General features: G+C 37.8%; 13 protein-coding genes and 1 long non-coding RNA gene across 21 annotated transcripts; 5 read left to right on the top strand and 9 right to left on the bottom strand.

Annotated features, from left to right (window-relative positions):
* The first annotated feature begins 4,794 nt into the window (after positions 1-4,794).
* On the top strand, positions 4,795-6,879 carry LOC133866778 (equilibrative nucleotide transporter 1). Its single transcript, XM_062303415.1, has 2 exons — positions 4,795-5,493; positions 5,915-6,879. The coding sequence occupies exons 1-2, from the start codon at positions 4,938-4,940 to the stop codon at positions 6,643-6,645; spliced, it is 1,287 nt and encodes a 428-aa protein (XP_062159399.1). The 5' UTR covers positions 4,795-4,937; the 3' UTR covers positions 6,646-6,879.
* Positions 6,880-8,539: 1,660 nt separating this feature from the next.
* On the top strand, positions 8,540-22,783 carry LOC133866763 (methyl-CpG-binding domain-containing protein 9-like). 2 transcript variants are annotated; one of them, XM_062303397.1, is made up of 10 exons: positions 8,540-9,031; positions 10,636-11,296; positions 11,465-12,577; positions 12,683-13,159; positions 13,753-14,058; positions 14,473-14,805; positions 15,951-16,049; positions 17,850-18,284; positions 18,831-21,203; positions 21,931-22,783. In XM_062303397.1, the coding sequence occupies exons 1-10, from the start codon at positions 8,802-8,804 to the stop codon at positions 22,288-22,290; spliced, it is 6,387 nt and encodes a 2,128-aa protein (XP_062159381.1). In that variant the 5' UTR covers positions 8,540-8,801; the 3' UTR covers positions 22,291-22,783. The 2 variants fall into 2 exon arrangements, with proteins under 2 accessions (XP_062159381.1, XP_062159388.1); XM_062303404.1 differs by having other exon boundaries at positions 8,901-9,031; positions 10,791-11,296.
* Positions 22,784-24,092: 1,309 nt separating this feature from the next.
* LOC133866737 (RNA-binding motif protein 25) lies at positions 24,093-30,964 on the bottom strand. 4 transcript variants are annotated; one of them, XM_062303379.1, is made up of 8 exons: positions 30,343-30,525; positions 29,217-29,283; positions 28,817-29,076; positions 28,530-28,682; positions 26,561-26,984; positions 25,716-26,396; positions 25,015-25,622; positions 24,093-24,551 (listed from the first exon to the last, which is right to left on the bottom strand). In XM_062303379.1, the coding sequence occupies exons 1-8, from the start codon at positions 30,382-30,384 to the stop codon at positions 24,309-24,311; spliced, it is 2,478 nt and encodes an 825-aa protein (XP_062159363.1). In that variant the 5' UTR covers positions 30,385-30,525; the 3' UTR covers positions 24,093-24,308. The 4 variants fall into 4 exon arrangements, with proteins under 4 accessions (XP_062159363.1, XP_062159356.1, XP_062159346.1 ...); XM_062303372.1 differs by lacking the exon at positions 29,217-29,283 and having other exon boundaries at positions 25,743-26,396; positions 30,343-30,964; XM_062303362.1 differs by lacking the exon at positions 29,217-29,283 and having other exon boundaries at positions 30,343-30,963.
* Positions 30,965-41,601: 10,637 nt separating this feature from the next.
* LOC133858518 (uncharacterized) lies at positions 41,602-43,714 on the bottom strand. Its single transcript, XM_062293994.1, has 2 exons — positions 42,137-43,714; positions 41,602-42,024 (listed from the first exon to the last, which is right to left on the bottom strand). Exons 1-2 carry the CDS (start codon positions 43,712-43,714, stop codon positions 41,602-41,604), a joined length of 2,001 nt encoding a protein of 666 aa, XP_062149978.1.
* Positions 43,715-53,606: 9,892 nt separating this feature from the next.
* On the top strand, positions 53,607-66,860 carry LOC133866717 (ubiquitin-like-specific protease 1D). The gene is made up of 14 exons (XM_062303341.1): positions 53,607-54,113; positions 54,877-54,928; positions 55,399-55,493; positions 55,592-55,848; positions 59,241-59,289; positions 59,645-59,724; positions 59,829-59,861; positions 59,969-60,064; positions 61,954-62,056; positions 62,431-62,528; positions 63,546-63,668; positions 64,644-64,758; positions 66,097-66,204; positions 66,331-66,860. The coding sequence occupies exons 1-14, from the start codon at positions 53,769-53,771 to the stop codon at positions 66,481-66,483; spliced, it is 1,707 nt and encodes a 568-aa protein (XP_062159325.1). The 5' UTR covers positions 53,607-53,768; the 3' UTR covers positions 66,484-66,860.
* Positions 66,861-68,478: 1,618 nt separating this feature from the next.
* LOC133866727 (serine/threonine-protein kinase STY13-like) lies at positions 68,479-72,299 on the bottom strand. Its single transcript, XM_062303351.1, has 6 exons — positions 71,856-72,299; positions 71,502-71,623; positions 70,195-70,391; positions 69,896-70,070; positions 68,952-69,086; positions 68,479-68,826 (listed from the first exon to the last, which is right to left on the bottom strand). The coding sequence occupies exons 1-6, from the start codon at positions 72,127-72,129 to the stop codon at positions 68,629-68,631; spliced, it is 1,101 nt and encodes a 366-aa protein (XP_062159335.1). The 5' UTR covers positions 72,130-72,299; the 3' UTR covers positions 68,479-68,628.
* A 2,762-nt stretch (positions 72,300-75,061) lies between these two features.
* On the top strand, positions 75,062-77,446 carry LOC133866710 (uncharacterized). Its single transcript, XR_009899910.1, has 2 exons — positions 75,062-75,396; positions 76,957-77,446. It is a non-coding gene; the product is annotated as an uncharacterized LOC133866710 (long non-coding RNA).
* Positions 76,461-83,541, bottom strand: LOC133866688 (uncharacterized). Of its 2 annotated transcripts, none has more exons than XM_062303311.1 (19): positions 83,328-83,541; positions 81,946-81,983; positions 81,830-81,852; positions 80,920-81,026; positions 80,796-80,847; positions 80,628-80,712; positions 80,093-80,183; positions 79,521-79,559; positions 79,309-79,376; positions 79,157-79,219; positions 78,889-78,944; positions 78,732-78,805; positions 78,520-78,612; positions 78,334-78,435; positions 78,098-78,178; positions 77,925-78,016; positions 77,784-77,799; positions 76,904-77,014; positions 76,461-76,817 (listed from the first exon to the last, which is right to left on the bottom strand). In XM_062303311.1, the coding sequence occupies exons 1-19, from the start codon at positions 83,418-83,420 to the stop codon at positions 76,716-76,718; spliced, it is 1,386 nt and encodes a 461-aa protein (XP_062159295.1). In that variant the 5' UTR covers positions 83,421-83,541; the 3' UTR covers positions 76,461-76,715. The 2 variants fall into 2 exon arrangements, with proteins under 2 accessions (XP_062159295.1, XP_062159286.1); XM_062303302.1 differs by having other exon boundaries at positions 76,462-76,817; positions 78,089-78,178.
* Positions 83,542-85,140: 1,599 nt separating this feature from the next.
* LOC133866701 (uncharacterized) lies at positions 85,141-89,797 on the bottom strand. Its single transcript, XM_062303321.1, has 9 exons — positions 89,499-89,797; positions 89,325-89,401; positions 88,649-88,751; positions 88,348-88,445; positions 88,092-88,222; positions 87,880-87,988; positions 87,042-87,233; positions 86,818-86,954; positions 85,141-86,364 (listed from the first exon to the last, which is right to left on the bottom strand). The coding sequence occupies exons 1-9, from the start codon at positions 89,728-89,730 to the stop codon at positions 86,076-86,078; spliced, it is 1,368 nt and encodes a 455-aa protein (XP_062159305.1). The 5' UTR covers positions 89,731-89,797; the 3' UTR covers positions 85,141-86,075.
* A 1,173-nt stretch (positions 89,798-90,970) lies between these two features.
* On the bottom strand, positions 90,971-96,261 carry LOC133866661 (uncharacterized). Of its 3 annotated transcripts, none has more exons than XM_062303270.1 (3): positions 95,909-96,261; positions 93,857-95,642; positions 90,971-91,405 (listed from the first exon to the last, which is right to left on the bottom strand). In XM_062303270.1, exons 2-3 carry the CDS (start codon positions 95,623-95,625, stop codon positions 91,399-91,401), a joined length of 1,776 nt encoding a protein of 591 aa, XP_062159254.1. In that variant the 5' UTR covers positions 95,626-95,642; positions 95,909-96,261; the 3' UTR covers positions 90,971-91,398. The 3 variants fall into 3 exon arrangements, with proteins under 3 accessions (XP_062159254.1, XP_062159247.1, XP_062159263.1); XM_062303263.1 differs by having other exon boundaries at positions 95,917-96,261; XM_062303279.1 differs by lacking the exon at positions 90,971-91,405 and having other exon boundaries at positions 93,853-95,642; positions 95,917-96,261.
* LOC133866679 (uncharacterized) lies at positions 96,218-97,950 on the top strand. Its single transcript, XM_062303290.1, has 5 exons — positions 96,218-96,717; positions 96,832-96,920; positions 97,145-97,263; positions 97,393-97,498; positions 97,663-97,950. Exons 1-5 carry the CDS (start codon positions 96,439-96,441, stop codon positions 97,679-97,681), a joined length of 612 nt encoding a protein of 203 aa, XP_062159274.1. The 5' UTR covers positions 96,218-96,438; the 3' UTR covers positions 97,682-97,950.
* Positions 97,951-98,287: 337 nt separating this feature from the next.
* On the bottom strand, positions 98,288-101,035 carry LOC133866652 (uncharacterized). The gene is made up of 4 exons (XM_062303251.1): positions 99,936-101,035; positions 99,514-99,708; positions 99,339-99,430; positions 98,288-99,215 (listed from the first exon to the last, which is right to left on the bottom strand). Exons 1-4 carry the CDS (start codon positions 100,716-100,718, stop codon positions 98,483-98,485), a joined length of 1,803 nt encoding a protein of 600 aa, XP_062159235.1. The 5' UTR covers positions 100,719-101,035; the 3' UTR covers positions 98,288-98,482.
* A 2,246-nt stretch (positions 101,036-103,281) lies between these two features.
* Positions 103,282-106,594, bottom strand: LOC133858408 (protein NUCLEAR FUSION DEFECTIVE 6, mitochondrial). The gene is made up of 3 exons (XM_062293877.1): positions 106,396-106,594; positions 105,762-105,883; positions 103,282-103,747 (listed from the first exon to the last, which is right to left on the bottom strand). The coding sequence occupies exons 1-3, from the start codon at positions 106,545-106,547 to the stop codon at positions 103,728-103,730; spliced, it is 294 nt and encodes a 97-aa protein (XP_062149861.1). The 5' UTR covers positions 106,548-106,594; the 3' UTR covers positions 103,282-103,727.
* A 5,430-nt stretch (positions 106,595-112,024) lies between these two features.
* LOC133866642 (polygalacturonase 1 beta-like protein 3) lies at positions 112,025-114,456 on the bottom strand. Its single transcript, XM_062303240.1, has 2 exons — positions 114,204-114,456; positions 112,025-114,091 (listed from the first exon to the last, which is right to left on the bottom strand). The coding sequence occupies exons 1-2, from the start codon at positions 114,267-114,269 to the stop codon at positions 112,265-112,267; spliced, it is 1,893 nt and encodes a 630-aa protein (XP_062159224.1). The 5' UTR covers positions 114,270-114,456; the 3' UTR covers positions 112,025-112,264.
* Between the last annotated feature and the right edge of the window lie 8,930 nt (positions 114,457-123,386).

Genomic DNA, 123,386 nt, shown 5'->3' with positions numbered 1-123,386 from the left:
CGGCTAGGACTGATCCGAGACTCTCGGCTAGGACTGATCCGAGAGTTTTCTTCTTGGTCTCGGCTAGGACTGATCCGAGACTCTCCTTCTCGGCTAGGACTGATCCGAGAAGTTTTTTCTTGCTCTCGGCTAAGACTGATCCGAGAGGCTCCTTCTCGGCTAGGACTGATCCGAGAAGTTTTTCTTGCTCTCGGCTAGGACTGATCCGAGACTCTCGGCTAGGACTGATCCGAGAGTTTTCTTCTTGGTTTCGGCTAGGACTGATCCGAGACTCTCCTTCTCGGCTAGGACTGATCCGAGAAGTTTTTTCTTGCTCTCGGCTAGGACTGATCCGAGAGGCTCCTTCTCGGCTAGGACTGATCCGAGAAGTTTTTCTTGCTCTCGGCTAGGACTGATCCGAGAGGCTTCTTCTCGGCTAGGACTGATCCGAGAAGTTTTTCTTGCTCTCGGCTAGGACTGATCCGAGAGGCTCCTTCTCGGCTAGGACTGATCCGAGAAGTTGCTCTCGGCTAGGACTGATCCGAGAGGCTCCTTCTCGGCTAGGACTGATCCGAGAAGTTTTTCTTGCTCTCGGCTAGGACTGATCCGAGAGGCTCCTTCTCGGCTAGGACTGATCCGAGAAGTTTTTCTTGCTCTCGGCTAGGACTGATCCGAGACTCTCGGCTAGGACTGATCCGAGAATTTTTGCCTGCAAAAGAAACAACATCAACGGGTTCCTGGTCCCTAGACCGGGAACACTCCGATGCTTAAGTCAGCTTTATTCATTTATTCTGAAAATACTTATTCCCAAAATCTGGGGAATTTTCTGTCTAGTCTGAATTAAAAATAAAAGTCTAGTTCTTTGCAAATATAAATACTAAAAAATAAAAGCAAGCCTGAAATTCTCAAGAGTCCTTTTTATGGGATCACGGGCAGATACTGCTGTTGCCTCGGCTCTCTATGCTGTGGGCTTCTGCTTCTTCGGTCCTCTCTTCTTTCTATGTCATCTCGGGGAGCATTCTCTTGATGCCTTTCGTCTAGCTGAGGACGGTCTCGGGGATAGTAATCCCGTGGCTGTTGATCTCGGGGCTGATAGTCCTGATGATTCCGAGGCCTGTTATTTCCTTGATGGTTCCGTCGCTCTCCCAAGAACCGAACCAACTTGCCATTCTTTATGAATTCTTCTATTAACAACCTTAGGGTTACGCACCCCTCGGTGTAATGACCTGCTTGTTTATGGAAATCACAATACTTCCCTGCATTCCTATAAGGAGGATTACCTGGTATCTTTTGCGGTTCCCGAAACGCCGGATCTCTCTTGATCTCCATGAGGACTTCTGATATCTCGGCATTGAGAGGTGTAAAGTTGTAATCTTTGAACTTCTTTACCTGCCTCTGCTCTTCCCAATCAGCTTTCTTGAGTTCTTTCCTTTTCTTTTCTGGGGCTGTCTCTCGGGGTAGTCTAGAACTGGCCATAGACTTCAGCGTCTCTTCCTGATTGATGAATTCTTCTACCTTATCCATGAGGCCCTGCAAGGTACTCGGTTGCTTCCGGATCAACTTCTTCATCAAAGGCTCCTCGGGTGAAATTCCCTGATAAATGGCAGCAAAAATCATATCCTCGGTCGGATCTTCGACCGTAGCCTTCTCTCGGTTGAACCGAGCCATAAACTCCTTAAGACTCTCATTGCCCTGCTGGTGCAATAATAGCAAATATCCCGAAGGCTTCTTCCTTGTCCGGAAAGCCAAGAACTCCATTAGGAATATCTTGGACAATTCCTTGAACTGATCAACGGAATTCGGGGGCAGCTTCCTGAACCAGTCTCGGGCATTCCCCGAAAGAGTAAGAGGGAAGGCCCGACATGCTACTTCATCGGGTGTCCCGTGAAGGTCTAGATGAGCTTTGAAATTCTCTAGGTGATCCAAGGGATCTCTGTCTCCTGCATAACTTAGAATTTGGGGTACCTTAAACTTATCGGGAAGCTGATAGTCTGCCACCCGTCTGGTGAAGGGTGAGTCTGTACCCATTAGGAGCTTGTCCACCATTACGGATCTGCCTTTGTCCTTTCTTTCCATCTCCATGTCCGTGCACCTTCTCTCCAGCTCGGCAATAATTCTGCTCAGATCTCCTTGGCGGTCATCCTCCCTCCGAGGATTAATGTTGCTATTGTGATCTTCTTCCTCACGCTCATCCCTGTTCATCTCGGGATTGGGCTGTCTATTGGTCTGGCTTCCGGAACGTGTGTTCATCACCATGCTGGATCTTCTTTTTCTTTTATGAGGAACGAATAATCGTTTCCCACAGACGGCGCCAAACTGTTGGTACAGTTTCCGGTATGGTGTGAATCTGCACGTTCCTTTGATGTTCTTCACGCTTCTCAATAACTCTGCAAAACAACAAAACCTAGGGACCCTTCCGGGGGTCCCGCTCCGATGCCTAAGTTAGCTTCTGTGGGGAAATAATGCTTTGTGCATAAAATTGAGTCTTAGTTTATACCTGGGGTATGAGCCTATTTATAGGCATAGAGGTGGAGTCAAACCTGGATTAGGACTCCTGCTCCTTGTTGATCTAGAACTGCTGTCCGAGTTCTAATTGGACTTCAATCCTTTACTAGACTTCTAATTGAGTATCTTCTTAGACTTCTGATCTGATATCTTCTTAGACTTCTGATCTGATATCTTCTTAGACTTCTGATAATGATCATTATTCTTATCTTATCATTATTCTTATCTGTTTGGACCTATTTGACTTTTGAATCTTCTTTTTGGATCGGGTTGAGTGGGATTTATCCCCAACAGAATATATGATAAAAACAAAAAATCATTTATCATAAATGAGGATTTGTTTATCAAAATTGATTGTTATAGGTTTAATTATAACTCCACCGTTTTTAAAACAAAGCCGTAAGTAAAAATATCCAAATTTACTACGTGACACTACTACTATTACCTTATAGTAACGCAGCGGGAAAAATCAATAATAAACTTTTACTTTCTCTTTAACATCATAAAAAACCAATAAAATATATTAGAGATTCTATTTCACAATATAAAATGAAAAATCAGTAGTACCTTAATACATAATCACTAACTTTCCACAGCGCCGACAGCGGCATAAATTAGCACTTTCAAAAGTCTTCAAAGCTTTCCAACTCTGAAGGGATTGAATCTGTTGGTGTGCATTTGCAATAATGGGGGAGAACATCCTATATGAGAATAAAATATGCTTGTCGATGGCAAGAATGATGGTTAGAGAGTCTCCTTCTAGTAGCAGGGAATTGCACCCACTAGAGACAGCTAACTGAGCTGCTAAAATGGTTGCGTGAACCTCCCCAACATAGGCTTCAACTAGAGGAAGCCGGTGAAAAGCGGCTGAAATAATGTTGCCTTCTGAGTCACTAAGAACAGTTGCTGCTACAGCCAAGTTAAGTCTAATGGCTACATCAAAGTGCATTGTTGGGGGAGGAGTTCTGACAAGCTGAGAGATGGGTCATTAAAGAAAGGGTAATTTGTTTCAATGGAATGGAATTTTCTGGTTGAATTGGTTATGAATGAGCTGATTCCTTGCAAACCATATGTTGATGCAGTTTTTTGTCCGATGACTTGGCAATATCTGAGTCATCCCTCCGCCTATGACCTGCAAAACAGCAAAGGTCCGCTAATGGTTGGCTGGTAGAGCCTCCTCCGGCAATCAAGTCAGTAAAGAATCATGAGAGTGAAAAGAGTGAGAGACTGACAGATGAAATATTCCCTTTGTTCATAATACATATATTTATAAACCCATTTTCCTCTATTTTTGACTTAATTTGATTGGGCTGATAAATACTGAAGATTCTAATAAATGTTGAGAATCTTAGTCATTTCCGACCTCACGGCTCCGGGATCTACTTTGTGTGTCCGGCCTGTACCCAACTCGAGGATGGGTCCCGAGCACATATCCCAGGGACATACATCCTGAGGACCCAATCCAGGGTTTCTTTCTTAGGGGATAATAATATCTCCAACACCATATATGATCAATTGTGATAGATACCGTGATTTGGAGCTGACGGGAGTCCCTTTTTGCGATGGGACAGTCTAGAAACACATGATGAGTTGTTTCTTGAGAGCCTTTGCAAATTTGGCAATGCCAAGAATCTGTGTCCCCATATTGAATGAATGTGCCAATGTTAGCTCTCGCAGGAAGAAGAGAGTTTCAAGTTATTTTTCAGAACATGTATTTTGACCTGGGTTGAAGTTTTAAACTCCGATCCATAGACAATTCCAAGCTTCAGAGTAAGAGTACTGCGGAAAGGGTCTCATGGGGTGAGAATGTAATACCACTTCTTGAGCCGATTGGATTGAAAATTGGCTTGGGGAGGGGGCCCATGTCCATCTATCAATCAGACACAGAGGATTGCCATCAGGCTTTCAAAGTATCTACCCGTAAAAATTTCCTTACTGTTGTGTCAAATTGTCAATTTCTTGGATAATAAGTTAACTTGGATAGCTCGTCATGGTCCCGGGTTCGAAAGTCACTTAGTGCAAACAGTAGTGCAACTGTTGTGCAAGGCCTTAGAGATATAGGTAGGTATCATATGGTGAGTTCCACCACAGAAATTCCATGTGGAATCCATCTCAAAACTCTAGAGTGATGCACAGTAATTATATAACTGTTATGCACCAATCACTCATCTTAATTAAATAATAATTTTGGCCAAATAATAATTTTAAAATCACCTCATTTTTTTCAATGAAATTGTGATATACAATTAGAATTACTAGAATTTCAGCACCTAACACAATTCACATACTTCAACTGTAAGTCTGCTGGGACAGGAGGACCCAGGGCTAACCCGCCCCTAATCCCACGTGATTCGCAATATCCAAAAAACGACGTCACTTTGGCGTAAAGGCAGTTGTTGCTTCCAATAGAAACTCACCACAAACCCCAAAGCCAAAGCCCATCTGGATCTCCGATGGGTTTAACCGGCGAAACCAGCGACGGTGATTCCGAGTCCACCCTCCTCCTCTCGGCCCCCACCACAACCACATCCACCGCCGCCACCACACCCGATAACAAACTCCCCAAAGACACATTCCATTTTGCCTACATAATCTACTTCACGCTGGGCTGCGGGTACCTCCTTCCATGGAACGCCTTCATCACGGCCGTCGATTACTTCGACTACCTCTACCCGGACGTCAGCGTGGACCGTATATTCGCCGTCGTATACATGCTGGTGGGCCTCGTTTGTCTCCTCCTCATCATCCTCTACTCCCACAAGTCCCACTCCTTCGTCCGCATTAACGTCGGCCTCGCCCTCTTCGTCCTCGCCCTCCTCGTCATCCCCGTCATGGACCTCGTCTACATCAAGGGCCAGGTCGGCTTGTACAACGGCTTCTACGTCACCGTCGCGGTCATGGCGCTCTGTGGCCTAGCTGACGCCCTGGTCCAGGGTGGTGTCATCGGGGCCGCCGGTGAGCTTCCCGAGCGCTACATGCAGGCCGTTGTAGCTGGCACCGCCGCTTCAGGTGATCATTAATCTCTTTCTTTTAGTTTTGATTTTCAGTTTGTTATTGGAAGCTGATCGAATTGGTTTCTGTGTTTAAATTAGGGCTTTCAGATCCTTTTCTTTTCTTAATCTGAGGTTTTTATGTATAAATACCCTAATTTTGTGTATACTCAGAGCGAGAAAACACTATCCGGTATTTAACTTATTCAGACTGCACAGTTTATTCCATCTTAATTAAATTATCAGTTATTTCAAAAATTAAACCATAGAAAACGATCAATTTAATTATTGAATTAATATTTTAAGATTCAAATTCGGCTTAATATTTAAAATATTTAACTAAAATATGAGATGAATTAGATTTGAATTCAGGACTGTTTAATTAATATTGTAACAGAGAGCCTGCAAATTCACACAATTTCTGAAATTTTTGACCACAGGGGTCCTTATTTCTCTACTACGGATCGTAACCAAGGCCATATACCCACAGGATGCCAATGGCCTGAGAAGCAGCGCCAACCTGTATTTCAGTGTAGGTATCTTGGTTATGGCTGTATGCATTGTGTTTCATAACGTAGCACACAGGCTTCCGGTTATAAAGTACTACAACGAATTGAAAGCTCAGGCTGTAAACGAGGAGGATGAACAGAAAGGTCTTCTCATGGGGCCTGTTTGGAGAGCAACCTTGTGGGATGTAGTAGGAAGAGTGAAGTGGTATGGAGTTGGCATCGGCCTCATCTATATTGTGACTTTGTCAATATTTCCCGGGTATGTCACAGAGGATGTCCACTCGCAGATTTTCAAGGACTGGTACTCGATCCTCCTAATCACTGGCTACAATGTGTTTGATCTGGTTGGAAAGTCTCTGACTGCAGCTTGTCTACTTCAAAATACAAAGGCCGCCATTGGTGGCACCGTTGTAAGGTTGCTGTTCTTACCTCTCTTCTATGGCTGCTTGCATGGTCCCAAATTCTTTCGAACGGAGATTCCAGTGACAATCCTCACTTGCCTTTTGGGGCTTACCAATGGCTACTTGACTAGTGTGTTGCTGATTTTGGCTCCCAAAGTTGTCAAATTACAACATGCAGAGACTGCAGGGATTGTGTGCGTATTGTTCTTAGTTATTGGTCTGGCTATTGGATCAGTTGTATCTTGGTTTTGGGTCATCTGATTTTCAACCAATTTGTAATTTGTATGACATAAAAAAACTCTGCCACAATGGGGGTTGGAATGAGTTGCCTCTGGTGTTTACATTCTGTAAAGCCTTGTAAACTTAGTTGTTAACGATATTTTTTTCCTTGTATGGTGAACCATTCATATGGGTTATTCATTCTCGACTTGTTTTGAGATGAGGAAACCTGTATTCTCACCCAATATATGAATGGAATTGGCTCATTAGACTTTACTATGACAATCTGTGAATTTTTGGGAAGAGGTACCAAAATCTCCTCTACACACAAAAAACAGGGTTCCATGGGGATGCATCAATCAGGAATGGAAAGTTCATCTTCAGATAATGGAGGTATGTGTTATCTTCTCATACTTGATTTACACATGCTATGAAGGAGCTTAACATTTTCGTTTAAATCTAACATTGGAACCACGGGCTCCATTGATGGCTGTGCTGCTTAAGCCCTGGGCACGATCATGCCTAGCTGAAATATGACCTGAAAGGCTTCTAATGAATACACCCCCATTAAATTTGAATCAGCCAATGCCTTCTTTTCAATTAGAGGTTGACTACATTAGATATAAATGCTGTTGGAGTTCCAAGCAGTTGAAGCTGCTTCATTTCCTAAGCTTTTTTTAATTGGGTTTTCATTGAATCTGTATATAATCTTGAATTTACTCGATTAAGAAACAACTTTACTGTTATTTGGACAAAGTTTCCTCTAAATTGGGTTGGAATAATTTTTTTTTTCATTCAGTTTATAAAATTGTCATGTGTTATGTTGACATATAAGAAGCATATGCATTTTTAATTCACACATGTTCTTTTAATAAAATTTCCTTAAATTTTGTTAATGCTATTAAAAAAAGAAATTAGTGTATAACGAAGGCAAAGTTCAAAGAACCTTTCCTCTGACATCATGTTAAGTCATCATTTATCCTAAAAGTTTAAACCGATAAGAAATGATTGATTTAATCATTTAATTAATCCTCTTGTCAATTTCCTATTAGGTATGACGTGACAAATTAACAGAATCTATTAACTTCGTGAACGAAAAACGGGTTCTATAAATGATTTGTAATTATAGTTTATCACGGGGACCTTTCATGAACTTTTTGTACCACAGAAAATAATTTGTAATTTAAGCCAACTCTAAGGAACAGTAATACAATTATCCCTAAATAAACACGGAAAGATAGGTCCTTAAATCTATTTCATACTAGGCTAGTCCAATCTAAACACCCATACAACAAATTAGTCCAATCTAAACACCCATACAACAAATTAGGCTCCAACGAAATCATTACATGATCAAATTAAGGATTCATGTTCAATTTAAATATTTTTAATAATTTTATTTAAAAGCATGGTTTTAAGTTGACTGCAATCACGACTCACGAGGTGGTTATGGATCAAACAGTGGATAATCATCTGAAAGCTAAATATTTTGTGCCGCGTGATATTCCCTGAGATATGCGATCCGTTGCAATGAGCGCATGTACGAATTGTCACATTCTGGTTTTCGTACTTGTTCACCATCATATGATTCTCCCACTCTCTCTCTCTCTCTCTCTCTCTTTCTCTCTGGCCTGGAGCCTGGAGCCTGGAGCCTGGACGGAACAGATTCTCTCCTATTCATAAAAAAACGATTATCTTTCTTTGACGAAGGCATGTATGCACGTAATGAGTGAGAGAGAGAGAGAGAGAGAGAGGGGGGGGGGGGGGAGCGTTTTGTTTGCTCGGAGACGGGGGTTCATTGCCGTGAAAGTCCAAGTTAAGTGAACCATCCCAAACTGGAAAGTGACGCTGCCAGGGCAACCCCCACCACAAAACAAACAAATTACAAAGCAAATTCCCCAAAGGCCCAGACCGAACCGTAATAAAAACGACGTCGTTACCAAAATATCCAAAGCCCAATTCCGTCTTTTTGTAGTGACGCGACGCCCAAGACCCCTCTCGGGGTCCATTTTTGGCGTCATCGTCGTCTAACTTTCGCAGCTCTCAGTCCGTGAAACCACTCTCTCACTCGCTCGCTCGTCCTTCAATCTCCAAACCTTTTTCGCCGACACGTTTGGTCGTCTTCACCGAAACTGAAATGCACCGGAGAACAGAGAACCAAACACGGCGCTGCTGTGGCTCAGAATGAACTGTCAACGATGGAGCTCAACGAATCTCACGCGAAGCCGCCCGAGGAGCCGAGCCGAGCCATGCCCTTCCACATCGACCTCAACGAGCCACCTCTCTCCGCCGGAGACCTTTCTCCGGGGCCTCCAAGCCCTGTTAACTCTGCCGGAGCCAGCAGAGGCCGCGCCGCTCTCCTCGACATCAATGCGGCGCCACCGAGCGAGGCCGAGGGTGATGAATGTGTCCAGTCGATGAGTTCTGGGTATGGAATTTCTTGAAATTTCTCTGAGTTCAAGTTTTGATTTTTATTTATAATTTTTTTTTTAAGCTTGGCCTTTTGCTCTGAGCTGCTTTACTAGTTCGTTTGTGATAGAGGCATACACATTATGCTTTGTTTGGTTGCTGAAAAAGTGCGGGCAAATGATAGAAAATTTAACTTTGGTACATTTTGCTAAACTTGTGGGAAGCCAGAGAAGAAAAATTCTCCAATAAACCTTCTTTTGTTTCATTTCTCCTTGGGGATGTAGTGAAGTAGTTAACACATTTAACTTGACCTCGCGTCGCTTTACGTAGCTCAATTCAGCTAAGCTGGAGCTCATCGTCGTAATCCATACGTAAGAGAACTTAATAATGTTACTTTTGGCTTAGCTGAGGGTTTTTTTTTTTTTTTTTTATTTTTTTTTATTTTTTTTTTTATTTTAAAAAAGGGGTAATTACTTTTTCCCCATGAACTACCAAAAAATGCGCGATGCCCCCATGAACTACCAAAAAATACGCGATGCCCCCATGAACTACCAACTCGACCAAAATAGAGCATTCAACTACCAAAGACAACTATTTTCCCCCCTTCCGTCAGTCAAATGGGTTAAAACAAACGGTCAACGGGTCACGTGACCGTCACACGCCGTTTTACCCCCATTTTCTTCTTCTTATCCCCCCATGAACTACCACCATCTTCCAACATGCCCCCATGTAAAACGGCACATGACCGGTTGACTGTTTCTTTTAACCCCTCTAACTGACGGAAGGGGAGAAAATGGTTGTCTTTAGTAGTTGAATGCTCTATTTTGGTTGAGTTGGTAGTCCATGGGGGCATCGCGCATTTTTTGGTAGTTTATGGGGGGAAAAGGTAATTACCCCCCAAAAAAATGAGAATTCAAGAGCAACGAAAGAACATGAAGTTCGAAATCTTTGATTTCCTTTTCTCCTCTCTCTCTCTCTCTCTCTCTTTTATTTTTTCTAAGCAACCAGACAAGGGGTTGTTGATCCTTTTGCTACTTTGTATGATAGTCTCGAATTTTAGCATTAGCTGATTTTATTGCTAGGTTTTGTGAGAAAGGCCACTTTACATTAGCATTGCACTTCACCTAGCGAATTTACTAGATGTCAGAGTTAGAGGGGCCTAGTTACTCAAATTCTTATCTTTGCATGTCTTATTTGATGTATACTGTAATGCTCTAGAAAAATATTAGACACGTGCTGAAAGTTAGAGTTTTGTGAAAATTAAACAGGTTGGTTGTGAAGGAGCTATCCTTCAACCTCGTTCTTATTAGGACATTTCCAATACAGTAGTTGTCCTCTGGTGGAAATGACTTCTCATGAACATGATGATATACTGTGGGAGGCATACAAAATCAAAAGAAATGCCTTTGGCGTGGGCTTTTGAATGCTGATCTGATAAAAAAACTTAATGGTTGGAATGCCACATTTAGTTAGCCTTTTCTTACTTGCTTGTTTGCTGCAATAGGTTTTCTATGTTGCTCGTTAATACATAGTGTACATATTTTCTGCGTAGTCTTTATTTAAAGAAAAAAAAACGTCCAAGTCCTTAAATGATTGATGGGTTGCATGTCTTGTGGTTTGTAGAATGCACGTAGTGCGTGATACTTCTTTTATTGGAAACCCATTAAATGAATTTGATCTTCTGAAGACATATGGCAGTGTGAGACACATTGTTAGATCAGATTTTAAAGATTCAGTGCGGCAGAGACTGAATTTTGCTGGAAATTTTACTGAAACAGATCTAGTCTCCAAACTAAAAGGAAGGCTTTGGGCTAGCAATGCTATACCCCATAAGATACCATTCCAGAACCCAAGCGAGGTATATATGCAAGAACTGAGAGAATTTATTGCTGAAAATCATGGCATACTGGGAGAGGGTTGGTATGTGGAATTTAACTATTGTCAAAATGGAAGCAAAATCTTTCCAGTTTACTGTGCCCCGGATGGAAAAAAGTTCTGTTCAATGTTTGATGTTGCCTGTCATCTTGGGTTGGTGGTAGACTGCCATTCCATAGAATCTGATGGCTTTGTGAGGAAAAGATTACATTTATGTAGGAGAAGAGAGTCTGTATATTCTAGAGCGAACAATTCCAGAAAATGTCAAGAAAATTTGGGAAGTTCTTGTAGAGAGTTCTCATTAGGCATTGGGACTGACATTACTCAGGCCTGCAAGTTGAAGGGTAATGGGAGAACAACAAAAGCTACGCCAGAGGATAATGGAGGCTATAGTGTTGAGCAACTTCAGGTAATTTTAGACCAATTTATCTTTTCAATGCATGAAACATTATTTCCTCCTGTTCTTTATGTTTCATGTTTGTATTATCAGTGTCAGAATTATGATGGTTATATTGGTAATTTTATGGTTCGTTTAGCATGCTCTCTGACCTTATATATTACTGTAATGCCATTTTAGGGTGAGTTTCCAATTCAGTTTGAAGACTTCTGTATTCTTTCCATGGGGAAGGTTGATCCACGACCCACGTATCACAATACTAGCCAGATCTGGCCAATAGGCTATAGATCCAGTTGGCATGATAGGATTACCGGGTCTCTTTTTGTATGTGATGTATTGGATGGTGGTGAATCTGGTCCAGTTTTCAAGGTTCAAAGATTTTCATGCTCCATGCAGCCTATCCCTATTGGATCAACAGTTATCTACAGGCGAAGCTTTGACTCATATAATGCTAGAAGTGATGATTCAACCACTTTTGGTTTAATTGATGATGAGGATACAGATATTCAGATGATATTTTTGGACCATTGTCCTCCACAACTAGATCACAATATGTTATCAGAATCTGGGAAAAATTCAAATGAAGTTTGCAATTTTCAGACTATGAATAATTTGCAATCTGAGTCAAATTGCCTTACACAAAGTCCTATGAAATGTATAGCCGACAACACTGAGGTGATAGATAATATTGGTGAATTCTTAGTAGAAGGGAGATCATCAATTTCAGTATGGAGAAGGATATCTCAAATTCTAACAGATGCTTGCCGCAACGTATACAAGCAGACTGGTTTGTGTAAGTTTCAGTGCAAGGATGCCTTCCATGGAATGTGGTCATCATGCTTGCTCTCTGATAGCATAGAAGCTTCTGATTCATTAGCCAAGTTCTGTCATCTCTCTGGCCCTCAGAACATCCGACGTTGTATTCGAAGTGATAATGAGCTTATTACTACTTGCGAAGCACTGGTGAAGTGGTTGGACCAAGACAGATTTGGACTAGATACCGAATTTGTACAAGAAATTGTAGAAAAGCTTCCTGGGGTAGATGCCTGTTCAGAATATAAGTCCCTGAATGAAAGAGGTGACGTTTCAAAATCACACACTGTTGGAAGTGGATTTCTTCTGGTCAAAAGGAAGATTGGCATACAGGGTGAGAAAAAAGCAGATTGTTTTCTCAAAGGTTGTAAAAGTTCTTGGAAGCAGCGAGTTGAAAAATCTGTCATGAAAGATTGCTGTCCTCCTGGCAAGCCAGTAAGCTTAAAGCTTCCTGCAGATTCAATTGGTGATGTTCTTCAGGTATAGGTTATCTCTACTGTTAAGCATGATGAAACTTAAAGAAAATTAATGGAGTGCTCTTGTTTTAGGTTTGTCTACTTACCGTATTCTGTTCCACTTGTTCAGTCTTGGGAGTTCCTATGCCGTTTTTCTGAAGTTTTGGAGCTGGAGGAACCTTTATCATTTAGCGAACTTGAAGGGGAACTTGTAAATGGCTATTCCTTTGTTAGTAGGAGAGCTTTGACAAAGGTCCACTGCTCACTGCTAAAAGTGCTACTAGGTGAACTGCAGTCCAAGGTTGCATCATTTGTAGATCCTAATTCTAATGTTGCAGAATCTAAGTTTAAACGAGGAAGAAAGAAAGATGCAGAAAACTTGATTTCTGTTAAGAAAACCATACTTGACATGCTCCCAATTAATGAGCTTACATGGCTGGAACTAGCTCGGAGGTACATTTTAACTGTTTTATTCATGGATGGTAACCTTGAGTCTTCAGGGATCATTGGCCATGGGAGTTGCAAAGTGTTGCAGTGTTTGCGAGGTGATGGTGGGTTACTCAGTGGTTCAATTGCGGGTGTGGCTGGAAGAGAACCAGATGCACTGGTAATATTTTCCTTTTATTTTGTAATCTATTCGTAATATTGTTTTAGTTTCTTGATCTTCAAAAGACAACGTCTTTAAAATTTAAGAAAAGGAAATTCAATAAAATTTTCATGCTTATTTCCTCTAATATTTTAAATGCAATCTCATCACTTAAATACCTTCTCCTGTAATTTGTTACAATAATATTCTGTTGGAATAGGTCAAATCCAACCTGCCTTATAAGCCCGTGGTGGAATAGGTCAAATCCAACCATAAAAGTATTTTCTGTTAAATTGCAATTGTGAATTTGAAAATGAAGATGAGGCTTGATTAGGTTGCACTTGCATGACCAACTGTGCATAATAACCTTTGAAGTTAGTTATATGGTTTGTTTTGACATTTGTTCTTTCTCTACTCTCTGTCTCCTTACATTAAATTCATAATCTTTCTTCCTTTCTTTCGTATCGTTTTTAATACATTCAATGTATGTATGTCTTCTTGCAATTTGGTAAAATTTGGGTTCAGTCTTGGTTTCAGGTTCATGATCCTAAATTTACTTTGTGTTGTATAAGATGCTTATTAGATAATGGTGCCCTAATTTTTGTGATTCTCAGCTGCTTGCAGAGGCTAAAAAACAAATCTTTGGTTCAGTAGAGAATGTGGATGATGGTTTAAGTATTGAACACAACAAATCTGATGCAAGTGGTGGTTGCAAAACACCTAAGGTGAATAATGGTGAAATTCTTGAGTGGGCACAAGCGCTGGAACCAGTTAGAAAGCTACCCACTAATGTTGGAGCTAGAATTAGAAGGTGTGTTTATAATGCTTTGGAGAAAAACCCACCAGAATGGGCAAAGAAGGTACTGGAGCATTCAATATGTAAGGAAGTCTACAAGGGAAATGCTTCGGGGCCTACCAAGGTGCTTACTACCAATATATTTTTACGAGAAAATTTTGGAACATGTTATCTTGAAATTTTATCTAAATTAAGATGAAGAGTTTATGTTTCCACTGTGTCCAGCACTTCTACTTTCTGCGTATGCCAAATAATAAGACAAGTCAGTCAAAATTTTCAAATCTGGTTGGTCAATGTGGCAACATTGAATTCACTAAGCTACAAAGCTATAGGAATGATAAGATGTTGCCTTATTAGCAGGATCATGGATTTCTCTTTACAGAATGTCTTATTGACATTGGTATCTCCCATAATTCAATGCATTTTAAGAATTTCTTGTTCTCATTAACTGTCAAGGTACATCTCATTGTTAAGCTAAAGTCATTTATATGGAAATCTTATGCCACACTCAAGGCTTGTTATTGTTGGTTGATTACAGAGAGCTGTACTCTCGTTACTTGCTGAAGTGTATGGTGAAAACCTGCAGCAGAAACCTAATAGAAAGAGGAAAAACAAATGTATTAACACTTCATCTGATGAGATTATGAAACAATGCCGGAAGGTGCTTCGCCTTGCTGCCGCTGCAGATAAAAAAAAGGTTTTTTCTAGTTTGCTACTAGGATCACTTGATACTTCTGATAACAATGATGGGGGGCTTCTTCAATCTCCTTCAATGTTATCACGTCCTTTAGACTTCAGAACTATTGATATGAAACTGACTTCTGGGGTGTATGGTGGATCACATGATGCCTTCCTTGCAGACGTTCGAGAGGTTTGCTCTCTAATGCTAAATTTGTTTTGCTTTTTAATCTTCAATATTTTTCCTGCTATTGTGTAATCCTTGCCCTATATGCTTATGTGCAGCAAAATGCTGTTTTTAATTTTTGATAAGTAATGCAAAATCATTAAACGCTAGTAAGATCATTATTAGCTTGGTTGGTGGCTCTAGGTAAGATCATTACCATGGATATTCTCAAGAAGTGGCACGTCATTGTGGTGGACAAATGCTACATGTGTAAGAGGAATGTGGAGTCCGTGGCTCTTCTTGTTCATTGTGACGTGGCTTATGTCATTTGGATTGCCTTTTTCAGTCGTTTTGAACTATCTTGGATTATGCCTAGACGTGTAGTCGACCTATATGCTTGTTGGTGGACTACCGGTAATATGCAAAATGTTGTTGTGTGAAAGATGGTGCCTACGTACCTTTTATGGTGTTTATGGAGGAAAAAGAATGATAGAAGTTTTGAGGACCGGGAGAAGACATTATAGGAGATTAAGTCCTTATTTTTCTAAATTTTCTATCTTTGGACAGCTTCTTATGTTTCCACTTTGACGATTAGTTATAGTGATTTCCTTGTTCTTTTTGTTCCTTCTAACTAGGTGCTTCATTTTGTATACTTCCTATGTACTTAAGGGTGCCTTACGCTTTTAATGATATGTGTCAATTACTTATAAAAAAAAAAATGAAATTTCTTTTTCTCATTCCAAATACTTTTTACTTTCCAAACTCTGCCCCCAGTCCTTGAGCACCACCACAACATGAAGCAAGTGCTTTTTTTTTTTGTCATCCTTGAATCAGAAATTGATTAGGTTAATATTTTATTGGCCAACATCTTCAATCCTCCTCCCATCACAGAAAGAACACCACAACACCAGAGGCAATTTTATTTTTATTTTTTTTGCCTTTTTTCGGAAATTTTTTAGGTTGGTTTCCCTTTTGGAGAGAGGGAAATATCACATTCACATGAACAATTTTTTTTATTTTTTATTCTTTTATCAGAAACTTATTTGGTTGGTTTCTTTTTTGGCCAAAAGTTTCTTGTGCTTTATCATTCAGAGGAACAGCTTAAGATAGATCTTTTTGTAGATGATTCAATCAGATTTGAAGTTCACAATCTCCTTATCTTCTTTTGGCAGGTTTGGCATAACATTCGAACTGCTTGTGGCAATCAGGCACATTTGATCCATTTGGCTGAAACATTATCCAAAAAATTTGAAGTACTTCATGAAAAAGAGGTTTGGTACCGTTCTGCATCTCTCCCTTCTTTTATTGTCAGTTCTCTTGATGTTTTAGCTTTCATGTCTTAATGATCCTTAGTTGAAGCCATGTATTAACAAAACTTCCTCTATTGCTCCTCATTATTTAGGAGTTTCCAGTATTTCAAGTGCTGGCAAAGTTATGACATGAGATATCATATATTGTTCTTTTCCGTAACTTATATACTTGGTAGGAATCAAATTTGACAAAAATAATTGAGAATAAACGGTGAATCTTTGTTTGTCCTATAAGATGTTACAAACATGTGTGCTGGCTTTTTTAGCCTTCTTTTTTATTTTACGTCATTATAGTGGGGCATAAGTTATGCTATCAGAAGTGAGGTTGTTCTTACTCCTGAATTCAGAATTTTCATCATTAGGAAGATAATGATTTTGAATCTTCAAGAGTATATCGTGAGGAAGGTTTCTAAAACTTATACTTCCCAAGGCTCTCTAATCTTCAGGAGTATTGTCACTTGTGGTCTGATGGCATATATGTCATAGATAAGATACTTGTGAAACTTCAAGGGTAGCTCAATTGGTTGGAGACTATGTCTTAGGAAGCGAAGGTCACTAATTCGAATCTCTCATTTCTCCTCCCCTTGTGGTCAATTACTTTCTTTTTTTAAAAAAAATAATAATAAAAAAAAAAAGCTACTTGCAAACATATTTAATATACCTGCTCTCTAATCCTGTGGTTGTAGATAAGTTAGCATAAGATATTTTTTCACTGTTATTTTTAACATAAAGAATTACACAAATGGTCAAATCTACTCAAAATCAACAAAGTTCTATCTCAGTAAGCATAACCTTGTTGGCCTCTCCACTCTGTTTGGTTCTTAGCAAAGCATAAGTCCCCGGGGGGGGGGGGGGGGGGAGGGGGGGGGGAAGCGTAGGGAATTTATGCTGGAAACTATATTTCTTGACAATAAATAAATAGTATGTGTCGGTGCTACACATATCTTAGTCGTCATGTTTGGATGGCAACAGATTTATGTATACGGAAATCTACGTGTAGCTTAGCAAGAATATTATTTGCCATCGCATACTGGCCATGGGATTCTTTTTTCCCATCTTTATGGCTATCTTCTCCTCTTCAATAACACAGCACAACTTTGGGAGGGGGGGCGGTTGGCACATGCGATAAATGACAGCAACTTGATTCACTTTGACTAACCATTTAGAGAGTGGTCCTATGGGCTGCATTACTTTTTACGTCATCATATAGCCTTTTGCTATTTTGTTGCAATCATTTCACTTAACTGACCACTAAGAGAGCAATCTTTTGGGCTGCAATTTTTTTTTCAGAACTACATAGCCTTTCACTATTTCATTGCAGTTAACTTCTCCATGCTTGATTCTCTGTGTCTTTCTTGTTGACTGGATTACTAATTAGCTCCATACCTAAATGATAGTACAGCCCAGATTAAATGGGTCTTCAGTGCAATACTTTCCTAACTGGTGTCCCGAGTTTTCTTCTCTCTTGCCTTTATATGTATTTGCCAAACTCAAAAACAATTAATTGAGTTTGAAATGGTCCCTTCATTTGTATCTTAAAAGCTAAAAATCATCACTTGGCCTTGAAATTGTGCTGATAACACTTTGCTTCTATACGGCTTAGAAGATAATGATCTGGCATTGCTCATACATTTAAATCACTGCTTTGCTAGTTGTTAGAAAGCATAAATATTCTTGTCATGTCGTCATAAATTGGACTCTTGTGCTATTGAATGTGACAGATTTCTAGTTTGAGCTTTGGCATGGTGATATCCACTGCAGGTTCTCAATTTTGTCCAGAAATTTATGGATAATGAAACTGGAGGATGCTCAAGTGCTGAAGCAAAAAACGAGATGGGACATATTAATGAATGTGTGAGAGAGATTCCCAAGGCTCCTGGGGATGAGGGCATCTGTAAATTATGTGGTGTGGATAAGGATGTTGAGAATGTTTTGGTGTGTGATATTTGTGATTCGGGGTATCATACCTATTGCTTAAATCCACCACTTGCCAAAATTCCCGAAGAAAACTGGTATTGTCCATCCTGTGTTTCTGGTCATTGTATCACTCAAGGATCTTCCCAACGTACTGAGGTCATTAGCCGATGCCAGAAAAAGAGATGTCAAACAGAGTTCAATAACAGAATTCTGGGAGCTCTGGCCCATTTAGCAGCCACGATGGAGATGAAGGAGTACTGGGAATACACCATAGAGGAGGTTTGTCCGTTATATGCCACTTTTGACTTCCTCAATCTAACTTGGTTTTTCATAGAGCTGATTGCATATAGTAACTTATGCATTGAGTTTATGCTACCTAAGTCACGTGGCTCTTTGCTCATTGCTTTCTTGATTGACAGTTGGGACTTTTTGAACTCAAATTCCAAAGTATGTAATTAGGATAATCCCTCGCTATTATAAAACCTGGATTTCTCTCTGCACGTGATGTGTCTGCATTCTGCGAGTTCTCTATTAGAGGAAAATAGAATGATGAGATTTTTCAGATCAAAGACGGTATGATGGTTTAATACGTGATCTTCAGAACCCATATAGCGATCTCTTCTCTGTATGCATTACCTGGAATTCATTTCTAATGTAGGCACATGGTAGATGTTTATGGTCTACTTAAATATGTTGGGTTTAGCCTGAAGGTTGTGTTTACCACATACTGCAGTATAAATGTTATTTTCATGTGTTAGGTTTATCTAAATTGTAATTGTTTCTATTTATCACATTTTACTGATTCTGCTTCTGTCTTGGTTGCAGAGGATTATTCTTCTAAAGTTCTTATGTGATGAGGTGCTGAACTCTGCTAAAATTCGGGAACACCTAGAACAATGTACGTCTATGTCTGCTCATTTGCAGCAGAGACTGCATTCATTATCTTCAGAGTGGAGAAACCTAATGTTCAGAGAAGATGTCCTAGCAGCCAAGGTGGGGAAAGAGAACACAGGTATGCTCAATGGCTTTGGAAAGTCTGTAACAGAAGAAGTTGCTGTAGTGCGCACAAATTGTGGTAAATTGATGGGGCAACTGCTTAGTAGAAGCAGCTGTATATCGCCCTTCTCCACAAATGTAATTCCTATGGAGGATGGTTTGGCATGGCCCATACCAAACAAGTCCAGTAAACAATCATGTTGGTTTTATTCCAATGGCAGTTCTGAGAAACATTCTACCAATATTGGAAATCAAATTGTCAAGGCAGTTGACGTGGAGTGTGAAAAAACTCTGGAATCTTTTGGTAAGAATGGTCTTATATCTGAGAATCCATTATCTTGTAAGCTCCCTTCCGGTGCAAGAGATTTATACAGTAGGCAAAACATGATGCCCCTGTATGTTCATCAACAAGTGAAAGATAAGTCTAGGGCAGAGAATGTGAGGCGGGGTAAGTTTGAAGGATGGCAGGACTTAGAACACGGCAGTATTGATGTTGCAATGCTGCCTTATTGTGAACATCTGAAAGGGCATATTTCATCAGATACTATTAAAACCTGTGTAGGTGAGCATGTACATGCTGTGCGAATGAACTCTGGGAATATGTTCCCTGGCTATCATGGCATGATTCGACCTGCTGTGAATGAGTCACAACCCAACAACCTCGAGGCAAGCTTCCTGGAGAATGAGATTGCTGTTTTGCAAGATTCAATTGCCTCTCTAGAATCACAATTACAGAGGGTATCTTTGCGGAAGGATTTTCTTGGCAGGGACTCTGCTGGCCGGCTCTACTGGGGCTTTTCCTGGCCAGGTACATCTCCATGGGTGGTTGTCGATGGCACTATGTTAGTGCAGCAAAAGAAAATAGAAGAGCAGGGCACTTCATTGCCTGACAGTTCCACTTTAAGGTATCCTTCATTTGGGACTGGGACTATTTTGAGTTCTGAAAGAGTTAATATTTCCAGCCCATATGTGTGTGAGCACAATGATGGCACTTCTTTTTCTTTTTCATGGGTTTCGTTTCAATCTGATGCTGAAATCGAAGAACTTATTGGATGGTTGAGAGATTCTTACCCACAAGAGAGAGAACTGTTAAGTGCTATTTTGCACTGGCGAAAAATTGGATCTAAGGTTACCACTCCTGCAATAAATTGTGTTCAGGACAAGGGTCAACAAATTATGTTGAGGTCCATCGACAGTGTTGATTCTAATTGTCTTGTGATTAGGGCCTTGATTATACTGGAGAAAAAGTTTGGTACTTGCTTGAAATCAGAATCTGCCATTCCTATGAAGAGGGGTTGGAAGGCAGAAGTAAGTTTTACAGAGAGAATGTACCGATGTGACTGCCTAGAACTCATATGGCCTTCTAGATGCCATTGCTACTCGTGCCACCACTCATTCTCAACTAGTGAGGAACTTAAAGGGCATGAAAATGGAATGTGCTATTCAAGTGTGCCCACCTCTGTGAACAACAAGGTGAATGATAATGCCTTGAAGCGGAACGGAATGATGAGGACTGAAACCTCACAGGGTGAGTGCTCTAATGAAATAGGTACCAGTAGAGTAGCCATGTGTGAGATTGAATTTGGGTTGAATGAATTTCCAAAGGAGCTAGCTTGCCCATTTGACATTGAGGAAATAAGTACCAAGTTTATCACTCAAGACTCTACTAAGGAATTGGTCCAGGGAATAGGACTTATTGGTTCAAATGGCACTCCATCATTTATACCTAGCATGTCTCCTTACCTTGAAGACCCAACCTTAAAGTTAGAGCCTTCTTCGAATAATGAGGGTAAGCGAAGTGGTGGTTCCAAGAATGTAGAAAATCAGCTGCAACAGTCAGTAGAAAAGAAAATGAAAAACGGTGTGAGACAAGGTAAATTTTCCATCAACTCAACTAGAAGATTTCCTAGGAATGGTATTTATGTAGGACTAAACCTCGATGGATCTATGAATGAAAGAGATCAGTCTTCTTTCTTGAAACGTAAAACTTCAGGTCTGAGGGCTGGCAACTGCTCCATAATTTGTGAATCTTCATTGAGACACATAATGGGCAGGGAAGTTTATCTTCTTAGGCAGCTCAAAATGAACTTGCTCGATATGGATGCTGCCCTCCCTCAGGAAGCCCTGAAACCATTAAGGGCTGGCTTGGACAAAAGATGTGCCTGGCGTGGATTTGTTAAGTCTGCCAAGTCAATATTGGAGGTTAGTTATATGTTTACCCCTCCATTATGGAAATCTTTTTTCGTGCTAAAGCTAGAGGATGTTTGACAAACCAAATATTTGATCTTGTCTAGTTCTAAACCAAACCTGAAAAACAAATCAACTCTAATTTGAATTGGTTTAGGTTTATAGACTAAGCCTACTAAAAGGATAAACCTTTCTATGGTGAAACTTGGAACCAATTCTAAAATACAGATCAAATTTAAAACAAATTCTATGTTTTCAAAGTTTATCAAAGAATAAATATTTTAAACTAGTTGTAGCATTCACAATGGCCCATTTCTGTGATCTTCCAAACACCCTCATCGAAGTTTTCATAAGCTAGTTTTTTTTTCTTTTTTTCTTTTTTCCTTTATGAACTCATGAGATAGGTTGAGTCTTTGTTTACAGACTTTCTTAGTGAAAGATGGAGATGGACTATATTGAGAAACTCTTGCTAAAACTCCCAACTGCTTCTTAGCATCTTACTGAAGCTCTCCAACCATTCTTTTTTTTCCCCTGATGCGGATTTTTTAGAACCTTGTGATTGTAGTTTGTTTTACTACTTATTGTGCTTGCTACATCTCATTACCTGCCATTTGACATGCCTGTACCTCTGGAAAAAATTTCTGGATTAATATGATACAATGACATTTGTGCAACTCTAGTTCTGCACGATTTTGGTTTTCTTGGCGTTGCTTGAAAGGAAATTCTCGTCTTATTCTTTCAGATGATTCAAGCAACAATTGTACTCGAGGACATGATTAAAACCGATTACTTGAGGAATGGATGGCAATATTGGTCACCACTTTGTGCTGCAGCTAGGATTGCTACCATCTCGTCCCTTGCTCTTCGCATATGCACCTTAGATGCTGCCCTTGTCTATGAGAAGCCTCTGCCCAGTATCAGTTCTACTGAAATCAAAAAGCTAGGCAGCAAATCAGATACATATTCTTTGACTTGTTCAGATCCAATAAATACTCCAAAGACAAATTGCAAGCTGGTACAGAAGACTTGTAGTTTAGATCTAACAGAAAATGGCAACCGAAGTAGCAAACCAAGCAAGAGAAGGAAAGATTCAGGGGGATGAGTACGGAAAGGTTGCTTCTTCATCGTTTTTGAAGAATTTAACTTACCAAAGTCAATCTTGGTGGCATGTAAAGCAGAAGCATGCCTTACCATTTAGTGGTAAAATCAATTTTTAACCTGTGTCATAACTGGTTAATTAGGTTTGGGACAGAGACAAGACAGATGGTGGACATTGTTGCTTAACTTGCTTTGCTACCCTGCTGGGTAGTTATATAGCTAGTTGACACACTGACTTGGATCAAAGAGTGGACGTCATTGAGTCTTTGTGGGGGCGATGATACATGCCGACTGTTGTGAACTGAGCTGGTACAATTGCCGTTTTAATTGGCTTCTTACAGCTTGAGATGTTTGTTTGATTGGAAATGAAACAAAAGATAAGACGAAGGAAAAAAAAAAAAGATGATAATTTGGAGTCATCTGCTGATGTGCAATATCCACATTTACTTGGAAAACAATGTATGTAAGAAATTAATGTATGTAGAAGTTTTAAGTTCTGTGAAGGTGATGAAGCTGATTATATGTATTCTACTATTTCATTCTTCTATATGTCCCTCTTGCTCTCCTATTGGCATTCATGTTCCTTTTCTTTATTAGTTTTCTCTTGTTAGGTAGCTGCTATCTACAAATGCGCGGGAGTGGAGTTTTTGTACTGGAAAAAATGAAAATAAAGAAATTCTGCGTTCACAGGACTCACATGCCTCCTTGTTTCACCCCTTTTGGAGTCGCAGGGATCATATCCACATTATTGACTTTGTTTAGAAGACACAACCATCCCACATAGACCACTAAAAATTTACCCCTCGCAGAACACTGCTTATATGGTGTAAGGAACCATTTTTCACTAGCATCTTCCGCAACTCTTTACTCCTAACTCTCTCCCCAGTTTGAATTTCAAAACCTTCACCGGCTCCTCCCTAGAAGATGGCACTCCTGGTGAAGCACAGCCTCCAACCTCCCTTTTTCCTTCCCCCTCCTTTACCACCACTTCTCCATCTCCCTCCACCCTATCTCCACCTCTCTCCGACCCTTTCTCCCTCTCCCTCTTCCTGTCCTTCATCCATCTCCCCTCCTTTCTCCTCTTCCCATCGCCCCACTTTTACTTCCACTCACAACCACCCACCACGGCCTCCTTCCACCCTTTCTTTCCTATCTAGCCACCCCACGTATCTAGCTTTCTCTCACCCAGATCTACCCCCTTCCCATTCCGTTGCCCTCCACCTTCCCTCCGCCACTCACCGCCATATGCTGCCCATCCCTGTCACCCCACACCCCTTCTTTCCTTCAAATCTTACTTACCCTCCTCCCTTCTACCATCTCCACCACTACCACCGAGGGCTTTTTAGAAAGCTCCACCCTTTTTAGGGCAACAGATAATGAATTGTTACAATCCATTCCGTCTTTTTTTCTTCTCTTTTGGCGTCTCATTTTCAGGTGCTGGGATTTTTTTGGGTTTAAGAGACCGCGTTTAGATCTACAATTCATTCTATTCGTGTCACCTCAATGAGGATGGTTTCCCCTCACCACAGCTCAAGATCAACGAGCATTGGTGCGGTTGGACCTGTTGCAATAAACAAGTTTATCTAGCTCGCTTACGCAGTGGCCACCTTTATATCCAATATTCCATCCGGTATTCCTTTCCATTCAGCTACTGCTTTTGAACTGCCGAATTTTTGTGCAACCCTTTTATTGGTCCCAAACCTTTCACCTATTTCCAATTGTATTGCGTTCTACCAACATTATTTGCTTCAGCAACGGCATAAAGAGAAATCAAATAAGCCGTCTTGGGATAACAATGGATGTCTGTTTACCAAACATTGCTTTCTGCTACAAGCACAGTTCCCAAATTGAGAGCAATCAGTACAAAAATGCGTTTAATTACAAATTAAATTTTGAAGCAATACAAAATCAAGAATCTCTGTTCTACAGTGAGGGCTAAAATGAAAGCAAGGGCAATGCAATGAAGCATATCGGTCTTGCAGCAACGAAGGACCAATCAACAACGAAATCCTATGATGCTTTTCACTTTGAAGTAAGGCCTGCCTCTACCCTCTTAATTTCATAGATGAGCATTCTCCACATTTTGAGAACAAACATTTCGGCTTCATCATCCAAAATGGATTGTAGTAGTTCCAGCATTTGTGATGCCTTAACATGTTCTTGAGTACTGGACACAATGTAATCCACCAATGTGGTTTCTTCCTCTCCTAAAAATTCCGTTATCTTTTTTGAAATCCATGGTCTCATCCTTTCATGCAGCTCATGCTGTGAAAGTGCACAATAGGAAAGCAACAGTTTAGAACATATTACACATGGAAACAACCAAAAAACAATATATAAAATTACACATCAACACCACACAACAATTGAAATGTTATCTACAGTCTCTAGACTACCAAGGCTGGATAATCTTAAACTTCTGAAGGCTAAAAGCAGCACTAATCAGGAGAGGTAGCATAGGTACACAACAATTTTTAATGCCTACCTTGTAGATATAGTTTCCAAAAGATAAGAGTTGGACAACTCCCATGGTCAATCTGTTATGCTTTTAGCATTTTCACCTATAACCTTTCTTTCTTTTTGTCCATACAACCCAGCTATTGCTTATAACCCCCCACCCCACCAAACACACACATTCCACATATCCAGCATATAATTATGAGAGCCAAGTGTTCCATAAATTTGAATAATCAAAATATAAAAAACATGGCTGAGTAAGGTCACACACCTTGTCATACACGGCCCAATTGATCTCATATGAAAATAACTCCTCCTTGGTTTTTGGTATCATATCTATCAATTGTTTTAAACTGAAAAGCTTCTTGTTATCCGGTGTCTTCAGTTTATCCAGGCCATGTTCCCGATCCCGATCCCTCTCCCAGTCAAGAATCCTCGCTTTGTTCTCATCTCTGGTGCGACTCACATCCTCATCACCCCGCTCCCTATCCCGCTGGCTTGACTTGTCATTAGAACGTCTACTTCTTTCTCTATCTGCATCAGGCTTATTATCTTTGGGATTAACATTTGATATGCGCTTTGCAAATTCAGCTGCTGCTGCCAAATTTGGTGGTTGTGCATCAGGTACAGAAGGTTGAACAGCCTCCAGTTCCTCAGTTGAGTAATCAAGAGGGACAAGAGGCCTCATCTTTTTATCGTTGCGCGCATCATCATCCTCCTCCTCATGGAAGACAGAAGGGACAGCCGTTCGTTTTCCAGAGCCAACTAAACCGAACCCCAACTTTTTTGCAGGGGCATTGCCAGAATGCCGTGCGTCTGATGCACCAATTGACACCATGGTTGATTCTTCACCGGTACCATTTTGTACAATCTCTTCACCTATCATTTAGAATCATAACACCATTCAAAGAAGTGGGCAAGGGGGAAATAAAAAGCTAAATTTAAGCTCAAAGGAAATTACAATCAAGCTACCTATATAGCTCTCGCGAGCAGAATCACCTTCATAACCCTGTTCAACAGCATTATCTTTTATTTCAACACTGGATGCTTCAGCCAAAACAGTTTTTGCACTTCCATTTACTACATGATTGGATGAAACCTTCAAAGCATCTCTCTGTTGCTTCTGTTGCTGTTCCTCCTCAGCTCTCTTCTTCGCCTCAGCAATTTCCTCCTCTTCTTTACGTCCATCAGCCAAGTCATCTTCCTTTTCCCGTAATCTCTTCTTTCTCTTCTCTTCAATCATACTCCGGCGCCACCTTCTTCTCGAATCATCATCATCTTCTTCTTCATCATATTTTATCTCCTTCTTTCGTTTGCGTTCCCTCTCTTTTTCCCTCTCTCTCTCATACTGCCGCTGTTTTTCTTTCTCTCTTTCTCTATACTCCCATTCTTTAAGAGATTCTTCATAAAGACGCTCAGCCTCCTCAATCTTTCTTCTTTGCTCCCTTTCTTTCCTAACCCGCTCTCGCTCTGTTTCTCTTTCATATCTTTCAATCTCCCGCTCCTTCTCCCTTTTCAGATCCCGCTCTCGGTCTCTATCTCTGCTTCTCCTATCATATCTTCTACTCCTATCAGGTGAACTTGTTTCAGGCCTATCATGCTCACTTGTTGGTTTGGTTTCACTAGTTGTCTCATCATCATTTTTATCTTCGGCTGCATCATACAAACATATGAACAAGCATAGCCATATCAAAATTGTATACAGAAGTTGAACAAAAAAGCCACTAAGATCAATCTAGTTTAATACCAAAATATCGAAAGAATGTCAATCTTCAAATACTACCATAAAGCTATCCATTTTCACAATGAAGACTCACCATTTCTCATTTCAGAGTCCCCATCCCTCGATTTAGCAGGAACATCTGAGTTTGAATTCCCAGAGCCATCACCAGTTGCTTGTGCATGGGGCAGGGGCGGGGGCGGAGGTGGAGGCATGGTCTTTAGTCTCTCCTCTATCATGCTTGTAAGCTTCTCCAAAGTCTCTTGGTCAGCTTCCTTGTCCTCATCAGTCACAATTCCAAAATTAGCAAAATCATGACTTTCCTTGTTCCCCGAACCATTGTCCACTTTATTTAAGTCCTCTACAGAGGGCTTCAATTGTTCACTCTTTTCAACAACTTCTGCACTTTCATCCTCTTTCTCAGGTACTGCAGCTTGTGCATCTTTAAGTTTCTTCGATTTTTCAGTTTCTTTGTCAACATAGCGTTCCAGATATTCTTTTGTTGCTTGATTAACGTTTAACTGTTAATCAAATATAATGAAGAGACAAAGATTAACTATCAAATAAACCAACAGAGACATGCAAGAAAAGAAAAGGAAAAAAAAAATAAGTAGAATAAGATAGGTCCAATATAGCAATTTCCATCTCCCTAACCCATTGCTTAGCCACAAACTCTAAATCAAGCTTCTATTAGAAATATTTACAAATACATTAAAAAAACTAACAAGATAAGTACAAAACTAATCAAATAATTAGATTTTCTGATTATCCAATCATCTCATGTTTAATATCAAAATCAGATTCAGACCAAGATACAATAATAGAAAACACGATACCAACACTAACAAAAGATATCCAATTCAAATCAAATAATCACAGATTTGTTCCAATCACCATATCTGAGTATTACAAACTACAACCAAAAACATAAATGCAGACAATTTGTCAGTTAGCTTAAGAATCGAGGTCCTTGTAGAAAAGTGATACAGTTTTCAATCTCACCAATAAATCTTATTTATAACTGTTGTATGGAGGTATATTCATAAGTTAGAAACAAACCTACATCCAACGAAAACCAAAGAAATTGAACAAAGATCTTTGGCAATAAAGTCAAATTCTCAAATTTTATAAAATTTGATCATATCTTTGAGTCAAGTATTTACTATTTTATTTCATATTTGATTATTCAGCTTATGAAAAAATTTCAAGAGGCTTCAGCAGAACTATATGTCAAAAGAAATGAGAAGTAACAACTGCATAAACCCAAAATCACCTTTCATGACCGAATGTCCCCGCTGATATAGTTATTTAAGAGGTAAATTATCAGCGGAATAATTCCAGTGGCAAGGTCATCACATTTCTTTAAAGTTTCTAAACAAACAGGTAACAACTAGAAATAGGCATAGAAGCCGATAATGGATGTTAAGCCCTTGCTAAGCGTGACAACACATAACAAGTTTAATGTTAAATGCAACGGGAAACCCCAATTTTTTTAATACAAGTATCCACCTGCCACAATCATTTAAATGTGGCACTTACATTTTACATTCATCAACGGATATTTCAAGCCTTGAAACCTTCATTTAACAAGAATGAAGAGTTATTGAACCCTTTATTGTCATCTTAAACATAGATCTGGTAATTATTTAATTATTTTTACTTAAATCTTTCCTAACTGGGAATGTAGCTCAAAACGTAGAGCGATCACTTTACATGCAGAATGTACAGGATTCGATCCCCTTCATGTCCAATCGATATTTGTTACTTATCAAAAAAAATAAACAAAAGAATTCTACTGCATATTTCCCATTAGTGAAAAATAATAATACAGTTTCAATTTAGTGATAGGAACAAGCATTTGGCAATAAAGCTTCTCCAGCAAATAGAGCTTCCACAGAATATAACCTTAATCTCAGACTCACATAACAGTCAAAATGATATCTTTAAATTTTTTTTTTTGATAAGTAAAATCTCTTTTAATAGGTGAAGCCCTGATATCTTTAAAATTAAAAAATTAAAAAAAAAATCATAAAATCTGCAAAAAAGAGGTGGAAATCCAGACTTACCACTAATTCTTGCCCATCAATATTAAATTTACTAAGTAGGCGCAATGCACGAAGAACCCCTTCAGCGGACTCAAACTCACAGAACCCAAAGCCTTTAGGAGTCCCATTTGTGGGATCTTGAGCACGTTTCCAACTTTTGACAGGTCCACAATGCTTCAGAAAATGTACAGACATCAAAATCAATGCTTCACATAAAGGCCGTCAAGTGCGAGATAGATAATGCAAAAGAACCAAGAATTTCAGTGTATTTAAAAGGACACATGCCAAAAAAGAAACCCAATACCTACCTGAAGGAGAGAGAGCATAAATTCGTTTTCAACTGTCGATGCAATCTTACCAACGTAAACTGTGGTTTGTGGTTTCTCAGCTGGAGTAACAGGAGGAACAAAAGCTGGCCTAACAACAGGGGGCATAATGGGACGAACTCCAGGAACCCCTGGAATTGGAGGGCGTGACACTGCTGGAAGCACACCAATTGCTCCTGGTGGACGTGGAGGGAATGGAGGCCGAACCATAGCTGTGTATGGAGACGGATAACGAGGAATTCCTGCATAAACAGAAACAAATATCTATGCAAATATATCAGAGCAAGTTAACAAACAAAATACAACGATAACCATACATCCCGTCACTAGTTTACATATAATGTATAAAAAGAATATGACAAGAATAATTGAACGGTGTTACCACACATCAAAAGCATATAAGAGATGGCAGCACAGGCATGGCAACTATCACCAGCTGAACAGATAACCTGAAGGAAACATTAAAAAGTAGCATCCAGTTCATAAACCATTGATATATAAAGTGGGCTTACCTTATGAATCCATTTGCAACACACTAGCCTTCTCACACTATCCCATCCACAAATTGCAAAAATTTGACATTTATCATGAGACTTCAAGCATCTCATGCACAAAGGGAAATTCATAGCGCATAATTGAACGTAAATTTTGTCACTTTTATCTATCGCAAGTGTTAGCAGAGCATGGTGCAGCATGAAAAAAAAAACGGAGAGAGAGAGAGAGAGGGATGAGAAGCAGTCTGAAATTGAAAGGATTTCAATACCTTAGAAAACAAGCCAACGAGCATTCAGTGGCAAACATGGTCAGCTTCTGGCGATTCATAAACCCATGAAAGGGAAAGTGTCCTCATAACTACCAGAAAGTAGCCTACTAAAACAAACATGCAACATGACAAATGGGACAATAACTTTCTGAATTCTGGAATATTGTTTATCATGAAAGCCCCAAGGCTTTTTCCTTTCTTTTTTTTCCTCCTTCCCATTAAAACAACATTTATCTAAAAGACAAACAAAAGGAAACCAAGCAAAAATATGTGCATACCAAAAAAGGAGTTGTAGAGTGAGGTCTCTAAGCAATATGAAGCCTTCCAACCTTTCCCACCGTATTCAATCAAGACACTGTAGGAGAAAACATCATGTCATCGATGCCCCTCAACCAACTCGAATTCTCTAAATCTTTCCCAACTCAGATCTAACAAACTCTTTGCCCCAATATATCACACTACTAACCTTAATCTAATTTAACTGATATTCATGCATCATAAAAAAACATATAATTTCTCCTCAAAACATATGAGAAGCACATAAATTGCACATAAGATAGAATTCTTAAATATTTCTATAAATAATTGGTATGCAGCAAAGACAATAACTCATAAAATAACATCCATAACAATAACTTGCATGATAACACTACAATTACATGTAAGCAATAAGGAATTCAAAGAAGAACAAGAATTTGGCAATCAAAATGCGCATTTACAAACACAAGGAGATGGAATAACCCACCCGGATGAGGCATAGTCCCCGCTGGCACTGCCGGGTACCCATTGGGCATCGGTGGCGGGTACGGTCTCGGAGGCTGCCCCGGCGGCACCTGATAATGCACCATCTGCGGCGGCAGCATCGGCGCCACGCCGCCGCTCACACCGGGTGGCTGAACCTGAACTCCGCTAGGGTTTTGATAATTCGGACTCGGCATCGGCGAGAACTGCGGGACCGGCCGAAACGAAGGCGGCGCCGGTGGCAGCGCGTAGGATACCGGAGGAGGTGGCGCAGACGCTAGGGGCGGAGCGTTCGGATTAGGGTTTACAGCGATAGGTGTGAATGATGATGATGATGATTGTGGTTGTGGTTGTGGTGGAGTGGAGGCGGGTGCTGGATCGGGTTGGTTCGGTTGGGAGTTGGGGGTTTCGGGTTCGGTTTGTGGAGGATTGGATTCTAGGGTTGCAGGATGATCTGCCATCGTTGAAATTTGGGGGAAAAAAAAGAGAAAGATCTATCTGTCAAAGATTAGTTTGGTTAAAATGTGGTTATATTTGTTCTCGTTTTTGCGTTGGACTGGGCTTTTTGATCTTTCTGTGCCCTAGAGAGGGCGCGGAAGGGTGTAATACTCTCTTTGTATGCTGGGGAAGGATTAGGTGTTTCCTAGGTGAAGATGTAACTTGTTTTTTTATTAGGACGCGTTTCGGCTTTTTATTGGTCCATAATATTTCATAACTAATAAATTTTCCTTTTGACCATTTTAATAATTTTATTAGAGTAGAGCTATTTTCGCATTCTTTTAAAATAGTTAGTTTTTAAAATAATTATTGAATTATTTTTAATGGGGGCGGTAGCGTGTAGATGATGTTGGTTAGACGTACTCTGCTGAGTGCTGCTGCCTTATCGTCTGAGTTCAGTACACTGTCACCCGTTTTGGCCAATTATGTTCTTTCCAAATGCATCAATTCCGATGCCGTGAAAATATTCATATTAAACTTATAAAAAATAAAAACCTAAACATTTAGTTTAATGATTTTATTTTTGTACACTTCGATTTCATTTCGTGTCGGACACGTAGTTAAAACATTGGCATGCATATTGTCATCCCCAGTGGCCCAACTGGATTTAATTATGGGTGATCTACGTCATTAACAATGTTGTCATTGTAACCAATATACGTACATAATTGGGTCGGTCACCTATGAAATTATTGGATCAAAGACTAAACAATACACATAAATTTATGGCCATATGGTCAATCCACATAATTGTAAATCTATGGTTGTTATCCTTATATGAAGTACCATATCATACTATGTAGTTAATTGTTGTCTTTTACAAGCATATATTTTATAAAACTCACAATATGCAACTTTTCTTTTCCATCACCTAATTATTTACACAAAAATTGAGTTCACGGCATTATAAAATATATTTCATATGAATTATAAGCATGCATGTTTAATACAAAATAATTTTTTTAAAAAAATAATAATAGTTCTATACAAATATTCATAATAACTAGCAGATGTCTGAGTTTTATTTATCTCGGTTGTAAATAACTTATGAATAATCTTTTCCATACACCCCAAACTCGAAATATGTGAAATAGTACATTATTAATATTTATCTAAGTTTGAATACACTTAAACCTAGCTTTGAGGGCAAATAGACACCATATCTAAGCATTAATCAATCGTTATCGATCGATAATAGAGTTGATCGTTCGACATCTTGGCATAAATCCATTTTCACCCTGCTGAGAAAAATAGGGTTGCTGGATTCTGGTCTCCCCCAGGCTGATGGCAGGTGTTAGGAGTTTTCAGTCCCACTTTTGCTAACCATTTTTCTCTGTGAGAACAAAGAGTTTTGATCATGGCAGAGAAGTTTGGGGATTTTCAAGGCACTTTCCCGCTTATAGAAAGTGAATTACAAGAGATTGATATTGGTGAAGAGGAGACAAAGGAATTGAGAACAAAGGGGTCCAAATGCTTAATTGGTAGATTGGGAGTTGCAAAGAAGATCCATAAGGAGGCTTTCAAAGCGATTCTGATCCGGATATGGCGAACGTTAGGCAATGTCTTCTTCAAGGAGATACAAGAAAACCTTTGGCTTTTTGAATTCTCTTATGAGAACGACAAGAGGAGAGTGTTGGAGGGCTGACCATGGTCCTATGATAGAACTCTGCTAATTCTTTAACGAGTTCGATGGTAACACTCCCCCGTCTCAAATGGATTTTTCGTACTCACCAATTTGGCTATAAATTCATGATATGCCTCCGAGCTGTATGAGCTAGGGCGTGGGCTTCAAAATTGAAGGGTCGTTGGGGCAAGTTAGGATGTGGCCATAGCAGAGGACAACGTTGGTTGGGGAAAATTCCTTCAAGTTCGGGTGGCTATTAACTTATTTCAATCACTTGATCGTGGAAGATCACTAAGGCTTTATGGGAGCTCCTATTGGGTACCATTTAAATTCGAAAAACTGCTAGTTTTCTACTACAAATGTGGTAGAATCATATATGAGCAAAGGGGTTGTCTAGTGCTGGTATCAAATAAGCAAAATGAGAAGACGGCTTGGGGGCTGTGGCTCAGGGCTGAAGAGCTTTCTCGTAGCCCAGGAGCTTCAGAGAATTCACGTTTGTCTTAGTCGGTGTCACCGGAGAAGTCCTCCCAGGCGGCGACGGCAGATGAGGAAATTTCAAAAAAACTTCCCAATATGGAAAGCAGACAACCAGCTGCAAATCCGATTATTTCCATAATGCCCATGTAGGAACTCTCGAACACCAGCTCACACCCATGCCCAGCACCTAACGTAAGTTCGAGTAAGGAATTTTCTTTTAAGAAGGGGCAATCTTATTTTTTTGGGAAGATGGGTACGGTCAAAAAGAGTTTATCAAAGAAATATTGGATCGTGCCCTTGCATCACCTGCCTGGTGTGGTCAATTTCCGGGTGTAGCAGTGGAAGTGCTTCATGTGACTACTTCGGATCATAAGCCCTTGTGGCTCCGTTTTAAACCAAGCTTCCAACTGGCTCCCAAACTGTTTAGATTTGAAGCTTGTTGGAATGTAGATGAGGATTGCGGGGCTGTGATTGAACAAGCTTGGGAAAGAGACATGACGGGTTGTAACTCGGTGGAGGCTGCTCAATTAAAACTGGAGTGTTGCAAAAATGAGTTGTTGGTATTGAGAAGGCAGAAATATGGGCTTGGAAGACGAAATTTGATATTTTTGGAACATAAGTTGGAGAAGTTGCAAAGCCGTGAGCATCCTGGAACTCTGACCCATATAAAACAAGTTCAATAAGAGATTAATAAGCTTCTTGAAATTGAGGATATCAAGTGGAGACAATGGGCAAAAAGAAATTGGTTTCACCAGGGTGACCGAAATATGCAATACTTCCATGCTTGGGCAAATCAAAGGCGACGCTCAAATTTTCTAGCTTCTATAAAAGATCTCTCAGGGGCAGTCTGGACAAAACAAGAAGAAATAGGGAAGGCTTTCTTTCATTATTTTTAGCAACTTTATTCTACGGAAGGTGCTATAGGGATTAATGATTGTATCCAGATGGTAACGCATAGAGTCACTTCGAAAAATCAAAATTAACTTCTATCACAAAGCAAGTGTGTATGCGCACAAAGTGTTAACAAAATAATAACAATGCAGAATTTAAATTAGGGCTGAGCATGGGGCGGGGATGGAGATTTTTTGACCCCGCACCCCGCGAAAAACCCCATGCACCCGCACGGGGCAGGTGGGTATGGGGCGGGTTGCGGGGCGGGGATCCCCGCGGGTTATGCCTCATAAAAAATTGAAAAAAAAAATAATGAATTCACTATATCAACTAATATAATGAATTCATATCAGTGATAGTCTTAAGTACTCCACACATGCACACTCAGAAAATCAGACAAGATAAACACAATCAAATATTAATGAAACGTTACTCATAAAAAAAACAAAAAAATTAATGAAACGTTGCACAATCAAATATGAGTGCAGTCCTGAGTATTTTACTCCCTACACAACGTTTTGGTGCCTGCTGTACATGGGCTCCATAAGTTATTACATTGACACTAACAAACAATTTCAACAAGCAATTAGTCCATAAAAATCTTTTAACAATTCACTATATGAGTCTATCTGTCTATATCAACTAATATCGACACATCCAGACTTCAGTAACTCATAAGTACACTTCTAAACAACAAATCATTCAAACTAAATAATATAGAGAATAAAAAGATTAAAATTTAGAGAGCATCAATATTATGAAGAAACACCATAAGGTAAGAAAATGAAAATAGAAAAATCTTAAGCTTTATCATCAAAGACTCAAAGTAACCACTAACCAGATCAATTCAAATAAAGGAAAATAAAATTAATTGCCATTTTATAATAGAGAACCCTAATTCAAATTCCAACATCTATTAAAATGTAAAGGGGGAAAAAACTTAAAAAGAAGAAAGAAAGCATTTTTGCTTGCAATGTTTTCAATCACTTAGTGCATAAAAAATTGAACAAAAAAAAAAACAAATTACAAAGCAAAAACATAGTAGATTAGTAAAGTTTAACTGCTAATTACGAATAGAAATTCAATCTCATAAATGAACAAATTACTGACAACGCAAAGAACATAATATTACAAGATGAAGAAAATTGAAATGTTAAATGTTCCAAAACATCAAGCACCTCTCAATCGGTCACCACAAGCATCAAGCACCTTCCAATCAGTCACCACAAGCATCAAACACCCAAGTTTCAACCAAAATTTCGAGTCTTCACTTCACTAATCCTCCTCAAGCAAAATATTGATGTTATTCAAATTTATTTCTACAAAGATTGGAACCGATAATTAGAAATTTAGAATATTTAAATAGAAAAATAAATTAAGAAGTGAATAATATAAAGCTAAAAGTTTACCTGACTCGAGCTTATAACTTTCAGGATCTTCAATCATCTCTGTGTCATAACCATTGATGGGTTTTGATCTGAACCAGTTTTGTACACCAATACTTCAACTGTTATTGGGGCCAATGAACTTCGAAAAGGATCCAACACACGCCCTCCAGTGCTAAATGCCGACTCTGAAGCAACTGTAGTAATGGGAATGGCTAACACAATACATGCTATTTATGCTAGTACTGGGAATTTGGTTGAGTTCATCTTCCACCAATTTAAAATATCGAAGTTCTCATTCGGTTTTCCAATCTCCTCCATCAAATACCAATCTAACTCCGATTTGTGTTGAACATCACTATTAGAAGTTATGAGCTTTGAGTACCTATTCATCAATTTATATGTACGTTTCCCAGTTTCTCCCGATGAACCTTGAGGAAGTGCACCACTATGTTCACCTTGAGAGTTTTTTCCAGTGTTGAAGTGATCAAACAATTTCTGAAGGTGGTTATTCAATTTTAATATCATATCATTGCATTGCTCAACACTAAGAATATCACTGAACCAACATTCCAATTATCTCAACTTGGTTCGTGGATCGAGTATAATAGCAACAAACAACAACACATTAACCTTATCAAGATCCCCCCCAATACTTTTTATACTTCAACATTATTTTCTCCGCCATAGAACTCAATATATAATCATCACTGTCACAATATTCTTGTAAAAGCAGTTAAATGGCATAAACTTCTTCAATGTACATATTACATGTCACATACAAAGACCCTGAAAGTCGCATTGTGGCTTCATAAAAAAATTCGAGGAACTTGAGAAAAACCCTAATACGAGCCAAAGCATCACAATTAGGAGGTCCTAAACCGTTTTTACTATCCCACAACGTAGGACCATAATATCCATCCAACTCTTCCATAAGTTCAAAAGCACTTTGACATTTTTCTGCACCTTCCAACATCTTAACTGTAGAGTTCCATCTAGTTGGAACATCCAAACACAACAACCCCTTGAAATTAATGTTTTAACTTTCCAGACAAGTCTTAAAACTCTCAAATCTTGCAGGAGAAGACTTCACATATTTAACCGCATTTGTAACCCTCATAATGGATTCATCAACCTCTTTCAACCCTTCAGTCACAATAAGATTTAAAATGTGTGCACAACACCTCACATGCATAAACTGATTTTCTAATATGGCACTAGGCTTATGAACACTTCTTTTCCTTAAGTACTCCAAAGCAGCATCATTTGAAGAAGCATTATCAACTGTGATAGTGAAAATGCTACCAATGCCCCATTCATGCATACACGACTCAATCTTTCCCCCAATGGTCTTACCTTTGTGATTAGAAATTAAACAAAAGTTTAAAATTCTTTTGTGTAAGTTCCATTCATTATCAATAAAATGAGCAATGATACACATGTAATTAAGGTTCTGTATTGAAGTCCAACAATTAGTGGTAAGACAAACCCGAACACCATATGTCAAGAACATTCCCTTCAACTTTTCTTTCTCAGACATAAAGAACTTAAAACAATCCCTCATCATAGTAAAACGGGAAGGAATTGAAAACCTAGGTTCAACTGTTTTCATAAAGTCCTGAAACTCTTCACCTTCCACAAACATAAATGGCAACTCATCCACTATGATCATCATAAAAAGTGCTGCCCTTATTTTTGAAGCATTAAACTTAGCAATCATAAGGCTACCACTAGATCCTTCACCCACTGCCGCTTGTTCTTCCCTCTTAGCCTCAAAGCTCAACTTCGATTGTGTCTTATCAAACCTACCAGTATATTTTTTACAGCTTTTCCTGATATGTTGTAGCATAGATGAAGTACCATGGCTTCTAGGGTGATAATTAAACTCCATTTTACAATAATTGCACTGTGATTTATGATCATAGGGTCACTTGACTCTAACTTGGTAAAATATTCCCAAACCGTTGATGTTTGCTCATTTTTTTTAGGTTTTGGTGGGAGAGCTGCACTAGGATTTTGAAGGCCCATAGTTGAAGAACTAGAACCCATATTAGTATCCAAAAGACTAGGCTTAGATGAAGCAGAACTAGAACCAATAGGTCCAATAGTAGCACTAGTTGAATTGTCCATGACTTGATTCTACAATTTAAGTGAGAAAAAAAAAAAAAAAAAAAAAAACATAATCAACAGCAGATAGAGACCTAACATAATTATACATTGATAATCCTAATATATTCTATTAAGACCTCACATGCCCCTTGATTCCTTGAACCACAAATTCAAATTTAAATTATAGGCACACATATATCATCATTTATAAACCAAACAAAGAACAAACAATACCTGGAAAGCCTAAATCCCTTAAAAATTAGAACGAGACCAGTAAACCGTGAACGTGATTCCTCCGAAAATACCTGCAAACCGTGTAAGAAGAAATAATGGATCTTAAAATACAAGCATAATAGAAAAACATGAGTGTCTTAAAATATATATATATATATATATATATATATATATATATATATATATATATATATATATATATATATATATATATATATATATATATATATATATATATATAAGAAAAACCAATGTATTGTTTAGGGAAAATATATCGAACTCGATCTTTCGTGGCTTGGAATTTGGAAAGTCTCGACAAAAAAAGAATGAAACAAACAGAGACAAAAGCAAAGCAGGAAATTTATATGGGTAATTACCTTTTCCCCCCATGTACTACCAAAAAATGTGATATGCCCCCATGAACTACCAACTTGACCGAAAATGAGCATTCAACTTCCACTGTTACGCACTTTACCCCCTTCCGTCAGTCTTCCTGGTTAAAATAGACGGTCAAAGTCGGTCAACGGTCCCAGCCCTTTTTATTCCCCGTTTTGCCCTCAGCTGCAGTGGAATGAAGGAAAAAATAAAAAGAACAAGAAAAAAGAAAAATAATTCATAAAAAAGGAATCAAAAGACAAGCTTCTTTCATTTTCGAAGCTTGTCTTCCATTTCTCTTCCAAACTTCAAACAGCCCTAGAGAGAAGGAGGAGCCGACTTCCAGAAAGAGGAAGGAAAATGTCTTGTTCAATAAATAGCGAAGCAACCTCTGTGGAGCCCATGTGTCGTTGTGGACTTCCGGCACCTTTGAAGACCTCCTTCACTGAGGATAATTTCGGCTGGTTGTTCTACGGTTGTGTTAACTTTGAGGTGAGAATTATTTTTAATACATCCTCCGTGATTTGAGAATGTGATGGGTTCTTCACTTCTATTTGTAGACAATGGGTAATTTTTTAAGGGTTTGAAAGTTTAGATCTTAGGTCTAGATTCTTGTTGCTGGATTATTATTTTTTTTTTTTTTTGTTTCTTTTTTTTAGACAATGGATAACTGAAGTTGAGCTATTTTTTAAGCTTCTGAAGTTGAGCTTTTTTTTAGAGTAATATAGTTATATATTTCGATTATCCAAATTGGATTCGTTATATTTTATGTCTTGCTGTCGATGTAACAACACTGTTTATGGAAAGAGATGGATGATTCACGATATTGTACCAAACTAGAAAACCCTAGATTTTTTTTTAACATCTACGAACTTTTCAAGATATTGTACTAAACCAAAAAACCCTAGATTTTTTTTAACATCTATGTCCCTCTGATTTGATAGTATGATGAGATTGGATCTAATATCAAAGCTCAACTCAGTTCTCTTCTATTCCTGTTTTTTTTTCCCTCATGGATGGTCCAATGTTGTGCACTAACAGTTGAAAATAGCATATAATATTGGTGCAATGTTGATGGATTTCTTGACTTTGTTGAATATTTTTCAAAACTAATAAACTAATAAACTAATCCTCGTTTATTTTTATGGCCTGTAATTTGAATAGGCCGGTCGCTCTTGTGGATTCTTCCAATGGAAAGATAGTGACATGTGTGACCATGCTAAACGAGTGATGGGTCGTTTGCAACATAGGGACGCGATGCTGAACAAAGAGGTTATAGAGTTGAAGGCCAAGCTAGAGATTGAAGCAATTCGATATGACATGCAAGTGAAAGTTTCAAAGACAACTAGTCATCTTTTGGCATTTTCTTGGATTTTTTTTGTTGTCTTTGTAGCTGTATTTTGGGGCCAGTATCATGGTGCAGGACATTTGTATTACAAACGGCTACCATGAAACAAAATGGCTTGTGTATTTGTAATTTTGGAACTTTGTAATGACTAGTTCATTGGGGCCAGTATCTAGTGATGACTAATGTATTTGGTATCTTTGTAATGAGTAATGGCCTTTTTGCTCTATGAAATGGGATGTTCATTTTGTTGCATGTGATTATATTATTAGTAGCTATCTGAATTTAATTCGGTTGGTAGCTATCTGAATTTATTTTGGTTAGGATTTGTCAGTTCATGGTGGTATTGTTACAATCCAAGGTAGTTCATGGTGGCATTGTGACCATTACATGTAGTTCATGGGGGAATATGCAAATATTTAGTCAAAGTATATAGCATGCAAATTTTATAGCATCAACACAAGACCCATCAATGTGCCTACATAAATCAACATAACCTGTAATTCTCAATTTTCAACCTGTAAGTATCATATGAACAACTACAGCCAACATAATCAACATAACCAACATAAATCAACATAACCTGCATATTACCAATAACTTATACAAAAAACCAACATAATCAAGTTTTGTCCAAGTACAAAAAACCAACATAATCAGTTCCTACATATTACCAATAACTTGAACATAATCAAGTGTTGTCCAAGTACAAAAAACCAACATAATCAAGTGTTGTCCAAGTACAAAAAACCAACATAATCAAGTTTTGTCCAGTACAAAAAACCAACATAATCAAGTTTTGTCCAAGTACGACTACAAATTGTTCCTGCATATTACCAACAACTTGTACAAAAAACCAGAAATAGTCCTTTTCCTTCCATACTTCCAACAACCAACAATAATACAAACTGATACATCAAGCAAAGATAGTCTCCAAAAACCCATCAAGGCTGCCATATTGGTCTTTTTCCCTTGTCTTTTGCTTCCACTCGTTGCATATCCTTCTCCACTGTTGGTACCACCACTCTTGTTGCATTTCTTGCTGGTTCCCGAATAAAAATTCCGCCTGCCCTGGCCGGTTGTCGATTGAACACTGCTGGTGCGGTTACTGGTTGACCAGCATCACTTGTGAGGTCAACAGTTGGTATCTCTTTGTTTGGATCGGACTCCTTAAATGTTGCTAACAATCTACCAGACCTCCTGAGAGGTCCAACGTGGGCAGTTGTGGGCTTCCGAACCTGTGCAACACATGATGAGTTAGAAACTAAAAATTTGTTTACCTATAGGGGTGTAAATCTGTATTGACTTACAGCCTTTTGGTTTCCTTTAGGTGATGCCCGAGTATGCACTGAGGGAGCTGGAGCAGGCTGCACTGAGGGAGCTGGAGCAGGCTGCACCGAGGGAGCTGGAGTTGTCTTACTCCTTTTGGTAGAAGCAGGCTGCACCGAGGGAGCTGGAGTTGTCTTACTCCTTTTGGTAGAAGCAGGCTGCATACGCAACATACAACAATTAGAAATAACTTATATTTGTAATAACTGCACTCAACTTAATGATACTTACACCAACAGTAGTATATGCATGTCTCCTTTTGGGCCTTGAAATAGGTAGTGCAGATGCGGACGACTGTGTACGCTGTGAAGCATCAGGAACTGGCTGAGAAGGCATCTGAACACAAAAGAACTAAAGTTAGTAAAATCATTAACTCGATTGGCAATGATATTTGATTATAAGCATATATAAAATCGAAAACAGACTTACATCATCAAAGCTCAACTCCGTTGCAGTACTCGTGGGTACACTTACTCCTGAGCTACTACGAGTGGACACTCTCTTCCTCCTAGTGCAAGTCCTGGCGTTGTGGCCAACCGCTCTGCACTTCGAGCATCTCATGGTTACACCACCTTTCCTCATGCAATATGGATTTTTTGGCTCCTCCGGACCCCTTCTCCTAATCTTCTTTGGCCTTCCTGGGGTAGGTCTAACAGTAGGTGGATCCACTTCATCTTGGCCGGTTCTTATCCACTGGTCCTCGCTTGGCACTGGGTATATCATTGGGTCGTATGCCTTCCTGTAATTTTCGACACTGTAATACTGATGCAGGTACTGCTCAGGCTTGGATGAGTTATGTAAGATGGCTGAGATGGCATGTAGGCATGGAATGCCAGTCATGTCCCACTGCATGCACCCACACGTACGATGCGCCAGGTCGACGACAAATGTGCCATAACTGCACTCAACTTCGTATAGTCCATCCCCAGCATAATGTGCAGTGCACTCTGCAGCATCCTTTCCACATTGTTCTAACTTCGCCACTATCTTCGGGCATCATTCCCCAACATACTCCCTAATTCCCTGCCTTTTCTTCTGGTACCGCCTCATCAACTTCTTCCTGATCATCTCTAGCATGGTAAGGATTGGCTTGTCCCGTGCTTTGATAATATACGAATTGAAGCACTCACAGAGGTTGTTCATTACCAAATCGCACTTCGGGCCTACGTCGAAATAAGCCCTAGCCCAGGTATGTGGGTCAATCTTCTCCAAGTAAGCATGTGCGCCTGGACTCATCCTCTTCATTGCAGCCATTTCCCGGTCAAATCCATGAATATTATAGGCGGAAGCTGCCTTCCACAACTTATCCTTCAAAACCAATCCTTTATGCCCATCACCCCTAAAGTTCGCATATAAATGTCTCAGACATATGCGATGCGGGGCGGTTGGTAGCACATCCTCGAAACTAGGAATCAAACCCTAGGCACAAAACAACATAATACAAATAAATAATAAATAATAAATAAAAATCAGTGAAAAATTATGAAGAAACAACAATAATTTAATATTGAAACTAAGCAAAGTAACATACCTTTTGCCTATCAGAGATGAATGTCCACCCATTACTTCCATTTGGACCAAGGTCAGCCACCAATGTCTCTAGAAACCAACTCCAACTGTCCTTATTTTCAGCTTCAACCACAGCCATGGCAATGGGATAAATGTTGTCATTGGGATCTCTCCCAACAGCAGCCAACAGTTGCCCCCCATAGCGTCCCTTGAGAAAGCATCCATCCACACCTATCATAGGCCTACAAGCCTGTCTGAAACCGTATTTGCATGCTGCCAAAGACATATACAACCGTAGAAAAGTAGGTGGGACATCTAAAGTAGGTCGTTCAACTTTCATCAACATTGTACTCCCTCTATTTGTTTGCCTAACCGTTGCACAATAATCCCATAGCCGCTTGTACTGCTCTTTGTGCTTACCTTCTATAAATTCTTTGGCTTTCACCTTAGCACTGTACAGTTGCCTAAAACTGACATCAACATTCCATTTCCTTTTTACATCGTCATGGAGAGCTGTAAGTGGATAGTTTGGCTGTATCTTGAATTTGTGGAACATCTTGTCCGCAATCCACCTAGAAGTTACAATTGAGGACTTGTAACATCTTGTACACCGGTGGTTAGGGTTCAGTGACTTAAGTATAAAAGTCATCTCACCCGGTACCAATGAACCATAAACTCTCCAAGGACAACCCTTGGCATTATTCCTACAGACTCCAATGATCCGGTCCCCATCATTTTTTGTGAACTGAACATCCTTTCCCCTGAACAAATTGTATTCCCTCACAGCTTTCCTAAATTGAGCTGCTGACTCAAATGACATGCCCACATCCAAATGCGGGTCTTCCATGTCCACATATTCGAATTGAGAAACCCTAGTAACACACCGAACCCCACTAGTCTCCTCAAACTCCTCATCACTTTTAGGAGGACTTACCAAAACATCACTTCTGGCCAAATTAGAGGATACCTCATCCTCTTCCTCATCATCCAACAATTTAGATGGATATTCTAACCCACCAACATGAGTCCTATCTTGTTGGGCTGCCTCTTCATGGCCACCATCACCACCCTCCTCCTCACCGGAATCACCACCCTCCTCAGAATCACCCTGCTCATCAAAATAAGAATCACTATCTTCTGATTCGTCAGGTACATCCCATGCATCGTTCTCATCATCACTCATCAATGCCCTCCAGTATGGGTCATTTACATCCTTCATCCTCCTTTCCTCAACTCCATCATCCTCTTCAACCTCACTCACATTTGGGACTAATTCATTAGCAGACTTTGAAAAAGCAACAATGTATAGCACAACAAGTTTATGACCTAAAAATACATCAGCCATTTTCACGACATCCTCATCTGAGGTTAAGAAAACTAACCCGTCTTCTAATTCTTTACCGGCCTCACAATAGTAAACAAGGTCACCTGGATGGTATCCAAATTTTTTAACTACATTTTCGATCTCAAAAAATGATAGACAATCCAAGTCATAAGGTTCTTCATACAACCCTATATTCCCACCAACATACGTGCACCTATGTCGCCGGTCAAACCGGCCCCCATAATGAACCCTAAAAATCACATCATTGCTTGCCATTGTATATGCCGGCTGCTTGACACTACACATATAAAATATAAACTAATATGAGTATTTACTAATATGTGTATGAGTTGCTTGAATTCATTTCTGTGTTAACTTAAGTTTTTAAGAATTTTTTTTTTTTGTTGTTAGGGTAAATTTTTACTACATGTGCTTACCTATCATCTTCATATATATGAAAATATCATTATGTTATCAAACCCTAGATTAGAGGTATTTTTATTAACTCCAGGTCTAGTATACATATATTTCTGGAAAAGTAAAAAGTCAGTCAAAGTGTTTATTAATTGTTAATGCTTATAGAAGCAGTACTGTACTTTAGATACAAAGTAAAATTTCAAGTTGTAAGATTCTATAGAAGCAGTACTTTAGATAGTAGTTTAGATACAAAGTAAAATTTCAAGTTGTAAGATTCTATAGAAGCAGTACTTTAGATACCTAATTGTGATTATTTAATGGATTAATTGTTAAATCTGTTCTAAACAATTAAATAAACTCATCAGGTTGAACGAAATGTAATCTACACATTTTAGACAATTGTAGACCATCCTATTTTGACCTTTTCCCCCCTTTACGAAGACATTCGGGACCACCTAAGAGAAGAGGATAAATATAAACAAAAAAAGTTGTGGACCACCGAAACATATTTTTTAGTACAAAACCATCATATTCCCAACGTTTTCCCCATTACAAAGACATTCGGGACCACTGACAAAGGGAAAACACGACAACCGTGCAAGACCACTACAGGAAAAAAAATTAAAAAAAGTAACAAAAAAGTAAAAAAAATCAACAAAACCATCGACTTTATCGCACAAAACAACAACAACCACACAGAATGTCGGAGTGAAATTTTGCTTTCACTCCGACTTCGACAACAACAACACACTTTCTAATTTTAATGAAAGAGTGAAAGTCGGCCGATACCTGAAACAAGGGTGACCTTTAAGTGCGAATCTGGGTTTGTTCCAATTTTTTTGTACGAATCCGCCGTGCGTCAGGTTCGAAGTGCAAGTCTTTGGTTCTAGAAGATTTCTAGGGTTTCTAAGTGTAGAAGACGGGTTGTGCGGCGCTCAGTGAGTTAGGTCACTCTTTGTCTTAGTTCTTCACGGGGCATTTCCGGTTTTTTGGATGATAAAGTAAGGGCATATTCGTAATCTAACACCCCATCATTTACATATTCGAACGGTATATTTAGGGAGGCTAATTTCGTCCTTCATTCCACTGCAGCTGAGGGCAAAACGGAGAATAAAAAGGGCTGGGACCGTTGACCGACTTTGACCGTCTATTTTAACCAGGAAGACTGACGGAAGGGGGTAAAGTGCGTAACAGTGGAAGTTGAATGCTCATTTTCGGTCAAGTTGGTAGTTCATGGGGGCATATCACATTTTTTGGTAGTACATGGGGGGAAAAGGTAATTACCCCAAATTTATATGCATGTCTTATAAATGAAACAGAAACATTGTATTAGATGGCCTTAATATACAAACATAGTATTAGAAAGCAATTCGGATATAATAGAAACAGAAAAAAGAATCATTCTTATAGCATCTTGAAGTAGACTTCTATAATATTCTTTTTTTCTTCCACCTAAGTAAGGAACTTCGTTAAAAGAAGCACCTACCAAGTAAAGGAAATTTCTATGAGAGAGAGCTAGTAGTTTTATAATCGGTAGATATTACTTCAAATCTTTTCATCAGCTATCAATTTCATACAAATCAGATCTAGTTATTTTGTTTCCAATTACTCATTTACTTGGTCATATAAATCACAAGTGTTTCCAAGACAATGTATTAAGTGTAAGACATCAAGTTAGAAACGATAATCATCACAAAATAACTAACAAATTTCTCGCAAAAATCAAATCCATCATAATAACATTAAAATATTAACCTAAAGAATAGAAACACAATTGCGAACCGCAAAGTTTTCAAAAATAAAATTAGCACAAAACATGCGATCCAAAGCATAATCGTCTATTCCTCTCCTCAATTCTTAGTTTTTCATAGCAACCAAACAGATCATCAACATCTATGCCCAACATAATTCTTTCTATATGAATTAGAAAATACACTCACTCTTCAATTGGAATGAGTCAATTTTTTGGCTTGTCCTTTCTAGTTCTAGGATTTATACACTGTACTAGTTGTTTCTTGAGGTGTTATGTCGACCACCCTTTTTTGTGTTGGTTTTTTTTATGTTCGCTGTGTATCTTCCCCTTTCCCTGGACCCTTCGTAATTGCCTTGAAAAAAATAAAAAAATTTGAATTTTATGATTTTCTTTTTCTTTCCAACCAAACAGAGACGGGAAGAGAGATTGAGAAACGTACAGGAAAGTACAGGTAGAACGAAATCGATCGCTGGAGCCAGTGGGGAATTGATGCGGATTGCGGGCTGCGACGCTCTGCTTAGAGAAGTTAAAGCCTTAAAGGTTAGGGAGTTAGGGTTAGGTTAGAAGGAAAGTAAGAAAAGCTCTGCAGGGTCTGCTTACTTGCTTAGTGCTTACCGTTTTTTACTTCTTTTTTTTTTTTTTTTTTTTTTTTTTTTTTTTTTTCTGTCTTCTTCTTCTTTTTTTCAAAATCTGCAGGGCGGGGCGGGGACCTGGGAAATTTCAAGGCCCCCCTGCAACCCGCCCCGCACCGCACCCGGCGCCCAAATAAGGCCCCATGGCCCACACCATGGGTGCGGGTTTTAGGCTTTACGTGGCGGGGATTGCAGGGCGGTGCGGGTTCTGCGGGGATTTGCTCACTCCTAATTTAAATGACACAAGATTTTTGTTAACGAAGTGGAAACTTAATATGAGAAAAACCACTCCGGGGCAGCCAAACCCAGGATATCCACTATTCAGAAGACAATACTAGTTACAAAGTAGTAGCACTCATATACCCCTGATGCAGTGGTCGTACCTTGAACTCTAACGTGTAACCCAACACAAACGCCTCCCAACCAGGTCTCCTGCCTGAAGGGGTCTTCAATGGAATTATTTACCTTAGGGCCAACCCCTAAGATAGACTTCAAATAAGCGCAGCAACAGCACACACAATAATGGCTTTAGAGAGACAACTCAACTCGATAATCTCACAATATAACTCTCTAAGCACTAAGGGAATTCAATACCGAACTCTTGCTGTTCTTAAGCATAGGGACCTTTGTTTATAGGCTAAGGGTTCAAATGAACATCTGGCTTGATAAAACCTAGGCTTCGTCCGAACGGTAGTCATAGGGCGTCCGGACAGACAACTGTGCGATCGGCTTTCCGAAAATTTCGCTGAAATTCTTTCCTGATTTGAGCCGCGTCCGGACGGTGGTGCCCTGTCGTCTGGATGGTCGCACTTCTGCTGCAAGTAATTTCCATACCAAGGCTTCGCGCATTCGGACCAAGGGAATGGTCGTCCGGACGGTTGATTTGATGCACGCAATTTCCATATCTGATGCACGCGCGTTAGGACCAAGAGGACTGACGTCCGGACGTCTGGATTTTGAATGTGATACTTGCCTTATGGATGAGCGCGTCCAAACGGAAATCCACTTCGTTCAGACAGTTGCAGCGATCTTCCCATAACTGTGTTTTGGAAAGAAACCCTGAAGCTTGTCGAACACTGAGAGTCGTCTGGACAGATGCAAGCTGGAGAAGCTTCTCGACACAGAGGAAGGTCCGGACATAAAGTTTTCGTCGTCCGGACAGATGATGCTTTGGACAGTTGGGTGTCTGGACGGTATGTCACGTCGTCCGAACGGCTGGCAGGGAACCGAATTTTCTAACTTGTAAATTGAGCAGAATCTTCTGGAAGCACTCTGAATAGCGGAATCCCTGTTAAAAAACATCATTACAAAGAAGTGATTTTGTCAAACAGAATGTGACCAATTACAAACTAACACACTTCAAACATGAATGAGCTCCTGCTAGCAGCTTTCACTCTAGAGGAAGTTGATTAAGCCTTATCACAGATGCACCCCCTCAAATCACCAGGACCGGATGGCTTTGGCACTAGTATCTACCAAAAACATTGGCATAGAGTTGGTGATGAGGTTAGGAAAGCTGTTTTGGATTTCCTAAACAATGGAGTTTTTGATCATTCGATTAATTCTACTTTTATTGCTTTGATTCCTAAAGTCACTACAGCCTCTTGTGTTAGTGAGTTTAGACCTATTAGTTTATGCAATGTTCTTTATAAGCTAATAGAAAAAGTGCTAGCAAATCGTTTAAAACAGGTGCTGCCCTCCATCATTTCCCAACATCAAAGTGCATTTGTATCGGGCCGCCTAATTACGGATAATATTTTGGTTGCCTATGAAGCTCTCCATTCTATGGATACGCGTATGAATGGCAAGAAAGACTTTATGGAAATGAAGACTTTATGGCAATGAAGCTTGATATGAGTAAAGCTTACAATCGTGTTGAATGGTCGTTCTTGGAAGCAATGATGCAACGATTGGGTTTTACGGAAGCATGGATCTTTTTGAGTAAGGCTTACAATCGTGTTGAATGGTCGTTCTTGGAAGCAATGATGCAACGATTGGGTTTTACGGAAGCATGGATCTTTTTGATTATGCAATGTGTTCGTAGTGTCACATATGCAGTGCTAGTGAATGGCGTTCCTTATGGAAAAATTACTCCATCCCGGGGGGCTTAGGCAGGGGGACCCATTATCCCCATATTTGTTTATTTGGGTGGTGAAGGGACTAAGCTCTTTAATTGTCAAGGCAGAGATGGACAACAAAATCATTGGAGTCCCTATTTCAGCTGGGGGAACTCGACTTAGCCATTTATTTTTTGCCGTTGACAATCTTCTATTTTGCATGGCAAATTTCATATAGTGGGAGAATATTATGAAGATTCTTAAACTATATGAGAAAGCATCAGGCCAAAAGCTTAATGCGGACAAGACCTCAATTTTTTTTCAGCAGAAACACCGGAAACAGAATTCAAAGATTTTTTGAAATCCTATGCTGGTATCTCTACCATTTTCAGTTTTGAGAAATATTTGGGTTTCCCCTCTTTGGTGGGTCGTTCCAAAAAAAAAAAAAGACTTTTGCTGGTATTGAGAGTCGGGTTCGCCAGAAATTTGATGGTTGGAAAGAGAAGTTTTTGTCCTAAGCGGGAAAAGATATCCTTATTAAAGCGGTGGTTCAGACAATTCTTATTCATTGTACGAGTGTCTTTCAGCTACTGAAGACTTTATGCCATTCCCTCAACTCCTTGGTAAGTCAGTTTTGGTGGGGAAAAAATTATGAAAGCAAACGGGTGCCATGGATGAGTTGGAAAAGAATGGGCGTCTCAAAATCTCATGGTGGTATGGGATTCTGAGACTTGGAAGTTTTTAAGAAGGCGTTGTTGGCTAAGCAGAGATGGCGATTATTACAAGCTCCAAACTCTTTGGTAGCTAGAATTATGCAAGAAAAGTATTACCCTGGTGGGAATTTTCTAGAAGCACAAAAGGGGAGGAGGTCGTCCTATGCTTGGCGTAGCATAATCCAAGCTCGGGATGTTTTGGAGAGGGGGTTTGCTTGGAGGGTGGGAAATAGAGAAAACATCTAAATTTGGAGGGATAAATAGATTCCTCAACCAACTCCAATGCTGTATTATCATCCTCCCAAAGAATTGGCCTTGGATGCTCATGTTAGTATGCTAATAGATCCTAACACCCGATGGTGGAATTTTGCACTTATACGTTCCCTCTTTGATCCATGGGAAGTGGATAAAATTTGCAGTCTAGTTTTGAGTCCTCTTGGACACTCGGATCAGGTGGTATGGCAGGGGACTAAAAATTGATTATTTACGGTAAAAAGTGCTTACTACTTGGAAATGCAAAATAGAATTCAGCAAATAGGAGAATGTTCAAATGCAAGGCGGGAAAGGGAGGTTTGGAAACTCATTTGGAATATGAAGGCACCACCAGTGTTAAAAAATTTTACTTGGAAGTTATGTCATAATTTACTTCCTACTAGAGTGAATCTTTATTCCAAGAAAATAGTCCCATACCCTCTTTATCCTTGTTGCCTAAGGGAAGAAGAAAGCCTCTACCGCATATTGTGGTAGTGCCCCTCAGTTATGGCAATTTGGTAGGACTGTCCTCGAATACTTCAGAAAATGACAATTGCCATCACAGATGGGTTGGGTCTTGTTCAAGGCTGGATGCAGAGGCTAGATGGGGATGAACTAATGCAAACACTTACTGTGGCGAGACAGATTTGGCTGAGAAGGAATTGTTTTGTCTTTGAAAATTTCCTAATGTCTCATTCGCAAGTGTTGGAAATAGTGCAGTCCACATTGGCTGCTTTTAAAGAAGCACATGATTCTGTGGCAAAGGAAAATACTGGGCTGGGTCAAGTACGGATTAGGTGGAAAAAACCACCAACGGGTGTTACAAAATTTAACTGGGATGCAACACTGAATAAAGACACCAAGACTATGGGTGTAGGAGTTGTGGTCAGAGATAAGAAAGGAGAATTTGTGGCAGGTTTTTCCAATATAGTTCCTCACATTGTGGACCCTCTCACAACCAAATTAGTGGTTGTATAGTATGCAACCCAGTTTGTTTGTGATCTTGGGTATCCAAGTGTGCTCTTAGAAGGTGATTCCATGTATGTAGTTTCAGATCTGAATAAGAAGGGGCCTTTATGGGCTGGATGTGGACAACTGCTGCTTGACACAAAGATTCTTCTTTCTAGTTTATCTCAATGTTTGGCTAAATTTGCTATTTTACAGTTATTAGATAAGGTTTGGTTAGAAGATTGTCCCTCTATTATCCAAAAAATTGTACTTGCAGAGCAAGCCGAAGATTCATGATTAATGAAAGTTCAAAATTTCCTCAAAAAAAAAAAATGAAACCCATTTTCGCCAAATGTCCTAACTATACTCACTATAACACGTTTTGAGGCCCTAACATGGATTCCAACACTGTCAGTAGCATAAATATATACTTCATACACATTAAAGTCCGTTCATTTTCATAAAAACATCTATCACATCATTAAATCCAACATATTCAACCTAAAAACTCAAATCAATAACCCGAATTAATAAACTAGGGAAATGAAACCTAAGTAGATCAAGCCAATATGCTTATGAACAACAATATGAATGAGATTAGAGCAATGAGTTACCTCTCTTGAATGTAGAACTTCAAGAATCCTTATTCTCTCTCTCTCTCTCTCTCTCTCTATCTCTCTCTCTCTCTCTCTCTCTCTCTCTGGTTTTATAAGGTAATAGAAAGCTAAAATGGGTGAAATGGGTGTAATGATGAATATATAAACCTGACATGCACGTTCAAAAAGGCGGAAATGTTGAAATTTAATTGCATGCAGCTATCTCGATCGATTTATACCCAACTCGATCGGTCATTACAGTTAATGTCGATCGTTCAATCCCACATCGATCATTTGTTATGGTTAATTTGGTATCGACGTTGATCGATTGATCAAAGCAAAAATTATCGTAAGTCTATAAATCACTCGTAGAACCAATCCTAACATCCTTAGCATACTTAAACCAAATTAAAGATCGAGTATTACATCACTCATTTCACTTGTAAAATTGTTAATTTTTTCGATACTACTACAACATGTAAGGAACAACTATGTGGACCTTTAGAATGCTACGGTGCTACCCTTAGTAATCAAGGAGGGCTCTGGTTTTAGTAGCAATTGGACTTTCGTGAAAACTCAGCCAGGTTTTAGGCTTAGCCATATGCAGCGCCCTTTTTGCATATGTAAGAATAGTAATAGTTTAAGGAACAATGTAATGTACATGATAATTTCATATATCTATGTTCAATTTAGAGTGATGTGTTTTGCTTACATTTTTTTTTTAAAAGCCACAAGGCAAAATTTAAGGTAATGGTAATAGTGTCGCGTGAGATAATGCAAATTATCACATTTTTATGTTTTTTTATTATTATTTTTTTTTGAACTGGAACTGGAACTTTCATTAATAACAAGGCCGAAGGCAAATGCAACAGTTCGAAGACAAACAACCAGCCCAAAAACTACAAACGCAAGCCCGTAGGCCAAGGTAATGAATAGAGATACAAAATCCCTAACCACTAAGCTAGGAACAAACCCAGCTTAAAGCAGCTGCTTAAGCAACAAACTAAAATTGCATGAACAAACAATTTGATTGTCTCTTTACAATAAAGCGCAACCCAATTAAAATGAGAGGGCCTGATCTAGCTACAAACCACCTAAAATGCCAAAGTAATTTATAGCTCATTACAAAGGTAAGCTGTGAACAAGACACGGATGTCAAAAATGAGAAAAAACACAGATCACAGAAGCCCAGATACTGCCGGAGGAAGAAAACTGCCCGGTCACCGGCGCGTGTAAAACATGCGCCACACCCGGACCTCCCTTGCTGCCGTCGGGCACCCCTCCAACTTGAAACACCCCCAAAACCCGGCCGGAAGAGTGGAGCGTGGCTCTCCACGCGTGGGCCACCCTCGGCGTGTGAGGACTACGCTCCGCGCGTGGAGGCCCGACACCGCTGGTGGCTGAGGTGGTGGCTTCAAAAGTAGACGGCAAACACTGCTGAGCGGGTCTTGTTGCAAGGTCTTCGACGAAACATTGAAAATCTAGCTTGAAAGGAGTCGGAGACACAAGCCAAGGTCATTCCTCAAAACCATCTCCAACCTCCCGATATGCTAAAACAAGAGGAAAAATGAGCAAAAACAAAGCAAATAAACAAACTTTATAGCTTTAAAGCTAGGAGAATCACAGTCACCACCGGATATAGCTGGGGGGAACAAAAGCTCCACAACCCTAGTGGTTGGAAGAGATCTATCACCACTGGAACAAACCAGGGGTAACAAAAAACCACCTTGACTAACAAGGAGCCAAAGGGAAAATCACCACCGGAAGGAAGGAGGCGTGAGGCCAACCCCCTCCTAGTGAAAACCATACTCACAGGGGCTCCCTCTTCTTGCTCTCTCTCTCTCTCTAGCCAGGAGCTCTCCCAATTGCGTAATCTATCACATTTTTATGTTAACGGGGCATTAAAGATGTGGATTTCATTTTAAAGATGTGTAAACATTTTTATAAGGCAAATGCCTCTCTCCCTTTCTATCTTTCTCAAACGTTTATGAACGTTCGTTTGTTTCTTTGTGAACTTGTAAGAAAATAAATAAACTCCAATGTATATATTGAAAAATGAAAGAAAAATCACGATTTATATATATTTTGTGTCCTTCATGTTATTTTTTGTTTAAATTTTAATTACTTTTATATCAAACAACCTTACGCACTTGAAGAGAGAAACACAATGATATTTTTAAAGGCATATATAATTCATAAAAAATATAATTATGAGTCCATCAAACATGAGAATCTCACACTCCTTATAACTTTTTTAGTTACATTATCGAAGTACATATTCTTAGGCGTTACATTATAAGAAATGTATGGCTAGTTTGGCAACCCATTTTCATTCTCCCTCTATTTCTTTAACTTATTCCAAAAATATCAAATAAAAAACATTCTAACTTTTTTACACTTTTTATATCACATCAATTATATTTTATTATTATTTAAATAAAAAAACCCACTACAAAACAAAACTTTTTTACTTTTCAATAAAACATTCTCAAATTTTATATCACATCAATCACTTCTTACTATACAACAAACAAATACTCCACAATACAATTACTTATCAAACAATTCCGTAGATGCCGAGAAAATGTTAGATTTCTCGAACAATACACCTTGTTAGGGTTATAATTTTATGTTTTTATATATTGACCTAGGGTTTTTATAATAATTTCTTTTATTGGGATTGCTGGATTGATGACGTGTTTAAATCTCAACCTTCAATTTCATTAAAAATAAAGCATATAGTATTGCAAATACTTCGCAAAATGCACTCTGACTATAGGCATATGCTCGGCAAGTGCCACCCACTGTACCCCTCTAATCGCTTGATCACTTTTGCCAGAATCCCAAATATAGAGAGAGAGAGAGAGAGAGAGAGAGAGAGAGAGAGAGCGGCAGACAATCAACCAGAGCAGTCTTTGTGGGCTCAAAAAAGAAAAGACTCTTCTCTCAGAGCATTCCATGCATGGAGGAAGAGGGAGCCGAGAGAACAGAGCTAGTTCTTGACTGGGAAAAGCTCTTGCCCAGCGAAGACGACGACCCACCTGTCGTTCTGATCGTCAAGCCCACCACGACGACCACTCAGCCGTCGAAGCAGTCGGCAATGGGCTCCGCTCAGCGGCTTAATTCGCAGAGAGACGAGGGCTTCGACCTCCTTAGCGATCACGAGCTCAACGACTCGATTCGGAGCAAGCGGTGTACACTGGAGACGATGGCTCTGAGATTGCCCGACAGAGGGGAAAAAGTCCGGGCCACTCTCACGCGACTGGAGGAAGAGATGGAGCGGAGGAAACTCAGACGAGTGGACAAGGTTTTCTTTTCATTTATTTTTTCTTTAGTTGCTCTTTAAATTGGTTTTTGTTTAGCCTGTTTGGTTGCCGAGAAAAAGAACAAGGAATGCAATGGAAAATTAAATTATGGGTTTGCGTTTATTTCACTAATGCTGCGTCAGATTAAGGAAATTGAAGAATTGGTACCTGGCACGAGGAGTAATTGTCCTATTCACATTTGAGAGGAATTTTTTTTTGGGGGTTTTCCCAGGTCTTAGCTAGGGAAGTATTGAACAGTGATAACCGAGATAGAATCTGACTAGTGTGTTATGATTGTGTAACGTTTTCTCAGATTTACTTGATTGGTTAAGAAGCTCATTGGTGGAGCCACGTTAATATATAATGTTGCTTTAGTTGGTAGTTAAAATATTTGGATTTCGTCATCAGAGGTTCATATCTGTATAAAATGAATTCTCTGGGTATGTATTTAGAGGTGAGCAAGTAATATGCAGTGATTTCTTTCTAAAGAAATGTGGGTTTTGCGTACTGGCCTTTAGTGAGTCATATGCACTATCAGGGTATGATTTCAATGTACCTCCACTTGTCTTCAACTGGGACATTATATTAGCCAAGTTCATATGATGCCAGTTTATGACCTTTAGTTGCCTATATTCTGTTCCTGTGCATTGCTGGTAATATAATTGTTAATGATCTTGTAGAACTCTTGGCAAAAACATATCTTCAATGCTTTAGCTGTGTACAGGAGTTTGGCTGGTTTAGTTGCTTTTGCTTTTCATTTAACAGGAAGCTGATGGATGTGAGAAGCCCACACAATCAACGAGCTTAAGTACTACTGGTGAGGTTCTGGTTACTTTACTATTATCTTTTGGAATTGGTGATTATTAATAGCATGTTCAGTTGTTTAAAGGTTTTAAAGAAGTTTGGAGATTAACTGTACATCATACTGGTAAAAATGGATTGGGAAGGACTTAAATGGAATTAAAGTTGCTGCAGTATAAATATTAATTAATGCCCAAGCCATTATAGGACAGTAGGTATTCTTTTTTTATTTTTTTTTCCTGAACAATGAGAGCAGTGTTGGAGGCTGGACATTTTAAAGGGTGGGGTTTATTGTCAAGGTTTCAACTGTTATTGTTGATCCAAAATAAATAATACTCTCTTTTGGGCCCTCAAAGAATTTATAAAGTTTACTTGGGAGATCCAATGCTTGAAGCATGAATAATGTGTAAAAGCAGGCTGCAGTTCTTTAATTCATGATATTTATTGTAAAGTATCCTATTTAACGAATCTAAACGCGTTCTATAGGTGTTTCTAATGGCTTTATAGAAGAGACCATATCATCTCAAGCCCATTCACAGTCCTCATTTGCTTCACAATTCTGTCGAAAACTGGAAGAAAGTGTATGGTGCTTTACTATATGTTTTTCACATAAATTAATTGTGGACCCTCTAAGTGAGCAACATGATAACTTTGTATCTATTTTTAACTTATAAAACAGACATATTGTGGAGCGACTGATGCATTTGACAAAGAGCTATCAGTTTTGAGTCGTTGTGACAGCCGGAAGATGACACATAAGAGAGAGTTATCGCAAAGGGAAAGACGGAGTGGTCGATTATCAAGACAGCGGTCTTTTCAATGTCCAAGCAATATCTCTAAACAAGTTCTCTCGAATAGTAACCAAAAAGGCAGAGCTTCTCCTACTTGTTCTCTTCGCCAGATTGGGGAAAACTTGTCCAGCTGCTTTACTGAGAAGTAAGCATGTTTCCCTTTTGCTGGGTTCCTCTCTTTCTCTTGATATTTAAATCTTTTTCTTCCTTTTACCTATTATAATACCATCGTGGGGCTGTGCCAGTTTTTCTTTTCAATAAATTATTACTTAGAAAAAAATTATCATCACGTGGATTGTTGTAAGTTTTTTTTATGGATTTAAATCTCTCTCTCTCTCTTGTAATGCTATTGAATTCATACTCCATATATGTGTGGCCGGTGTATCCGAATTTAAAGACCGACCAACACAATGGTAGAAACCTCTATAACGATGCCAATTGTGAGGGAGAGGCTCTCTCACGAGCCGAATTCTTGGAGTTCCAACGTGCAATGCAACAGACGTTTTGTGAGCTGCAGGAGGCGTTTGATAGAATGCAAGCATAACCTGTTCAGAACCAAGGGGATGCTGGAGCTCATGATGATGATGGGATCCTAGTGCGACCCGTCCATCATCGCTATCCTGCTCTAAATCGGCCACTGGTTTATGAGGAGAACTTCAACGATGACAAGGACTTAGCTGAAATCGTGTTCGGAAGGTATGGTGGAGTAGGCCGGGGGGGTGCTAGACGTGGTGGCATTGGGTATGGAGGTTTTAGCATGGTGGCTCTGGAGTTGGAGGGGATGTTTATGGAGGTGCTGGTTGTAGAGGGGATTCGGAGGTCAAGGAATGCACTGCAGTTATACTGGTGGGGACGGAGGCTATTCAGGACAAGGTGTCTATGCACCCCGTGTTCACTTTAACGGAGGCCATCAACCTAGCAATCTGAGCGAGTTGCAGTTGGAACGATCAAGGGCACTAGAAATTGAACATAATTCTTCTGACCCAACAAGATCAACAGTAGATCGAAGGAAACAACCACTAGACACGCCGGCAGTATAAACACAATTCTTGGCCTCAGTTAGGAGGGAAGCAAGCAGCAGTGGCGGCAGTTGTAGCACCTACAACCAATAGTCCATATGTGACCTGGTTCGGACAAGTGTTTCAAGTGCAACCAAAGTGGGCATCGGTCACATTAGTGTGCTAGGACGCAAATGGTGAACCTAATTGAGCCATAGTTCGAAAAAGGCGAATTAGAAGGAGTGAGGACCTGGTAGTGGACAACCTTCTCACCTATAGCGAAGGCGAAGCCATCAGTGCGACAAAGGTGAGCTGCTTTCTCAATCATTGATGGTTCGGAAATTGTTGTTGACACCAAAAAGAGAAGAGCAATCACGATTCAACATTTTCCGTATTCACTACACTGTCAACGGGATGGTCTGCGACCATTATGGAACCAAGGCTACATACCCCATTCGAATGCAACCGCACCATTCTGGGACCAAGGCAAATTGCTTTGATTGCATTGCGTTCGAATGGAACAACAAACGTGTCATTATGAAATCTAGGCAACATGCCCCATTCACACCCTCGTTTGAATAAGGCCGTGAACACGACATTCTGGGTGAATCTGCTTGATACGCAACAAATGTTTTAAAAGGAAAGGTTTCCCATGAAGACAAGAATCATCACCCGATTTCCATCCAAATTTTAATCTAATTTCAACATAAATTAGTTTCCTTATTAGATTAGAATTTAATGATTTTGTTGAGTTGTCCTTCCTTGGGAAATTTCCTTACCATTTTAAGATTTTACGTTTTGTATTAAGTAGTGTAGAGCAGACGATTGTTATTCATCTTTGAATCAAGAATACAATTGAAATTAAGTATTTTATTTATTTATTTTTATTGTTTCTTTCAAGCTTTTGGCTTGTTGTTTGTGTATAGAAGATGCCTTTCTTTTGTGCAATTGATCTCATGCAATCCGCTATATCAATGGGCTTTTAGGCTAATCCTTAATTCAGTAGGACTTTGACTCCGAATTAAAAATAGAAAATTTCACTAGAAGATGTAGCTAGAAACTTTTTTTTTTGATAAGTATATGTAGCTAGAAACTTAAAAAACCACAAACCACAAATAAAGACCCTATGGATTGGGAGTGTGGAAATGTATGAGGGGGTGGGCTAATTTTGCACATCATCTGTGAGATATGAGGTAGATGATGGTTCTGAAGTGTTGTTTTGGCATGATGTATGGTGTGGGGAACTACTTTTGAAGATCCTCTTTCCAGAGTTGTTCACCATTGCTTGTGGTAAAGATGCATGGGTGGAGGAGAATATGTAGATCCAAAATGCTAATAGTCATTGGAATATTCTGTTTACTCGGCCTGTGCATGATTGGGAGGTGGAAGTGGTCTCTCGATTTTTTGAGTTGTTGTACTCTCAAAGAGTAAGGAATGAAGGTGAGGATAAAATTTGTTGGATCTTATCGAAAAGGAAGTTATTTGAAGTGAAGTTTTACTATCAGGTATTGTCTACTCCTGTACAATCCACTTTTCTTGGGAGTATTTGGAAAATTAAGGTTTCCCCCGAGAGTGGCATTCTTTGTGTGGACGCCGATAATCTTAACCTTGAATAACTTACGTTAGATGAATATTGTTGTGATGGAGTAGTGCTGTATGTGTAAGACTTGTGGAGAGTCCATCGATCGCTTATTCCTAAATTGTGAGTTTGCAACAGAGATGTAGATTGTGCTTTTCAGCTTTTTGGTGTTGCGTGGGTTATGCCTCGGAGGGTGAGCGAGTTGTTGGGAAGTTGGAGGAGTCAGATGGGCAACTGCTTGGCGTTGCACTTATGGAGGATGGCTCCATTGTGTTTGATGTAGTATCTATGGCGGGAGTGGAATGCACGCAACTTTGACGATTGTGAGAATGGTTTGCTCAATTTAAAGAAGTCGGTGCTATAAACCTTGCATACATGGAGATTGACATGGAATACTTTTCATGTTTCTACTTTTTCTGAATTGTTAGATTTATGTTTTTCTTTCTCTATGGATTATGGGTTATCCTGTATACATCATATGTACTTGGGTTGCGCCCCTCTGAGCTTTGAATGAATATGCATTATTTATAAAAAAAAACTATGCCCTATACCAACAAATCTGAAAATTACCCAAAATGTCTATGGCACGATCAATCATGAAGTGATATATAAATATATTTGGTTGGTTAGGTTTGCATACTCCTGGTAAGTTCATTCCAAGACCTTAACCTCTATACTTCTTTACAGGAGAAAGAGGTGCTATTTCAGCTAAAGAGCGTTGGAAATTTCACAAAACATATATGATACTGAACCAGCTCTCTACCAACTCAAAGGGAACATAAACTAAGACTTCAATCAACCTAACATATGCATGATTGCAAGAAAGCCTTACATTGATTCTAGAACATATTGCTTAACTCCTTTACTCTCTACTTTTTCTTTGTCTTGAGCCTTGTGTTATTTGAATCACCAATGGCCTGAAAATGAATTCAATTTTTGATATTTTTCCTTTTCTGGTAGAAAGGATGCTTTTCAAGTCCTTCATCCTAATCGCTCGAGGCCTAAGAAGGTACATCTTGCTTTTCTTTTCTTTCTTCTTTTTCTTTTCTTTTCTTCTTCTTCCTTCTTTTTTTTTTTAATTTTTAATTTTTAATTTTGACCTTATGTTGTTTAATCATCGGATTTGAAACTATTATTGTGGTTCACGAAATTATTTTGCGGATCCTTTTATAGTAAATTGAAAATGTTTTCAGAAAAATGGGAACATAACTTATTTTTGGGGGCATGAACAGAACAACTTTATGTAAACTAACCTATAAAGATTTCTCATATATAAGCTGCAATAGGTTTTATGTTTTTGTCTACCTTTATCATTCCTTTGTCTACATTTACTGATGAAATTAATGGTAAGATTATTCATACAGGAGCAGACAATTGTTCTTATAGATGAGGATGAATCTCAGATTCTAGAGATGACAGAGCAAGAAGACAAACTTGCTGAATGGTAAATAGGACTTCCAACATGGGATATTAGTTTTATTAGATGTATTTGGCTTATCTAATATGTGATGAGGTCTGATATAGTTTGATTCCAATGACTCTTTTCAGCTTGAAAGATGCAAAGATCACATACCCATCAAGGTACACTAAAAGGGTTGCTCATAAATGATGCAGAAGGTCTTCCTTTTACTTCATTTATTTGAAATAATATCTGTTCATTATATATTGCATCGTACTTTGTTGGCCAGGGATGATCCAGAATCTATCGAAATTTGTTATGCTGACATTGACTGCCTTGCTCCTGAAGGTTTTTTGACATCAACTATTATGAATTTTTACATCCGGTTAGTGTATAGATTGTTGAGATAATTGGGAATACACATTAACTTACTATCTTATTTGACTGTCGAAGCTTCATATCTTTGTGCTATTGTTCATCCAACAGCTCTTGGGTAGTTTGAATCGGAACAGGGGACTCTTTTTACCTTCTTTTTGTAGCAGTTTCCATTTAATGAACTCAGTCTTTGACATTGCTTGAAATCAATGTCTCAGTTTTTTAACATCTTTTGCTTGTATCTTGGCATTTTATGTTTTCTGCTGCGTCATTACATGTCTTGTTCTTGTTCTATTCAATTATTTCTTCTTGCATCAAAATTTGTATTTAGTAGATTAGTGCCACTCCAATTGAGAACGCATTATGCATGGGTGATGATTGAAAAAAAGACCGGAAGAAAAGGCAAATGGATCCTGATTTTTCTTAATGATAACTTGGCATGGCCTTAATTGAAATTGGTTGGTTATGACTTTCCTGATTGGCGCCTCGGGTCAGTAGCTGGGCTTCAGGACATTACTACCATAACTACTATCGGCCCGAGCCCAAGGAAGGAAAAGAACGGACTAAAGCGAGGAGTTCATTGGCCATGCACAGTGAAGGGGGATGGGGGTCAACCTCTTTCATGACCCATGGCCCTAGTGTGTCACTTGGTTAGCATTTCTAGAATAAATTAAGTAGGGGGCCAACCAGCCAGCGAAGCCAGAGTATTACTTGATCCGTGTGAAGGGGGGCGCTTTCCACGGGTCCAAGGTTTACTTGATAGGGGAGGGTATACGAAGTGACTCTGTCTTAAAGGGGTTCCTCGTCATCAAAACAATTGAAATTTGTTGGTCCATTGGATGTTGAGTTTTCATCATTTTAGTTATGATGTGATGCAATTTAATTGTAATTATTTTTTATAAGTAATTGGTTCCAAAGGGAAGGGGAGATACGAATTAGTGACCTCCGCTTATGAGGTGTGGTCCCCGGCCGATTGAGCTATCCCTTGGGGTTAAACGTGATGCAGTCTAATTGACCAATGGAAGATTTTGCTCATTCAACAGGGCTTTTTTCTTCTGTTTGATTAGATTTTTTCTTGCCTTGTTATTTGGGTTATAAGGGAAGAAATGGAATCCAGGTTCAAGAAGGTGTTAACACTTGGCCAAAGTGGATAAGGATAGAGCCACACATAGGATTTGGTGATGTTCTTGATAGCCTTTGGCCTAGTAAGCTGAAGTTATATATATGTTCACACACACACGGCCACACACACACATTTCTTGCCTTGTTATTTGGGTTATAACGGAAGAAATGGAATCCAGGTTCAAGAAGCCTTTGGCCTAGTAAGCTGAAGTTATATACATGTTCACACACACACACACACCCACCTCTGTATGCAAAGTGTCCACACACACACACACCTCTGTATGCAAAGTGTCCACACGCACCCACACCTCTGTCCTAGTTAATTCTTGAATTTTGCATGCAAGTGTCTTCTCCATTTGTACAATTGAACATGCCTTGCTGTTGTTTGTATGTGTGTTACACAATAGTTACCTCTGTCACACCCACACACACACCCACACCTCTGTCCTAGTTAATTCTTGAGTTTTGCATGCAAGTGTCTTCTCCATTTGTACAGTTGAGCATGCCTTGCTGTTGTTCGTATGCGTGTTGCACAATAGTTACCTCTGTCCTTGTTAATTCTTGAGTTTTGCATGCAAGTGTCTTCTCCATTTGTACAATTGAGCATGCCTTGCTGTTGTTCGTATGTGTGTTTGTGTGTGCTTTCTTTTTACGATGCACATGACATGCACACACTATTTGGGGAAATCTTTTTGTTCATGGGTTAGCTCTGTGGATGGGCATAACTTGTATTCGAGTTTCTGTATTTAATCACTTGCTGGTTTATTTGGCTAGATATATACAGCAGCAAGCATCTCCAACAAATAGAGCAATATGCGATTATCACTTTTTCAATACGTATTTTTTCAAGAAGCTGAAAGAGGCTGTATCATACAAGGTATTTGTTTCTCTTGGTTTCTGTTTTCCGTAATCAAATTCTTGTTTCCAGATTTTGATGCTGTAGAATCTTTTTTTGTTGGGTTTTGCATATGCCAAACTGTAGAACTAAGTTTTTGAGCTAGTTATTGATGGAGCAATTTGATAGTAGTTTTGGTATAGCTGCATATGTGGCACGAGTTGTTGTTTTTATTTTATTTTATTTTATTTTTTATGTATTTATTTTTCAGTAGTGGTGATTATAGGTAGTGTGTTTATTCAGTTTATCTGAGCAAAAAAACTTCTCTACTTTAGATGATTTTTTGACATTTAGTTTGATATGGCAATGCATTTTCTTCTGCCCAATCCATCTCTAACTCATATCCCTTTATGTAGGGAGATGACAAAGAGACTTTTTTTGTCAAGTTCAGAAGGTGGTGGAAGGGTGTCAATATATTTCAGAAGGCATATGTACTTATTCCAATACATGAAGAGTAAGTTTTTTGAGATGATTTGGAGTTTTGTAAAACAGTCGGAGTTGCAGGTCTAGCTTTTTTTTTATAATAAATTATGGGCCATTATTTCACTATTTATCATCTCAAAAAGAGGTGTATGAGAATGATTTAGAAACAACTGGGATGGCATCAGAGCTTCAGGAATAAAGGAAGTCTAGAAGAAGCAAAATTAGCAAAGAAAATTGGGTCAATTGAACGAGAGGTTATTTAGACTTTATATATTCAGTACGAATGTAAACTTATGTATTACCATTATTGTATAAGCACCACAGACATAGTTGAGTGTCTCAAGTGGTGCATAATGCCTGATTCTGTTACGTATCTAGGGTAATTAGAATTAGGTTTTAAATTAGGTAAGTGTCGTATTATCGTTTAAAAGAATAATAACCCTAAAAAACTCCCAAAGCAACTACTAGAGTTGTTTATAATTTTTTCTTCTTGATATTTTTCATTCTTCAATACCCCTATTTATAGGGTTACAAGCTAAAAATACGGAAACAATAAATAAATAAATATTACATAAATAATACTAAACCTAATGGGATAATTAATTCCCTTATTTCCTTCCTAATAAAAAATCTAATATAATGGGATATAAATCCCTTAATCTTGGGATTCTTGCTTTATGAGCAAGACTCATTATTTTCCTAATTTATCATAAGAATAATACCATACTAATAAACCTATTATTCTTTTAAACGATAATACGACACTTACCTAATTTAAAACCTAATTCTAATTACCCTAGATACGTAACAGATTCAGTCCCTTAAGATGTTGAATTCATTATACCTTCAGCTAATATTAGTGGCTACATTCCAAGTAACATGTGAAAATCATAAATCTAATAATACAAGATGCTTTCTGCTCCGTGCCTCTTCTCTTGTCTGGTTAAAATCACTGCAAACCTTTTTACTTAATGTTGTTACTTATCAAAAAAAGAAAAAACCACTTACTTTATGTTGTTGATGTTCTTTATGTTGTTGATGTTTACAGTCTTCATTGGAGCTTGGTGATTATATGCATCCCAGACAAGGAAGATGAATCAGGGCCAATTATTCTTCATTTGGATTCGTTAAGACTTCACTCAAGCCGATCGATTTTTCAGAAAATCAAATGGTGAGACAAAAAGAAGCCCTGCCTGACCAATTAAGGAATGGTTTTTTTTTTTATATCTAGTGTACTATTTTGTAAGTTTGGAAAACAGATGCATCTTTTGTCATCTGTTAATGTCATTAAGTTTTTGTTTCTGTTAACAGTATTGCCATTAGTTTTATCCTCAACTAAAATGCATTTTAGTTGTAAAAGCATTAAAGTCAAGTGAGTAATCATATTTCTTCTCAAGTTGTTCAAAGGTTAGAGTGTGTAGGAAGTGTGGGGCACCATTACAGGAATTGCAATGTGCACTAGTCCTTTCATAATATGGTTGAATCGTTATATCAGAAATTCTAAGTAGGTCAAGTTTATAGATGAAGTTTTCTTAGTTAATACGTTTTTATCCTATAATATATATGTCACAGTGAGCATAATAATGTGTCTATGATTTCTTATCCTGCATTTCATATGGTTATTTTGTTCACTTTTTTTTTTTTTTCCTTCTTTTAGTTGAGTATTTTGTAAATTTAAAGTTCTTTAGAACACTCAAAAGTTTCCTTTCCAGTTGATCTTATATTTGGAATTCATGTTTTGTCACATGAGAGCCCCACAAGCAAGCTTTTGTTTGAGAAGCTTGGATATTGGAGAGGGCTGCAAACTCATACCTGAGATTTTTACCACTAAGCTTTTTGTGTGAAAACTCTGTTTACTCTATTGGATTGATCTTTCAATATTTTTCAACTAATGTAAGCTAATTTTTTGATTGGTATGGAAAACATTTTCTCGAATCAACTATTCGTTTGAGTGCCTTCATAATGTCAATATTATTTATTTACTCTATTGATTCGTTCATTTAGACATATTCTTCATACTTCTAAAGTAAGTTTATGAACTAATAATATTGCTATGGAGAAACATGATTTTCGAATCAGCTATTCATTACAATGCCTTCTTATGTAATTTTTAAAGCTAAGAAATGGTATAAATTGTGCTCTGTAGCTTTCTGAAAGAAGAATGGAACTATTTGTCTCAAGAAGTTACTCCTTCAGATCTTCCAATTGCAGACCACATATGGAAACATCTCCCTCGTAGAATTAATGAGAACGTGATTGCGGTAATATTTTTTTACTAAATTCCCTCTATTTTTTGGTCCATTGAGTCCCATTGGGTTATGGGCTATACAATGGGAGGTGACCCTCTCTCATCACTTAGTCCCCCACACCCCTTCCTAGCGTTGGTGTGATTTGATCCTGGGCCTCTTGTACGAAGAAAAGGTACTACATGTGCTTAGTGTCTTAAACCTGTCAAGAGTGTTTGCCTTTAACTCAGGTGGTAAAGGGGTGGACTTAAACTGGTCATAGTTCTTAAGTTCAAATCTTATTAAGCAGGAGTATAAAAAAAAAATATTTCTAAGTTCATGTCAAGAATCAACTTTGGGTTCCACTATGTAAAGCTGCCTACTGTGAAATAGTGAGTGAGACATTTTTTTTGGTTCCTTTCTGCTATTGAGAATTATATGTGCAGTAGTTGCATTGACAATGTTGAAGCATCATAATTGTCAAATGAATTGTATTGTAGCCAATAAGTTCAAATGCAAGGCCTCCATTTATTGCCTGTTGGCTCGACTAGTTAAGAAGAAGAAACCGAGGGAATGTTTTGAATTTCTGCATGAAAAATTGGGAGAGCTGTTTTGCTAAAGAGTTTGTTTGTTTGTTTTATTTTCTTCCAAGGTTGGTGCATGAGTTCGTTTTACTTGTAAGTACATCCATGAAAGTATGGAACTTGTCTACTTTGATAGATTGATTTCTCTACATTTGGGGGAAATACATGTTCCAGTGGAATTTTGTTTGGTAGGGTGTTAATGTGATGTTTAGGAACCTTAATGTGTGAAATAGACCCTGTTTTCATAATTAATAAAACAAACCCCTGCTTTACTAAATTGTTTCACTAATGAGTATATTCTTGAAAGGGATGTAATCATATAGATATTGACTAATAAGTCTTGCTCACATTTGAAGGTTATACTTCCCAGCGTGAAACTTTGTTAGTGGGGTTTAAACTTGATGCTTAGGGACCTATGTGCTCTTAGTCAAATTGATTGGTGCTTAGGGACCACACAAGTAGTTGATGCCAACATCTTCTCGAGAAGTATGATGTTAGATCATGAGAATTGGAGGAAAAAACTAATTAGAATGCTAGTCAATAATCATTTTCAGGTTCAACTTAACATCTATCTTGAAACAAACTTGCATGGAAAGTGTGCCCAGTGGGGAGGTTGAATTTGAGGATCATAAGCCCAATACTGAAGGGAAGAACTGAGGGAATTCTTTCTCCTGACTTTGACTATCTTTAGGTGCCGAGGGTGTCTTTCTTTGCTATGATTTTATTGTGAAACCATGGGCACTTATTACTGAATTATTAGAATCTTTCCTCTGTTCTTATTTTCCACCAGGTTCCTCAACAAAAGAATGACTCTGATTGTGGTCTCTTTGTTCTTTTCTTCATGGAGCGCTTTATTGAAGAGGCCCCTGAAAGGCTGAAAAAGAAAGATTTAGCAATGGTACAGTCTTTTTTTTTTTTTTTTTTTTTTTTTTGTGTTTAAAAAAAATTGGAATGATTAAAATTCTTTCTTCTTATGGTTAATTTCATGAAATGGTTTCCTTGGTTTATATATTTTCATTCTCAGTTTAGCAAGCAGTGGTTCAAACCAGAGGAGGCCTCTGGTTTGAGGGCAAAAATCCGGAAGATACTCATAAAAGAATTTCAAAAAGCATGTGAGGTTGATCATATCTCAGAATCTTCTCCTTTGTCTACTAGCGACCAGAAGGATTCTGACTGAATTTGGTTGAGGTGCGACCAGTTCATTAAATGGAATCTGTCACCTTGTATAGCTCACATGGTGGATGCAAGTACTTTGATCCTGACCTGCATTAGTTCAGCATACCAATGGCAGATCTGCTTTGTAAAGATTATTTTTCAATTAGTTTTGTATAGCCTGCAAACTTGGACGTCCAAATATCATTCCAAATTTCCAAGAAGAGGTGTACCCAATTTCTCGGAGTTACTGGAGTACATTTTTGTCAATAGTACTGACCAGTTTGTGGGTTTAGAAACCCATTTAAATTGATTCACCAGATGTATAGAGGAACAGAATAGTGCTGCTTACAAGTTATGGTGGTACTTCAGGGCAATGTCCACAATCTGCTTTTTGCCAAATTTTTGTTTTCTTTTGGTAGGTTCTGTGAGTAGTTTGAGTTCATCTGGACTTCCCAGGTACTGCTTTTGTGAAATTTTATGAAGGCAGAAACATGAACTGAGGTTGAATATGTGCTTTATGGAAGCAATAACTTGTCTGCACAAATGATGTCTGCCGGCCGTTAGTTCCTCTGGTCTCCTGCCTTCTGGCATCAGATATATCCATCTATTGAAACCGTGACTATTCGGCAGCCAATGGGCAGAAAGGAGGTGTTTTGATGTGGTATGAGAAGTCCAACAAAAAGCCATCTTCATATAGCCCAATCAGGTTCTTTTTTTTTTTTTTTTTTTTGGTGGTAAGCGGCCATTTAGTAAGCTGATGTGCTCTACTATTAGCACCTCGTGAGGTCTTTGAATATCTACAATGATGGGGGGCAAAATTCTAATCAAAGAACGTTATGGCTTTATTGATAGCCAGATCAATAATGAGAGAATCTCCTTCTCATAGGAGATTGCAACCATAAGAAAATGCTTGGAGGATCAAAGCTAGTGCAACTGCCATATCACTTATGATGGCGACACTCAAAGGAGGAGGGCTCCAAACAAAATTGTTGTGGGAGGAATTCTTCCAAGCAAACTAGATGAGATCTAGTTGTGATAGTAATCTGCTTCAGCAGATAGGAATCTTAGGTATGATAGCCTTGTGAATAAGAAGATTTCTAGCTAGCCAAATCTGATCCATGATGTAGCTGACGGGATTTGGGATTCATTGATGTGCTTCTTGGGAATAGCAAGCAAAGATTGAGGCTTCCAAGTGATCTTCTAAAGAAGATGCTTAAGCCTATGTTGGAGTTTAAGGCTCCAAAGACAGTCCCAGTCAGCAGAGTCCAAAGGAGCTTGCTTAGGAGGTTGGTGCTAGATAATGACTTCATGGGCAGGTTTAACAGTGAATTGACCAGTAGGGGAAAGAGCCCAAATCCAATGATCCGAGGAAAGCCTTTGAGAAAGATGAATGTTTAATATTTGCTACACAGAAGGCCATATGGGGGGTCAAAAAGCTGCTTCAGCAGTGCAGTATTTCAACATCTATCTAAGGGAAGAAAGAGGTCAGCTATATGAATATCGGGAATAGTTTGAAAATTAGGGTTAGGATTAGGTTTGAAGGTAGGTGAAGTGGGGGTCCAAAGAGAGGGCCAAATGGGAAATATTCAAACCAGAAGATATAGCCCAGCAAGCCTCCCTTTCAACTACATTACTGTTCTTTAAGATACCTGTCCAAAGTCAAGAAGAATTAGACTTTATAGGGGCTTCAAGGAAAGGTACAGTTTATGAGATATTTGCTTTTTAGAGTGTCCACCCAAACAATTGGTGAATACTGAATTGATACTAATTTTATTTTAATATTAAATCTTGGCTCCTAGTAAAGTGATTGCTATTAAAATATGCAATTTATTCTATTTGCTTCTACAAATAATGTTTGTTATTTACAACCACCACCGAAAAGATGAAAAACAAAATAAACAAAGACCAGTAATTTTTACAAACCAAAGAATTATATCCATACAGAAAGATGTTGGGGGGGGGGGGGGGGGGGGGTGGGGGGGGGTGGGGGCTTTGTGATAATAATAGAGCCTCCACATCATTTTGAAGTATTAGAAGTTTTCTGGGAATCGTTTGTAATACATAAACATTCAATACAAAAAGTGTAAGCAAAAGATTATTCCATTCAGTGTTAAGAAAATATCTCCATTGCTGAGGATTATTCCTAGCTTCTCTGCTCCGGCGCTGATCACAGGCAGCAGGAGAAAAAACAACCCTGTAGTTCATGCAAAGGAGTCATCCCCCTACCCTTTGAAGGGTCAATGGCTTCTAACATGGTTACCACCTCTTTCATCTCTGGTCTTTTGTTGGGGTCTGGATCCCAGCACCGAGCTATAACTTGTGCCAGAGAGCTTGGGCAACACTTGGGTATCTCTGGCCTCATATTCTGTAGTTAATTTCAAGCATAAGAAGTATAAGAATAAGAATAAGAATTCGTCAGCCTTTGTTTGAGTGCATGCATGCATGTGTACAAGAATGTGTGAGAGGCAGGTAGAAGAAAGTTATGTATACCTGATACACAACAGAAGAAGTCAAATCTGATAATCTGAGGTGGGGATATGGCATATCACAGCAATATATCTCCCACAAGCAAATTCCAAAACTGTACACGTCACATTTTTTGTCATATGGTTCATTTTCAAGGACCTGCACCATATTAATTGACATATTTGAATGGGAAAAACAAGTAAATTAACCTATTAATTAAAAATAAATACTTGGGCAGAAGTTCTTAAAAATTGAAAAAAAAACATTCCAACTCTTTATCATTTTAATTTAACAAAAATGTGGGCTATATATGGTTTCTGTTAGAGATGGTATATAACACGGGCAGAGCGAGTTTAACCAATATATAAAAAATATATTAAGATTGAAGATTAAACTAATATATAAAGAATAATTAACTTGGTATCCATTCGGCGTTAAGAAAATATAAGCAAAAGAAAAGACACAAAATAATTATTTCTTAATATATTTCAATTTTCAATTCAATCACCTATGGAGAAGGAACCTGAAGTTCTTTTTGATCCCAAAATTATTTATAATTGAACCTGTATTAAATTTCGCAACAATTTAGATCAAATTCGTATGAGTCTTTTTTCTTCTTCTAGGTCGTCTGAGTGTTTTATAAGGGGTCGAGCTTAGGGCCGGACTAATTTTTTTTGCCCAAACAAATTTATACAGAACCTTTCAAAAGTGGCGGCCTATGCTGGTCCTTCCTATGTCCTTCTCTATATATGCTGAACCACGTAAATTTTTTTTATTTTGTTTTCTCTTTATTTTTCACTAAATCGCAAAGCCTTGATAATCCAAACAGTTTCTAATTATCAACTTCCAAAGTATCACTGAAGTTTAGTTTCCTACTAGTCAAATTCGTATGTTAGTGAAAACACTTGAATTGTAGACTACAGATATGACATAAAAACCAAAACAAAATGGCTTTTATATATATATACCTCAGGAGCCATGTAGCCAGGGGTCCCTGTACTGCCTGTCATCTCGTTAAGATTCAAAGCCTGAAGACGAGCAACTCCAAAATCTGTAATCTTTAGAGTAAGATTCTTGTCAAGAAGCATGTTTTCAGTCTTTACGTCTCTGTGAACAATCTTCCTGGAGTGAAGGTATTCCAACCTGCAAAGGAAGCTAGATTAATGGCTGCATGTTGGCAAGTTCTGCTTTTAAATGGTGATCAATGTAATTAAATTGGTACATCGAATAAAAAAAAAAAAAAACAGATATGGGAAAGGAATCCTACCCCCTGGCAAGATCTAGTGCGAGTCGAACGACAGTTTTGAAAGGTAGCTTACTTTCCCGGTTCTTTATCAGGTAAGATTTCAGAGTACCACGAGAAAGATACTCGATAAGAACACAAGCAGCTTTACTTGGCATGCCCATTCGCTTGCTACGACTCTTGATTTTTAAGGCTGATGTATCCATTGTAGCTCCTACGAACTGAGATCGAGGAATAAAAAAAACGAAAAATTAAATTCAGCTTGAATTTTTTTATTTTTTTAGATGAACCAAAAATTTTATAGAACAAGCACAACCACAATTACACGCCAGAAAATAAGCTGGCCCACGTCCACAAACAGGACTCACATGGGAGCAAACATCAGACCCCAAACAGAAAACACCTACTACAACAAACAAGCAGTATACTTCAAACAACTACTCAATTGAGACTATCTAGGTTACAACAATGAATGAAGATTCCACTTATACACCAACTCTAAACAAGAAGATAAACTTTTAAACCTTCCTTTAGCTAGAATTCTGGTTCGAACATCCCAAAAAATCTAGATCAAAATGGCTTCCTCTGAACTTTTTAATTTAGCTTGAATTTCCCTCAATCTTGAGGATATAGAGGCTAGGAAGAGACTAAGTTATCACTTTTGTCCATGGAAATTAAACAGTTATATATACACACACACACGTGCAGTAACATTAATTTTTTTTTTACAATGTGGGATGATCCGACAATATTACACTTATTTCGCTTTTTGATTTTTGATTTTTTTTTTTTTTTTGAAAAAATGCCACATAGGCAAAGTTAGACAAGAGTTGTATAACAATCATTTTTCTTATAAATAACCGGTGAAGGGGTATGTGTTTCTCCTAAAAATAAATGAGAAATAATTGTTGTACAATTTTTATCTAACTTTGCCTATGTGACATTTTATTTTTTATTTTATTTTCAAAAACGATGAAACTACTTTGGGGGAAAATGCTAGGTCATTTTCTTGAAAAAAAATTAAAATCCCTCATAGGCAAAGTTGGATAAGATCTAGAGTTCTCAAAACAAAATATCCATTACTTTTTCTAATAATATAACATAAATGAACAAGACACTGAAATGCTTCTTCCTCTTTTTTTTTTTTGAAAAAAAAATAAAAATAATAATTACTGTAGTTTCTATCCGAATATATCACACACGACAATCAACTAACCTAAAATGTCTCGAAGAAAAAGTTTATCTATCAAACCTAACCAGTATTTATTTTATTTTTTAAAAAAACGAAGAAGAAAGACATGAAAAGATTGTAAATTCATAGGATTAATTACCTTAACAACATTAGGATGATCAAGCTTATGCCAAACAGAAACCTCCTGTCTAAAAGCAGTCCAAACCGAAACTATTTCAGCTTCTTTTCTTTGTCCCTCTTCTCCCCAGTCCAGCACTTTAACTGAGGATTTGTCACAGCGATCGAAAAGGAAGAAAAAAGAAACGTCAGCGAAACTGTTTGATTTAAAACTGAAGTAAAAATAAAGAACTCATAACTGCGCGTGTCTGTCAAAAAAGTAGTCTTAATTAATTAAGAACGCATGCAACACTGCTACAGCAATGTTTTCTAAAAAAGAAAGAAAAAGAAAAAGAAAAAAAAATCCTACCCAAACAAGGAAGATAAGAATTCTAACCGGCGATGTCTTGGCCGTCGTAGAGCCCTCTGTGGACCGTACCAAAGGTGCCGCGAGCAATCGCTTCTTTTACGACAAGCTTATCGGGATCGATTTCCCAGTCCTCTTTGGCGGTGAGTGTCCCTTTCTTTCCGGCCTTGTCAGGGTTCTCCATCGCCCATACTCGGTTTAGATGCTTGTCAAGCTGCTCGTCCAACCTCTTTATATCTATCATGTCCGCCCTCACATACCCTTTACACCGTTCTTCCATCTGATCCCTCTCTCTGGGATGCATGATCAACGAAAATATCTTTGTTTTTTTTGGGCAGCGAAAGAGTATGTGAATAAAAAGCAAAAGAGTTGTAAAGATCGATTTCTCTTTAGTCTTTCGGATGACTAAATTAAGTGGGATTGGCTTTCTTTTACGTGAAGAAAAGAAGGTGGACTTTTTGAATTATCAAGTTTATTTATATATAGCATTATGACTAGCTATAACACGTCATCCTTTTCATTGATAAGGATATTCGGATTCCTACTCGAATGAAATCTCCTCAAAATAAAGAAGAAGTGCCCTTCAAAATCCTTTGGTTTTTGGAAACATGTTTGAGCCACCATCGACTTTAATTTATACGACTGCATGAACTTTTATCAAGTGACGTCGTCCAACTCATTGAGAATTGAAATGTTCTGGCAAATTAATCGTGGTTAAGAATATATGCAGAACTACGCACGTGCGCGCAATGCCACGTTAGCAGATTAATTTGGTGCATGTGATTTTGACTATTTCAGCATCTGATCATTTCATGCCACACTCCTATTTAGTCGATGAAAAAGATAAGTCAACGAAGAAGGATTAAAAGTACGTAGTCTACAAAAACATGCGTACGTGTCTTGCTATAAAAGACACAGAGAGAGAGAGAGAGAGAGAGAGCTAGGGCTCTGGTATGAAATTATATATATATAAAACTTAGCCAATAATAAAAACAATTATTGAAAAGATTGAAAACTAGGCGTACGTAGTTCCGTCCTGCATTGGGTAATTGAGTTTAAGTAAATTATGGTATTTAAATTCTTGTAACCTTCGTCGACAACTCGATCTAGCTAATTGAGTAACGGGCAGGTATTATTAATTAATTAGTACTCTAGTCTTATTTATCTTTTGTAAGAGTTTGGCTACCAACGAGCATGCAAGCTATGTCTCTTAATGAACAATGTATTCGTGCTCTAGGATCCTAATTACCATATTATATCAAAACTTAATTATTTTTGTAACCACTATTTTTAATTAATGTGGGACTTAATTGAGAGAAGTTTTTCAAAACTCTAGCTTAGATCTATTAAATGTCGGGTGCACCACCAATAGATCACAATATTATTGAAATATTTTGTGAATTCTAATTTTATTATTTTGTATCAATCACTGCTTCTTTTATATATATATGTATGTGATTTAACTAGTTAAAAATTAATAATAGTTATGCTTTCCCTCAAATGAAATTAAAGCAAGCTTTTCAAAACATCAAGAGTCCAAGGCCTATAATATTAATTGCTCACAGCCATTACTCCCTTTCAATGGATATTGCTTCATCAAAACATTAAAGAGTCCATGACCTTTTACCGCCACGAAAAGCTAGCTCAATTGTATCAGCCAATGCTCACAGCGAAAAATGCCACAAAGACCTCAATCCCATCCAATATATATTCTTAATTACGAGTACAGTATCACCGATCCCTCCGGAACTGAAGCCTTGATCGATCACCACCACCAGTACTGCCTTTCGAATAGAAGCTTTTCACCTCTCTGATGCTTACGTACAACTCATATATATTAATGTTGTCCAATATTCACAGCCAAACCATTAAAAACCATCTAAGCAAATGACTAACACCCCCATGGCCCCATCATATATATATATATGCTTAATACTCTTTCGGAAATCAAGTTTTAATATAAAATGTTGCAATTAATAATACTTCAACTTAAAAGTTTAAACTTATTGATTTGGAGCTATATAGTTGTATTATATATCACCTTTATAACAATTATCCAACGAATAGTGTTACTTGTTGACACCTGTTACTAATCTTTTTCTTAATTTTTAACACTCTCTAGCTAATCACATGCTAATGCATATAAGCAAGTTGTAAAATAGTTGTTCTCTTATCGAATTTAGAACTCAAAGGTACGTATAGCTAGGGAGCGGGCAGGCACAGTGACTAGTACCCCTAAAAAAGACTTTCAAAATTTCTATATACAATTACTTTCTAAAGTACTAAATATTGTGAAGCAAAAGTTATTTGAGATCAACTTCTGTAAAAATCATAGTTGACTTGAGCTACGTACTATCGTGAGATTTTATTATTATATTTCTCATATTTGAGCAATTAACTCAATGACCATGATTATGGGATTTTACTGTCTTTTTTCATAAAATGTGGTAAATCTTGACATTTGTTAAGATTGAGTTTTTTAAGACTTGTATATAAACGAAGTTTGCACAATATGACATACAATTTTTCCGATACCTAATATGGTAGTAGAGCGCTGAATTTTTTATTTAATTTTTTTTCTATTAGTTGCCAACTTCTATAACTTTTTATTTATTTTAATCAATATTTTTGCTAAAATTTTGCTTTGAAAAAACGTATAAATAAATGATGAGAATTGTGTACGATCAATTAATATTGTCTTTAAGACTAGTGGCTGGTAATTAAGTTGTTATTTTTCATATATTGAGTAGTACAAGTGGATATTTATATTTTGATCCCTTAAAACTGAATTTACTCTATACCAATGTCAACACAGGGTTTGGGTTGAAATCAATAGTCTAATAGGTCCTTGTGAGTAATTTAATAGTTGCTTTGACAGATATAAACCCATGGATTATAATACAGCGTTATTTTTTATTTTTATTTTTTGGGGGTCAATTTTTCCTTTGTCTCCACCCTTACGCAAGCATATCCAGATCACTCAAAAGTCAAAAGTCATGAAATTCGTTAGACTTGATCTCGATTTAATATTTTCTCACGTAAGTACCTCTCATTACAGCAATAGGTTTTCTACAAGTACGTAGTTTAGTGATAAACAATTTTCTCAATTGGATGGATTTGTGGAAAACCTATCATTTGAGTAAATGAATAACATTTCACTTACGTGATAAGATATGTATTAGTTTAAATTGGTGAACTGATCAAATATATAGGCGAAATTACCAAACAAACCCATATCTTTTTTAATAGTCAAATAAAATAATAATGAACGTCTAAACAGATGAAGAACCCCTTATTTATTAGGTTGTTCGTATTTCATAAAGAATGAGTTGTACTCTACAGGGCCTTTATTTGCCTCTGGGCAGCCTAAGATGTGGATCCTACCTGTTCGAGACAGATGGATCCCACAATTTCTCTCTATTATACTGCTCAAATTTCACAAAAATTCGAACAACGTAATAAAAGGAGATTCTAATTTCCACCAAATGGAGGAGATGTCTTGCCAGTATGGTATGCTAATTAGTTTAGCCATAAAAGGAGTAAATTCTTATCGTAAGGAAATCAGTCTCAAGTATGTAGATCCATGCCACATCATGCGAAAATTTTCTCCTCTATTATTATTATTATTTTCCAGTTTTCCTCCAAATAGTCTGTGTAATTGATCAATAAAATTAGTACAACGGGTGTATATGCAACTGGGTTTATTTTCTCGAAAAATTAAAATTAAAATTTTTGTTTTGTTCTCCTTCTCCCCCTATGGCTCTTTTCTTATCCCTGTTTTGATCCTAGAGGGCCTAACACACAAATAGGAAAAGTAGACCGCATGGGTTAATTCATTTCTACGGTTTATGACAAAAAGTCAGGCCCCTTGCTCACTAGCTAGCAAGTACGTAGAATATGTGCTGTGAAGTGTCCTAGCTATGATCTTTTTTTTTTTTTTTTGTGTATGTGGGGAGGACCTCTAACCAGTAACGCAGTAACCACCTCTCTCTCTCTCTCTCTCTCTCTCTCTCTCTCTGTGATTCTGATGTGAGATATTTTAAATAATGTGGTGGTGCTGTCTCAAACATATGTAGAAGTGTCAAAATCTGATGGTATATGACATGATCGACTATCCCTCTCTCGCTGTTAAAAAGTTTAATGGGGGAATGATTTGATTTAAGGATTGATTTCATGTGTTTTAAATCCCTAGAGAATGAATTGATAAAAGATTCAAATCATCTGAACCTGCACAGTGTCTTCAACTGATATATGATCCTCATTTCGATTAAAAGGATCAACTTTTAAACAATTAAAGTAAACCTAACTAATCTTAGGAACTTGTGATTTACGGATTTTGAATATAATTATAATCTTTAACTTTCATTTAGTTTAAGCTTCCCTAGAGTTGAGTTTTCAAGTAGTTCAACTAAATCATCACCTGCTGGTTATCTAGTGTATCTTCTACATGACAAAACCAATTCCACATCCCCTTAGTTGAATATACAAACCGGATTCACAATTAATACAACCATACTATAGCTCCAATAACTCTTGTATATGAGAGCAGCATGGAAAATTTAAGCTGGAGTATCCAAGCAAAAAGAATGTGTGTGTGTGTGTGTGTGTGTGTGAGAGAGAGAGAGAGAGAGAGAGAGAGAAGATATATGATTTATACAGTTGCATCCGGCATTAAGGTTTATGGATTTATACATTTTTTTATATCATTCACTATATGAAAGTTCGCACATTTGCTCATTGTATTAAGATGTTTCTTTATGAATATGAGCATTTGCCTCTTCCAACTATGCTATGAATATGAGCATTTGCCTATTCCAACTATGCTATGAATATGAGTATTTACCTATTCCAACTAAAGGGCAAGGTAGAATTCAGACTCAGTTGTAGCCATTATCTTCGGCGTTTCTTCTTTTCAGGAGTTGCATGAACCTGTGCTTTAATTCCAAATGTCTTCAGCTGAAAATTTTCGAATGCCTCAGATACTGCTTCCACCTGCATGTAATATATTTTCATGGTCACTAAGCAATATCCACACTATATTGATGACTTAGCAATATCAGTATTTTATTTCTACAAACCAGTTCAGGCTTCTTCGAGTACACCCTAACTATCATATCTTGGTAAAATGCAGGCAGCAAGTGGCTGATGCGATCATCTTGGATTGGGAATTTCTCATCGCACTCATAATCCTGGTAAAAGCCAAGCTGTTAATTCTCCAATGTGCAAGTAATGTTATGTTCTCTAAAAGAAACCATTTCTTCACTGAATTTATTAGTCCAACCAATTCAGATTCAAGAAGGATTAAAATTTAGAATCAGTGCCTTTAATTATGGTTGAGATTCATAATCAACAAACAAAGTTCCATCATTAGTGGGGGTTATCTATTGTACACGTTATATGTACTAGGGTTGCGCTCCTCCGTGCTTATTAATGAATTGCGTTACTTATCATTTTTTTTTTTTTTAAACAAAGCAGGTGTAAATTTTAGCAAAAGTACTAAGACTTTCTATGGCCAACAGGTCCAGTTAGCCTGCATCATGAAGGATTTTTTGTATGTGGGCTTACCCCCTCTACCTTGTAGACATAGTTGACTATGCATTTAACATGTTACCAATTTATTCAATAAAAAGGGTTTTCAAGTCCTCGTAATCTAATTTCATCAAGGATAGTCCATGCAGCATGACTAAATTTGCCAGTAATACGATGCTGCAAGCAACCAGGCTTAAGTCACTAATTTTCTAAACATAATAGTCTTGATACCAGATTTTCAATCCTATACTGAAGTTGTTGGCTATGCTCTATATCACAGATATTGCAGTCACCCCATTTTCAGGCTAACCTGCAATATTATGGTTGAAATCTTTCATAGAAACTGAAAAAGCCCTTGGACAATCTTAAAGAGAACAATGACAAGCAAATAATATAAAAGAATCTATGTTGTAGAAGCGATTTCAGTACCTTGAAAAATTTGATGCTGGATGAGGAGAGGCACACATGAAGAAGAAAGATCATTTGTCAAATTGGATCAGAAGTGGAAAATGCATCAAACAAATTGCAAAGAAAAACAGTGCCTTCATCATTTGAATCTTTCTCAAGTACCTTTCAAGAGGGTTATTCGTTCCACGTGTCAGATCAATCTTAACGTTGCTCACGGCAATATCTTCTTCTTTTAGTGTAACACCAGCACTTCTCTGGTTGAAAAATTACACTTCAGGATACCATCTATCTACTATTGAGAAACAAACATGGTAATGTAATATAACCTTTTGGACCTGGGAACAAATAATATCTTGGGGAGTGATGTTTTTGAAGTGGTCCATGCTCTCCTTAGGGACAGAAAACTCATTGCAGAACTGCAAAACATAATAAATCACTACATCGCTAAGTGTGTTTCCTTTATGGTTGATAACACCAAAGTTTTACTCTAGGAGCAGTTAAGATTTGAGACATGCAGAAATTCAAACATTACTACCTCTTCACCGGCCATCTTGTTATTATATTAAGATACCTGATATAGCTCCCTTCTTCTAATGCGTAGGATCAAGTCTCTTGATTCCTTGAGCTCTCGATCGGGAGCAGTTTCAATTTTTCTTAATATTGAGTCATCTAACTGTAGTTTAAAATAGATAGTGTTATTGCATAAAGTAGAACTTGGAAGCCCCAATCAGACTCTAATAACGTGTAAAGTTCAAACCTTCCAATATTCAGATGGTTGATGAATTGAGGATGAAATGCCAAGATGATCATTTGCTTTTAACAGAGCATCAACGATCATGAGTTCTATTGCCTGAAAAAAGAAACACTGTCAAATCTAATGCATTTAGTGCTCAAATGCAGATTAAAGACATTTATGCTACAACTGCTATCTTGAAGTTCCACATTAATAAATGTTGTTGGGATCGTTACCTTTACTTTTGCATGTGTATAGACTGTTCTATGCAAATCAGCACGAGTAGCAAATAACTTGTGGATTGTCAGATCTGACAAAGATATCAAAAACAAACTGAAGAATATAACAACTTCTAATGTAAAAGTGATGAAATAATTTTTAACATATACTAACAATCCTTAGCACGGTAGCATATCTCATCATCCATAACTCGCATAGATTCCATCAACCTGCAAATTTAATAGGAAACATGGCTCTTGAAATCCCTTTTTTAACTAAAGTATAATAACAGAAAGTATGTGCACAATTTAAAGTAAGCCAAGTTCAAACTTCTACACATTCAACAATGTTGCACAAGTTTTGAGTTAACGTGAAGTGAAGAGTTCACCAAAGCATGTAACTAACTATAAGATTAAGACCTCTAGATGATACCAATAAATACCTCTCAAATTGAAAATTGCAGCCTAGACCGCAGGCCCGAGAGTCCCGTACTATATAGTCAAACCTGCAGGAGGATGATATTTTTATAACTTTATTGTCAGAAAGCATCCAAAACGACAAGTAGGAAAAGGGGAAAAAATGTAATTGACTTACTTGTCAACATCTATTCCATTTCGACCATTCGCAACAATATCATACAAGAAACGCTTTTCCTTCATATTCTACTTTCAAGAAAATCATTAGAAGGGCTAATCACAACATAAGATGATAGAAGTTGAATATAAAGAGAAGAGCTTAAAAAAGAAGTTCTGGAAGGCATTATGAGAGAAAATGCCTAAAAAAAACTTGGGCAATAGATAGCTTACTTTTGTTGGAGTACGATCAGGTCCCGCAATTATCATATCCTGCTAAGAGAACATAGACATCAAATGCCTTATTAGTACGTACTATTATTGGATTGATAAATTAAACATACATCCAGTGGATCTGGAGCCCACAAATCACCCTCCACGCCATTATTATGGGGTGAGAAAAATACCATTTGACGTCCCAGAGAATCAATGGCTCAAATTCCCAAAAATTTCAAGTCTTTACTTGCTGAATTTTACTCATCTACCTATATCCCCTCATTCTTCATGCACATAGAAGTAGCCAGCTTAAAATTTAAGAAGTATTTTATCTCAATGGTAAGAAAAATGGAAGTGTGCAATAATACAGTCTCAGCAGAAAGAAAGTCAACCCAAATAAAAGCAAGTGGGAAAAGGAGCTTATAGAGGCTGGAGAAAGGTGCTCCAACAATTTAATCCCCAGGTTGATGAAAATTCTGAAAATTGAAACTTGTGCCTTTATTATGGGATTTCAGTAGCTGTAACAGTGATGTTTCAGGAGAACTTGATTGTTAATGAAAGGAAAGACACATTTGTAGATAACGTTTAACCTTCACTTTCTGAAGGCATTCAGGGTCAATTTCAATGTTGTGCTCATCAACAATGTAATCTACCATCTTCACAGACATGTCCTCATGATGCCTGGAAATTTTCAAAATAATAACCACAAAAGGATTAAATTCTCTAATGGAAAAGCAATTACCAGTTGCTGCTAAAAAGCTATTGTAAATTACACAAGATTTTGTACAGAAGTGAAGATTATTTGACTCTATCCAATAACATTTTAGTAAGATTAAAATAATGTAAAAAACATGTGCTTCTAAAAAGACATTGCACGTAAGCTGTATTCATCTCAAGAAGCTGACAAGAGTGTAGAATTGAGCGCACAGGGGACAAACCTATTCATCTCAAATACTTTTGGTTTCATGAATGAAATTAATTTTATAATAAAAAATTGCATATAATTGAGCCACTTTTGAAAATTTTGACTAAATTTATGAAACAATCTTACTATGACTCTATGCAATCTTCTCTGTAGAAAATTTGGTATCATTTTTTTTTTCTTGGGATGGATGTTAGAGTTACCATGAGACACCATTAATAACCCGGGGAAGAAACTCGCGCTCAAACAAGTGGCTGAATGGCCCATGGCCAACATCATGCAGCAGTCCTAGAAAGAATTCCAAGAAAAGAATAGAGGTAAAATCAAGTGACAGAGACAAGGCATTTGTTATGAGTGTTACAGTTAGTCACCAGCAAGTTTTACTGTTTGTATATCTGAACGCTCAATACCAAGCTCCGAGCCCTGCAAGGATGGCATGGGTATAAAGATTATATTGCTACTAATAGCACTCAATATGAAAATTACATCACCTACTTGGTAGGTTTTGATTGTATCAACAGCTTCACCAGCCAACCAATACACCCCTAATGAATGTTCAAACCGAGAATGGACAGCCCCTGGGTAAACCATGTGTGCTAAGCCTGAGACACAAGTAGAATTAAATAAGTGACAAGTTTGAGCCACCAGTGTCGTGTATGGAAAATTAAAAGAATTCAGTGGACTTTAACATATTTCTTTTTTCCTGATAATTGATGCAACATTGAGAGTAAATTGTAGTCAACGAGACTCAGCTTTGAAATGAACTATAAAGCAAAGAATAGTATAGAGAAACTAGACAAAAACTTTAAAGACTCAAGTAGTTTGCCTAAGGTGGAACCAACTATGTCAGCTCAAAGTAGAAATGCATAACATCTAATATCACACGGTAACATTTATTTATCATCATAAATACTGGATTTTTTAAATGGGGCACAATTTTTGGAATCTAGAATTGCCTTTTCAACTTTCCATGTTGGGAATAATTAATTGCTTTTAATACAGAGCTTGTACTCAATTTATTGCATATTACTTACCCCCCAAAAAACAAAGAAAAAAGTGTTATTACAATGATCCTTCAGGGGTTCAAACTGTGCCTACACCCTTTAAAACAGGCAAGTAATATTAGGAGTCAAGTTAAAGGGAAATATGATAACATGAGGAATCACAACAATCTATGCCATGACCGAGTGTAAAGAGAGGTAAGAATTTGAAATCAATGACAATCAATTATACAAAATAGTTCTTTGAGTTCCAATCAAATAGATCATTGGCATTCAGATTCCTTCAAGAAGTTGGTAACAGAGATTATAGATTATGCCAGTAAATTTAGAGATAATAAATCTTCTGTAGATGTGAGCTTCTACAGTGAAATACTATTTTTAATTCTGGAAAAAGGTTGACTCACCAATTTGCTTTAGATCACGAAGCCTGCAATATACAGTGAAATCATCAGAGAATAAAAATAGTAATTAACTAAACAAGAAACAACCCTTGCATGGGTTTGAGGTAAAACAGACTTGCCTCTGAAACTGTTCGGTATCAATGAACTTCAAAAAGAGCTGCAACATACAAGAGAAAAGTAACTAATCCATGTTTGCTTAAAAGTGGTTAACAACAGAACAGAATCATACATCATATCCTGCAGTGTTCTTTTCTTTTGTTTTCTTTTTTCCTCTTAATTGATTCTTTCTTTTTTTCTGACCATGAAGACAATGAGCACTTAAAGTCTCACACAGAACCTTTAAATTTCATAAAGGAAACCAATTCTAGATACTTTCCTGAAGAAATATGCCTTTCTCAACTCTAAATATTGACTTCCACTCTGCTCTGAAGTATGTTCGGTTTAATGTCTTTCCTTATCATTCAATTTCTCAAAACAATCTATCTTACATTAATCATCAATCTGAGGATTTTCAATGAGAAAATCTCAATAGCTTCTTCTCCACTCAAGTTGTCAAGATTGAGATCTTCATTTGTCCGTCCAAAAAGAAAAAAAGAATTCTAATCCTGAAAAGGTTCTTCGTCTTCTTCTCCAATACGCCGACTTTGTACACTACCCTGGAATGCTAACATTAAAATTCCTACTTCGCAGATTGTCATAGTACAAAATCTCTGTCATCCGTCAAAATCAAATTCCTAATCCTAAAAAGTTCTTAGTTCTACATCATATTACTTCAAAAAAATCTACATAATGTCCTAATTGAAACGATTCAGATAAAAACAGTGAACTAATTCTACATTGCTCTCATAAACCAAATTAAAGCAGAAAAGACGAACATAAACGACGATTTGAGAAGCAGAATTGCATATAATTATTAATCAACGAGATCACAATTTCATAGCTCCAAAAATAGCCATTCAAAAATTCATTGAATAATTATGCATTTCTTTCCGCCATGAACCATGCCAAAGCAGAAAACGTTAGTAAAAACAACGATTTAAGAGGCAAAACAGAACTCACTTCTTTGACTCAATTACAGTTCTACGGCACCAAAACATAGTAGTATAAAATTCATTCAAGCATCTCTCAGATAGGAACCAAAGTAAAGCAGAAAACACCGAAAGCAAAAACAACGAAAAACAATTTACGAATCGAAATTAAGTGTTGTTTCACTTCAATCGACTCAATCACGATTCTAAATCTCCAAATCATACGAATCCGAAATTCATTCAACATTTTGACATCTCTCTTAGCTATAAGAAACCAATTCAAAGCGTAAAGCAAAAAACAAAAGCAACGAGTCAAGAAAGCAACATCACATATAATTCTGAAACGCAAACGAAAAAAGAAGCTGCTGAAAAGAAGTTTTTCTGGAGTGTATGTTTTCTTGAGTTTGTGCTTATAAGAGATTTAATTCATCCAAAAAAAAAAAAAAAAGAAGCTGCTGAAAAGATGCTCAAACCGGGTCGAGATAGATGTTGCCGTGGACGTTGTCGTGGACGTGCTTCAGTACTCGCCGGTCCCTCGCGGACTCGACATCCGTACTAGCTCCCATTGCTTGCTCGCTCAGTGAACTCTGTGAACGCACAACACACACACACAGAGATAGAGAGAGAGACGGTTATTGTAGCAATGCAAAATGAGAAGCGGTTATCGATTCTAAGAATGCAAAATGGGAGGGGTTACGGAAGGGTGTAGGGTGCACATATATATATATAATATTTTAATATATTCACATAAATATCGAAGTGATGGTGGTGAAAAGATGCCGCCAAAGGGTTCTGTTTGCTTACGATTCACGTAAAGATCTGGCGCGTGCAAAGTACTGTCCAGTCGGGAATTTATATGTGGAATTTGATTTTTGAAAAAAAAGGTCTGATCTGTACGCCGAAGCGTGCCGTCCGCCACTACCACTACCAGAATGAAATGAATAGACAGGTCCAACTTCCAATTAACCGAGTAACGTATTCTCTATTTATTATTATTATTATTATTAATTTTTTTTTTTTGTAAACGTTTCGTTTCAGTGACTTCCTTTTTATTCTAATTAATTCCGCATTGCTAGGAGGACAATGGGTAAACACGAAGATCAATTTCCTCAAATCTCAATTTTATTTTATTTTTTATTTTTTTAAAGTATTGTTTTCGAAAATATTATTCAAATGATAAATATCAGGGGTGATAAATACTCAACTGATAAAAATAAAAGAATCAAGACCGCAATTTTGTGCAAACAAAGAACTTTAATAACAAATTAGTTAGGATCAAACCAAATGCACGCACCATTTAGCTATCAATTCAAAAAAAAAACAGAGGAAATATTCGGGGTAGGAGTGTATGGTTGACTTGACCTTCTTTATTACAATTTTTTTACGAATTGACTTAATTGTTTATACTTAATGGTGAAATAAGTTATTTACTAATTAATTAAATTGTCAAGTTCAAATTTTTCTGTAATTATTTGATCAAAGAATGTCACTTCACTTCTCTTCTAACTAGTAACTACCACCTTATTTGCAATAATTTTCAAATGTTTCAATTTTTACATGTCTTCATTGCATGACTCAAAAATCAAATGACAAAAATATTATGCAGAAGATTAAAAAAAAAGACGATAGGAAAGGACAATAAAGCTTTTTTATTATTATTATTATTATTATTATCTAACTTGGACAATAAAGTTTGTCCTCAATGTTTGGAGATGTGATGGAATCAGCCAATCAACATTCGCCACCGGCCACTTGTAAAGGAAAAGAAAGTTGAAACAGGAATCAGCATTAGGAGCTCTGGGTCTTCTTTTTTCTTCCCTTCTTTCTTCCCTTCTGTTTTCTTTCTTCTTCTTTTTTTTTTTTATAATACTTGGCCACTTTTGCCTTTTTCGTTCTTTTTCCTCCCCTTTCCTTCTTCTACTTTTTTTTTTTTTAAATAATACTTGGGCCCTATTGTTGCCAGTGTTGGCAAGAGGCCAGACAGACATATTTTGTCGTTAGCGAATGTGGAAAATGAGAGAATAATTGAACCTATTATTGTATCGTGAATCGGTGAGGACTCTTCTCCCGTTAGACTCTTCTCCCCGTCTCCCTTTACCTAAGAATTTTTGCCGTGTCAGTAGCTAATGATGATTATAACTAATATATTGATTTATTTATTTAAAATTGTCATGATTTGTAAAATACACTCGACCCTTATAAATTGACACCTCATTCTTATTTATCCTCAAACGTTTGGGAAAGATGGCAAATGAAGATCATAATTCAAAAGGCAAACATGTGACGTAGACAATTTCAAATACTTGCAATTGTTTTGTTTGGCATTAACCTTTTTCTTCTCAAGCAAGTAACACTTGCTCACTCGTCTCAGCTCTTTCATTTCATGTGCCGATAATGGGTAAAGACGGGTATCACATACAGAATATTCATAGCTGACAGATATATGGAATATTCTTCGCCAAAAGCACCATTAAAGTTAGCCAGCTTCCAAGTTTGAACATATTCTCCCGTCTAGCATAACGCTGCCTCAGACATCTTCATCTACTGGGGCTCTTTGTAAAATCGTATTCAAAATACAAGAATTGAATATTAACCAACTAAAGGTTATCGTGGGAAGTTCATCCCCCTAGACCAAACGAAATATTGCCTTGCTTTCCATATTAAAATATATTCAACCATACTAAAAAATTCTAAGATAACCCAACACATTTCGAATACTCTTAAGTACATCTTGTTTATATGCTTAAAATAATTTCACTCAGATAAATACTTCCCAATCATCGTCACTTGAAGCAATTTTGCATCCACATGTTTTCATCCAAAAGAGGTAGCATCTAGACTTCATAGCATCAACTGATTTCTGAGTTAAATCCTTTCTATATCCGTTTGGGGAGGTTATGGTAATGGCAACCCTTTTTAAGGCATCAAAGTGGTGGTGCCCGCAGGTGCAAATCTAGTCTACAAATTATGGCTGCATCGCCACGTGGATCACAAACTCGGACAGGGTAAAATGCAATTATAATAGGAAAAACACACAAATTGAAAAGAGGTCAAATACCCGGGCTCAGCTCCCTATGATGCCGCTACACAAACAGATCCAAGGTACATTAAACTACCATTCGAGTAACCAAATTCGCATCTCCATGCTTCTGCTTCATCTTTCTCGCAAAAATAAACAGTAAGAGCTGCCTGGCACTTGTAACTGCTTGCCTGAAAAATATTCACACAGACATATTCACTGCCATCTGGAATTGCTCTGGCACACGGATCAAAGGAGCCTGGATTGTACCAGGCTTGCCTAGCTGACCGCAGGCGGCCATCTGATCATCACCTCTACTGAGTCGCAAGAAAACAGTGCACCCTGCCTCAGCCAAAACATTTCGAAACTCAATCATCTTTGCCTCACTGGTTGGTTGAAACTGGGATCCGCTATGAGGATTGAATGAGATGAGATTGATCTTGCATGGAATTCCCTGAACAAGATCAATAAGCCTCTTTGCATCCTCAATGCTGCAAATAGAAACACAGACTAAATCAATGACTAGTGTTTCAAATAAAATATTGTTGGCGTCTCTTTACTGGAGTAAAAAAGATATGTAGAAGTGGGGGGCTGTAAGAAAATAAGACTCTTGACTAGTTCTGAAAATATTTCAGGCCATTCAGGAGGAATGAAGGACAGTGACACAGTGGCAGCATATGATTATATGAGATTGAGGAAAACTAACAAGAAGTTTACAAATTGCATGACCCGCATATCCAGTCTATCGATAGCTCTTAAGGGACGCCAACAAGAGTGGAGATATCACTAGATCACTGGTAAATAATATGACAAGGTCATGCAAAGCAATTGCAAGACGTCTTCACTTCAACTTCATAACATAGACATATCAATATCTTATGAACCTATCATGAACCCATCCAATTTCCAGGAATGTCATATGCACCGTAAAAGGTTTATCCAACCTGTCATTGACTCCTGAAAGCATTACATATTCAAATAGAACTTTGTAGTTATGTTTGAAGCGAAGTTCCTCCCGAAGGGTCTGAAGAAGCAAGCCTAATTTATACTTCCGGTTAATTGGCATGATCCAGTTTCTGACCTGCAATGCTTACGGTGAAAGAGAGGTAAATTTTCTTTGTGCATCTGCATGTCCCATAAATCAAAATAGAAATTGGAAGTAATATACCTCATCAGTTGTTGCATTCAAACTAACAGCTAAAGCACAGTTGGATTCATGGAGAAAACGTCTCAGCTGGGGAACAAGCCCGCTGGTTGAGACGGTGACCTTGCGAGGACTGAAATGAAGGCCTTGCTCATGCACCATAATATCTGCAGCTTTAATGACATTGTCAATGTTGTGAAGTGGTTCTCCCATTCCCTACACGTATAAATTTATAATTATTATCAGAGAGCCAGAAAGTATGTATCTTTATATTACTTCTTTTTTGTCCTTTCTACTTGGAATCCATGAATTAGTTAACATATCCAGATGTACCGTATAAAGATGAAGAAAATACAGTTGCCAAAAAAATCTAGATGTATGAAGAATCATATAACTATTACGACACAATGAAGCTAAAGCAAAAGAAGTTTGAAAGGGCTAGTTAAGAGTGCTTGCATGCCACTTGCCTGTATGATAAAGAAAATAGAAGTAGCCCCGATTAACTAAATTAAATTATGACCTGAAAAGGTGCACATAGTTCTCAAAACAAAGAAACATGTTTCTCTTTTTATCGGGGGAAAATGTATATCCGTAACAGCATCAATAAACATATAACATGCTTCGATAAACAATGAAAACCACTTGTGCTTACAATTACAACATTTATTCTCTACACTGAATCAAATTTATTAGTTAATCCACAACACAATGTGTTAGCGTGCAACTACAGGTCTAAGCAAATTACAGGGTCAAATTGATGAAAGCCTGTGTTCCTATATAAGAGTGAGTGACATTTGCATTATGTTTATGCTGGTAAAAAAATTCTAGTGTTCTGAAATTCTGCCTGGAAATGTTAACCCACCATAAATACAACATTGGTAATGGAACCAACTTCACTTGTGAGCAGACGCCGGGCAAATACAGCTTGCTCTACTATCTCAGCTGCAGTTAAATGTCTCTTTAAACCCATCCTGCAAAATAGGTAGACGTTCAACAAACACGCAGCTTATCTAGGCTAGTAGAAGTTGAAATAGTATAGATTGCAAAGCTCAAAGATGAAGAATAATAGCTTACCTTCCAGTGTAGCAAAACTGACAATTCATGGCACAGCCCACTTGACTGGAGACACAAACAGTAGTCCTGCCCCTATCACAAGGTATGACAACTGTCTCTATTACCAGTTCATCCTCCAATGTGAATAAAATCTGCAACCTCCTGCCATTTTCACAATCAATGAGAAGATTCTCAAGAAATGCAAGTAACACTTTCAAAGAGAATTAAAAGAATACAACTACGAAGAACAGCTACAAAAGGAAAAGATCATAGCTACCTTCCTAGTTCCATCAGATGCTGTGAGAATTTTTTTTAAAGATAATGCCTTGAATTCAGCATTTTCGCTCAACATTTTGTTGAAATCTTTGTTCAAACCTATGGAAGTATGATTCAAAGAAGAATTCATGAGACTGAATAGCTCAATCACAACAAGAGAAAATCTAAAAGAGAAATATATATTTATCCGTCACATGAAGTCAGAAGTAGAAACCTATATATTGAATCAAATTCTAACCAAAAATTACAAAACAAAATAGTGATATTATTTTTCTACGCAATTCAAACAGTAGTTAAAATACCTTCCAACTCGTCACTATTATGTGCCCAAATGTTATTTCCATAGAGGCGCTTCCACAGCATTAGAGCCTGACCGGGCCTGTATCCTTGTAACTGAACCCAACTCTGTCAAAGCAGACTCTCACTATTAGAATGAGAAGTCTCGAAATTTGGAAAACAAGCTACAAGTAGAGATCTTATCATGAAAACACACTATCTAACAATACTTTAAAAACCAAAAACGATATGCAAACAGTATATCCTATGCCCAAACTTTTCCACATCACGCATACTTGTTTTTAACTTCTTATAAGCTGATCAGAGAAGAAAATAAAACCAAAAGCTCAAGCTGAAAAATAATATACTGCTAATACAGCATATTGAAAGAACTTTTCTTTCTTTAAGAAGCGAAATATGATCCCAAAAGCGAGAAAAGCACTTCAACAACACCAACCAAACCATGTTTAAATTGGCAAGTTTTCTTCCATATATAAAGAGCAACGAACATAGAGTTAACTGCACCATCGTAAAAATTCAAAGATACCATATTAAAACTATTAAGCAAAACAGAGCGACACAGATAAACAACGGCATTGGAAAAAAAATTAGTGTTTAAATCCCAGATAGTACTACTGACAAGAGTTAGTGTGTAAGAAAAAAAAAAAAACAATATCAGATAAAGAATGAGCTCATACATACTTCAAGCTCAGAGTATCTCATCCCCTTAAGAAGCACCTTGGACCCATTTCTCGAAACTCCAATTCCGCCACCATCTCCTACCAAAGAAACAAAAAAAGAGCACTCGAAATTACAAACCCCAGATCCTATCTGTTAGACCCTGACTCATTTGTAACTCGTTTTCATGATACTCACCGAAATCAGAGCAGTTGTCGTCGATGGAAGCGTGAGGAATTCGTTGAGACCAAGTGGTGGTTGAGAGCGAGCGACGGTGAGAGAAGACGAGGGAAATGAGAGACGGTGGTGGTTTCGGATGGGTGAAGGAGATAGGGGATAGAGAGGCCATGGAAGGCTTAGACAGGAGCAGAGAGTTATTGGCTCCTACTCGCACTCGCACTCGCACCTGACTCATCCACATACATCCCATCTCCGTTTCAAAGTCACACGATTTTGCGAACGAAGTTTAGGGCTTTCCCTCCAGAAAATGTACGGTACCAACTCGGTTCGATTACCTAAAACCTTTCAAGGGAAAAAATTAAATTAAGTCCTAAGTCTTTCATGCCATATTAATTTAATTTTTAGTTTCTTAATTTAACAATTAGATCTTTAGGCTTTTTTCTAATTTTAAATAGGCCCAAACCTTTAATTAGGGCTTTTAATGAATTTGTTGGACCGACAAAAAAAAAATTCTCTTAGAAAAATGATCTTTGCACAACATTGTAGTACACACCATTTACACAACCACTCACATTATTGTGCATAATAATGTTGTGGACCAATCATTCCTTAAAATCTTATATGTGAAGAGTCTCGGTAGGTTCCATGAGTTCTAATTTAAACTAACCATTTTTTTGTTTTGTTTTTTAAAAATATAGTTTATAAAGTTGTAGGTTCAAAATCTATAAGATAGTTTATCATTTATCAAAGAAAAAAAATAAACAAATAAGAGCAAGTTTGATACGCATATGGTTGTCCCATTGAGGCAAAGAAATAAGTATTATTGAAAATAAAAGAAGGGATAATGAAATATCTATTCATACCCATTAGAATATGTAGCACAATACAACGTTGACCCTGGAATCAAATCTTATTTATATAATTATATCAAAAGGTAAGGTTTAAAGTGAAAGGATGATTTTTTTTTTTTTTTGACAGTATTAAAGGAGGAAATTTAATAAAGCTCCGGAATTAGAACATAAAATTAATAAAGTCATCCTTCTAATAACAAACAATTAACCATGGTCAGGCTACTTGGAATAAATTTTTGTTTAGTATATTTTATTAGAGACCACGTTTTCTCCAAGGGATCTCCAATACACTGACGAATGAGATTTGTGAACTGTTTGTGAGCCGAAAAAGGCCTAGAAGAATAACATTAATTGGAGAGGGTTTTTTTTTTTTTTTAAAAAAAAAAAAAGTGCACTCCATTCACCTACACATTGGCACCTGTGATTATGGGTTTTTCTTGGGTTCTAAAGTGCTACACTCCTACAAACTTTCTTCCACAATATATTCACAAACCTTCATCCCAATTTCGTTACATTAGAGTTGTCAAATTTGCACTTGAATTTCAACATCAGAGGAGCAAATCAAACTGTATGAGAGTTTGTGAAAGAACCCTGCTTTAGCGACCATATTCTCCTATAAGACATTCTCTTTTAGCCATCTTCTCTAAAACATTGAGGAAACTTTCATTTGAGAAAACTAACTAGTCAAGCTGAAAGGACCAATCACAGAAGAATGCAAAATACAGTCCAACAGCCAAACTGCTCTAGTAAAAGAAACAAATCTACAAAAAGGTCAAAAATAATTTTAACACAAGCCGAAGTACACTTCCAGCATAGAACTTGATGACACCAATGATAATGAAGTTAAGTCGAAAAAGTCCTAGAAGTATGTCCCACATAATTGTAATGTTGCCGTCATAATTTCTGGACTCTGACCAAACAAGCGTACTCGTATTCCAATGAAGGAACCCATATCACAATATTTAACTTCAAAGGCACAATTTGCCTCCCCTAGTCCGCTGGCTGCCATGTTCGAGCCGGGTTGATCAGATGATATCAGCAACTTGCCATTTAGAGCTGAAAAGCAACTAGTCCCTGCATGTCAGATTTAAAAAGTTAGGGTTCCATAACGCTAAATGGATTCACCAATTTATCATGTGAGTCAATAAAGTGGGAGTAATGCGGAAGACAAAATATCAATGTGGGTGTGGGTGCGCGCGCGTGTAAGCAGATGCAACGCGTGTGATGATTTAAAACTCATCTTAGACATCACATATAAGGTGTAAGGAGAGTTGGATAACAAAAGAATGATTTCATCAGATATGAAATTGAGATAAATAGCTCACGAGAATCACCAGTAACCTAAGTGAAACTGACTACAACCTACTTATTTACGATGCTATTTTCTATAGACATTTATCTTGCCCTTAAACATCTTTAATCTCAACTGGAGTAACAATTAGTAAAAATGTATTAGAACCCTGAGAAATCATGGCTGTGGGAGTATGAATAGAGTTGCAGTGTTGCTTGGTCACAAGACCCTTGTAGAGTAACAAGCACAGGCTTATACTACCCACAAGTAATATTTCCAACAACTTTAGACAACTTGTCATGCTTTGGCGTTTTACATAGAAATCATAATTAACAAAAATCAACTCTGATACTGTGACATGGTTTTGGACTTAAAGCCAAAAGCTAAAATGCTGCAAGCAATTTTGTTTTCTAATGGATCTTACACATCTTTGCATAGAAAAAATTGAGATCGAGACAGACACAGAGACAGAGAGAGAGGCTTTTCATCGGACATATTAGCAGTGGCAGAGTGGATACTGTAAAGGTAAGGCTATGATGGAAGCAAGAACTCTATAATCTCCAAGGGTCAAAGGGTACGAGGAGTGTGTTACACAATCTAAAGGTAACATCTCTCCCTGTAATGACAAAAGTCCTATTTACCTTCATGGTCTGCTAATATAGATTACTGACATACAATGGACGTTTTTTCAGCTACCTCATCTCACATGCTGAAGGATATATCCGGTATACCCTTCAGCATTTGAGAGAGGGGGAAACTTAGAAATATATGGAACCATACTATTTACATAATGACATGGACCTGATAAGATCACAAACATATTTATGGTGTAAGCACAGATATGGAATTAGTACTGCAACTAGAATTCACATCTTGCCTATAACATTCTATCCCGACAATACTTCTAATCCGATCCCTAACGTGAAGTGTGGTACTTGCTCAAGTTTTGCCTATGTATATACGACATCCATAGCACTACAGCAACTGGTGCATTAGGAAGTACATCCACTAACCACAAGACACTCTTCTCTTTTTCCGACCATGTAGAGAAGCATTCATCACAGATGAAAAGCAGAAGACCTTTATAATACATAGGTGAAACTTTTAGACCTTTAAACTCCAATACAAAATATTATGGAAAAAAATCTAAACATAAATGAATGAAACAAGAAAAACATTTTTAGATAAGGAATTCTGAGATCCAATTCATCATGTATCACTTTATATCCTTGAAGTGTATCTAGCTCAAAAAAAAACCAATCTAAACAAACCCGATTAATTAAAAATATATATCTAGTCAAGAAATAGACTAGAGATGGTACCTAAATGACCAATCAAGACACCTTAAACTCTCACTTCCAGGTCCTTGCAGCTTCCTTCATCCTCTACTTATCCCACTTCAATATGCATATACTTGCCCTTTCTTGATTATGTTGTTTACAGCAGATATAGAACCAAACAACAGCAAAATGGCCTCATTTGCTACGTGGGAAATTAAAAATGATGATGGGAACAGGTGATGGATAGTGGAGCTAGAATTGGATATTTTCTTGCTTTTTAGAGGAATTATTTGGTCATTTTGTTTTGTTAGACTCCAGTAGGGGGTAGTTGCAACAAAACTCTTGCCTTAATAGGTTAGGAGAACGAAAGGAAACAAGGCTATTAATAAAAGTATCGAACCCTGGCTAATAATGAGAATACCAATAATGAGATGTTGCAAGCGGGTGAATAAACAGAATGTTAAAAGCATTAGTTGCTTGAGATCTGTGGTCAGTCAGCCCCCTTCATCTCAATTAGAGCTTCAAGGAGAATATCCTTAAGTGCACAATGGTTAGATGACAGAAAACAGCTGTTCAGAGAGCAAACAATGAACTAAGGGTGCACAGACAACAATTTTTGGTTCCCTACTGAACAGAAATTGATGAAAATGATGTCACAAAGTTAAAGCCAGTATCTACAAGAACATCTACTACAAGGACGTTATGTTATTTCAGTCATCATACAGAATAGCTAGGACTTTTAACTAGAATAAAACCACACTTATCTAAACTAGATGCTTGTGTTTTGCAATAAAAGGTTGAAATATACATTTGTCTGATACTCAGAAGCACATAATTTGCCGTGCAGCAATAAAATAGCTGAGGCACATAGCATACAAGATGCATATATGATAGAGTCTATCACAAAAGTTTTGTAGTCTAATATTAATGTGAGAGAATGAGAGGTTTACTCACCAGTACTTGATCAATCCGTCCCAGCCGCATGTTGCTACCTTACTTTGTTCCAACGGATGCCACTCACACCCAATGCAAACTCCCTCGTGGCACTTGAGAGTTCTGAAAACTCTGCAAGTCTTCCAATCCCAAAACCAGCATTTACCCTCACCATCGCCCGACATAACAAACCTTCCATCTGGTGAGAAATTGACTTGGCAAGCATACCCAGCAGCAATGTGCCCGGCAAACCTCTTCTTCTTATTGAGCTGAAACCTCTCCCTTGTGCTATATATAAGAATCTGATTATCCAAACTCTGCGCTGCAAGATAATTTGTACTAGGGTGAAGTGCAATCGATGGCATAGAGTGCATGTGAGGCTCACTAATATACTTTATAACCACAGGAATCCCGAATTCCCATACCCGAAGTGACTTATCATCACTCGAAGTCACAAACCTCCTGTTGTTATCAACAAATGTAATGGTATTAACAGCCCCCAAATGCTGATCATACTCTTGTGTGATCTGCCCTGAGTTCATGTCCCATTGAACAATCTTCTTATCACTCATCCCAGCTAACAATATGTGCTGCTTATCCTCGTCTGGATTAAGCCTAACCACATAGGGAATCTTCCCAGTGCTGAAAGTTGATATCACTTGCCCTGTCTCAGTATCCCAGTACTTGATATTCTTGTCATACCCAGCAGTCAAAAACTTGGCCCCGTCATTGCAAAACCAAATATCCCGAACTGCCTTGGAGTGGCCCATGTAGGTCCTCATACACTTGCCTGAATTGAACACATCCCAAATCTTCACCTTCGTGTCCATCCCAGCCGACAAAATCAAATGCCCGTGTTTCGGGAAGAACCGAATAGCAGACACGCCCTTGGTGTGGCCACTCCAAGTATGCACCAACCTCTTGGGTATATAACAGTGATCGTTTGTGGCCTTGGCGTCCTTGGGCGGCGCAATCCAAGACCTACCCTGATAGTCCCTCTCATCCTTGCCATGAAACGTGCTCTTATCCGGTACCGTCTCTGCCTTCTCACCGCCTCTCTCCCTCTCTTCACCCTTCTTCTTTGCATACTCCTCTGCGTACTTCTTCTGCTCCTCCGTGAGCTCTGTTTGAAGACCCTCCTTCTTGCCAGCCCAAGGACTCTTCCGATTCTTTATCAACCACGTGTCGCTTGCCGGATTATCAAGCTCGGCCTCATTGACGACCTCGTCGGGTTCCTTATCCTCTGCCATTTCCTTCTTCTTCTCAATCTTTCTTTTCTTCTGCTCATGCTGCGGAATGCTGTAGACAGATATGGCGTCGTTCTGGCGCAGAGCATCAAGATCACCGATGTAGTTGTAGCCGGCAGAGCCTGAGGGGTCAGCAGCATAGCCGTATTTGTGGAAGGTGTTGTATTGCTCATCGAAGACAAAGGACTCGATGTGGGCATCCTCAACGAAGCCGAGCTTGTGGTTGCGCATGCCCTGGGCGATGCCGTCCTTGGCATAGGGGTGGGCAGGGCCGTAGATGGGAGCCCAGAGCTGGTCGTACGTAGGGTTGAAGGCCACGGCGTGCTGGGTCGGGTCAATGGGCTTGGATTGAACCTGGTGGGCCTGCGCCGCAGTGAGGGCCAGCATGGTGTCGTCCACCTTCGGCGCCGCAGACTTGCCAGCAAGGAGACGAGGCGGGGAGGCCTCCGGTGACGAGCTGGTGGAATTAGGGTTTTGGGTTTGGTCCTCTGGCGAGTTTAATTTGTCGTCGTTTTGGTCGGTGTACGACTGGATGAGATCCATCGAGGCTTTCAAGGAATCTGAGAATATTATCATATACCAACATCACTATAAAACCCTAATTCGGAAATTTACCAAAAGTTGAGGGTGAACAAACATTAAATCGAAACCAGAAAATAAAAATTAAAAACTGAGTCAGAAACTACACCTGTTACGAACAAAACTTAAAAAATTGAAGTTAAATTCTCAAAGAGTCTAAAACCCTAGGCACCAAATCAGGGAAGCAATCCATGGAAAATCGAAGAAACAAAGAACGATAAATCAAAACAAAGAATGAGAGAGATACCTGCTTACCTCGAAGTTGTTTTCTCTTGTCTGTAAGGAGTTAAAGTGACGCTTTCAGAGAGAGATGTACATGATCGGGCAAGATAGAGTTATCGTTTCTCGAAGTCAGGAAACGATGGATTTAAAGTGACGCAGCGAGAGTGAGAGAAACTCTGAGCGGAGGAAGAAGGTCGCACCAGTTCAGGAAAAGAGGATTTTATCGCATGTTTTTTTTTTTTTCGTCTTTTTTCCAGGCATTCCAGCACAGTCTTTTCTTTTGTACCTGAAATGACTGTTTTACCCTTGCTCAACGAGCTATCCAGCGGTCCGGTGAGCGGTTTTTGCGTAATTTCCAGTCTCGTCTCCATCTCCATCTCTCTTCGATCGTCTTCCACCCAGCCTCGCCAGAGAGTCTAGCTGCCCGATTTGTTTTTGAGAGAGCGGGGGGAGGCGAGACAGAGAGTCACCAGCTCATGCAGGGAGAAACACACGCAAACTCAACATGCTCAAACACCACCAGCACCACCTCCAGGCCTTGCTACCCACTCCTTCATGGTTTCACCTCGAAGCTCCTCCTCCCTCTCACCCTCGCCGCTTTGGCCTTCGTCCTCCAATGGCGTGGTGGGGGCCTCACCGACGCCACCACCCGCTGGGACCCAGCACCTGTTCCCTGGCAAGTGGCATGGATGGAATGGACCCCTCCCCTCCTCCCCCACCGCCCACCACCACTCCTCGCCGTCTGATGGCGTCAATTTTGGCCGTGAATCTTCCCCTTCGTTCCCGTATTACCAAGGCTGGAAGTTGGACTACGGGTCCAATCTGAGGCTTAAGGTTCGGTTTTGTTGTGAAATTCTACGCTTTTGAGGTTCATGTGTTTCTGGGTCCATGCGAAATTATACCCTATTTGGAATTCATTGACATTGTGGTATAACCCTTTTTGTGCAGGTTCTTCTTTCCCCTCCAATTGTAGTTTGTTCTCCAAGCATACTGCTATATGTCTATGATGCTCACGCAGAATGTGGAAAGAATGTCAGGTGTGTGGAGTGTCCTGTTTGTTTGTTAGCATAATTCTAACTCTCTTTTTTAGTAAAATAATAATAATAATAATAATAATAATAATAAAGTTTTTTTGCTCTACTTTTGCCATAGACATGTCATGTACCGTGACTGAAAATTACTTCAAACCTAATGACTGTCAAATCAAATGCTTGATAGTCCTGCATTTCTTGTGCTCTATGGGATTGCATTGCCGACTTAGGATTGGGGGTTGTTGCCAGTTTGAAAATATATCCACCATTTGCTGGTGCTGCTGCATTAGCAATTACTCTTGTTGTGGCCTTTGGATTTGCTGTCTCTCGTCCATGCCTGACTCTCTAGGTTTGTGCACTACTGTAACCAATTTGTTGCTGCAACTTGGAGTTGATTCACAACCATCTTTCTCATCTTTTCAAAGTCTATTTTTTTTTTCTTCAATGTTTAATTGTGGGAATTTTTTCTTTTTTTCAGAAAATGGAGCACTTCAAAATCATTTCAAGGGAATTGCAAATGATGTCAGAGGAAGAGCGCAGTGTTACAAGCAAGATTGGGTTGGAGGGCCTCATTCAAGAATCGGGTGAACTCTTATGCCTATTATACATTTACAGTTGGGAATGCATAATTTTATCAAAAGGCTTTGCATTTCTTAATTTAATGTTCTTTTCATCTGTAATAGGATATTAGCCTTAACCACCTATATCTTCTTTGCTTCTACTCTTCTTGTCTGTGTTTTATCTTCAGTGCTCTGTTCAGTTGCTGATGAAATAGTGGAAGCACAAGGATTAACGGATTAACTGACAGTCTGACACATTAAGCTTTCCTTTTTCTTTTTTCTTTTTTTACTTTCATTTTAGTTTCTTATTTTTGAGTTTCTTGTCGGCGACCAAATGTGCTATCCTCATTTCTTTATGAATTTGAAAGTAATGTAAATATTCCTTTTATTTAGATGGAAGCTTGAGCATTGTGGAAACTTTAGCCTCTACTGCTATTTGTGGTATCATACATGCAATTTTTGGCAGGCAACCTCTTCTGATGAGATGAAAATTGAAATGACCCGATCAGGGCCACATTTGTTTGTAAAATCATAATCAATAAGAGAGGATCAGGGATACGTCTATTAATTACTAAACACATAATCAAGTACGTGCCTCCCAACTAGTGTTTTTATAAAAAGCGATTGTTTTGGTAACAGGAAAAATAATTTTTTGTATTGCCTCCCAACTACTGTTATTAGGGCGTCGAAATAACACAAAAATTCAGACAACCTTTTGCGGGTCCCACATTCAAACACTCATAATTTCCTTGACAACCAGCAGTTTCTTTAAGATTATCCTAACATCAGTCAATGTCAATGACAACGCCAGTATTGGTCAGAGAGAAATGAAAGAATTTATCAATTAGACAATAATGCTTCAAGTCATACAGCCTATCACGTACGTGAGAGATTCAACAAACACAAACAGAATCTCCATATGGTTTTGGACACACACTGCCAGTAGTTTTCACATGCACTCAAAGATAATTTGATACACACTGCTTATATTCTATATGCTAGTGACTTTCAAGGATTCTTCATCTTGATCCTTAACTTCCGTGCTATCTGTGCAGCTTTGGGATGAACGGGTCGCTTATTAGAATCGCACTGCTCTACCTCCACCCAGTTAATAATTTTAAGTATGAGAGATTGAGGAACCTTCCGAGCATCCCCATCTGCCACTCCTTTCATTTTCTTCATGCCTGTTTCCAAAGCCCTCTCCAGGAAGTCCATAAACCAGTTTCCAGCTTCTGTTTCAATCTGCTTCCCCAATTTGACTGTACTGCTTAGGCTGCAAGAGGATGGTTTCTTATTTTCATCATTCTCACGAACAGCTTCAAGCGGCAGTTTTCCAAGTGGGGTGGACGGTCCTTTTCTTTCCAAAAATGCCTTCGGGTTGCTATTTGATCTCAGGAGTCTTCCCACCAGATTTGTCCTCTGCTCACCACCACCTCTTTCAGGAAAGGATGCAATGGATTTGTATAATGCATTTCTCCTTTTGGATAAATTTAGTTCTGCATTTTGGCTTTGGTCCATCGAGTTGGGTATGATTTCGTGTAGAATTGGGGACTCTTCTTCGGTGGGGCTATCTTTCCTTTTTGCATTTGTATTTTGAGCCATTTCGGAGGTTGAGGTAGCTGCTTGAATGGACACCATGTCTGTCACTGCTTGCACAATTTGATGATGAAATTCTAGAAACCGATCAAAACAGGCTGCTGGAGCGTCAGGCCTAGCTGATTTGCTTAAGTTTGACAATGTCCTATACCAAATCAACCATGCAAGTATATCAGCTGAGTTGAATCTAATTAACCAAGAAAGATCACAAGTTGGTCAAAAGTAACAACGCAAAATTAACAGTGAAAGTTTATGGAAGGTATTATACTTGAGAGACCGAACTAATGTCTCAGTAGCTGCGGCATCTCTCAGTGCTTGAAGGGCAATCTTCTGAGCCGTTTCTCGCTGCTGCACCGCATCCTGTAAAGCATAAAAGTGAGAAAAATGGAGCTGAAAAAAATGAGTCAAAAGCTACAAGAAATGCAGGACTGGGGAAATTTCACCTTGCCCAGTGTGCTAAGTTTTCCAGGTAAGTTCATGTGGAGGCTGGTGCTGATCTCAGAGGCTGAATTACCGGACTCAGGTTGTGATTGAGTAGTCATGTTACAGTTGGAGTTCTGGGCATCTCCAGCCACATTGAGGGAAGCTGCCACTCTTGCACTCCGCGAACGTGGTGTAGGAGTCAAACTTTTCTTTTCCTGCAAGGAGAAAACGCATTCTCACCAAACTGGTGTGGAAAGTTAACAATAGAGATGCATCTTTTGAATTAGGACAGCAAAAGCCTGCAATTCTTTTGAAATATTGGGGAGTTGGAAAGGTGGCTAAAACAGAACATGATAGGACAAACATTCCATGGAAAAACATAAATAGTCGTGCAACGCTTATTTATGAAGAATTAAATGGCAAAGAGGAACAATGTACCTACAGTGGGGTTGAAGGGACTTATTGGGATCTTAGGCTCTCTTTCGCAAACACTCCTGCTCCTAGGAAATTTGGACGCAGAAGGGACTGCACAGCTTTTCCTAAGCAATGCAGGGCTTTCTGCCTTGGTATCCACCATCTTCGCCAACAGCCCACCCCCAAACGAACATCTAATACCAGCACTAGAATTTCCATCCTTCCCAAACCTCCCTCTTATCATCGGAGACATGGGAAAATTATTGTTCCCATTTTTCACAGAACTACCACGATCTTTCACCGGAGTACACTGATCGAAGTCCAAATTAACCGGCTTGCAAACCAAGGGAGAAGAAACACCATCTGTCCCATTCGGTCCTGTTCCCCACGAACCCCTTCTGTTAGCTGAGGGCTTCGAATTGGACTTTGGCTCACCTTTCTCTCTAAGACCCATTAACGGCTCCGGCGTGCCAACAAATGGGTGTCGGCCCGGAAGTGGTTTCGCACCTTTAATGACAGGAACCGGAGATCCTGGTTCCAATCTATCGACATAGATGAACTGGCCTAGCTGCATTTTATTGCTGAGAACAAAATCATTATGTTCAGAGGGAAGACTGACATAGATTGAGTGGGAAGAATCGGAAACTTTGATGTAGAACCCGTGCTTCGGCCAGAGATTCTTCTCATCAAGATCGGCTGGGACGATGTCTGTCACCTGCAAAAGCGAGTTCCGGTGCTCGCTAGTGGCTTTGACCCCTGTATTCATTCCATCGAGAAGCTTCAACAGAATTCCGGGTGCCAATGTTGCCATGGCCTTGAGAGCCCAAGAATTACCTCAAGAAATTGAATTCAGAGAAACTAAAGTGACTACGATTTGAAAGGAAAAAGACCGGAACTAATCCAAGAAACCCAAGAACTACCCAAGAACGAAGAATTCAGCTCGTGCAATGAATTCGACTGGAAATCAAATTGATCTTGCAATTCTATCACATGAAATTGAAGTTTCAGTGCAATAGGTGAAGACCAAAAACCCAAAATATTTTTCTGACAGATTGATGGGCTCAAAAACGAATTGACTTCTTGGTTCTCAGTTTTTCAGAGTTTTCATCGCAGCAAAAGTGGCCGTTGGCAACGGTAAGTACGCTCGCAGAAAGAGCCAACTTTTAAAATTTAGATTTTGGGAACGTTAGGCAACGGTCATATTTTGTTGGTGCGTCATGTCGTAATCATTTTGAATCACCAAAATGAATCTACCGGTGGCTCACTAGCTTGCTTTACTTGTGATTTAAATAATGGGGAGCCCTTCACCAGCAGCTCTAGCAGCCAAGGCGCTTTGGGGATTTTTCATTTTACGTTTGGTCCATTTCTATTAAATAAAAAGCTAGCTATAAAAGATGAGTCCGATGACCTTTCATTGGGTGGAAAAATTATCGAATGGAAAATGATCATTTAAAGGGAAATGACTTGAAATGAGGGTCAGTAATTTTTAACACAACTTGCAAATTCGAAATAAAATTAGCAGATTAGAATTTTATATGATTGAATTTGAGTAATTATAGTTGATACAAATTAACTGGTTTTAATAAGAGTGATGTTACATATTTATTTCTTGCCCATCTTTTACTCATCTCTATTGTAAATTCATCATTGAATTTACAAATATTCAATGGTGGATTTGTCCATTTTTTGTACAAAGATAGACAATAAATTGGCAAAAAATGAAAACCAAATATTTCTCGTTTAATAAATATGTCAATCCGGGATCAATCCGCTTAACTCATGGATGACCCGCATAACCCATAACAATCAATTAGATTTTTATTTTTTTTATTTTTAAAAAAAACATTTAAAAACAAAAGGCTAAAAGGCTAAAATATTTATTTATTTATTTATTTTTGTAGTGAACCTAACACTACCCGTTTATTAAATAGGTTATGCAAGTTGAGTCAACAAAATACATGTTTATTAAACGAGTTATGCGAGTTGGGTCAGATCAGGTCAAGTCGACCCACACACAACTTGTTTATTAAACGGGCTATGGGGGTCGTGTCGTGTTGCTAGCTTATTAAATTATGTTGTATCAAGGTTGAGCAGTTTGACAGGTTTAACTAAATGAGTCATATTCAAGTTAACCTAACATGCCAACACGAAATTGTTCGCCCTACTTGAAATGGAGCAAAAAATCCATTCTACGAACAAGATTTATTTTTATTACATCTAAGAGCATATAGGGCGCAATATCATTTAAATGTGGTACCATTTTATTTCAAATTTTAAATGATCTCACAATATCCACCATAAAATATAATTTATATCATGAAACTTGAAATGGAGAGATCCTGACCTTAGTTGAATTCGGTTTGCATTTTGATAAACCCATATTTTTGTTAGGGCCTTGATACACATATAACTCATACCCAACTATTGCACAACCCTAAGGCACATTGGGGTGGGGTCCACACAATGGACCCCACCTAATATGCCTAGAGTTGTGCAATAGTTGGGTGGAGGTTGTAATTTTAGCATTTTCCTTTTTGTTAATTGAGTGAATAGTTTTTTAAAGCAACTTATTGTTAAAAAAGTTGAGGGAAAGATGTGACCTATACGCCAACCAGTGAAAAGAATATTATAATTTCTAACATAGCTTAGGTACCTAGAAACCATCATTCATTCTCCCTAGTTAACCGCGTAATTCTAGAAGCATCTCAAGTGTCACTCTTGTATCCCTAAAAAAATAATATGACTTTTAAAATCACAATTTGATCAAAATTCAATAGTGATCAAACACAAGTCCAATGATAATTTTACAAACCACCTCATTTTTAGAAGAACACAAAAAAGACTTCTAGCATTACTCTAATTAACATTTTCCTTATTGGCTTAAAAAAAAAATAAAAACAAAACCTATATTCAATGACTAACCTATACCCTTAAATTAGTTAAGCTAGATAGACCTAATTTTTAGTGTTGAGGCCTGTGTTTGCCTATGGAACCTCAAATAAGTAAACAAGTTATTCAAGACCTGCTCGGATAGGTGAGTTTCATGAACTCGAGTTGTGTTATTTACACATCCATCTTGTACACACATTGTACACAATCACAATGTTTGTGGAACTCATGCATGTGAGACCCATGTAGGATGAGTCATACATGCGTGAATCTCACACCCATTGTGAGTGTGTACAATGGGTATGTGTACAAATATCATTTTCCCATGAAATCTCACTTTTGTTGGGCAGCAAGCAACAAAATCGCTGAAAATTTATATCTTAAGATATAAATAAGGCTACATGCCTATTATTTTTCATACCTTCCATATTTGATCCAAATCCTATTAGAAGAGAAGAAAGGGGGAATCAAGGGAGCGATCAACATTGATCCAAATCCTAAATTATTCATAAAATCGGTATGAGAAATGTTCTTCACCAAAGTGATATATGGTATCGTCCATGAAGATAAGGATTATGTATCCCACGCCCATGGTACAAAATCATTTTTCATACATTCCATAGAAGATGAATCCGAGACACAAGCATAAAAAATGATTCACCAATTATGCCAAAAAATGAACTTTAGCAAATTGTGGAGTTACTCATCAGGAGAGACCCATCTCTTTCCAAAACTCTTAACGCTGTGAGAGTGGTGAAGGTGCACATCACCTTCATCACACTATGATAAACTCAAAAACAAAGAGAAAGGGAACCCATCTCTTTCTAAGTTAAATATCAAGTTCAACCACAATTAGAAACATGCAACGAAACAAAATCTGATGCCAACTTTTTGTCTGGCTGGTACCCAGAACAGGGACTCACCGGCCATGCTATAGCGGTGTTGCAAATCCTGCAATGAAAAAACAAACTACAAGGTCAATGACTAAAGATGAAGGCAACTTGTGTCCTAATGAACAGACTAAGAAAACAAAGACTCTAAAGAGACATGAGTGTTTGACATGGTTCTAGACACATCAAATATTTGCAATGGCAACCAACTTCAGAAATCCATAAAGGCAAATAGAAATCCAAAAAATAATGGGATGACTGGAGACATAAACTCAAGTTACAAACCAGTTCATGCAGCCACAACTACACACTATGATCTAAGGAGACAAGATTCTTTGACATGGTTCATATAATGCCTCCTCCATCTTGAAAAGTTAGATACTAGAAGTTGCAAAGGAATTGGAAAACTAACAGCATAAAAAGGAGAGTGGGAACATCACATTTCCAACTATACAGAACACAACTATCTCCATATGTTTCTAACCCTTGTTCTCCCACAAGCTCATCCACTTGTTTTGGCAAAAGCATTTGTTTCCACATAATATGTGTTATGAGATAAAAGGAATCTACGCAAAGCACATATTGTTCCCTCTCCCAAAGAAGGAACACCATAATCCATCGATACCCACAAGCCAATTTCAAGGTTCTAAAAATTATGTAAGATTACTAATAGGAAAATAGAAAGCACCAGAGGCCAAAATGTGTTTGATGATTAATTTTTAAGCCCTTCTCCAAAACATTCATCCACGTGGTAAAAGGAATTCCAACTGTGTCAGTGTACTAAAGGGTGCCTTATGCTTTCAATATATCTAAAATTTACTTATCAAAAAAGAGAAGGTGCACTTTTTATGTGATGTCTCTATGTTCCCAATTATCTTCCAGTTGATGCCTCAATTGTGGATAATAGGGAAGTTTTGGGCTGTTCTAGTCAGTGAAACGTGAGCTTTGTGAGAGAGGCACATGATTGGAAAGTGGGTCTTTGCTTCTTTTTTTTTTTCAGGTGTTCCACTCAGTCAACGTGAGTAGAGATTGTGCGGATAGGCTCTAGTGGGTCTCTTCCAAGAAAGGTTTGTTCAAAGTCAAGTCTTTCTTCAAATCCTTGGCTTGCTCTGATAGTAGTGGTTTCCCTTGGAAGAGTGTGTGGCGGACTTAGGCTCCTTCGAGGGCGGCTTTTTTTTTTGTGGTCGGCAGCCCTCAGCAAGATCCTTACTATGGACAATCTCAAGAAGCGGCATATCATCATTGTGGACAGATGTTGCTTTTGCAAGAGAGATGGGGAATATGTGGACCATCTTCTTCTTCACTGTGATATGGCTTACGCTTTGTGGACTAATATTTTTAATCGTTTTGGTATGTCTTGGGTTATGCCGAGAAGAGTTATTGACTTGTTTGCATGTTGGTGGAAGCCTGGAAGGCTGAGGAGTGCTGCGATTTGGAAGATAGTGTCTATTTGCATCTTTTGGTGTGTTTGGAAAGAAAAAAGTCTCAGATGTTTCGAGGATTTGAAAAGTTCCATTGAAGATATTTTAGCCTTGTTTATTCATACGTTGTATCTTTGGACGGTGGTGTTTTTGTCCCCACTGGCTATTAGCTTTGTTGATTTCCTTGTTTGTTTTTCTATTCCTAGTTAAGTGTTTTCTTTTGTATACTTCCAATATACTAAGGGGCGCCTTACGCTTTCAATAAATTTTAATTTACTTACCAAAAAAACTAAGAAAGAAACATCCAACTGAACTCCTCACAAAATAAAGCAATAAAAGGGCCATACACTTCATCCCTAAAGGTGAGAAATCAAACAAGGTCCACTCTCCACTTTCAAATCAATACTTCCTGGCATCCTCAAATGATCAACAGATCTGTCGTCCAACATATCCTGCTCCTATTTTGTAAGGAAAACCAGTATCATCCATATCAACAAGGTAAAATTCAATATACATAGTAGCAAATCAGCAGTCAGTTCGTGGACCATTTTCTACAAAGCAAATGGCCTTAAGTGATTAGAAATAGAGGTAATTGCATAGATGTTTGACAGCACAACATGAAATGATACTGCAAAAGTTTCAAACAACCTATACCTTCAGATAGACAGCCCCAGTTGTTATTTTGCACAGACAGCAACGAAGCGAACAAGGCAGAAGCAGTAACGCTGTGCAACGGCATCAAAGACTGCTGCACACCAGTCAATTCCACAGGAAGCCTATAAAGCAACATTATAACTATTCTAAGGCTTACGCTACAACATATTTAATATCACATAAAAAGGTACCCCAAATACGTTAACAAGTTCCATGGTTATCTAAATTAATGCTCCCAAATTTGAGACCCATGAATAGTATTGAATGATGTACCACGCAAAGAAGACTATATGTATCAAATGGAAATGTAGGAAATTGGGGGGGGGGGGCAGAGTCCCACATAAACCCTAATGCCCCCGTTTGGTTTCTGAGAAAACGAAGTAGAATAAATCAAACTGAAACATCATTTATCAAACTTTTCATGTTTGGGACATACCCACAAGCTTAAAACTTGGCCAGGTTTCTTCATAAATCATCCATATAAAGAAACGAAATAAGAACACAAGATAACAAAATCCTCATTCTCTTACTTTTTCCTCAGTTTTCTGAGCAACCTAACAGAGTGAAGTTTTTCTTTCTACATTCACTTTCGAAAGAACTATCAACTGGGTACGGAAAATGATAAAAGCGTAACCTGGAGAACATGCGCTTCTGAACAGAGAACCGGCCATTCAACTTGGAACCCTTCGAAGCGAAAGGTGATGAAGCAGATGCCGTACGGCTCAGTAGGGTTCTGGCAGAAGCTAAAGAGATTTGAAGGGTTCGTCTCGTACAGTTGGCCGCCATAGCTATTCTTCTCTGCACTGCACTACACGAAGCCACTCTCCGCCTCGCTGCTTGGAAAGAAAGGGGTAGTTTATGGGCTGGGTCCTAAAACATATGGGCTTCATTGTTGGCCAGCATTTGGCCCTGAATTTGTTCTTGGGCCTTTTAATGGGCCTCATGGTTAGCAATTATCAACGGGGCAAACGTTGGAAAGCATAAGCTAGGGCTTCCTATTTGATGAGCATGGTGAGATTAGTGGGCCATAAGAAAATTGTATGAGCAAATTCACACGAAGAAAGATTGTCATTTAGGACTTTGATCATGGGTGTGTTTAGCATGACGCAACTGAAAAGTTCCACTTTTTTATATATATCTAAACACAAAATTACATATTCAAAATCACCATGCAACGAGGTTGTCGATTACACGATGTAATGAGCAGTTTCATGTAAGAGGATACTCAATCAAGTATTTTACGTAATCTAAATTGTCCAAACACTTGTCCGAACAAGTAAGACTCGCGTATTCTCTTTCACGAGATTGCTCGTTGCACCTATCCCCATCCCAAAATTACTATTTAGGAGCCATCCATCAACACTTTTTTTAATGCAATTTTGGGAATTGACTGAAAGGAGGTTTGATGGGCCTATTGCCCCAATCAAATGTTTGTCCCGTCACATTCTAATGGGATGAGTACAAGTGAAATACGTGTGTGCCACATTTAACAACCGTACGTTCATGAATATATACCACTAGGATCGATAAGAGAAAAACAAAGCATAAGATGGAGCACTTTGGCGGCATATTATGGCCGTTGATATGATCTATAAGCATATATGCACTTTATTTGGGACATAGACAAGTCACATATAGTGTCGTTGATATAGCTAGGAAAAAAAATGAAGAAATGTGAGGGGTTACACCTTCGCTACTTGGATAAGGACAGCACAAGGTAAACTGCTTTTTGAAATCAGAAAAGGCCTGTAATAATTGTATGATATATGATTTTTGACCCGTCGAAATTTCAAAATAGCATTCAGGCAGGCGCCACAAATGGTGGATAAAAGTTGGAAACCACGCACCCAATGATTCCAATTTTCCAAAGGGTACGTAGGTTGGCCTTTGTCAACAATGACACGGCACAATGTCTGCAATATTTTTCACGTTTGAACATCATTAATTCTAAGCTTTTGTTTTCCAGTTGGGACAACTTTAAACAGTATTTTGATCATGCCAATCCACCAGGATAAGAGTTGGGACAACTTTAAACAGTATTTTTCTATCCTCATGATCCCAGAATTGTACACTGAAAGAGCTTCTAGGGTCAAACAAATGGGCCTTTATTTTTCTTTCAGGCCAGATAAAACCTACTGCAAGTGCTTTCAGGAATTGCATTTTTTTGACCCTCTTTTTTCTCACGTTTGTGACATCTTTTCAATATGGGACTCAATCTTTTACACTCACACGCGCTTGAATTTCGTTTACCAAGATACAACTTTAAAAGAACTCAATCAACATGTTGGAGGGAAGTCTGAGGAAGTTCTATTACCAGGAGGGAGAACCGACAAAACAAAGCAATAGGAAATGAAAAAATTATTGCCATTGTACGGATTTTTCACTCCATATTTAAGGTCCAACAAAAAGGTCGGTTGAGGCCTGCCTGCAATATATTTGTCTAAGCTTATGAAATGCCTTGAGAAAGAAGTTGCAGAGCTTCCCTTTGTATAGGACATTCTTTTATGGCTCCCTAGCTACCATAGTTATGGCAAAGGATGGTCTTGCTTAGACAGTTCACAGCCTCAGTGGTCCACGTACCTTCTTCGACTCTTATCATATATATAAGCCCCAACTTCAAAGCCTTGTTTCGTGCTGTACACGGCTGAAAGAACACTATGTAAAAGCGACAACATTGTTTAGGCTTTAGCACAATGCATCGCTCTCCATGGCAGTTAGTTCATATAATTGACTCGTTTGGTTAATGTTATGAGATTTGGCTGTTCGAATCCTCCCTCAACCGAAATACGCTTCTTGTCTTTCACTATTTCTTAAAGCCACTACGTACAAATAAAAGATTTAAGTAGCTGGTGCTTAATTTCTGGATGTCTTAGTTGTTAAATCGATCATTATTTATTTTAAAATTTAAGTTAATAAGAAGAGGTAAATTTAATTATTTAATCAATACCTTAACACTCATTTTCACGAGTGGACTCAAACTTCTTTTTAATAGATAGGGCGTAATACATGAAATATTTAACTGAAATAAAAAGTAAATGAATGAGACAGAGTTCTTATGAAATAAAAATAAAAGTAGAAATAAAATAAAATAAATACAAGAGTTTTTATGTGGTTTAGTCTACAATCTATGTTCACAAGATTTTGGTATTCAATACCGAAATTCGCAACGTGCTTAGTAGCATTCAAAAAAATGATATACCATATATCTACTCGGCTAGCTAGTCCAGGTCGAGATTGCGGTTTCAGGAGGCCCTATCAGCAGTTTAACTCGTAGCGAATGCCGCATTCCGCAAGAATAGACTCCACATAAGGGGAAGATGTGTCATTATTTTAAGGTACAATCACACAACCATTTTTTCTACGATGATCCTAACCCTCTTCCTTAGACCAATTTCACTCTTCACCTTTACTAACTTAATCATTAGAAATTTTCTCCGCCGGTCACCTTGACAAATCTTCGACTGATCTTACTCCTTGCAGTCGTCCGTTTCCTGAGCTTGACCGTGCCGTCAACTACATCATCAAAATACACATATACATGCGTGTGTACACACACACACACATATGGGGGGGTTCTATATGAGACAAAGATGAGTACTGCTAGCTCTAAATGTTATTGGTGATGAATGATCAAGTCTCTTTAATTTTTCTGAGGGGCAATCCGATAGATCCAGAACCGCAGAAATACGGAGATAGATTTTGTTTGAGGTTCATCAATGTATATCATAAAAGTTTTACATTAGACGGTTGAAATAGTAGAGATTTTCATTCATTGCTGAGATCTTGCTCCCTTGTAGTGCGACAAATTGCCCTTTGAGGGTGCTCTTGTTTAAAGCAAAAGGTTGGAGTGGAGCTATTTTCCTATTATTAACACTACACTTTGGTAATAATTAAGTGAAACATTATAAGTAGAAGTGATTTTAATTGAGGTTCTTTATTAATGTTTGCAGATCACAAACAAGCACAACTAAAAGTAGTTATTAACGGCTGGCTGGACCCAAAAAAATTTTAAAAATTGTACGAAAGTAGTTGGAGGGTGGATCTTCCGGCCACCATGATGAATTTTACCATCGATTTGCTAGCACTCCATAACTTGGTGGATCCCCATTTTTTTGAAATTTTCTGTCCGAATTTTTTGAAATGAGAGAAGGCCAGGGTGCGCGCGGGGGGGATCTCTCCAATCCTTAATTATACGATTATATGTTTGCGTTCAGATGCTAATTGAAATTAAAACAATAAACCAAATAGAAGTTTCCCCCTTCCCCTTCACTTTCATTGCTGCATTTCAAAATGGGACTCTAAACCTGTGCTGTAAGCCAACTTTCTAGAGGGTCAAAAGGGATGATGGGGCTCCAGTTTTTAATTAATACTATAAAGCATGGTTTATTTAATTATGGTGACTAAAGTACTGATCACCACTTGCTTTGAGAATTTCATTTTCATAAAGTATAATTATTCATTTTAAAACAGACATCTGTCGTATAATCAACCAAAAAATAAGACAAGATATGAAATGACCTTCTACCTAAATTAATGAAAGAAAAAAAAAAAAAAACATTCGAATATAGGATTATACATAACAAATAATATTAAGGGTTAAATACTTTTTTCCCGTGGTTTAAAACTTTTATTTTTGCCCCCTTAGTTTTATTTTTTTTTTCATAAGTGGTACTTGTGCTATGAAAAAAGGCGAAAATGTCCATTTTTCCGTCCAAAACTAACGGATTTCCATGTCAATGACGCAGGACACCATTAAAAACAATGACACGTGGCTGCCATATATTTTTTATTATTATTTTGAGGCTTTAAACAAAAAAATGTAAGGGTGGCCGAATTACCCAAGGGCCATGCATGGGGTGGTTCGGCCACCCCCTTGGCCAAAATGGGGGTGGTTAGCCACCCCATGTGGCCCAAAGTGGTAACTGAGTTATCTCTACATTTTTTTTAAAAAATAAAAAATAAAAAAGCCTTAAAATTTTTTTTTTAAAAAAAATAGTAGCCACGTGTCGCAATTTTAATAGTATCTCATATCGCTGACGTGAAAATCCATCAGTTTTAGACGAAAAAAATGGATAGAAATATTATTTTCGTCTTTTCTTATAATACAGGTACTACCTATGAAAAAAATGAAATATGAAAGGGTAAAAAATAAAAGTTTCGAATCACAAAGATGTAAGTTATTTAACCCTAATATTAAACCATGAGTAATGATATGCATCATGTACACCATGATTTAATATTTAAGAATGACTGATCGGATGGTAAAATAGTGATAAAATGTTGGTGTTATCATGACTCTTACTCTTAAGCCATTACCCTTGCACAAAATAATGTAGTAAAATGACTGAAATAAAGGCGATGGGCCTTCCCTAGTTAGTACAATCATTTTTCCTAACATTTCACTTTCAGTGCTGCTTTTTATGGAATCCAAGCTTTACAGTCCCCATTGGTTGCACTTCGCCAACCTGACCACAGGTTTTAAGAAATATGATTATTTTAAGTCTACCCAACCAACTAACAACTCCCAATAATAATAATAATGTAAGTAGGGCCATTTTGATGGGGTAATTTATTTTTATTTTTTATTTTATATATATTTCTTCATTAAATAATGCTATATACTACAATTTAATCTAATTTTATTAATTCGACACATCAATTAATATGAATTTAGAAGAAGAGAAGATATCTCAATTTGACAAGCAATTTGAACAAAACCATTAAACAAAAACGCCCATTCCCAACAACAGCTGTCCCGTAGCCTTCCCCATACAATACAAAAGCACATTTTGGAGGGTCATTGGACCACCTCATCCTTACCCACATGATTTTGTTTACATGTCCAACCATCAATCTTTTGCTACTCTCTTTAGTTTGTGTTCAAATATTCTCCGCGCTTTGAATCTGATCCTATTTCTCTGTTGTGTTCAAATACCCACTCTTTACTTGTCTTACATCTCATTCCATATTTAAACCAATATAACAAAAGAGTAAAAAAATGAAAATGCTTAGGGTACGACAGTCATTTCATATGAGGGCCGGGCCACATAACACAATATACATTAAAAAATAAAATAAAATTAAAATAATTTAGTGCATGAAAGAAGTGTCACGTAAACTGTTACGTTAATTTGTAAGGACTTTCAAATAGAAGTGTTATAATACCTTTAATAACGTTATAAAAAAAAAAAAAAAAAAAAAAAAAAAAAAAAAAAAAAAAAAAAAAAACCAACACCAAGAAGTAAAATTCCAAAGGAAATCGGCAGGAAAAGCTAAAAACATTTTTTCATTTGCCCTCCAGTTATTTGGGTAGCTTTAATAACATTTACCAAAACTCAAATTATACAGCATCTTCCAAATGTAAAGTAAACCATAACTTAACTTTTCCTATCGAAGCTAAAAATCCTTTAACTTAATAGGGACTTGAAATTAATCAACAGGGTGTCTAACCCGCAGCTAAGCTTTCTTAGCGACCGGTTAACCCAATTAAAGCAATAAAGCACTTAATCAGCAACTGCCCAGGTCATATCATTCTCGAAAATCCAGTGGCAAACCTCGATCCGCCCCGGGCCCGAACCCAAAGCCAAGAAAGCTCCATGACCCGGGCTCCAAGACGACGTGTCCAAGTGACAGATGGCAACACCGTGATTAATCTTGGCCTTCGAACTCGGGTCCAGTATATCCGCTTCGTAGACCCGAACCTTCGGGACTGAATGGCAGTAATAGAGCAGGTAGGGGAACAAGCTCTGATGACAAGACACTGACTGTGTGACTTTCCCACCGTTGATCCCTTTGACCGATCCGACCATTATGTTCTTCTTTGACCCGCTCACGTTCTCGGTTGATCGAACGACGACGTTGCGGCCAAGCACCGAGGTTGCAAAGTCGATCATGTCCTCCGCCGAGCCCACGCACCGCTTCGTCTCGCCCTGAGTAGGAGCCCTCTCGCAGTCGCTGAGTGCGCCCAGCATCATACTCTCCGTGCTAGAATTATCAAGCGCGTGGAAGATCCGCTTCATCTCAGAGATCTTAGTGGTCGAGAACGGTAATTTGGACGAGATGGACCGGGGCAAAAACGACCTTTTGGGCATTTTATCTCTAATGTCCGGCATTGGCATAACCTTCCCCTTCTTCAGCATCGACTCCCGAAAGAATTTGCCCGGCTCCACCCATCTTTTTACCAAACTGCCACTGACCTCCATTGTAGCGATCTTCTCCGAGCTCACATTGGTGTACCTTGCGAATGTGACGCCCTTTTTCGCGTAGTCCTTAAAAGTAGTGTTCACGCCGTAGATCTTGAATCCGGCGGTCTGGCCCCGGGCACCCTGGCCGTACCCAGTGAACTTGTCCGTACCGATATTGAAGGATTTGCCGTAGTTGGCGAAATTGACCTTGGCTGCGTTCGAGTTCTTGGAGTAGCTCTGGAACGAGTCGTCACCCACATTGGCGTTCTCTCTGTAATTCGCGAAGCTATCAACGGCTCCGTTTCCTCCGTCCCCATAGCTCTTGAAGTTGTTCTGGGGATTGTTCTGGTCTTTCGCGTAATTCGTGAACGTGTCGTTCGCGCCATTGGCCGCTTGGCCGTAGGCGGAAAAGTCCGACCCGACTACATTCGAACCCGACCCATAGTTGTTGAACTCGTTCGGAGCCCCATTGCCGTTCTTCCCATAGCTGCTGAATCTCTGGTCACCGGCGTTGGCGTTCTCGCTGTAGGCCGAGAACGTGTGGGCATGGCCATTGGAATCGTCAGAGTAGGAAATGAACCGGAGGTTGGGGACGTTCACGTCGTCGGCGTACTTGGAGAAAACGCCGGAGCCACCGGTGGCCCCGGCGGCGTAGGTGTTGAAGCTCTGGTCCACCACGTTGCCATTGGGGGCGTAATTGACAAAATTGTCCTTGTGGCCCGTCGAGTCTCGGCTGTACCGGCGAAACGAGTCAACCGGGATATTCTCGTCACCCGAGTATTTCTGGAACGAGTCGGTCCCGCCGAGCCGATCCGTGCCGTAATTGGTGAAGTTCCGGTCCGCGTACACTGCAAAGCTCGAGTCCTTCTCGTGCTTCTCCAGACTCGCCGATAAATCGGGAAAGCAGAGCAGGTTCGCGGAGGCGCAGAACGCCGGCAAGTGCGAGGACAGATCGTTCTGCGCCGCGAGCTTGGCGAAAGTGGCCGAGTCCACCGCACTCAAAGGGGACGCCTTCGATAGCAGAAATGCTGGCTTGGGCTGACCGTTTCGGATCTCTTTGTTCCAATACCGAACCAGATACGCTCTGGGGGTAAACGGGCTTTCTCCGGCGAAAGAACCGCCGGAGCCGGCGGAGGCGTATCCAACCTGCATTGACAGAAAATGAAAACACGGGTGAAACAGTGATGCGCATAAACAACAAAGTTGGAGAATAAAAGAGAATGTGAAACACAGTAGTAGTGAGACTCAGCGTGCTTACAGTGAGAGATGAGAAAAAGATAAAGAGGAGGAGGAGAGGAGTCATGGGGCTGAGTTTTTTGTGCATTTTTTTTTTTTTTTTTTTAAGAGGGAGAGAAGCGAGTGACTCGTGAGAATGTTGGTGGATTTGTTGGGTTGCAGTAGGCAGAAATTTATATTAGTGTGGAGAGAGAGAGAGGCAGAGACGAGAGAGAGCGCTTTTGTGTGTGCGTGATTTGTTTTGAAAGGGGTTTGGGGCTCTCATCCTGCATTTGTGAGGTGTACCTGCAAAGAGAGATACACTATTAATTGGGCTTTTATATTAATTAGAAGAACCCCATTAACAAAATTAGTCGTATTTGTGCCTGTTTTTTTTTTTTTTTTTTTTTTTTTAAATAAAAAACAAATTTTTAAGGAAAACCTTGAAAAGTGAGGCGGCCAACACCTAATTCCGTCCCTGTTTTTCATGTACCTTTGTCTATACCTAATATCTCTTGTTATCTATATAAAAAAATATCTCTTGTCTATATAGTCAACATCATTGTAGATAACAAAACTAATTAAGAGTTTTGCGAAAAAAAATGACACAATTTTTTTTACAAATTAAGTTTGAACAGTTTCTTTCACCTGGGGTTTAAAAAGTGATATGTATTTTTGAAGCATATGATTTCCTATTAATATTATTTAATTAAAATATTATGTACTTTTCGTATGTTAAAAGACACGTATTATTTTTTGAGAGAGTCAATTATAGGAAAACTCCTACTACTATTACAACCCAATTCATAAAAAAAAATATATATATATATATATATATATATATATATATAAAAGTAAAAAGTACACGATAAAGAATGCATAAAAAAGAGGGAGAAAATAAATATAAAAATCAAAAGAAAAAGAAAGACGCGATAATCATCATATTTTTTTTATATATATATATAGATGATAATCATCATATTCAACCGGTCAAAAATATACCATCACAATGACAAAGACAGTAATAAAACGATTTAATAATGAGAAACGCATATATATATATATATGTCCTTTTGTGCTAAGTTGATACTTTTTCTAATTTTTTTTTAAAAAAAAATACAATTTGTAACCAATTCTCCATCTATTCCTCTTTTCTCTTATGCCAAGTTAACATAGAATGACTCAAAAAGAACTACGATACATGCTCTAGCATTTCTCTTTAATAAGAAATGATTTTTATTTTTTGGTGTTTTGATTTTTAAAATGGTTTGTCAAACTTCCTCAACAATACAAAAATGAGTTTTTCTGTTTTGGAAAAATAAAAATTATTTTTAAAACAACTACCAAACATCCCCTAGCTTTTAGACCCTAAACAAATTCCAACGGCCTCAATAAGCCTTTCTAAAAAGTTGTGAAGTACACAAAAGGGAACCAGCAACACAATAATATATTATATTTAATTCTCAAAACAAATATTTTTTAAAATGCAAAAATAATTTTTATTTTTATATCACATTAAAATATATATTTTAAACCAAACACAAAAAACACTTTTAAACTGCATTAACAAACCGGGTCAGTGATTAATATTATATATCATACTTAATTCGCACACAAAGTTTATGAAGTTTATGTGCCTAAGGATGATGGCATGCATAATCTCACAAAGCATGCACAACATGGCATGCTTGCCTCCTGATAATTATGTTGAAAATATTCAAGGCAAATTATTTCGATCTTTTCATCTTTGTTGTTAAGGGACCCCTAAATTTTCAAAAATTACAAATTGCTATCATTGCCATCTTGAAATTAGAAAAGGTTATCAAAAGTTATCATTTAACACAAAACTTTTGAAAACAATGTATATTGATGATGAATTAGACTAAAAATTTCAAAGACTCTGATTCCATATATTTGAGTTTAAAAAAGAGAACAAATTATTCAATGGACAGAAATTTCCTACAAACCGGTTTGTAAGAAATTTCTTACAACCTACATATAAAAATGACAATTGTCTCTTAAGCATGTGAGAAGCACATGTTTTTTTTATTAATGCTATTAAAAAAGCTTGTAAGAAGCACATGCTACTAAAATAACATGAGATTCTCACATGCCAATGGACATATATCAATCTTAATTGTAGGTTGTAAGAAATTTCCTACAAATCAATTTGTAGGAAATTTCTGTCCTTATTCAATTAGAGGGATTTAGCTTGCCTCCTGATAATTTTTCAATGGAGATCTAAAAATGAATAATGGACAAGATTGGATGGAAGGAAAAGTCTACTTATTTTAGAAACAATCTTGTCCATTCATTTTTTAACAAACAAAAAAAAAATAAAGAAAAATGATACAACTTCTTCTAATGTCTTTTTAGAGTCCTTTTATACTGACATGTCACAATATTTTTAATGAAAAATGCTAGAACTCTTTCTAATGTTCTTATGGTGTGCTGCGTGCATATAAAAGGACATAAATGTAATAAAAAAAATTACATGCCTTTCTGAATGACATGGATGCAATTTTTTAATTTTTTTATTACATTTATGTCATTTCATATTAACATCAAAAGAACACTAGAAATAACTTTAGCATTCATCGTTTTTAATAAATATATATATATATATGATGACATGTTAGCATAAAATGATGAAATAAAAAAAAAAATAAAAAACATTAAAATAAGCTCCACCATCTCTCAAAAATAAATTGTCCATTAAAAATTTGAGAGGACGTAAGCCAAATCCCAATTGGAGTAAGCCTCCCCGATCACATTCTATTTATTTTCTGTGAAGAGATTGAAAATTACTCAAGGTGAAAAATATAGTAGCATTTCAAACTACTAACACTGACCCCACCATTGAAAGTGTGCTAATAATTGAATTACCATTAATCACAAAACAGTTAATGCCACGTAGGCAGTCCAAAATTACTTGTGGGTGGGACTGTGGAGTTTAGAAGGCTGCAAATTGAGCTCGCTCTGACTCTTTTGGTAAAAGAGTTTTGGGAAAATGGGTGGAGCCTGGAGGTTCGTGCACAACGATGAGTCCAAAGGCGTCCACAGATCGGGAGCGGAGCAGGATTCTCTTAAAGCCGCGTTTAGCACACGTGGCTCGTGCCGGTTGGGCAGACGTCATTTTTAAAAGAGATGTCCACGCGTTTAGCCGCTAAAGTTTTTGTTTTCTAATTTAGAATCTTTTCGTGATCCCTCTTTCCAACCTGCATTATTACAAAGAGTGACGAAACATAAGCTCCATCGGCAAGGGGCTGCGACAAGGCTCGTGACTCGTGAGAATGGCATGCTCTGTAATTTCACAAGCGATTTGTTGAGGTTGTTTTTCTTAGGATGTAGGAGCATTATTTCCTGTTCACTTTAGCTTGCCTTGTAGTGGGAAAGAATAAGGCCAAACTTATGATGTCTACTCTACACAGATAAATTCACCAATAGTGTTACACCAGTTTTTTCTCGTGTCGGAATATCAATCGGAAGTGCAAGCAAAAGTAGAGAAAAAATACGAAATAGAATTTGTTAGTGTTTTTTGTTGCCTTTTATAATGATATATATATATATATATGCACTCAATTGCTTGCCACCGGTTAGGCGGCTACTTCACGATGATGGCCTTCGAAGTGGCTTAATTATCCCACGCTCCTTCGCTTTCCATCGTGCCCTGTGCTTGAGATTCGAGACTCATATATAAGGTGGTTATAAAAATTGTCAAATGACTTGAAAGTAGCGTGGGAGAAAATCCTGTGTGCCCATGGTTTGCTGAGTTCATATCAGTAGGTTAGTATGCAGGGCTGGCTATATATAAGTCCAACAAATACAAACGTTTAATTTAAACTCGTTTGATTCATTCATTGCATAGTTATTTGTTAAGAGTTTTCGTTATTTCATCCGTTCTTTCTTAATCGTTTAATTAAGAAGAAAAAAAATGTAAAAAATTCAAGAGACAAAGCAGCACGTAGAACAACCGATTAAGATACTAATTAATTTCAATATATTAGGCATTGAAATTATTTGATTTTGCTGTTTATTTTTCAAAGAGTTTGAAATGGAGAGGATCCTGTAGCTAAAGGAAAATGCAAGCATGTGATCTCCAAATGGTTGATACTTGATAGTCACTGAAATAAAGTGAACATACACGTGGCAGAACATGTGTACGACTGGCCAAAAAGGCCGAGAGTTAGTTGAAAAAACTTTTATCCGTAGAATTTAGGCCAAATCAGAGTTGACACGATGGCCCCCAATACATAGTTACTGAACGTGACAATTATTAGTCTGGGTGGTTTCGGATAAGACGACATTAATTGATTTACATCACATTCACAGGCTATATAATCACTTGAATACGCCCAAAAGCTCTGTCAAAAGGATATTTTACAATCTTTATAATTTGATAACTCGTGACTTCTATATAAATAGGAAAAAGTTCACTTATACTTTATTATTTTTTTATTATTATTATTTTTGTAATCAAGTATTTAAGCTTTAAAATGTTTTAATTTAGAGTATTCATCTTTTAAATGTTTTCAATTTCAACCATCTGTTAGAATTTTTCGTTAAATTATATTCAAATTTTTAAAATACCCTTGTGTTTTTTTTCTTTTTTTAAAAAAATAAAAAATTAGAAAAATTTTAAAGACTTAGGCATAGGTATTTTTGCAAATTCTGTTAAATTTAGACCAACACCTAAATCCTTGTAATTTTATTTCTTTTTTCCTGAAAAAAAGGAAGTATTTTGATAATTTTGATCGGATTTAGCTGAAAATTCTAACGAATGGTTGAAATTAAAAAAAAAAAAAAAAAATGAAAGATGAATAGTTGAAATTAACACTTTTTAAAGTTTGAATTCGTAATTGCAAAGGTGGTGAAAGATAGAAGGTTATAAGGGAAATTTTTTCTAAAAAATATAAATAACGAATTTTACTTGCCCTCTGTGAAAAAAATCGCTAAAAATATTCTTATAAAAAAAATGGTGTAAAACTTAACTAAAATTCTCCTTCAATCTTGTAATCATTGTCGTTTATTTGTGTATACAAAATTAGCAGTATTTTTTTTTTTTTTTTTTTTTGAGGCAAGCCAAACTCATAAATAATTGTTTTTGCGCGATTGTGATCTCCAACAATTTGTTGTTTAAATTGCTAAAATTTTGGGCAATAATTGTGAGAAGGTCTATATGAGACTCACTAGTCCAAATAAGTTTTGAAATGTCCAGTCACCTACCCGGACATATGGGTTCTATATGAATTATCTCACAATAAGTTGTTCAGACACCTATTTGAAAAGATGAATCTCATATAGCCTCTCACAATTATTGGTGGAGATCCAAATCCTGCATTATTTCTTTTCCTTTAAGGGTCCGTCTAAGCTTGCAATCTAAAAATGTGCGATTTGAAAACAAGATTTTTAAAATTAAATACAGTCAGACATTTGACAAAATTGCAGTTTGACCTTTCAAATTGTGCATTTTCAAAAAATCACCCCTTGCTTGGGATTCAAAAACACAAATTTTCTTCATTCTCAAATCACAATTTATTTGTTTTTAAAAAAAAAAACAAAAAAAAAAATTATTATAAAACGTTATCCTAAACAATTCATCTTCTGTGATTTGGTTGAAAATCGAACTTTTGTGTAATGAAATCACAATGAGAAACGCACTCTAAAACTGGTTGCCTTTGGCTACAAAACAAAATGAATAGGACCATCCAAAAAAGAAGGTCCTAGAATGGAGTATGAATTAAGTTGTCCAAAATTCAAATAGCTTTTCCCATGTGGTCAGATTGTAATAGAGTGCATAACAAAACGTAACTTAGGCATGAGCAAAAAAGGTCAGCAACTTACAATTATTATGCAAGTACGTTATAGGTTCGCATCCCATTGTGCTGAAAGCAATCCCTCAACAATATTTATATGTGTAGGTGTGACCCAATTGCATCAATGTGATATCCATGCTTTGATGGATAGCAGTCCAAAGATTAAATACCCATCCAAATAAATGAGGTGGCTGCATATATATATATATATATCCCTCCATGTATGATACATAACTGCTTGCCTTTTCCACCCATCCTTTTCTTTTATTCACGAGTTTGTTTTTTTTTTTTTTTTTTTTTTTTTTTTTTTTTTTTTTTTTTTTTTTTTTTTTTTTTGGTTTAAACTAAACCATAAAAAATAAATAAATAAAATTGCCATCTTTTAGCCTTTAAGCTTCAACATTGACATGTTAATGCTCTTTCAGCCCTCTAAACTTCTTCTTCCTCCATCGAATATTTCAGCTTGGATGATGATCTAACAAAATTAAATAGAATGAAATTGGAGAAGGCGAAATCAAAGACAATTTTGATCTCTTTGTCTAATTTTGATGCGGATTTTTCCCCGTCAGATTGAGCGATGAGCACCTGCAAAACAAGGGAAAAGACCATTAGGTGACACCGGCATGAGGTTGGTGGGAGAGCCTTCGATAGTTAAGTCAAATAATTTCATGAAGCTTTTTTACCCTTCTTTTGCAAGATTTTTTGGAGACGATGTTTCCAATTTTTTACACATTTTCTTTGTCATGTAGACACAATATTAATTAGCCCTCCATCGTTAACATATATCTCACTATGGATGCAACCTAATGCATCCTTCATGGGGGGTGCTCTTTGTGGCCTAAGAAACTTCTAAACTGATTTTTGGTGGTTTACCTAACTAATTTATCTCTGTATGTGCACTCACAATGCTAATTAAAAGTAGCATATCTTCCCATAAATGCTTATGTGAAGATATTGAAACAAGAGGCTACAGCTTATGCACGAAAAATTAATCCTCGGAAGGTAGCACTATGACGTTTTTTTTGGACAGAGATTCTCAACAATTTTAATGTCCGTATAGCCCACTTACGTGCTCGGACAAATAAACTTTAACACTCTCTCACATTTACTAACGATCGGAACATCAAAATTATTGGAATTCGGATCCAACCACATGCAGCATTGCCTTTTTCGTCTCATTTATTTACTTTGTTGCAGACATAATTCAATTAAGGAGTTGGCAAACCCCCTGCACAAGCTGTATAATTAATAGTCGGTTGATGCATCAATGAATGATCCTCGTTTATTGCCAATGCAACGTATATTCTGAATATTGACACATTTGTTTGTTGGGCACAGAACTGGCAGAGCCAGACTCCATGAATGGACTTCAAACAAAACCTCCATTACTCGTTTTTCTGATGCAAATATCTGTACGGCTATGATGACACTAAATCCTCTTTTCATGGCCAATCGATGGCCTTCAATTCTGCTGCAAATGGAAACGCAAGCCAATAAATGTGGGCATCCTTTTCTAGGGTATGTTTATGATCAAGAGATTCAAGAGCTACACCATGTGCCGTTTGGTTGCAGTTCGAAGTTTGACAGCCAGCACGCCATTATCAAACTGAGTACTGTAATGATTTTGACCCCCCCAAAAAAAATTAATCACTTTAACCCATGATTTATAGCTTTACTAGCTTTTTTATTTTTGTGGAGTTTCGTTAAAGGATTCGGCTTAGGCGCCGGAAGAGCACTAGTAGCAGTTTCTCTTAATTTTTTTTTATTTTATTTTTTTAATTTAATGAATTAAACCATTTTTTGCTTCCCTATTTAAATGCACTCCACAATAACTTTCCCTATCATTTAAATATTATTTAAATTAAATGTTAAGAGAAAGAGAGATAGAAGATAAATTATTTAAATATTGTTTCAAATAATTGAAATAAATGATAGATGAATGAGAGAGGAAAGATTAAGTTTTGTTTTTTAGATTAAAATAATGCTAAGAGAACCACTTTTGCTTCCTTAGATGTAAGGTACAACTTTTGGTTCTTTTGATATTTCCTTAGTTTAGGGAATATATAGAGAATCTAATTCAAGCGGTTTTTTAGGGGTTTTCCCTATATGAAGGGAAGATAATAAGATTTAGACAAAGCTATTGCTAATGCTCTAAGCTATAAAAAAAAGTTATGATAGATTTTTTGTAGGGTTTTTTTCTTTTTTTTTAGCACTTAAGCCAAATCTTTCATTAAATACTCTTTTGTTGGCTAATATTTTATAAAGTCAGTTAAATCACCACTTATTTTTTTTTTTAAAAAAAAAAATTGATATAAAATGATCATTTAATTAATATTCTCTCCTAATGTGTATGTTCAAATTATTCCTTAATAAGTAAGGTCTAACACGTGGAATATTTAATGAATTTAATCATTTAATTAATATTATAGCATTCTCTCTCACATGTTGGCTCAAACTCAACCTTAATAAGTGAGGCTCCACATGTAAAATATTTAATTGAAATGAGATGTAGAAATTACAGAAACATGGTTCGGATTAATTCAACACTTTTATTCTTATATCATATTAAATTATTACTTATCTCAAAAGCTTAAGCTGATAAAAAATAATAAATTTGTTCATTTTAATTAATATTTTAACAAAGTTTGAACTTGAATTAGGCACACTATCCACTTTTGAGCCGTCCCTATTTTTAACTTTATGGACAACTAAAAACCGTTTTCTCTGTCTATATATAATCAACTTAAAAAAAAAAAAAAAAAAAAAAAAAAAAAAAACTATAAATCACATTTGTATAATCTACACTTAAACAAGAAGAATCTATATACCCTTAAAAACCGGCTTGCAATGGAAAATGCTCATGAAAATTATATACACATGATTAAAATGTCACTTCAGTCTTTGTGGATCTTTTTCAGCAAAAAAAAAAAAAATCAGCTTGATATTTCACATTTGGGTATTTCTTTCAATTAAGTATAAATAATTGAATTCCACCTAAGTGTGAATAAATAATATAATACATTTGAGAGAGCGCTTGCAGTTTCTACCATCTAGGCCACTCTTCTATAACTCCCAACTATATATATATATTTCACATTTGGGTATTTTTTTCAATTAAGTATAAATAATTGAATTCCACCCAAGTGTGAATAACTAATATAATACATTTGAGAGAGCGCTTGCAGTTTCTACCATCTAGGCCTCTCTTCTATAACTCCCAACTATATATATATATTTCACATTTGGGTATTTTTTTCAATTAAGTATAAATAATTGAATTCCACCCAAGTGTGAATATATATATATATAGTTGACCATCAGGCTATGACTCGGTCACATTTGAGAGAACGCTTGCAGTTTCTACCATCTAGGCCTTTCTTCTGTAACTTCCAACGGGCAAGTGCTACTAT

The sequence above is a fragment of the Alnus glutinosa genome, chromosome 1 (assembly GCF_958979055.1).
Source record: "Alnus glutinosa chromosome 1, dhAlnGlut1.1, whole genome shotgun sequence".
Taxonomy (NCBI): Eukaryota; Viridiplantae; Streptophyta; class Magnoliopsida; order Fagales; family Betulaceae; genus Alnus; species Alnus glutinosa.
This window is presented reverse-complemented; position numbering and strand designations above follow the sequence as displayed.

Excerpts from the sequence above, each read along its gene's own strand:
- LOC133866778 (XM_062303415.1), top strand. The coding sequence starts at position 4,938 with ATGGGTTTAACCGGCGAAACCAGCGACGGTGATTCCGAGTCCACCCTC. Across the intron at positions 5,494-5,914 it reads AGCTGGCACCGCCGCTTCAG|GGGTCCTTATTTCTCTACTA; the intron begins GTGATCATTAAT and ends TTTTGACCACAG.
- LOC133866763 (XM_062303397.1), top strand. The coding sequence starts at position 8,802 with ATGGAGCTCAACGAATCTCACGCGAAGCCGCCCGAGGAGCCGAGCCGA. Across the intron at positions 14,059-14,472 it reads ATGCTTCGGGGCCTACCAAG|AGAGCTGTACTCTCGTTACT; the intron begins GTGCTTACTACC and ends GGTTGATTACAG. Across the intron at positions 21,204-21,930 it reads CTGCCAAGTCAATATTGGAG|ATGATTCAAGCAACAATTGT; the intron begins GTTAGTTATATG and ends TTATTCTTTCAG.
- LOC133866737 (XM_062303362.1), bottom strand. The coding sequence starts at position 30,799 with ATGGCAGATCATCCTGCAACCCTAGAATCCAATCCTCCACAAACCGAA. Across the intron at positions 26,985-28,529 it reads TTGATGGGCAAGAATTAGTG|TTAAACGTTAATCAAGCAAC; the intron begins GTAAGTCTGGAT and ends TTTGATTAACAG. Across the intron at positions 26,397-26,560 it reads GGACTCTGAAATGAGAAATG|CCGAAGATAAAAATGATGAT; the intron begins GTGAGTCTTCAT and ends TGTATGATGCAG.
- LOC133858518 (XM_062293994.1), bottom strand. The coding sequence starts at position 43,714 with ATGGCAAGCAATGATGTGATTTTTAGGGTTCATTATGGGGGCCGGTTT. Across the intron at positions 42,025-42,136 it reads TCATCTCTGATAGGCAAAAG|GGTTTGATTCCTAGTTTCGA; the intron begins GTATGTTACTTT and ends TTTTGTGCCTAG.
- LOC133866717 (XM_062303341.1), top strand. The coding sequence starts at position 53,769 with ATGGAGGAAGAGGGAGCCGAGAGAACAGAGCTAGTTCTTGACTGGGAA. Across the intron at positions 54,929-55,398 it reads AACGAGCTTAAGTACTACTG|GTGTTTCTAATGGCTTTATA; the intron begins GTGAGGTTCTGG and ends CGCGTTCTATAG. Across the intron at positions 66,205-66,330 it reads AAAAGAAAGATTTAGCAATG|TTTAGCAAGCAGTGGTTCAA; the intron begins GTACAGTCTTTT and ends TTTCATTCTCAG.
- LOC133866727 (XM_062303351.1), bottom strand. The coding sequence starts at position 72,129 with ATGCATCCCAGAGAGAGGGATCAGATGGAAGAACGGTGTAAAGGGTAT. Across the intron at positions 71,624-71,855 it reads CGACGGCCAAGACATCGCCG|TTAAAGTGCTGGACTGGGGA; the intron begins GTTAGAATTCTT and ends ACAAATCCTCAG. Across the intron at positions 70,071-70,194 it reads GCACTAGATCTTGCCAGGGG|GTTGGAATACCTTCACTCCA; the intron begins GTAGGATTCCTT and ends CTTCCTTTGCAG.
- LOC133866688 (XM_062303302.1), bottom strand. The coding sequence starts at position 83,420 with ATGGGAGCTAGTACGGATGTCGAGTCCGCGAGGGACCGGCGAGTACTG. Across the intron at positions 81,853-81,945 it reads GATACCGAACAGTTTCAGAG|GCTTCGTGATCTAAAGCAAA; the intron begins GCAAGTCTGTTT and ends TGTATATTGCAG. Across the intron at positions 80,184-80,627 it reads GTTATTAATGGTGTCTCATG|GCATCATGAGGACATGTCTG; the intron begins GTAACTCTAACA and ends GAAAATTTCCAG.
- LOC133866701 (XM_062303321.1), bottom strand. The coding sequence starts at position 89,730 with ATGGGATGTATGTGGATGAGTCAGGTGCGAGTGCGAGTGCGAGTAGGA. Across the intron at positions 89,402-89,498 it reads CGACAACTGCTCTGATTTCG|GAGATGGTGGCGGAATTGGA; the intron begins GTGAGTATCATG and ends TTTCTTTGGTAG. Across the intron at positions 87,989-88,091 it reads CAGTTTTGCTACACTGGAAG|GATGGGTTTAAAGAGACATT; the intron begins GTAAGCTATTAT and ends CCTATTTTGCAG.
- LOC133866661 (XM_062303270.1), bottom strand. The coding sequence starts at position 95,625 with ATGGATCTCATCCAGTCGTACACCGACCAAAACGACGACAAATTAAAC.
- LOC133866679 (XM_062303290.1), top strand. The coding sequence starts at position 96,439 with ATGGTTTCACCTCGAAGCTCCTCCTCCCTCTCACCCTCGCCGCTTTGG. Across the intron at positions 96,718-96,831 it reads GGTCCAATCTGAGGCTTAAG|GTTCTTCTTTCCCCTCCAAT; the intron begins GTTCGGTTTTGT and ends CTTTTTGTGCAG. Across the intron at positions 96,921-97,144 it reads GAATGTGGAAAGAATGTCAG|GATTGGGGGTTGTTGCCAGT; the intron begins GTGTGTGGAGTG and ends TTGCCGACTTAG.
- LOC133866652 (XM_062303251.1), bottom strand. The coding sequence starts at position 100,718 with ATGGCAACATTGGCACCCGGAATTCTGTTGAAGCTTCTCGATGGAATG. Across the intron at positions 99,709-99,935 it reads TAAGTCCCTTCAACCCCACT|GAAAAGAAAAGTTTGACTCC; the intron begins GTAGGTACATTG and ends TTCTCCTTGCAG. Across the intron at positions 99,216-99,338 it reads ACATTAGTTCGGTCTCTCAA|GACATTGTCAAACTTAAGCA; the intron begins GTATAATACCTT and ends GATTTGGTATAG.
- LOC133858408 (XM_062293877.1), bottom strand. The coding sequence starts at position 106,547 with ATGGCGGCCAACTGTACGAGACGAACCCTTCAAATCTCTTTAGCTTCT. Across the intron at positions 105,884-106,395 it reads CAGAAGCGCATGTTCTCCAG|GCTTCCTGTGGAATTGACTG; the intron begins GTTACGCTTTTA and ends GTTGCTTTATAG. Across the intron at positions 103,748-105,761 it reads CTGGGGCTGTCTATCTGAAG|GATTTGCAACACCGCTATAG; the intron begins GTATAGGTTGTT and ends TTTTCATTGCAG.
- LOC133866642 (XM_062303240.1), bottom strand. The coding sequence starts at position 114,269 with ATGCACAAAAAACTCAGCCCCATGACTCCTCTCCTCCTCCTCTTTATC. Across the intron at positions 114,092-114,203 it reads TCTTTTTCTCATCTCTCACT|GTTGGATACGCCTCCGCCGG; the intron begins GTAAGCACGCTG and ends CTGTCAATGCAG.